Genomic DNA, 134,184 nt, shown 5'->3' with positions numbered 1-134,184 from the left:
TGTGGAAACAGTATAAACCCTTTTACACTGTTTTAAACCCTTTTACACTGTTTTCACACTGCTGTTTTTGGCCCATGCGGAATCAGCCTTGGACTCTTATCTTCTGCTGACAATTTTTGCAAAAGTGGTTCAGCTTGTTCAGATATTGTAATTATTTTTCTGCCTTTTGGCAAAAATATTTCTAAAGCCACTTGGGAACTTTCCAACGATGCTTTATTTTGCTTCTCTTGCAGCATTTACCTAAGTTTCCAAGTTCATTCCTTTTTCATTACGCTGGGCAGTAATGGCAAACCTTTTGGGTTCAGCATGTCAAAAAGTCTGAAAATGCCTAACTTGACTCGGCTGGTATGTTACCCCCACCCCATCCCCCACAAACAAAAGAGAAATATTCATTTATTATTTTTTTTAAAAAAAATACAGCCCAAGCATTACATAAAGAAATGTCAAATAATGATAAAAATAATTCAAACTGAAACAGGGAAAATAGTTGTTTTTAGGTGCTGGTGAATGCTGGCATGTCACCCAAAATGTCATGGCATGTCACCTTCGACACATGTATGCCATCACTGTGCTAGGAAGTAAAATTTGGATTTTTTTTGCTGCTCTATTGTGTCTTTTTTCTATGTTGCACTAAGATTGTATCTTCCCTTTTTTTTAGTAAAGCTGACTCATCAATCATGTATTAGCTTATTCTGGGTTGCGTATTTTGAATTGGTTTTAAAAATTTGTTCAGTGTATGGGAAATCTGCTAATTTTTAAAAATCCGTTCTCTAAGTCCAACTCTCCAAATTCTTCGGGGATTCTGCAAAAATGAAAATGGTTGCTTCTGAAGTTTGATTCCAGGACTTGAATCCTTAGATTTGCCGCTGATAAACAACTTTCTTGTAGATCTTGTACATACAGCCCAATCCAGAGGGCTTCTAGGCAGAGTGGGGAGACAGCGAAGATAAGAAACCCCCCAGCTGTCTCAAAAGCCCACATAGCCCAAAACGGACTTAAGTCCATACATTTAATTTTGTTTATCTTTGATTTCTTTTTTTTGTTTCGTTTAGATTTCTTGACTATCCAAGAGATCATATTAGAGCTACATATCTGACCACTACACTAACAAGAAACCTAAGAATAGCTTATACTTCTATTAGATTTCAATCAATGCCTTCAGCAGTGCTTAGTGGCAGATACACACGAATACCATTTTCTCAGCGCTTTTGTATCTGTGGAAAACAAGAGCCTGAGGATCTCTTTCATTATATACTCTCCTGTCCTTTATATTCAGAAATAAGGAAAAGGTTTTTGGAGCCAATACTACCTAGGACAGTGTCAGGAGGCCTATATTTAGGGTTTGCTTTTGCTGCCTTACGTTTCACTGTGGGGAGGGGGTTAAAGGGTTAATGCTGTTTTTAACTGTCTTTTCTAGCTTCTCTGGGAAGTCTACAAATCGCAGGTGTCTTCAAGGTCACGGCCTGCGCTTCTCCCTTGCTATCTACATGCATTCTCTGTGGAGCTCTCATTCCCAGGGGGGGAAGGGCTGGCCTGGGTGCTTTTAAGTGCTGTGTGAATTGGAGTTCGTCATTCTCAGCTTTGCTGTTTGCAGATCCATCTTAAAATAAAACTGCTGTTTTTACAACACGAGTTTGTCTTTTACTGGGGGTTCTGACATTAAGCTGAGGCAGTACCTGAGTGACTTTGAATGTGTGTATGAAGTTGGCTCGAATCTGGATGGGCCCGCGGGGAATTGGTATGTGGGCCTCTTCCAGCGCCAAGCTCCGGAGCTGTACAACTTTCAGGAATTTATGATGGCTCTCCGCCGCCGTTTTGAAAGCCCCTTCGTAGGGGAGCAGGCTAAACAGGAACTCATGGACATGCGTCAGGGCAAGACTCCCTTTGTGGAATTCGTTGAGACTTTCCGTACAGTAGCTAGCCAGATTCCTGACTGGGACGATCCTGTCAAAGTCTTTGCCTTCAAAAAGGCCTTGCACCCTGACTTGCTTAACTGGTGCCTCATTCGAGATAACCCTCAAACCCTGATGGAATGGATTATCCTGGCTGGTACTGCAGATGCTAGAATGCGTGAAGCAGCCACCCTGGGAGTGTCACTCGGGAAAACCCCAACGCTTCCATCTCGGAAAGTGGTTTCCAGCCCAAAGCCGGCAGGCTCTAAGCAGTCCTGTCGCCAGCTAACCCCAGAAGAAAATGCTCGCCGTCGTCGGTTAAACCTCTGTCTCTATTGTGGGGAGGGGGGCCACTTTGCCTCTGCCTGTCCTGTCAAGAAAGGAGCCCCCTCCGCCTCCTCTACTCCCGTGGCTAAGTCGACTAAATCTGGAAAACCTTCTCAAAAGGGAGGGGCCCGTGCTGCCACGGGTCTCTCTGAGGGTGTGGAGCAGCCGATCCCCTGGGAGCCCCCGCAAGCTGAACGGGTGAGTGATCCTATCCTGTTGCCCCTTGTTCTGACTATGGGACCGGGTTGCCCTAAATTCCTAGTGCAGGCCCTAGTGGACACGGGCTGCTCTCATTGTTTGATCCACCCACGTTTGGTGGAAGCTTTGCACCTACAACCAGTACTTTTGACTGAGACTATTCGGTTCGATCAGATGGATGGTTCCCCTATGGGGGGCGGCCCCATCACGTCCCGCACTCCAAAAATTCTGGTTGGTTGTAAGGAACATTGGGAATGCTGCAGTTTCATTATTGCTCCCATTTCCCAATACCCGGTAATCTTGGGGCTCTCCTGGCTCACTGATCATGACCCTAACGTGCGTTGGTCTCGCAGAGCATTGACTTTTACTGACCCCCCCTGTGGGGACCACATGCAAGCTGAACCCCCCAGCCACTTGTTAAGTGCGCCTAAAGGCATGGCGTGCAGCCTTAGGCCGGCCCCCGTTGATCCTGCTGTTCCTGCCCCTTACCGGGATTTACAACGTGTCTTTGAGGAAACTGAGTGTAATGTACTACCTCCCCATCGGGAGACGGACTGTAAGATTGAACTGATTCCAGGAGCGAAACTTCCCAAGGGCAGGATCTATCCAATGAGTCCCCTTGAGGATGCTGAATTGAGGGCTTTTCTGGACAAGAATTTGGCTCAGGGGTTTATTCAAAAGGCCCGCAGTGCTTATGCTGCCCCTGTCTTGTTTGTGAAGAAGAAAGATGGCTCGCTTCGCCTTTGTACGGATTATAGAGGTTTAAACGCTGTTTCCAGCTCTAATAAATACCCCCTCCCGTTAATCAAGGATTTGTTGTCCAACTTGGGCTCTGGTAAGGTTTTCACAAAATTGGACTTGGGAGAGGCGTACTACCGAGTCCGCATGGCTCCTGGCCACGAGCACTTAACTGCTTTCAACACTAGATATGGTCAATTCGAGTACTGCGTCATGCCGTTCGGCCTCACGGGGGCGCCCTCGGTGTTTCAAAGTCTTATCAACGGTATTCTGAATGACTTATTGTTCAAGGGGCTGGTGGTCTACTTGGATGATGTGTTAATTTATACCCAGGATGAGGCCTCTCATGTTGCCTTGGTCAGAGAGGTCTTGTCGCGGCTTCTTGCTAACTCCTTATATGTGAAGCTTTCCAAGTGTGAATTTCATAAATCTCAGCTGGACTTTTTGGGTTATCGTATTTCTGCTGCTGGATTACAAATGGACCCTGCCAAAGTAGCCGATGTGCTGGCCTGGCAGTCCCCCCGCTCCCGTAAACAGCTCCAGTCCTTTCTGGGCTTTGCTAATTTCTACCATGACTTTATTCCGAATTTTTCCTCCCTGGCTCTGCCCCTTACTGACCTATTGCGTACGAAGACTCGGGGTTCTGCTGCAGCCCGTCCTGGAGCCAGTTTGCCCTGGGACTCTTCCTGCCAGGCAGCCTTTGACAACCTGAAGGCTGCATTCACATCTGAGCCTGTCCTGGCTCACCCTGACCCCTCCCGGCCCTTTGTGTTGCACGTGGATTCCTCTGACAAAGCTCTCGGCACTGCCCTCCTCCAGAGAGACGCCGCTGGTCGCCTCCACCCCTGCGCCTACCTCTCCCGCAAATTTTCCGGGGCTGAGCTGAATTGGACTGTGGGAGATAAGGAAACTTGTGCTATAAAAGCTGCCCTGTCTGTTTGGAGGCATTTCTTAGAGGGAGCTGAACAGCCTTTTGAAGTTTGGACTGACCATAAGAATCTGGCTGCGTTATGCACCCCAGGTCGTCTGACAGCTAAGCAGCTGCGGTGGGCTGATTTCTTTGCTAGATTCCGATTCACTGTTCATTTTTTTCCTGGCAAGACCAATCGTTTGGCAGATGCGCTCTCTAGGTTGCCGGTGGAGGGGGAGCCCTCGCCTACGTCTGCTCTTCCCCGTACGATCCTCTCTCCCTCCCATTTGGGCCTAGTGGTCACCCGCTCTCGCATGCAGGCTCAGGGCTCGCCTGGCCTGGCTCCACCAGACCACCTCCTCTCTGGGTTCTTGGAGGCTGGCAAGTCTCCGGTTGCAAAGGAGGAGGGGGGTGATGGGCTGATCTTACAGAATGGTCTCTGGTATCATGGATCTCTGCTGTTTGTTCCACCCTCACTGCGTTCTCAAATTCTCCACCAGGGACATGATGTTAAAACTGCAGGCCATTTCGGCTTTGTGAAAACTCTACACTTGTTAAGGAGGCAGTTTTGGTGGAGAACCATGCGTAAGGATATTGAGGATTACATCAAAGGATGTCCTGTGTGTGCCATGGCCAAGACGATCCCTGCAAAGGCTCAGGGTCTGTTGCAGGACATTGCTTTACCTAGTGCCCCCTGGCAAGTGATTTCCATGGATTTCATTACTGACCTGCCTCTGAGTCATGGCAAAACGGTGATTTGGACTGTGGTAGATTTATTCTCGAAACAAGCCCACTTTATTCCATGTGCTTCTATTCCCACTGCCCAGAAATTGGCTGAACTGTTCATGTTGCATATCTATCGTTTACATTCGTTCCCGAAGAAGTTAATTTCCGACCGCGGGAGTATGTTTGTGTCTCGTTTCTGGAGGGCCTTGCTCAAATTGTTGGGGGTGGAGCAGGGGGTCTCATCTGCTTTTCATCCACAGACCGATGGCGAGACCGAGAGATCCCAACAGACATTGGAACAATACCTCCGGTGTTATGCCAATTATCAGCAAGATAATTGGGTTGACCTGTTGCCCTATGCTGAATACGCCTATAATAACTCTGTTCATAGTAGTACAGGCAAGACTCCATTTGAGGTGGTTCATGGCCAGTCAGCACCCCCCCTGCCTCATTTGCTGCTGTCAGTTGCTTCACCCGCACCTGAACTTCAGGATTGGATTCAATCTGTGGCTCAGCAATGGCCAGGGATCCTTCGTGCCCTTACGAAGGCTAGGGAGGCCTACAAGCGTCAAGCCAATAAGCACAGGCGTGATTTCCCGTTGGTGGTGGGAGACATGGTCTATTTGTCCACTAAGAATTTGCGCAGCCTGCACCGACCCTCCAAGCTGAGTGCAAAATATGTGGGCCCCTTTAGAATTATCAGGGTCATTAACAAAGTAACCGCTGAACTGGACTTGCCTAAAGCCTTAAGTAAAATTCACCCTGTGTTTCATTGCAGCCTGCTGAAGAAAACAAGTTCCCCGGATGTCTGGCATCCAGAGATGAAAGTGCCTCCTCCGATTCTGATTGATGGTTCCAAGCATTATGAACTGTCTGATATTCTTGACTCTCGCATCTATCGTAACCGCTTGCAGTATTTGGTCTCCTGGAAAGGTTGTTTGCCTGGGCAGAATCAATGGATCTTCGCTAACAATGTAAAAGCTCCTGGCCTTATCAAAAGGTTTCATCAACATTGCCTAAACAAGCCGGGAGGGAAGCCTTAAAGGAGGCAGTATGTCAGGAGGCCTATATTTAGGGTTTGCTTTTGCTGCCTTACATTTCGCTGTGGGGAGGGGGTTAAAGGGTTAATGCTGTTTTTAACTGTCTTTTCTAGCTTCTCTGGGAAGTCTACAAATCGCAGGTGTCTTCAAGGTCACGGCCTGCGCTTCTCCCTTGCTATCTACATGCATTCTCTGTGGAGCTCTCATTCCCAGGGGGGGAAGGGCTGGCCTGGGTGCTTTTAAGTGCTGTGTGAATTGGAGTTCGTCATTCTCAGCTTTGCTGTTTGCAGATCCATCTTAAAATAAAACTGCTGTTTTTACAACACGAGTTTGTCTTTTACTGGGGGTTCTGACAGACAGTTTTTTTGTCCGATGATGAGAAACTGATTTTCTTACTATCTGATATTGATTCCTATGTTTCTTACAAGATGGCTCTCTTTGCCCTGGCGGCTAGGAACTTATGAGCGCTGTTTGAACTGATGTTCCACAGTACTGGAGGTTAACTAAGACTAGCTGAAGAAGCTGCAAAAACATCTGACGTGGAAAGTATTCGATGGGGCATTTTAATTTAGAGATTGCGAATACAAATAATTTATATTTTAATGTAAAACTAAGTTATTGTTTTAATTTAAATGTTTTAACTGCATGTATCTCTGTATTGTTATAGCCAATAGCTCAAACAATAAATACTTGACTTGACTTGACTATCCAACTTATTTTCTTGAAATTTTTTTTGCTCATTTCTGGCAGTCCCTTCCCCACCCCCACAACAAACACCCTGTGAGGTGGGTGGGGCTGAGAGAGCTCCGAGGAATTGTGACTAGACCAAGGTCACCCAGCTGGCATGTGTTGGAGCGCACAAGCTGATCTGGTTCACCAGATAAGCCTTTACAGCTCAAGTGGCAGATCGGGGAATCAAACCCGGTTCCCCAGAGTAGAGTGCACCTGCTCTTAACCACTACACAATGCTGGCTCTACTATGGCTCTACGCCACGCTGACTCTACCAGTACATGCTGGACTGGAGAAATCCATCCCAAAATCAACTGGTTGTCATGGGCTTTCCGGGCTGTGTGGCTGTAGTCTGGTAGATAGAAGCAGCAGTGGTGTAGGAGGTTAAGAGCTCGTGTATCTAATCTGGAGGAACCGGGTTTGATTCCCCGCTCTGCCGCCTGAGCTGTGGAGGCTTCTCTGGGGAATTCAGATTAGCCTGTACACTCCCACACACGCCAGCTGGGTGACCTTGGGCTAGTCACAGCTTCTTGGAGCTCTCTCAGCCCCACCTACCTCACAGGGTGTTTGTTGTGAGGGGGGAAGGGCAAGGAGATTGTCAGCCCCTTGGAGTCTCCTGCAGGAGAGAAAGGGGGGATATAAATCCAAACTCTCCTCCTCCTCCTCCTCCTCCTCCTCCTCCTCCTCCTTCTTTTTTGTAGGTCTTCTTTTTTAAAGAAAGTGAGGGTAGTCCCCTGTGGAAGAATCAGGTCATTAGTGATCATGGGGTGATGTCAGATCACAACATTTACTAGACAGACTATGTTTACGGGGTGGTTTGTCATGGCCTTCCCCAGTTCATCCATACTTTGTCCCCAGCAAGCTGAGTACTCATTTTACCAGCCTCAGAATCACAGAATTATAGAGTTGGAAGAGACCTGAAGGGTCATCAAGTCCAACCCCCTGCAATGCAGGAATACTCAATCAAAGCACTCAAACTTCAAAGACCTTTATTAGGCATCAAGAGAAAATACAGATAAAACTGTGCAGTAGTATGATCCAGAGTTTGACGGGGTAAAACTGCTCATAGTTCATACAGTACAAACTTCAAGAAAATAAGTAAATAAAAGGAGAGCCAGAAACTTATTTCACAATATCGATTTCACAAGACCTAGTTTTGAGGAAGTAGTGTAGGTAACCCTGTTAAGCACTGTTAAACTAAAGCACAATATCTGGGAGTAAGCTCAGTTGCTGGAAATGGGGCTTGCTTCTGAGTAAACCCTCCTAGGGTCGTGATTCACCCGTTGGAAGAGTTGCACGGTTGTTTCAAAGCAAAGCCATCTACTACCACCAAGCTTACTCCTGAGTAACGCACACCTCGGAGCCAACTGTTTTTTCTAAACGAAAACCTCAGTATTCAGGTTAAATTACTGTGTCGGCACAGTAATTAAATAAGTGGGTTTTGGGTTGCAATTTGGGCACTCGGTCTTGAAAAGGTTCGCCATCACTGACCTAGACTTGGGGTAGAGGAAGATGTTTAGGTAAGCAGCTGTCCTGCAGTTCCCGGGCATGACTTCAAAGTGAAGGGGGGAAAACAGGCTCCTTGCTTTGCTAACTAGGAGTTGATGTTCCTGGTCAAATAGCCGTTCCTTAATACGGTGACCCAGATCACTGGGGGGAAGCATAAGAAGCTGGTCCCAAGTGAAACCCAGGGAGGAGATCTTAAGCTTGATGTGGGCCCACCAGGCAGATGACTGGAGTTTGGGGAGGGAGCAGTGAATGAGGCTGTTAGGATCACTGAAAAAACAAAGCCGGATCCAGAATTTAAGGGTGATCCACCATGCCCTTGTTTCCAAGAGGTGTTGTCCTGCCTCTAGGCAGAGGGCCGTGTAGGGTACACAGTGGGGGACCCTGAAAAGCTTGTATAGAAATTTGGATTGAATTCGCTCCAGAGATATATGCCAAGCTTCAATCCACAGGGGAACCCCATAGAGAAGTTGTTGGGACACCTTAGCGTTAAATACCCTTAGGGCATCCAGAATAAACTTACCACCCTTGGAGAAAAAAAAACCTTTCCACGGCTGCGGAAGTAATTTGGCAGCCGTTAACAACAGTTTCCCTATGCTTGGTCCAGCTGGCTTTGTGATGGAGATGAATGCCCAGGTATTTATAGAACTTGACCTGTTCAATAGTTTCACTATCTAAGTACCAGTTGGAGATCTTGAAGGTGTAATCAAAGCACTCCTGGCTGACAGCCATCCAGTCTCTCTTTAAAAAACTCCAAAGAAGGAGACTCCACCACACTCCGAGGCAGTGAATTCCACAGTTGAAAAGCCTTTACTGTCAGGAAGTTTTTCCTGATGTTTAGGTCAAATCTCTTTCCCTTCACCTTGAACCCTCCTTCATCTCCTGGTCTAGTCTCTGGAGCAGCAGAAAACAAGCTTGCTCCCTCACCAACATGACATCCCTTCAAATATCTAAACATGGCTGTCATGTCACCTCTTCACCTTCTCTTCACCAAACTAAACATACCCAGCTCCCTGTCTCCATAATATTATCTTCTGTTCCTTTTTTCTGCTGTAGGTAGGTTTTTATTTTCTTATTTTATTTCATCAATAATATTTTGTGCTATTTTCTTTGCTATAATTGAGTTGAAACATTTTTATTTCCTTGTCTATTGAAAGGGCTTTAATTTGTTGTGAGATGTTATCTTCTCATTATATCTGTATTTTCTGAGCTGTATTCTTTCTTTGCCCCTCTCGTTCCTGATATCATCTTTCTCTATTTTCTTGGGGGTTTTCCTCTGTTTAAACACTTTATACAATTTTTCCATCTAACCACATAATCTACTTTAATTTCATATAAACAATCCCTACCTTAATCGTGAACTTTACAGTTAGTAAATATTGATATATATTTGTTCATTATTGAAGCCTCAAATATATATAAAATATAGAAGATATAGTTTTTAATAATTTTTAAAAGCCCACATTGTTTAATGTAGTTAACTATTGATAAATTAACAGTCGGCAATTAACAATACTACGAGAAGAAACAGCAGATGGCAGCAAAGATTTTCTTAGTCCAATCTTACCGCAGAACAACGTGGCTGCACTCTGAAACTATTCAGACCTATTGCCAATCCCAGTTGCATTCAGGTAGAACATCTTACAAATAGATGCTTTAAACTTTGTTCAAAGAAACATATTTTTGCAACATGTGGTGGTGATGGCCGCTAACCTGGATAGCTTTAAAAGGGGCTTGGACAGATTTATGGAGGAGAAGTCGATTTATGGCTACCAATCTTGATCCTCTTTGATCTGGGATTGCAAATGCCTTAACAGTCCAGGTGCTCGGGAGCAACAGCCACAGAAGGCCATTGCTTTCACATCCTGCAGGTGAGCTCCCAAAGGCACCTGGTGGGCCACTGCGAGTAGCAGAGAGCTGGACTAGATGGACTCTGGTCTGATCCAGCTGGCTTGTTCTTATGTTCTTAACATGAGGGTTGCAAATGCTTCATGGTAAGTTGGATTCTGTCATCAGCTGCTTGGGCCGTAGAACTGGACACACCAACCCTACAAGAGGTTCACTGCTGGAGGGAAGCATTCTCCTATGCAAACCCTGCTTTTTTTTCCCTGGTGAAGATTCACAATGGAAGAAGAGAAGAGTTTGGATTTATATCCCCCCTCCCCCCGCTTTCTCTCCTGTAAGGAGATTCAAAGGGGCTTACAATCTCCTTTCCCATTCCCCCCGCCCCCCCACACACACAACAAACACCCTGTGAGGTGGGTGGGGCTGAGAGAGCTCCGAAGAACTGTGACTCGCCCAAGGTCACCCAGCTGGCATGTGTTGGAGTGCACAAGCTAATCTGATTCCCCAGAGAAGCCTCCACAGCTCAAGTGGCAGAACGGGCAATCAAACGCGGTTCTCCAGATTAGAGTGCACCTGTTCTTACCCCCGCCGCCACTGCCACTCTCTAGACAAGAAATTCCATCATGAAAAGTGTTGCTCTGACTGGGAAAATAAAAGAGAGTTGCTAGTGATGGAGTGGATTCCACCATCTTTGAAGTAGACTTCCTTTTCTACCAGAAGAGCCCTTCCACCCCAGTCTCACTAAAGGAGGAAAGCCATAAATGAAATTACTGTATTATTGTTGCAGCAGCAAAGAAGAAAATGAAGGAACTGCAGCCACAAGAAGAAAACTCTGCAGGGTCAGGGCAGATGAGAGATCCAGTCTGGAGGAGCCGGGTTTGATTCCTCTGGAGACTTATCTGGGGAATTCAGATTAGCCTGTACACTCCCACACACGCCAGCTGGGTGACCTTGGGCTAGTCACAGCTTCTTGGAGCTCTCTCAGCCCCACCTACCTCACAGGGTGTTTGTTGTGAAGGGGGAAGGGCAAGGAGATTGTCAGCCCCTTTGAGTCTCCTACAGAAGAGAAAGGGGGGATATAAATCCAAACTCTCCTCCTCCTCCTCCTCTTCTTCTCCTTCTCCTTCTCCTTCTCCTTCTTCTCCTCCTTCTCCTGCTCCTCCTCCTTCTTATTCTCCTCCTCCTCCTCCTCCTCCTCCTCCTCCTCCTCCTCCTTCTTCTCGAACGTGCTTGCAAGTAGCTGAGGCAGGAGACAGAGTAACTCAGGAGTCCCCAGCATGGTGTCCGTGGGCACCATGTTGTCCCTTGTGTTTGAAGAAACCTCTACCTTTTAGCAGAAGCGTAGCAGGGCAGGAGTGCACCCGGGGTGCACTCCATGTTTTCCGCCCTCCTGTGGCCCTGCCTCCTTTCCCCGCGTGCCCCCCCTTACCTTTTCCAGTCGGCAGAAAACAGCTTTCTACTGGCTGAAAACGGGCCAGGCCTGGTGGGGCAGGGCGAGGGGGGAAGGTGATCGGGGTGATTTTCGTTTCCCCCAGGCACGCGCCCGGTGCAACGCGCCCCCCGCCTTGTAGCTCCATCACTGCCTTTTAGAGTGAACTGATTTTCCCCAGAAGCTTCCTTATGCATTCTCTGTGCTGCATCAGAACTCAGAGACATTTCTGCGCCTCCAGGCTAATGCCAAGTTTGTGTGGGGGTGTTGGAAGGAGTGAGATTTCTGTGGGGAGAGGAGCATGCACACATTTCTTGGAGGAAAACACGAAGTCACCTTGCCAGTTTGGCTCACGTTGACACGTTCCTTGGAGGGGCTGTGCTGAAAGAGCTAGAAATAATCCTGTAGTGTAAAGGCGTGTCACTGACAATCAAGATCAAGCTAATGCAACAGTGTACTATTTCCCATTATTATATAGAGGAGTAAACATTGGACAATAAAGAAAGCTGAGAGAAAGTTGTTCCATTCGAAATGTGCTGGAGGAGAGTTTTACAGACCCTGTTGATGGCCAGCAAGACAAGTCGGGGGGGGGGGGGGGAGGAGGAGGAGAAGAAGAGGACGGTGGTGACAACGACTTTGAATTTATATCCCCCCTTTCTCTCCTGTAAGGAAACTCAAAGGGGCTTACAAGCTCCTTTCTCTTCCTCCCTCACAACAAACACTCGAGGTGGGTGGGGCTGAGAGAGCTCGGAAGAACTGTATCTTTCCAACCTTGGGGCGCCTAACTCCAAAATAACTCTTTTCACACATTCTTTGGGAAAGCAGGAGGGGGGACTCTTGGGGATAAAGGGGTCAGTGAAAGCCAGGTCAGGCAGAATTGGCTTTCTCAAGCTGGGTACTTTCTTGCCTTTCAATAAATGCTACTGATCAAGAATCCGGAGTCTGTTTACTGGTTGGAGGTCCGAGACCTAACACCCAACATGAGATGGGCTGACTCTAAAAAGGAAGCCACGACCCTCAGACCTGAGCAAGGCTGCTATCAATAGGATGTTTTGGAGGACGGTGATTCATAGGTTTGCCATTAGTCAGAAGCAACCGGACAGCACTTAAGATGCAACAGTCATATAATGAACGCCACATCTGCTCTCTGGTCTCAGCTGTTAAAGGCCCTTGCATGGTGTGAGAGACATTATTTAATCATCTCCTGGTGCTTCTGTTTTAATTTGGATGCTTCTGTTTTTGCCCTTCATCCCAGAGGACTGTCATGATATATACAAAAGAGTGAAAAGTTCACATAAAAGGTCATTTCAAGTTAGCAGCAGGTTTGCGAACCCAAAGGACGGAGACAGTCAGTCTAGGGGCAAAAGTAGCAAAGTTTAACCTTTAACATGATTGGTGAATTCAACAGTAATTCTAGACCAATAAGAGGCTGTGGCCTGGGCGGGGAAAAGTATCCCTGATGTGTGCATTTGTATATGCTGAATTGAGTTGAGTCTGAGTTAAGTTCTGTGTGTGTTGAACTTTGTTATAGCTGAAGTGTTCTGTATAGTATAGTAGTCTTGTATAGATAGACTTGTGTAACCTTGCAACTGCTAAAGTAAAAACCTTCCTATGGAAAGAACATCTTGAGTGAGAGTATTCTTTTCCAAGAGTGGTAGAAGGTTGCAGTCAGTGCAAGAAGACTAAAGACTTCTCATCTTACCAGAGTGACTCCGCTTTATACTCTGCTGATGACCAAAATGCTACTTGAGAGCACTAGCTTTACCTGGCACGATTTGAGCTAGGCAAATATAATACATACATAACTTTTCTTTTTGGATTGGACCAATGCCGCTATTTAGTCCATCCAGCTGTGCAGGATGGAGATTGATAGCAGTGCTCAGCTCCCAGTCAGCGTGGTGCAGTAGTTAAGAACAGGTGCACTCTACCGGGTTTGATTCCCCACTCTGCCACTTGAGCTGTGGAGGCTTATCTGGTGAACTAGATTAGCTAGTGCACTCCAACTCATGTCCTTGAACTAGTCACAGTTCTTCAGAGCTCTCTCAGCCCCACCTACCTCACAGGGTGTTTGTTGTGAGGGGGGAAAGGAAAGGAGATTGTAAGCCGCTTTGAGTCTCCTTACAGGACAGAAAGGGGGGATATAAATCCAAACTACTACTACTACTACTACTACTACTACTACTACTACTACTACTACTACTACTACTACTACTACTTTTTCCTCTTCTTCTTCTTCCCTGTGATCTCCGGATTGTGTCCTCTGAAAGACACTGAGCACTCCCCAGCAGTTGCGCGGTGCACTACTGTCAGCCCAGTTTTAGAATGACATGCATCACAGGGCTTAAAAAAAAACATCCGTTCTGCTCTATTCTATCAGTGCATTTCTGCTGATGGTAAAGGGTGGGTGACGTTCCCTTCCTCTTTCTCACTATAGTCACTGAACCACGTGGCTGTCACTTCCCATGGGCTTGTACGTTCCAGTGGTGGGATTCAAATAATTTAACAACCAGTTCTGGTGGTGGGACTCAAATAATTTGACAACCAGTTCCGGTGGTGGGATTCAAATAATTTAACAACTGGTTGTTTACAAGCACCATTTTAGCAATTGGTTCTGCCGAAGTGGTGCATACCGGCTGAATCCCACCACTGCTTGTAACCCCAGGAGTCAACTTTTCTGGAACTGCAGGGGAGAAAGAAATCAAAAGCCATCCCCTGGCTTCTTTCATCTGATATCGGGAAAGGTAAAGACGAAGAAGAACGGTGCCATCCATCCACAGGCTCTCACTGGTGACTCATTGATCAACATCGATGGGAAAACGTAAGATTCAGAAGGGTTGATGAGTTCACAGTGTGCACGGGGGTTACCCGGAATCCCTATCAAACCTGTGAGCGGACAGGGGCGCTTAGATGCAGAGAAGTGACGAAATGACTTTGTATGTATCTACCTAAAACAAAATGCAATTTCCCCCCTAACTGCGTAGCAATGCTGTTTCCGAGAAAGGACCTTGCCTGGCTGCAGAGGTTCAAAGGGCCTCAGACTGTCCTGAACAGGAAACTCACTCCCTTGTTCTCTCCAGGCCAGCAAAGAGCCAGGGACTTTCCCTGCCATTCATGGAAGCCGGCCAAGAAGATTTGGGTCCTTACGAAATTGCAGAGACGAAGGCTAAGCCTATTCTACAGAAGAGTTAAACAAACAGTTCTATTCAAAATGAGAAACTGGAGACGGGTCTTACAGGGGAAGAGGCAGCACCAGTGGTGGGATTCAAATAATTTAACATCCGGTTCTGGTGGTGGGATTCAAATAATTTAACAACTGGTTGTTTACAAGCACCATTTTAACAACCGGTTCTGTCGAAGTGGTGCGAACCGGCTGAATCCCACCACTGGGCAGCACCCTTCTGAAGAAGAAGAAGAAGAAGAAGAAGAAGGAGGAGGAGGAGGAGGAGGAGGAGGAGGAGGAGGAGGAGGAGGAGTTTGGATTTATATCCCCCCTTTCTCTCCTGCAGGAGACTCAAAGGGGCTTACAATCTCCTTGCCCTTCCCCCCTCACAACAAACACAAGGTGGGGCTGAGAGAGCTCCGAGAAGCTGTGACTAGCCCAAGGTCACCCAGCTGGCGTGTGTGGGAGTGTACAGGCTAATCTGAATTCCCCAGAGAAGCCTCCACAGCTCAGGCGGCAGAGCTGGGAATCAAACCCGGTTCCTCCAGATTAGATACACGAGCTCTTAACCTCCTACGCCACTGCTGCTCCCTTCTGGGAGCTGAAATAGGCACTGAGCTTGGACAAAGGGCTGCAGAAAAATGGGCTGCAGGGGCATATCAGGCAGTGTGAATTGGCAGTGCCCAAAGGGACAGCCATATGCTGAGATGTGGGTACAAGGTAGCCACAGTAGTAAAGAAGGTGTGTAACCTAACCAACTGCCGTGGAGTTGAGCCACCGGCAAGCCAACTACCAGCATGGAAGTAAACTGATGATGACATTCATATGCAAATGACCAGATTTTAATTTTTTCAAAACATTTATTAGCCACCTTTCTTCCTTATGGCGTTCAAGACAGCTTACAACAGAGCTAAAATCCACAAAATAGTATACTTAAAATGTAGGGGTGCGTTAGCGAACCCAGTAGAGCTTCAGAAAGTGCACAGGAATGCCTGCGCCATCTGTCCCCTCCTGAGCTCACACGTACGCACATCATGAGATCTCCCAGACACCCGGGTCACAAGATACCTGAATGTGGATTCGACGCAGACAGGAACATTTCTCGCTGCACGTACGCAGCCTTCCGCTGAGTCATGAATTGTGCAACTTTCTCCCGCTCTCCCGCCTTCCCAAACCCTTAATAAAGGTGCCAGGGACCCCAGCTCGGCAGACTAGCCAGATCAGCTAGATTAGCCGCTGGCTTCTCTCCACCGGTTTCCTGATATCGCTGCGTCTCGTCTCTTCATTGCGTCGTCGTAACGACTTCATTAAAATGCATTAAAAACTCAGCAGTGGAATTACAGCCCAGGACTGCCTTAAGCAAATTCAGTACTGAGTATGGCAGCCTTCATCTGCTCCCTAAAGGTTCAGAGCAGGGGCGTACCGCTCAGGGGGACATATGGGGGTCAAATGTCCTGGGGCTGCAACCATTTAGTCACGTGGGGGAAAGGAAAATTGCTACATTTTCCCTGGATACCCCTCTGGTTCAGAGTGAGGAGGCTGGGATCAGTTTGTTGGGGAGGCTGTTCCGTAATAGTGGAGCTGCCCCCCACCCCAAAGTCTCCCTCATTTGTACCCACAAAAGGAGCTTATTTGATTGGTGTGACAGTCATGTGAACATAAGGCAGGTGTCATGGAATGATGCTATCGCTACAGTAAAGGGAAATCACATATGACTGTGAAAAGCATCTTTGCCTTTTGATCTCCTGGAGGGAGGACAGGAAACTATGCAGAGGTGCTAGGCCTAAGTTACCTCATGGCCTGAACAGAGTTTTCCTGAGAGGGGGTGTAGTCATCCCCGCAGGGTCGTCGCTAAGGAATAGGCGAGACGCGGAGGAGGTTTCATCTGGTGGAGAGCGTCAGCAACAGGAAGCGCGGGATTTCGTGATCCTGACAACTCTCCCTGTGCTGGTCTCTGGCACCTTTTATTAGGGTTTCATTGTGGGCGTGTAAAGGAGGTGGGTAGGGAGATGAGCGGGAGACCGGGAGACCTGGAGATCATCATGTGATGCATGATCTCACCTGGCTACGTGCGGAGAGGAGCGTAAGCGTCTGAGCCTAATCCTCACCTGGGGGCAAGACCATTGTCCCTGCGCCCTGTGACTGAGCCAGACAGTTCATGACCCGTGACTCATAGGGGGATGAGGAGTGGGGGTGCGGTGCGACCAGAAGGCCGTAGGTCCGTTGGCGTCCCAACGTTCTACCACGGCGCTGCTGGGTCAGCAGTGCATTACTACAGGGGGAAAACAAAGGTTTTTGAATTCCATCTTGAGATGTGAGCATCTCTGGGCCATGGGTTCCCGGAATGGGGACAAAGGACCAAAAGGAATGTATCCAGTTGAGCAACCTCCATGCATTTAAGTTTTATTTCTTTTATTTCTGTTTTTCAACAAAAATTGTTGAGATCTCAGCTGTTGGGACCGAAAGTAAATAAAGGGATAAACATGTGAGTTACCCAACCTGCATCCAGTCCGAAAGGTGACGGCCTTGACCGGTTCCCTCTGTAGGAAGAGGAGGGGTTCTCCCCCAGGTGCTGTGATTTGTTCAAGTGTTCCCCTGTTGTGAAGTATGGGAATTTGTTGCCCAATTTCTCCTCTTTCCTCTCTAAACCCTTTGGGGTATCACTGGTCACACTGCCTGTGAGTATCATTTATGAGTCTGCCAGTGAGCAGGAACCTTGGATCTGTTCCTGATACCCCAGGAGGATCAGAAAGGAGAGGTTAATGCTCCCAGTTCATGGCCCAGTTCCAGGAATGCTGGAGAAAGGCTCCCTTTGGTGCAAGCAGCACAAACCAGCCCGCCCAACTTGGCTGCAGAAGTCTGGGAGGAATGAGAGGCCCATTCAGTAGCGATAGGCTCTTGGCCAGTTACTCTTATGGTGCACCAATGCAGAATGTGCTTTTTTGTGTACCCCAACAGGCCTGTTTGGCTGCACAGGAGTAGCCCTGCACACTCCAGTGCCGTTCTAGTTGTGGTCGCCATCTCTGGGTTGGGAAATTCCTGGAGATTTGGGGGCAGAGCTTTGGGAGGACAAAGTTTGGGGAGGACAGCTGTCATTTCCTCCAATGGAACTGATGCCTCTAGTCTGGAGAGAGGGTTACCAACTCAGGCTGTGAAATTTCTGGAGGTTTGGGGGTAGAGTGGCTTGAGGAAGGAAGGGATCCCAACAGGAATACCTGGAATCCTGTGTCCAGTTTTGGGCACCACAATTCAAGAAGGATGTTGACAAAAGGAAGAAGAAGAATTTGGATTTATACTCCACTTTTCTCTCTTGTAAGAGGTCTCAAAGCAGCCTACAAACTCCTTCCCATCCTCCCTCCATAAGAGACTCCTTGTGAGGTAGGTGGAACTGAGAGAGCTCTAAAGGAGCAACAGTGGTGTAGGAGGTTAAGAGCTTGTGTATCTAATCTGGAGGAACCGGGTTTGATTCCCCGCTCTGCCACCTGAGCTGTGGAGGCTTCTCTGGGGAATTCAGATTAGCCTGTACACTCCCACACACGCCAGCTGGGTGACCTTGGGCTAGTCACAGCTTCTTGGAGCTCTCTCAGCCCCACCTACCTCACAGGGTGTTTGTTGTGAAGGGGGAAGGGCAAGGAGATTGTAAGCCCCTTTGAGTCTCCTGCAGGAGAGAAAGGGGGGATATAAATCCAAACTCCTCCTCCTCTTCCTCCTCCTCCTCCTCCTCCTCCTCCTCCTCCTCTTCTTCTTCTTCTTCTTCTTCTTCTTCTTCTTCTTCTTCTTCTTCTTCTTCTTCTTCTTCTTCTTCTTCTTCAGAACTGTGACTAGCCCAAGGTCACCCAGCAGGCTTCATGTGTAGGAGCAGGGAAACAAATACAGTTCACCAGATAAGAGTCCACCACTCATGCGGAGGAGTGGGGGATCAAACCCAGTCCTCCAGATTAGAGTCCACCCCTCTTAACCATTACACCATGCTGGCAATCAAAATGATAAAAGGGAGTTCTGAGAGAACCATGACTGGCCCAAGGTCACCCAGCAGGCTTCATGTATAGGAGCAGGGAAACAATTCAAGTTCATGAGAGTCCACTATTCATGTGGAGGAGTGGGGAATCAAACCCGGTTCTCCACATTAGAGTCCACCTCTCTTAACCGCTACATCAAGCTGGCAGAAATTCTCCCTAGCAATAATAGCTTGAGTTTATTCTTCCTTGACAAATCTTTTTAAACTTAACTCCATGTTTTAACATATTTATTCTGAAATAATGTACAAGTCATATGTATCAACATAACACCCAGATATTTCACCTTTTTAAACCTTAAAACCTGTTTTACTCATATTTGATCTTGTGTTTTCATATATCTGTTAGAACCTTTGTTTTCTTTTTTAATTTTAAATCCTGCTAATGCAGACCAAGCATTATACGCTCATAATGTTATCCGCTCCGGCTGATGACCCTGACTGGCCCTCATAGAGTTTAGGCTTTTGAGTTTCTCTCCCGCAGAAGCCAGTTGCCTTGGCTGCCGGCTTCAAGTGGGCTTTCAAAAGCCACTCTGCCTTTTGGCCCGGCCCTCCACGATATTTTCTGTTTCTTATGCAGCCCCATGGAAAAAATAATTGCCCACCCCTGTGCTAATGCATCAGAGTCCTTCAGTTTCAACATTAAAAATTCAGCTCCCTTTAAGACATTTTCTGAAACTGCCATCAAATCATCAGCAAATGCTCTTAATTTGTAGGATTCTTTCCTAATTTTTGTACTCCAAATTATCCTGTTCCCTTCTGTATATTGCATGGATTCATTAAATCTCCATTAACTATTGTTTATATAGATCTCAATGTAATAATTGATTGAACTCACTCTACAAAATTTTCTCCAAAGTTAACATTTTCTAAAATCTTAAATAAAAAAAGACCAGTTCAAATTATCAAACACTTTCTCTTCATTTAGAAAAATCAAAGTGGTTTGCTTTTCATGATGTTTTTTAAAATAGCCCAGACTGTTCAGTATAGTTATTAACACTGTCCTTTAACTGTCTTTGAGGTAAAAATTCACATTGATGTTCATTAATAATCTTAATAATAATAGTAATTGTTCAGTAATAGTAATTGTTCAGTTTTATTTAATTCATCCCCTGCCCAATTCCCAGCAAAAGTCAGGGGGCTTACAAGTAAGTTTAAAACCAACAATATCAACCATCTATGTAAATTAATTCTAAAATAATTTATGTACATAGAATTGTAGAATTCTAGAGTTGGAAGAGACCCCTAGGGCCATCAAATCCAATCCCCTGCCATGCAGGAACATACAATCAAAGCACTTCTGACATATGTTCATCCAGCCTCTCTTTTTTTTCTTGTGTGTTTAATAAATGTTGGAAAACAATAAAACATTATATAAGATAAGAGAATAGGCTTAGGACCAACCATTTAAGTTTCTGCATGCACAAAATGGACTGCTAAAAACTGATCCCAAGATCAGAATCTTTCTCTGAATTCCAGCAACTGCTCTAGGTGTGGTTAAGAATGCATGTGGAGGTATGTGGTGTGAACTGTGGGCATTTCCCCACTTGCCACGACCCCCGTATGCCGTGCGCTGCTCTCAGCGCTCGTCATTTCTGGCACGCGCCCGGGCTTCCCCACGCAGAGCGCGGGGTCATCAAAAGACGCTGTTTGGAAGAGCGCTAGGAATGACGCGCGCTGAGGGGGTGCGACAGCGGCAGCCTCGGGGCGGCTGCATTGTCGCCGCCCCTGTAGTGGGGAGTGCCGGGGGACCCTGTGCTACTTGCCTACAGTAGCGCGGGGCAGAAGGTAAGTGGGAAAACGCCCCGTGTCTTTTTGCTGGGATCGAGACAGGCCATTCAAAGAGGAATTTATAAATTAGGTCAGCCCACTCCAAACACCAGCAAAGAGTTAATCAGAGAGAGCTGGTTATCAGCTGGTTTCCAGTAACAGGGTTTGTTGTCTCAGCAAGAACACTTGGATAGAAATAGAGCTTGGACGAAGCCCAGAGACATTCAGTCAGTTGCAACATCGGTGTATTTATCTCAGGCCAAGCTTTCGGGAACACTGATTCAAAAGCAAATGCCGTGTTTCTGTGTGAATGAGAAATTATCTGTGACTTGGGTTGCTATTTGCATGTTGGGGAACTCTTGGAGATTTGGGTGGTGGAATCTGAGGAGGATGGGGTTTTTGTGAGGGGAGGGCATATTGTTACACAGACACGGTCTACCTTTCAAAGTAGTGCCCCCCTCCCCCAGGCAACACTCCGAAATTTTCAGCAATTCCCAGTTTCAGAGTTGAGTGCTCTACCAACTGCCGCAGTGGTTTCTGGGAAAAGCAGCCATTTTCCAGGATCCTGCAACATAAAATTTGGAATCCTTGATGTTTGAATTCAGCACACTTGAAAGAAATTAAAATCCATTTTGACACCCATTTCCTTAAGGGCAACCACCTTCCACATGTTTAAGATCTGCCTTGTCTACTAAGGACAATGCTCTTCATGCCGGCAACAACTTAGCACAAAGACTGAGCTCTCCTGTTTTTCCACCCTTCCTTCTCCTTCCTCATCCCTCTTGGCACAATGGCATCACTTTTAGAAAGGGCATCATGGCACCAACAATGACACGGGCACTCTGGTATTTAGGCAACACTCCCTGGTAAAAACAGCTTCTACCATAGAGTTTTTGGCCAAATAGGAGAGTGTCTTCCACACTGTTGGTGATGTAATAATGTAATGACATCACTTCTGGAAGTGACATCATTGTTTCCATTTCCAATGAAAAAATGGAAACTCAAGAGAATATACCTTTTTCTCACAAAGACACAGGTCTTTCTTGTGAGTAGATATGATTTGGGTTTCCAAGATATCCAAGATAGAAATTTTACCCAAAACTTCCTCAGACTATAGCAACAAAGAAAGCCTGGAGCAACTTGTAATAGCCGACCTTTAACGTGATTGGTGCAAGAGGCTGTGACTCTGTTCCTATAGAAGACTGTTGCGGGGCAAAGTGCTAGCTTGAACATTGTAAAGGCAGCGTATAGAACTCTGTATGTATCTTTCGGCTTCTTACTTATCTGAGTGCTTCATCCTGTGTAGCTTAAGAACTTTGTATAGTGTTTGTATAGTGCAACTATCAGGCCTTCCTGTAGAAAGAACGTCTTGTGTGCAGTGTGTCTTATTGCAAGAAGATGGGAGGCTGCTGAGTGTATAATGTTGGACTACTAGACCTCCATGTCTACTATGGGTAGCTCCGCTCTACTCTGCTGGTATAGTTCTGCCAATATTGCCAGGGGATCATAGACTCCTGTCTTTCCTTCCCCTTTCAGCCTTGTGTCATCAGCTTTGTAATTATTGCGCGCTTGTATTTTTATTATTTTCTTTTAATAAAACCTGTTAAACTTCTACACAAGTTCTCCTGCAGATTTCTTACGAAAGCAACTTTCCATAAAAGTTGACCACCAAGGTTCCAAGCTCGGGCAACACCGTGCTAAGCCAGGTCCGTTCTTCGCTAATTTCCCCACACTAAAAAGGGCAGACCCCAGCATTTTGGGTAACACTTGGATGGGGGACCACCAAGGAAGTCCAGGGTTGCTATGCAGAGGCAGCCAATAGAAAACCACCTCTGTTCATCTCCTGCCTTGACTGGATGGTCCAGGCTAGTCTGGTTTCCTCAGATCTCAGAAGCCAAGCAGGGTCAGCACTAGTTAATATTTGGATGACAAACCACCAAGGAAGTCCAGGGTTGCTATGCAGAGGCAGCCGATGGCAAACCATCTCTTCTAAACCCCTGACTTGATCTGGATGGCCTAGCTAACCTGGTCTCTTCAGATCTCAGAAACTAAGCAGGGTCAGTACTGGTTACTACTTGGATGGGAGACCACCAAGGAAGTCTAGGATCACTATGCAGAGGCAAACCACCTCTGTCCATCTCCTGTCTTGACTGGATGGCTCCGGCTAGTCTGATTTCTTCAGCTCTCAGAAGCTAAGCAGGGTCAGCACTAGTTACTACATGGATGGGAGAACCACCAAAGAAGAGCAGGGTTGCTATGCAGAGGCAGCCAATGGCAAACACCTCTGCTCATTTCATGAACCTGACTCTCCCAGAATCCAGCACCCTGACTGCTGTGCCAGGCTGGCTCTTAAATAAGTACCTTTCTCTAGTAGCATTCCCATTGGGGGGAACAGCCACAAGATGGAGGAAGGGTTCCTAGAAATTGGTGGGATCAACCCTATTATTGTTCAGCACACGTGATTATCCTTTTCCTCTCAAGTGCTCTGCACATAAAACATTATTATTATTGTATTGTCGAAGGCTTTCACAATTGGAATCACTGGGGTGCTGTGTGGTTTCCGGGCTGTATGGCCGTGTTCTAGCAGCATTCTCTCCTCACGTTTTGCCTGCATCTGCGGCTGGCATCTTCAGAGGATCTGATGGTAGGAATGCAAGTGAAGTATATATACCTGTGAGTAACAATGAAGAAAGCAAGGTCAATAGGTGAGGGCGTCTGAATAGAAGTAGCCTGACATGTGAGTAACAATGAAGTATATGAAGATAGCAAGGTCAATAGGTGAGGACATCTGAATAGAAGTAGCCTGGCCTTTGTTCCCTTAGATTGTTTACTGTCTATAGTCATCCTGTGTTTGTGTGGAGCTGGTTAGTCACTGCCTTGACTCTAGTGTTTTTCAACACTGGTAGCCAAGTTTTGTTCATTTTCATGGTCTCTTCCTTTCTGTTGAAATTGTCCATGGGCTTGTGGATTTCAATGGCTTCTCTGTGCAGTCTGACGTAGTGGTTGTCAGAGTGGTCCAGAATTTCTGTGTTTTCAAATAATATTCGGTGTCCAGGTTGGTTTATCAGCAAAAATCAGCAATAGCAGAACACATGATATTTAAAGTGAAAGGATATTTGTGGTTAGACTGGAGGTCGTGAAACCAGGAACAGAAAATACTTAACTGGGAATCAACTTCACCCTTCTCAGCTGATCACAGTGGGGTTTCACTGTCTGAGGAAGCAGCTGAAAAGGAAGCTACACCACAATACTGGCTGATGGTGTTGCGTCTGCTAAAATGGCCCCACCCCTGACTTGGATGACCCAGGCTAGCTTGATCCTGTTAGATCATGGACACAAATCAGGGCCATTTGATGTTAGCATTTGGATGGGAAACTAGTAAGCATAGGGCTGCTATGACGAGACAAGTAGTGACAAACGACCTCGAGATGTCTTTTGGATGGCAAAGGGTAAGCCCATCCTGTCTGGTCTTGGAAGCTGAGTCTGGTCAACCTTGGCTAGTGTTTACATAGAAGAGAAGAAGAGAAGTATTTGGATTTATAACCCCCCACCTTCTCTCCTGTAAGGAGGCTCAAAGTGTAAGGAATTCCATAGAAGCAGAAATAAAAGGCTCTTTGGTGAAAAAAGACCGTTTATTCAGACATCTTAGAAAGCTCAAGTACACGCAGTGGCAGGAATGACACTTCCCGCCAGAAGCACAGGTTATAACTCTATTCATCCCATCCCCTCTCCCTGCTTCCTATGGGAACGGGAGAGACCTCATCTCTCAAGCAAGAGATAAAGTCTCCCACGATGAAGCTGGGCCCATCGCCTCGGCTGTGGAATGTACTCTCATATAAAGGCCCTTACCATCAACACCATTGAAACCTTTACACAAAGGTGGTTACAATCTCATTTCCCTCCCCCCCCCCCCACACACAACAAACACCCTGTGAGGTGGGTGGGGCTGAGGGAACCCAGAAGAGCTGTGATTTGCCCAAGGTCACCCAGCTGGTGTGTGTTGGAGTGCACAAGCTAATCTAGTTCACCAGATAAGCCTCCACAGGTCAAGCAGAAGAGCGGGAAATCAAACCCAGTTCTCCAGATTAGCGAACACTTGCTCTTAACCACTACGCCACTGCTGCTCCCTTATCAGAGACTATAAGAGAAGCCCAGGGTCATAACTGCTAGGCAGGCAATGGCAAACCACCTCTGTTCATCTCTTGCCTTGACCTGGGTGGCCAAGGCTAACCTGATCTTGTCTAATCTTGGATGCTAAGCAGGGGTGGCCCTGGTCAGTATTTGGATGGGAGACCACAAAGGAAGTCCAGGGTTGCTAGGCAGAGGCAGGTGATGGCAAACCAGCTCTGAAAGTATCTTACCTTGAAACCCCTACAAGATTGGTCGTAAGTCGGCAGCGACTTGGTGGCACTTTGTTTGGTCTCAGAACCTGAAGTCAATAAACAGACTCTGAGGTATTGATCCGTAGCATTTATTGACGACGCATCGAAGCACCAAAGATTGGCAAAGCCAGTTCTGACAAACCTGGCATTTGCCATCCCCTTTATCCCCATTGCAAGTCCCCCCTCCTGCTTTTCCAAGAAGTTGTACAAAACAGTCCCAGGAGCTGTGGTGCCCCATGGTTGGCGGCAGATAGTAGGAGAGAGCCACCTGGCTTCCTGCCCCATGAGATAACGGATGTAACTCTTTTTCTCATGGGACCAGGGTGTCAGGGGAAGCCATGAGGTAAAGATCAAGGAAAGAATGCTCCAGATGGCAGTGTTTACATATAGCAAGCTGGTTACATATACCGTGTTTCCCCGAAAATAAGACAGTGTCTTATATTAATTTTTGCTCCCAAAGATACGCTATGTCTTATTTTCAGGGGATGTCTTATTTCTCTGTGTTCTGTTCGTCGGGTGTGCTTCCAAACAAAAACTTTGCTAAGTCTTACTTTCGGGGGATGCCTTATATTTTGCACTTCAGCAAAACCTCTGCTACGTCTTATTTTCAGGGGATGTCTTATATTCGGGGAAACAGGGTATCTGGTAGCGGCATTGATTTGTTGTTTAAGCAATTGCATTGATTTAGGAACGCATCTCAAATCACATAAAATACTATCCCCCTGACAGAATTTCCACCACCTGCAAAATAGTCCCAGACCATGCTACCTGCTGGCACAACTATCAATAGCAGATCACGCCCACCAAAATTGGCAGCCCTTCTGACTGGTGGAGGAATCAAAGAAGTGGATTTGACTCGCTTCCTCATTCTGGTGTACTTTTTTTTTTGTGGCTGCTTAGCAAAAGGACAAACATTGGATTTGGGGCGGCTGGGCTGGTTTCCTCCAAAATTCCCAGGTTGCTCAAACTCCTCCCCACAAGCACTGATTAACCACTGAGCGTTGCCCAAGGTTCGGCCTTGAGGGGGCTCCCAGGATAAATACTCAGCTTTGCAAACGGCTCTTCCTGACCCAGAACACCATGGGGGGATCTCCTCTCTGCCTGCTGGCTGCCCTGGTGGTCTGCTTCGCCGCTTCGTCTCACAGTGAGCTGTAAGTACAAGATGGGTTTTAATCCCCCCCCCCCCCCCCCGCCCCATCCAAAGCAAGGCAGCCATCCTCTGCCAAATAAGGGAGGCCCGCTCCACATACTTCTTCCCAGGTCTGTAGTTAGGCACTGAGGAGATTTGTTGAATTCAAGTCTCCGCTATCTGTGATTTTGGGATGTATTGTCAAAGGCTCTACTGGTCGTTGTGGGCTTTCCGGGTTGTGTTGCTGTGGTCCGGTAGATCTTGTTCCTAACGTTTCACCTGCATCTGTGGCTGAATTGCTATATGATGCCAGCCACAGATGCAGGCGAAACGTTAGGAACAAAATCTAGAAGAAGAAGAAGAAGAGTTTGGATTTATATCCCCCCTTTCTCTCCTATAGGAGACTCAAAGGGGCTGACAATCTCCTTGCCCTTCCCCCCTCACAGCAAACACCCTGTGAGGTAGGTGGGGCTGAGAGAGCTCCGAGAAGCTGTGACTAGCCCAAGGTCACCCAGCTGGCGTGTGTGGGAGTGTACAGGCTAATCTGAATTCCCCAGATAAGCCTCCACAGTTCAGGCGGCAGAGCTGGGAATCAAACCCGGTTCCTCCAGATTAGATACACGAGCTCTTAACCTCCTACACCACTACTGCTTCTATCTACCAGACTACAGCCACACAGCCCGGAAAGCCCATGACAACCAGTTGATTTTGGGATGGATTTCTCCAGTCCAGCATGTACTGGTAGAGTCAGCGTGGCGTAGAGCCATAGTAGAGCCAGCATTGTGTAGTGGTTAAGAGCAGGTGCACTCTACTCTGGGGAACCGGGTTTGATTCCCCTATCTGCCACTTGAGCTGTAAAGGCTTATCTGGTGAACCAGATCAGCTTGTGCGCTCCAACACATGCCAGCTGGGTGACCTTGGTCTAGTCACAATTCTTTGGAGCTCTCTCAGCCCCACCCACCTCACAGGGTGTTTGTTGTGGGGGTGGGGAAGGGAAAGGAGATTGTAAGTCCCCTACAGGAGAGAAGGGTGTGTGTGTGTGTAATAAATCCAGACTCTTCTTCTACGGAGGGATGTGGAATGGTACAGTACAGCCCAGTCTTGTCAGGTGTGGGAAGCTAAGCAGGGTCTGCAGTTGGATGGGAGACCACCAAGAAAGACTCTGCACGGGCAGGCAGTGGCAAACCACCTCTGCTTAACCACTTGCCTTCAAAACCTGATGGGGTGATTGTGAGTCGGCTGTGATTTGCTCACACCAACGCAACCCTTCCGACGTGAGTGTCATTTCTGGACTCCAGTGGTCAAGTGAAGCAACGGAGGAGGCCGTGGAGCTCAAGGGAGGAATGCCAACCTCTAGGAGATTCCCGGAATAACAATGGATCTCCCGATGCCAGAGATCCGTTTCCTTGGAAGAAACGGCTGCTTTGAAGGGGGGATCCCGTGGCGTTGGGCCTCACTGAAGTCTCTCCTCCCTCAACCCCTGCCGGCCCCAGGATCCTCTGCCTGAAGCTCCGGGAACTGGCCAAATCAGGGCACATCCTGATGTCTGCTCCTGGGAGTCCAGTGAGACTGGGGTGCGAGCAGGTGTGGCCCCACCTGCATTGTTCAGGTGGATGACATCAGCACGAGATGGGAAGGTGCCCACCCACCCCAGTATCTGATTCTCCAAGGTACTTCTAAACAGAGGGGCTCCATTCAGATATCAAGGGCTGATAACCTTTGGTAGAATTCTCCACGGCCAGACAGCTTAAGCGGCTGTCCTGAATTCCAGTCTGTGCCACAATCCAACAAATAATAAAATAATGACTCTCCCCAGCGTTCTTCCCAACTGAAAATGCTCAAATGCTTGAAACTGAGTTGCTACTGTAATGTTATTACCTCTTTGTGAGAAGCAGGGGCGTATCGTCTAGGGTGACATATGGGGTCAAACGTCCCCGACCTGAGGCCATTTAGCCATATGGGGGGCAGAAAATTGCCCCATCCCCCTCCTCCTCCCCCCTGGGCCCATACACTGACTCTATACACTGGTGGTGGTGGTGGGGGGAGGCGGCTGCCCATAAAAGGGTGTGTGTGTGCAAAAAAGCTCAGATTTTGCACCAGGCTACACTTCCCCTAGATCAGGGGTAGGGAACCTGCGGCTCTCCAGATGTTCAGGAACTACAATTCCCATCAGCCTCTGTCAGCATGGCCAATTGGCCATGCTGGTAGGGGCTGATGGGAATTGTAGTTCCTGAACATCTGGAGAGCCGCAGGTTCCCTACCCCTGCCCTAGATATTCCTCTGGTGAGAAGTAAGGCTGGATTTAAACATGATGTTTGTGGGGCAACAGCAGTCATGTGGGGTCTTGGCACCTGTTTTTTAAACTGGGCAGTTACTGGTGCAAATCCAACCTTGAATCCTGTCACACAATGTGAGGCTGAATTCTGAGCAACGCTTAGGATCTCATTACCAGCTGGTAAGAAGCACTCCAGCAACGGCGAAGGAAAACAGTTTTATTGAAATGTCTAGTGATGAGATGTCAAAAAGTCACTAGCGTAAACAGAGAATAACTTAGAGATTATACCCCCACTCCTTGTGCTACAGGACACCCAAGAATGACAGCAGGCAAACTCCAAGAGTTGGCTGACACGCCTAGTGCTTAAGAACACAAGGAAGAGCCTGCTGGATCAGACCAGAGTCCATCTAGTCCAGCACTCTGCTACTCGCAGTGGCCCACCAGGTGCCTTTGGGAGCTCACAGGCAGGCTGTGAAAGCAATGGCCTTCTGCTGCTGCTGCTGCTCCCGAGCACCTGGTCTGCTAAGGCATTTGCAATCTCAGGCCAAGGAGGATCAAGATTGGTAGCCATAGATCGACTTCTCCTCCATAAATCTGTCCAAGCCCCTTTTAAAGCTATCCAGGCCATCACCACCTCCTGTGGCAGCATATCCCAAACACCAATCACACGTTGCGTGAAGAAATGTTTCCTTTTATTAGTCCTAATTCCCCCCTCCCCCAGCATTTTCAATGTATGCTCCTTGGTTCTAGTATTGTGAGAAAGAGGGAAAATTTTCTCTCTGTCGACATTTTCTACCCTATGCATAATTTTATAGACTTCAATCATATCCCCCCTCAGATGTCTCCACTCCAAACTTCTCCGCAGTCCAGCCTGAGCCGAGATTCAGGAACTTATACACTATTCTAAACGATTGTCTGCCTGTGTGTGTTCCTGCTGCATTAAGGGGAGTTATTCATCCCAGGGCCAACTGATAAACTGTGCTAGGCAGCCTGCGTCTGGTACCTGAAGCTCCCTGCATTCCAGTACCAGGCGCCTTAGTCCAAGCTCATAAACAACCAAGGCAAATGAATATTAAGAAGAAAAAGATATGTCTACAGAAAGGATGTCTTTAGCACCAGTGGGCATCTTGGACACAGATGGAGAAATCTGTGGCTCGCCGCTAGCTCCTCAAGTTACAGTCATCTTCCGCAAAGTGCCATTATGGCCCCGCATTTGTACACAATAGCTTTTCTTTTCTTTTTATTTACAAAATTTGTATCCCACCTTTCTGCCTTCCCAAAAGCCAGCAAGGCGGCTAACCTTTCAAATCATACCTGGTAAAATCACCTTCTCGAGCTGTGTCTCTGTTTATAGAGAAGCGATGACATGGACTCTTTGAAATGTGTCGTCATCTGAGCCTTCTCCTCTTGACCGTCCTTGCTCTTTGGCTGGGATCGATACGAGTGACCATAAGAGTCATCTCTCCTGCTGCTGTTTCTTCTTGACTGTTTCAAAACAAGGAGTGGGGCAGTGGTGGCGAACCTATGGCACGGGTGCCAGAGGTGGCACTCAGAGCCCTCTCTGTGGGCACTCGCGTACAGAGTTCATCATGTGGGAGGGGGGTGGAAAATCACTCCCCACAAACACATATCTAGGCTGGCCTGGGCATGATCCTTTACCTGGGAATAAGCTCGGTTGCTGGCAATGGGGCTTGCTTCTGAGTAAACCCTCCTAGGATCGTGATTCACGCACGGTTGCTTCACTAAGCTAACTCCTGAGTAACGCATGCCTTGGAGCCAACCGTTTTTTCTAAACTAAAACCTCAGTATTCAGGTTAAATTGCCATGTTGGCACTTTGCGATAAATAAGTGGGTTTTGGGTTGCAATTTGGGCACTCAGTCTCGAAAAGGTTCGCCATCGCTGGCATAGGGAGATATATCCTATCATCTTGATCCCACAAACTCGATGCACAGATACATTCTTCTCCACAGGTACAGCCTCATAACTCCCAATGTCCTGCGGGTGGAGAGTGAAGAGAAGATCATCGTGGAGGCTCACGGCCTGGGGGCGCTGACGGAAGTGACGGTCACGGTCTTTGACTTCCCACAGAAGAAGAAGGCCTTGTACCTGGTCAAAGATACTCTGAACCAAGAAAATGGGATGATGGTGACCCCCAGTGTAAAGGTGGGTATGTGGGGATGGTTGTACATAGCAACAGGGTACCAAGAATGTGTTCACACTCTATTAAATTGAGTGGCAATTTCAAAATTTATAGGCATCTTGCCAAATAGTAAAGCAACAAAATTGTATTCCATAAACAGAACCGATATATAAGTTACTACACTGTAATCCATGCAATGCTCTGATCAACACAGTTAAGTCTTATCTATTCAGTTGTTTTGCTTATATTCACACTCTTCCTAGTTTCTTATTTGTACATAACAACATCCACAAACATTCAAAAATCAGTCAGAAATACACCAGAGTAGTCAAGCGCAACAATTGGGAGCTCAAAGACCCTTTCCGGACGGGCCATTTATCCCAGGGGGTAGCCGAGATAAATGGCCCTGGGACTGCGAACGGCCTGGGGCAGCAGCTCGCAATGCTGCAGCAGGTTGCCACCGTGGTTTTCAGAGAGCCACAGCTGCCGCCTGCGCCCCACCTCCCTGCACCTCGGGTACCCTTCCCCTCACAGGCTGGTGTCGCAATGGCAGGGGAGGAAAGGGGACAGTGCAGTCGCCGTCAACCCGCCTCCCTGCTGGGACCATTTGCTCGGACCCGGTTCCACGGTGGGATACTTGAAAAGAATAGTGCGATTCTCCAATATCCTGCCTTGGGGGATTTAAAGCGGGATTGACCCAGTTTAGGGGCGGGAACCAAGCGAAGTTCCCGCCCAAACTGGGTTTAATCCCACCCCAGGATAATTGGCTCATGCGGAAAGGGCCAAAATGGAGCACAACAATGGCTAGAATATTAGGTATAAGATGCTGGCAATCCAGACAGTTGTAGGCTCCAGAGTAGTCCAGTTTGAGAATGAGGCTGCTTCTTCCACCAGAAAGGGATGCCAGTGGTTTCAGTGGGCACAATCCTGAGCAATTCCAGGCACTTCAGTGTCCACATGGCTGGACTGCAGGCATCAAACCTGTAAAGTGTGGCTAGCAGACGAGCAGCAGCTCCTGGACAGTTTGCAAATGTCAGAGTCCTTCCTGTCTCGCTCGTCACAGAGGGCACCAACACAATGATCATGACTGTCTCCATTTAAGTCCTTGGTGACCGCAATGATAGGATAGGAGTGACGGTAATCCAGGCAGAGAAGCTGTGGCCAGATCACAGAGAGGATATTTGTGGACGATCCAATTTAGTACTTGTGTCCTTGTGCAGAAGCTGGTTTGGGGTGGAGCAGCTGCAGAAGGTCCCAAGCTTAGTCCCGGCATTTCCAGTTGAAAGGGTTATGAGGGAGAGTTAGGATGTATACCCCACCTTTCTGTCCTGTAAGGAGACTCAGGGTGGCTTACAAGCTCCTTTCCCTTCCTCTCCCCACAACAGACACCTTGTGTGGCAGGGGGCCAAGAGAGTTCCGAGTGAACTGTGACTAGCCCAAGGTCACCCAGCTGGCATGTGTTAAGAGTGTGGAAACACATCTGGTTCACCAGATGAGTCTCAGCCACTCAGGTGGAGGAGTGGGGAATCAGACCCGGTTCTCCAGATTAGAATCCACCTGCTCTTAACCGCTACACCACGCTGGCAGCAGTGATGGGAAGGACCTCTGCCTGGATCTCTGGAGAGCGGCGGCTGCCAGTTGAGCAGACCGCGCTGACCTTGATGGAGCAGGGGTCTGATTCCACGCAAGGCAGCTTCGATCGTTGTTCATGTGCACATATGAGTATCTTCGGGCCCAGATCTACCGTTGTTGCCCTCTGCTGGTTTGTACTGGCAGAGAGTTAGTTTGTGCATATCCTGGGATTAGAAACCCAACATTTCCCAGCGGAGCAAAATAATGCCCTGACAGGAAGGAGCCATTTGCAGCCTTGCTCTAAATCTCTCAGACTGCCGGTGCTTGACTTCCCGTCGATCGGATTGCCAGTTACAGTTTGGGAAACGGCCAGAGATTTTGTGGGTAGAGTCTGGAGAGAGAGCAGGGTCTCAGATATAGTGCTCTTGAGTCCACCCTCCATACCCTGTTTCTCCAAAAATAAGACATCCCCTGAGAATAAGACGCAGTAGAGGTTTTGCTGAAGTGCTAAATATAAAGCATCCCCCAAAAGTAAGACGTGGCAAAGTTTTTGTTTGGAAGCATGCCCGTCGAACAGAACACCAGAGCATGCAGCTGTGGAGCGGAAAAATAAGACATCCCCTGAAAATAAGACATAGCGCATCTTTGGGAGCAAACATTAATATAAGACAGTCTTATTTTCGGAGAAACACGGTAGCAGCCATTTTGACCAGGAGTACCGACCTCTGTTGTCTGGGAATCTCCTGCTTCTATCTGGAGGTTGGCAACTTTATTTTCAAGCCCCAGATCAGTAGACCCACATATGAGGCTAGATTTCCCACCAGAAGCCTTTATTGACAGACGTTGGTATGGCTAAAGAAGCCAGTTCTAAAGAACAGGTCTTGGGTACAACCTTTTATCTCTGAATTTCTCCCCCCCACCCCAACTTTCACACCCCATATCAAAAGCAGAATGAAACGAGACAGAAATGTTACAGCCATTAGGATCAAAAGGCCGGTGGAAAGAGATAGCGCCAGGCACAGGGACGTGGGTGCTCTTAGTTTGTTACATGTTGCAAATCAAGGGAATGTGGGAAACTGAGAGCAGAGTAGAAAGAAAGAAAGGCCCATTAACATAACAGAGTATAGAGCAGTGATGGCGAACCTTTTTGAGACCGAGTGCCCAAATTGCAACCCAAAACCCACTTATTTATCGCAAAGTGCCAACCCGGCAATTTAACCTGAATACTGAGGTTTTAGTTTAGAAAAAATGGTTGGCTCTGAGGCGTGCGTTGCTTGGGAGTAAGCTTGGTGGTAGGCATTAGCTTTGCTTTGAAGCAACCGTGCAACTCTTCCAACGGGTGAATCACGACCCTAGAAGGGTTTACTCAGAAGCAAGCCCTATTGCCAGCAACTGAGCTTACTCCCAGGTAAAGGATCGTGCTTTAGTTCTTCGCATGAAAATCAGTGGGGTTTAACAGCGCTTAACAGGGTTATCTACACTGCTTCCCCAAAACTAGGTCTTAGGTTTAATGCTAATAATCAAGCCCAGCAGCCCAGACCAGCCTAGATGTGTGTGTGTGTGTGGGGGGGGGGGACTCTGTTTGCGCATGCCCACAGAGAGGGCTCTGAGTGCCACCTCTGGCACCCATGCCATAGGTTCGCCACCACTGGTATAGAGCCTCTTTGATGTCCGGAAGGCTCTTTCTAGCACCTATATCCTGAAGTGTTTTCTGAGCCATGCTTGTGTTTCTGGCTTTCCTTGAGAGCTGATAAGGTACCCAGCCCATTAGCAGTCATACGGAAATTTGCACAAATGCAGGTGCAAACGTGAGGTTGGGATGATTGTTCTCCTGCATGGTGAGAGATCGGCTTCATGGTGTCTTCGGATTATAAATGACCGTGCTTTTGCTTCTGAATCAAATATTCATTTAGTTACTCATCTTCGCCCTACCTGCATGCTTCAAGTGACCTTTTCAAAACATCGTTTAAAGTATTGATTGCACATTTATACATTTAAAAGTTTACTTATGTTGTTTATAGTCTGCCTTTCTGGAGGAGGATTACACAGAGACAGGGCAATCAACAAAGTGGGATGTTCAATCAACGAGATGGAGGATTGTAGAAATTGCGGAAGAGAGTTCCTTTGAGTGGCAGAGTCTTATCTGGTGAACCAGATATGTTCCTGCACTCTTACATTCCTGCTGGGTGACCTTGTCTCAGAACTCTCTCAGCCCCACCTGCCTCACAAGGTGTCTGTTGTGGGGAGAGGAAGCGAAAGGAGCTTGTAAGCCACCCTGAGTGTCCTTACAGGAGAGAAAGGTGGAGTATAAATCCAAACTCTTCTTCTAAAAATTCCAGGAACTGCTTCTAGAGGCCTAGTAGGGGGTCTGCCTGCCACAAGAAGCCACCCATCTCTTGGAGCTCTCCACACACCCTTCTAGCAGTAGTGTAGTTTACCCCACCAGCAAACACCCAATTATCTGGCTCTCCATCTCCGTCAAACAGGTTCCAGCCAAAGACATGAAGAAAGATTCCAAGCTCAGCCAGTATGTGATTGTCCAAGCCAGCAGTGCCCAGTTCCAGCTGGAGAAGGTGGTTTTGGTCTCCTTCCAAAGCGGCTACATCTTCATCCAAACAGATAAGACCATCTACACACCTGGAAGTGCAGGTACCTTGGATTCTCCCACTCGCCGGCAGATCCGCTCCTGGTCCAGACCTTTCTTTAGATGCCTCTCTTACCAGTGGGGTTGAAGAGAGACGGTTATTTGTGGGAGAGAGCCAATGAAAAGAAGCTGGCATTCCTTGACCAAAGGCACTGCGAATCTCAACCGGTTTCAAGGTGGGGCAGCTGGTGGTGGCTGAAGCCTCCTGAGATCCTAGACTGCTGATCTACAAAGGAAATCCAAACAAAATACAGGCTGCTCTAACCTTAACAAACCAGCACTGAATGGTCACGCAGGCTGGATGAGCAGAACAATACCAACGGCTAGGGTAGCCAGCCTCCCCATGATCCAAGGAGATCTCCAGATGATCCTAGAAGATCTGGAATTACAACTGATCTGTAGACTACAGCGATCAGTAGTCTACCCACTGAAGTCTCCCCCCCCCCCACTCCCTAGGGTTCACCCCCAAATCTCCGGGGATTTCCCAATACAGAATTGGCAAGCCTATTGGGACAGGGTTGCCATCCTGCTGGGATCACAATTGATCCCCCTCCTGACTACAGAGATAAGGTCCCCTGGGGGAAAATAGCCACTTTGGAGGGTGGGCTCGACAGAATCATTCCCTGCTGAAATCCCTCTCCACCCCAAACCTCACCCTCCTCCTCAGGCTCTATCTGCCCCCCCAAATCTCCAGGAATTTCCCAAGCAAGGGTTGGCAACCCAATCCTGACCCTGATAAGATTATCCTTGATTTGAAAGGGATGGTGAAATGGTGTGAGCAGGGGTGGGGTGGGTGGGTGGTGTTTGGGAGAACAAAGATTTCAGTCTCCACTCTTCCAACATAAAGAAGTCGGGTTGCCAACCTCTAGGTTGCTCCTGGAGAACTCCTGGGATGAAAACATAAGAACATAAGAACAAGCCAGCTGGATCAGACCAGAGTCCATCTAGTCCAGCTCTCTGCTACTCGCAGTGGCCCACCAGGTGCCTTTGGGAGCTCACATGCAGGATGTGAAAGCAATGGCCTTCTGCGGCTGTTGCTCCCGAGCACCTGGACTGTTAAGGCATTTGCAATCTCATATCAAAGAGAATCAAGATTGGTAGCCAGAGATCGACTTCTCCTCCATAAATCTGTCCAAGCCCCTTTTAAAGCTATCCAGGTTAGTGGCCATCACCACCTCCTGTGGCAGCATATTCCAAACACCAATCACACGTTGCGTGAAGAAGTGTTTCCTTTTATTAGTCCTAATTCTTCCCCCCAGCATTTTCAATGTATGCCCCTTGGTTCTAGTATTGTGAGAAAGAGAGAACCAATTTCATGGACTACAATTCCCATCAGCCCCTGCCAGCCTGGCCAATTGGAATTGTAGTCCATGAACATCTGGAGTGCCAAAGAGAAAACCAATTTCCAGGTGACAGAGATCAGGTCACTTGTGGAAAATAACTGCCTTGGACGTTGGTCTCTCTGCCATGATACCCCAATGAAGCCCCTCGCCAAATCCTGCCCTCTTCAGACTCCATGCCCAAATCTCCAGGTATTTCCCAACCCAGAGATGGCAACTGTCCTCATTTGCCCCCTCTGGGTTGCTTTTTGAGTATGAGAAAAAAAATTTCTGGAAATTCAAGGATGTTATTTTGTAGCCTGACCCTTCAGGCTCTAGGACTGTGGTGGTGAACCTATGGCACTCCAGATGTTCAGGACTACAATTCCAATTGGCCATGCTGGCAGGGGCTGATGGAAATTGTAGTCCATGAACATCTGGAGTGTCTTAGGTTCGCCACCACTGCTCTAGGATAAAGAGGCGTAGCGTGGGGAAATGGTTCCCGGAGCAAAATGGCACCCCCACAGCATCCCCATGCCCTGTGGAGCTATGCCCCCCACGCCCCACTTACCTGAGCTGGCAGTGGTCCCAGACTGCCCGGCAGGGCCTGGTGGGGTTGGCGGGGCGGGGCTGAGGGGCGCCCTGCAACAGCCCTGCTAGGACACACCTTCAGCCCTTGGTGACTGAAGGAGTGGCCTGGTGGGGCCAACCCTGGCCAAGGGGGAAGGGGGAGCGGTGTGGAGGGCGATTTTCTACCCCCATGTGACCAAACGGGGGCCCGCCCGGGGCAGTTGTCCCCACTCTGTCCTATGGTAGCTACGCCACTGTACCAGCATCTTCACTCTATGTTGTCATGTTGTATTCTTCCTCAGTGCGCTATCGAGTCTTCCCTGTGGGCTACCACCTGGAGCCTGTGGAGAAAAACGTGATTGTGGAGTTTCTGGTAAGAGATGCAATGAATGTGTTTGTTTGTGCAAATGGTGGGGAGCAGGATCATGAAAAGGGTCTCAGCAACTCTTTTTTGAAGGCTTCAAAGGTGTAGCCCCATCTTCTATCAGCTCCCATTGGAAACAATGGGGGATGGGGGCACCCCCTTTGGGAGTCCATAACTTTGGATCCCCTGAATCAAACCTCACGAAACCTGGGTGGTATCATCAGGAGAGGCTCTCGAAAAATCTCTGAAATTGTGGTGCTGCTAGCTCAGGGGTAGGGAACCTGCGGCTCTCCAGATGTTCAGGAACTACAATTCCCATCAGCCCCTGCCAGCATGGCCAATTAGCCATGCTGATAGGGGCTGATGGGAATTGTAGTTCCTGAACATCTGGAGAGCCGCAGGTTCCCTACCCCTGTGCTAGCCTAAAAGCTGCGCCCCCTGCTGGCCGAAAATGGAAAAAAACACTAAAAATACAAAAAACCACAAACGGGGAGTGGAGCTTTGGACATGTAATGGGAGGGTTGAACCCGGGAACGCCCCCTTACCTACGTCCTTGATCTCATCACATCTGGGAAGCTACACAGTGCTGCCTGTGGCCAGTAGTTGGATGGGAGATCCCTAATGAGGTCCAAAGTTGCTGGGCAGAAGCAGACAACGGCAAACCACCTCTGCATGTCTTTTGCCTTGAAAACTCCCAAGGATGTGACTTGATGGCAATAGATAAATACATTTTAAAAATTGTTTGTGTGTTGTGTGTACTTTTTCTCCCTCTCCATGATGACCTTGTCTTCTGTTTCAGACCCCAGAGGACATTGTGGTCCACCACGCTTCCATTACCTCTGTTTCATCCAACATCCAGCCTTTCAACTTACCTGAAATTGTGAGGTAATTCGCTATGAATTCTACGAGTATTACCGTATTACAGTCTGTTCGGAAGGCAAACTGAAACATTAGCTGAGGATGAAATCAGCACCATTACCTTCTGCGTTTCTCCTCCGGTTTCAGGTTAAACTAGGAATCCCCTGAGCCTCCAGATGCTTAAATAATGTTTCTCTCTCTCACTTCCATTCTCATACTCACACACGTACACCGATCTCTGGCATCCTTTCTTCCTTAGCAAAAAAAAAGAACAATCTACCTGATCAAAATTTGCATGACTGACACAAAGAGAAAAACATGAAATTTTAAGGACATTTTAAATGAACATGCATTAAATGTTGAAACAAATATAGACAATCCCCAACAACATAGAAGAGAAGAAGAGTTTGGATTTATATCCCCCCTTCCTCTCCTGCAGGAGACTCAAAGGGGCTTACAATCTCCTTGCCCTTTCCCCCCTCACAACAAACACCCTGTGAGGTAGGTGGGGCTGAGAGAGCTCCGAGAAGCTGTGACTAGCCCAAGGTCACCCAGCTGGCGTGTGTGGGAGTGTACAGGCTAATCTGAATTCCCCAGAGAAGCCTCCACAGCTCAGGCAGCAGAGCTGGGAATCAAACCCGGTTCCTCCAGATTAGATACACGAGCTCTTAACCTCCTACGCCACTGCTGGTGTGAACCAATACAGCTTAATGATGTGAACATCCTGGGAAGTTCATTTCCCACTAGGCTACTTTTTAAGCTGGCTGCTGCAGCTGACTGAACTCAGGTAAGCGTGGGGGATGGAGCGTGGGGGGCATGGGGGTGGGGAGGGCACCGGGGGGGCTCCGGGGGGCCCCTGAGGCAGGCCTTGGCCCGGGAAGCAAGCACACATCGCGCCGAGGCCCAGCCTCCTCTTTCCTGGAAGTGTGTGTGTGTGTGGGGGTGATTTTTCTGTCCCCCACGTGACTACCACAGGGGCGTCCCAGGCGTTTGTCCCCAGATGACCCTGTGGCAGCTACGCCTATGGATCCTTTCTTTCTTCCAGGAGTTCAGGGCAGAATACTTTGGGGGGAGGTATCCTATTTTATCCTCACAATGACCCTATGAGGTAGGTTAGTGAGACAAATGAAACATCTGCAACCAAAGACATTTCTCACCAATGAAACCTATTTTTTATTGTGTGTTTTTATTTATTACAACATTTATAACCTGAAGATCAGAAAAGAGGCAGGTTAGTTTTTTTAAAAAACCCTTTTTTCTACCTTACGGAGTTCAAAGTGGCCTATGATCACAACCCCTTTTTCTCCCCACGACAGACACCTTGTGAGGCAGGTGGGGCTGAGACAGTTCTCAGAGAACTGCAGCTGACCCAAGGTCACCCAGCAGGCTTCATGTGTAGGAGTGGGGGAAAGAAACCTGGTTCACCAGATTGGAGTCTGCTGCTGATGTGGAGGAGTGGGGAATTGAACCCAGTTCTCTAGATTTTGTCTGACACTCTTAATAGCTATACAACACTGTCCCTCTCTGTGACTCAAGGGAGCTAATAGTACACAATTAAAACACCTACTGACAACCCCCCACCCCACCCCCACTATCTCCCCTTCCTATCCTAAGAAAACCTGGTAAAATGCCTGCAACTTGTACATCATTAAAAACTCCGGTAAACTGATGTATTAACAGCGTGCTTTTCTGTAAGATAAGGATCTAGGCTAGTGGTTCCCAAGCTTCTTCAGGCTATGCCCCCTACCCCCTACCCCCCCCCGCTCCCAGGCCATGACCCTGGTGCCCCATGTCTAACACACACATGTGAACACACAACGCTTTCTGTCATGATATATTAAAAAGAGTGAAAAGTTCACAGAAAGGGTCATTTCAAGTTAGCAGAAGGTTTGCGAACCCAAAGGACGGAGACAGTCAGTCTAGGGGCAAAAGTAGCAAAGATTAACCTTTAACATGATTGGTGAATTCAACTGTAATTCTAGACCAATGAGAGGCTGTTGTGTGGGCGGGGGAAAGTATCCCTGATGTATGCATTTGTATATGCTGAGTTGAGATATAGAGAGTTGAGACTGAGTTCAGTTCTGTGTGTGTTGAACTTTGTTCGTGCTGAAGAGTTCTGTATAGTACAATAGTCTTGTATAGAATAGACTTGTGTAACCTTGCAACTGCTAAAGTAAATGCCTTCCTATGGAAAGAACATCTTGTGTGGAGAGTATTCTTTTCCAAATATGGTAGGAGGTTGCAGTGAGCACAAGAAGACTTCTCATCTTGCCAGACTCTGCTTTATACTCTGCTGATACTTTCTTGGTATGAGGTTTCCTGCACATGAAAAGCAACAGTGAGGAGAGAGTTGCTGCTTTTCCTCTTTAAAAAATCTCGCAAAGCAACGGTGAGGGGGCCCTTTGCTTTGGCTCCCCCCACACACACAGCGAGGAGAATACTGCTGCTTTTCCTTACAAAAGACATCCTGCCTTACAAAGCAGCCAATGAGCAAGCCCACCCTGACCCTACAGCAGCCCTCTGCTCCCACGGTTTCATCATGGGGTGGGTGGAGGTGCTGGGCACCCCCTACGTGACAAAATGGCATATGCCTGAGCTGTTCATTGCCAAGTCACACCCGCCTCCTGGGGGGCGGTGCTTGGTGGCGGGCAGCCACGGCGCCTGCCGCAGTGCCCTACCCTCCCGGCCTTTTTGCAGGCCAGCTCCTGCCCCCCCCCCCCGGGAGCAGCAGTGGCGTAGGAGGTTAAGAGCTCGTGTATCTAATCTGGAGGAACCGGGTTTGATTCCCAGCTCTGCCGCCTGAGCTGTGGAGGCTGATCTGGGGAATTCAGGTTAGCCTGTACACTCCCACACACGCCAGCTGGTGACCTTGGGCTAGTCACAGCTTCTTGGAGCTCTCCTCAGCCCACTACTACCGCACAGGGTGTTTGTTGTGAGGGGGGGGGAAGGGCAAGGAGGTCGTGAAGCCCACTGAGTCTCCTGCAGGAGAGAAAGGGGGGATATAAATCCAAACTCCTCCTCCTCCTCCTCCTCCTCCTCCTCCTCCCTCCCCCCCCCCCCCTCCCCCCCCTCCTCCTCCTCCTCTTCTTCTTCTTCTTCTTCTTCTTCTTCTTCTTCTTCTTCTTCTTCTTCTTCTTCTTCTTCTTCTGCTTCTTCTTCTTCTCCTTCTATCTTCTTCTATCTTCTCCTTCTATCTATCTATCTTCTTCTTCTTCAGCCTTCTTCTTCCCCAGGCCCATCTGAGCCACCCCGAGCCCCTGCTGGCTCCCATAAGGGGGGGTGTGGGGAGCCAGGGGAGGGTGCAGGGAGGTGGTCATGCCCCCGGGTGACATTTACGCCCAGTACGCCACTGTTTGTCGGCCTTCTGATTTTGAATGCTGTGGCGTTTCTCATCCTCTCTCTTTTCTATTTTTAGTGTCTAAATTGATGTGAACGTTGCTGAAACTGTGGCTTTAAAAACGGAACTGCCGTGGTCTGTATAAAAGACAAGGCATCATATTTTAATAATGGTCATGCCTGAAGCCACCTGGCGACACTCACAAGTGTTTGAAGAGGCAGGTTAAACCCCGTCACAAATAGGTCTTACATGTCCTGGGCATATTCAGTCCCATTCTAAGGTTAAATCTGTTTTCCGTGTTCTGAACACCAAAACTTACATAGAACATTCCCGCCTGAATACGCATAGTCATACCATTCCAGATGGAAAGAAATCTGGGGCCAATGCTTATTGTTACAGAGCCAAACAGAAGCGCTAATTTTTTTTTGTCCTCAGAAGCACTTACATTTTTTCCTGAACTGTTTCTCCTCTAGTTTTGGGACATGGAAAGTTGTGGCCAAGTATGCAGACTCCCCGCAGGAAACTTTCACCACACAATTTGAAGTCAAGGAATATGGTAAGGATGGCTATTCCGGCTGAGCTTCTTGGCTGCCTTGTCTCAAAAGACATCAGTCCCTTGGCGAATCTTCTCTGAGCCTTTCACGTGGCAAGTGGCGTGCGCTGTCAATAGATGCTTGGTCACCTCTGGTCTGCACACGCATGTGCAAGCAAACTGTGATCAGTGCTCTTGAACACTTCGTGTGTGTTTGTGTGTGATTTTTGAACATTCAAAAACCTTCAAAATTGCATTCCCCATCCCCATCTGTCTCAAGTACCAAAGAATAATTTTTGACTTTAACAAAAAGTAATGGATTCCAAGTGCGTGAAAAGAGATTCCACCTAAACATTAGGAAGACATATCAATCATTTATTTACAGTCAACGACCAGTACAACAAAACAAATATGCATCAATTTCATTAGGAAGACATTCCTGGCTGTCAGGGCTGTTGGACAGGGAATATGCTCAGAGGTGGGATCCAGCAGGTTCTCACGGGTTCCCGAGAGTAGTTTAATAATTATTTGTGTGTGCCGAGAGGGGGTTACTAATTGGTGATTTTGCCACGTGATTTTTGCCTTAGTTACGCCCCTCCTCTCAGCAGTAGCGCGCAGAACTTGAAGCAGTTTAGCAGGAGGTGCACCGGCGTGCATGGCAGCCTGGCCTTACCATGCTGACCGTTCCCTTGGGACCAAGCACTTGGCCCGGCTCACGTCCCCTTGCCACAGCCACCAGGAATGCACCCACCCCAGAATGTCCTTGCGCCCTGCCGTGCCCTGCCCAGCCATTGGCTCACATACAGTTTGAATCCCACCACCATGGGAACCTGTTACTGAAATTTTTGGATCCCACCACTGAATATGCTGCTTTGGAGATGATACAGACTCCTTTTTTGGAGGCTTTCAAAGAGAGGCTGGATGGCCATCTGTCAGGAGTGCTTTGATTGTGTGTTCCTGCATTGCGGGGGGTTGGACATGATGGCCCTTGGGGTCTCTTCCCACTCTATGATGCTATGTTTTTTCCATGGATGCAGGGGGTCTGCAGTTCCCATGATGCACTGTGATCCTTGTGCACAAAATGACACACCAGGACAGTTCAGCAGCACTGACAGACACCCGATGGCTCTGTCACAAGGCACGCACCCTCCAACGTGCTAAACCTCATCTCAAAATGTTAAACATTACTCATTCTCTTTTAATCACTGGAAGCGGAAGCAGTGGCCGAGCCAGGGATGGGCGGAGGCAGGAAAGTAGGATGCGATTGCGCTAGAGGCATACCTAGGCAAACGGGAGCCCTGGGCAAAATCTGAGTTTGATGCCCCCCCCCCCACAATGGGCGGCCACCCCACCGTGACCAAACAATGATTTTTTTCCACCAGGTCATTTCAAAGTCACCATCACATTATAGAACATGCCCCAACTCACAAATCTGAACACAGCAATGGGCCATGCCACACAGCAGAAATAATTTTTGGAAAACATTTTCAAAATGCTTTCAAAATGTGTTATTACTGCTATGAAAACATTTTATGGTGTTGTATCCAGTCCCCCCAGTTGGGGGAAACAGCATCACTTTCAATGTTATTTCAACTGGGGACCCCAGATTCTCCCTTTAAGGTGGATTTAAAACAGGGGTAGGGAACCTGCGGCTCTCCAGATGTTCAGGAACTACAATTCCCATCAGCCCCTACCAGCATGGCCAATTGGCCATGCTGACTGATGGGAGTGCTGGATATCTGAAACATGGATAAATAAAGGAGAATCTGGGCTCCCTAGTTTAAACAAGTGATGCTGGAATCCACCCCCAGACAGCATCATTTTCAATGGTGTTTACTAGGGGCCGGAGCTGGGAGGGGACAGAGCTTTGCTGCTCACAACACAGTTCACTTTGATTGCAAGCAAATCTTTGAGGTTATCAAAAGAGACCTTTGACTTGACAAAAACTGGGTATTTTCAGCGGGGGAACTGTGAATGTGGATTGAAGTTTTGGCCATGTTCTTGGCATCCCTGGCATGGCACTAGAGCTGGGGTCCCCAGGGTGTCTCCTGTGGGCGCCAAGGAGCCCGCTAACACCTTCTCGGAAGTCCACCACGTGTTTTTAGAAAGTAGGTGGGGACAAGTGGGGCTTTCCCCCAACAGCAGGGCTTCTGACTGGCCATTGGAGATTTGATTGGCTGTACAGATTAGTAAGAAAGGTTCCTTTGGCAGAAGCTGCCATCACGACACAACAGTCTCCCCTCTGTGACTGAAGTGAACAGCAATCGCCATTTTGTGGTTTCTTCCACTTTCTGTGGCAGCCATTTTGTGTGGCAGCCACTTTCTGTGGCAGCCACTTTGCTTTCCCAGAGCTCCAAACGTACAGGCTCAAAAAGACTGGGAACCCCAGAGGTTGGTTGAAGGTTCAGTGAGCCTCGTTTTTCCTTTCACAAACGTTTGCCATCTTCTCTTTCTCTGTTTTCCTTGCAGTGCTTCCAAGCTTTGAGGTCATGGTGCTCCCCCATGAGATGTTTTATAATATTGATAGAGACGATGATTTCAGAGTGTCTATCACTGCAAGGTGGGTGTGTGCTACTCAGAAGGTGAAGAAGGTTTCATCTGATACTGGCTATCCTCTGTGTGACATCAGATTGTTTTATAATCAAATATCTGTGCACATCTGCTCCGTCTTTACTTGGGAATGAAGCCCAGGCATCATGACCGATCATCCACAGGACGAAAGCACCTGCAGCCCTTTAAAATCAGGGCGAAGAGAGTCACGCATCCATTTCTCATGCTGTGGCACCAGGTCTATATGAAATGCCTGGGTTTGAGACAGTTTCGTTGCCCTGAAGTGCTCTCATGAAAATGACTTCCTTATGACGTTATCTTTGAAGGGCAATAGGTATATTTAGTATATATAATCCTGTCAACAGAAAGGTGGATTGTGCGGCACATCAAATTAGAACGGCTTATCTCTTAAAAGGCCAGCCGTTTTACCTCAGCAGTTCATGAAAACATGAGCAGAACTTTACTTAAGCTGAGAGAGAAAACATACAGTATATAGTCCAGTGGTGGCGAACCTTTGGCACTCCAGATGTTATGGACTACAATTCCCATCAGCCTATAGCATGTAGCCAATTGGCAGAGGTACAGTGGGAATTATGAATCCCTATAAGTCACTCCTACTGAAATATACATTAACAAAGTACCACCAATAATAGTTACATGCACGGCACATGGTTTGTTACAGTTACAATATCTCATAGTCATAGTCAGAGCACTTTCTATATATTATTTGGTTTACTAAGTAGTATACAGAGCACATCTTTCACTTATATTAGTCAGTCAGGCAGTCTCCTAGTGTGTGATGAGGGAACAGAACACGACCAGTGGATTTAACTGTCACCTTTAGAATGTTCGTGCAGCTTCCCAGAATTCCCTGCTGCTCTTGCTGCTGCCGCATTCAAGCAAGGCTGGAAATTCCAACAATCTTGACACGGCATGGCTGTTGTTTTAAACCTACGGGACCACCCAAGACAGATTTTTCCAATCAGCATCTCTGTCAACTACTCAGTTCAACATGTCCAAGCCAGTCGACAGCTTCACATGTCCAAGTCTCCGAAGGGACGGCCTCAGGCATAAAAGTTGCAGTGCCATCACGCAGGAGACATTTTCACAAGGAGTGTTCAGAATAATTCCTCTTTCTCTACTGCAGAAATGCAATGTAGAAAGCAGCTGTGGCTATCTGAATGGTCATAGAAGCGAGGGCTGCCAGCCCTGCCCCCACCCACCCACCCCCGGCCACCAGCCACTTACTTGCCTTGAAAGCCCCTTTCTGGGGCCAACAGATGTTGGCTGCCACTTGATGGCACCCAAACACACCAGCTTTATATGTGAGTAGAAATACGGCTGCTGCTGCGGCGTGATCCATCTTTGCCATTCCGTGTCTTCATTCCATAGGTTCCTCTATGGGAAGAAAGTGGAAGGCATGGCCTTGGTCCTCTTTGGAGTGATTGTAGATGGTAAGAAGCTCTCCATCCCAGACTCGCTGGACAGAATTCCGGTAGGTTAGACCAGGCTCAGATACCCCTATGTGTGAATGCATGTTGCTGGTTCCCTCTGGGGCTGGCAAACGGTGTTACTTCTTTTCTTTTGTTTCAGATTATCAATGGCGAAGGGGAAAGAGATGCCGTGCTCTCAAAACAGAAGCTACAGAAACAATTTGCCAAACCTGGGGAGTTGAGGGATCTTCTTGGGCATTTCCTCTACATTTCTGTGACTGTGATGACAGAATCAGGTGAAAAAAAGGCTTTAGGTTCTGGTGAAATGGCGGGTGGGTCATTTGTGGAAAGAGAAGTATCCAGTATTTAGAAGTATCCCCCTGCAAGAAACACAAAGTCCTCCTGGGTCCAGGCCTCATCGGCTTATTTATTGTATTTGTATTGTTACCAACGGGGTAACGTGTGTAATAAGAGTTGGCTAATAAGCTTGAGCCAACAAGGAATAATTAAATAATTTTTATTCCAAACCCACAGATGGTCTGTTTAGAATCAGAGGAGTCGCGCTGATTATACAAATGTCACAGTTCTTATAGGATAAAAACAGCTGATGCACCATAAATGTTGCAAAGCTAAATCCTATCAGTTCATGACGTTTCAATATTCTCATCATTGTTAATCATGGCGATACACTGTTAAATAGCATTCTTAAGAATATGGTTTCTCACATGGCTTGACTCACACTTTGCTTTTAATTCTGCTGGGACCAAGTTCTCTTCTTTACACACACACTTTTTTAGCTAGTTGCTGAGGAGTGAAAGTATCTTTTTCTTTGGATTGTGGGAAGAAACAATATAGGGCTGTTTTAGAAAGCAAAGTGTCTTTGCACATATATATTTTTAAAGCAAGTGTGAATTTTTAATATTAAAATAGTGCTCAAAAAAAAGAGTCTTACTTAAGTTACATATATATGTATGTTTTAGCTGGGAAATGTTTAAAACGCTTTATTTCTATTTTCTAATTTCTGGGTCTATTGCTTTTAGATATGCTTTAGTTGAAGATATTATTTTTCATGAGCTTTGTCTCTGTCACACAAGCTATAAAAGTATCTTTTTCTGGGAATGCAGGAACATTGGAATGCTTTCTCTTAACAAAGGACACTTTTGCACATGATTCTCTGTGCAATGGACTTTAAAGCTTGTATTTTTCTTTACTCAGAATCTTTTTCTAGAAAGCTTGATTAAGGCCTACATGATTTTTTCCTCAGAAAACCTTAAGCGTGGAACTCCTGCTTCAAGCATGGCTTATGGTTGTTTCAAAGCACAGAGATGTGTGCAAAGGAGCGTTGACCTCGTGCTTAATATAAAATACCATTTCCCTGTTCTGTGCTTCCCCTGTTTCCTGCCTCCTATTCTCCTCACATGCAGAGCTCATAGGAATGAAGTGATTCCTCAGAATCTGCTGGATCAGATCAGAAGTCCATCCTTAAGTCCAGCATCCTGTCTCTTCACACAGTGGTCATCCAGTTTCCCTTGAGGGCCAACAATAGGGCATAGAGTGCTAGGAGCCTTCTCCCCGTGATAAGCAAGGCGAACATCAGAAGAGCCCCTGCTGGGGTCAGGACCAGTAGGACTCCATCTAGTCCAACATCTTGCCTCACACACAGTGGCTTTCAACCAGTTCCCTCTGGAAGTCTCCAGCCAAACAGGGGCATATAGAGGCCAAAGGCCTTTCCGGGGTGGATAAGGAACATCAGAGAAGAACCCTGCTGGATCAGACCAGTGAGGGTCCATCTAGTCCAGCATCCTGCCTCACACAGTGGCCAACCAGTTCCTCTGGAGGGCCAGCAACAGGGCATAGAGGCCAAGGCGCTTTCCAGATAGTATTAAGAAACATCAGAAGAACCCTGCTGGATCAGGTAACCAATGAGGGTTCTATTCTAGTCCCAGCATCCCTGCTCTGCCACACAGTGGCCAACCAGTTCCTCTGGAGGGCCAGCAACAGGGCATAGAGGCCAAGGCCTTTCCGTGATAAGAACATCAGAAGAACCCTGCTGGATCAGACCAATGAGGGTCCATCTAGTCCAGCATCCTGCCTCACACAGTGGCCAACCAGTTCCTCTGGAGGGCCAGCAACAGGGCATAGAGGCCAAGGCCTTTCCGTGATAAGAACATCAGAAGAACCCTGCTGGATCAGACCAGTGAGGGTCCATCTAGTCCAGCATCCTGCCTCACACAGTGGCCACCCAGTTTCTCTGGAGGTCCAGCAACAGGGCATAGAAACTGAGGCCTTTCTGTGATAAGAACAGAAGAGCCCTGCTGGGTAAGACCAGTGATGGTCCAACTAGTCCAGCATCCTGCCTCATACTGTGGCCAACCAGGGGCCAATGTACAAGGATGTCTCAGCAGATGGACAGATGTGAAAAGGTTATCTGAAGATAGAGATCTGAAAACTATGTCTACTGGCGGTCCATGAATTGGGGCAAATGAAACTGGTTTTAAAATTGTACACTCTCCTCCCCAAGAACTGGGGTTTCACTTTCTTATCTGCATCTTTTTCTTGCTTTTGCAGGCAATGATATGGTGGTGGCCGAACAAAGTGGCATTAAGATTTCAGCGTATGACATCTCCCTATGGAAATTCACTTCACAAAAAACCCCAAGTACTTCCCCAAACCAGGGATGCCCTACGAGCTGACGGTACAGTAATATTGATTAAAGTCTTGTTTCTTCTTGTGGCCCAGTCTTGGCGTTGAAACAGATGAAATGTGGTGTGATGTGGTGTGGTGGAGTCCTCCCATGTTGGAGGTTTTTTAAAGGGAGTGCCAGTAGCCCATCTGTCAGTGTAGTGTTTGATTATGTGTTCCCTGCACTGCCGGCCGGTTGGACAGCGATGGCTCCTTGGGGGGGTCTCTTGCAACCTCTATGATTCTTCTGTGCAGGGGCATTATCTAGGGCAAAACTGGAGCCCTGGGCAAAACCCACAAGTTTGAGCTGCCCACACCCCAGGTGACCCAACCCTCTCCCCAACGGTAACCAAACAATGATTTTTTTCCACCAGGTTGTTTCAAAGTCACCATCACATTATAGATCATGCCCCAACTCACAAATCTGGAACACAGCAGAAATATTTTTTTGAAAACATTTTCAAAATGCTTTTTGAAATGTTTTGTATTCACGCTGCTATGAAAACATTTTATGGTGTTGTACATCCAATCCCCCAATTATTATTGGGGGAAAACAGCATCAACTTTCAATGTTATTTTCAACTGGGGACCCCAGATTCTCCTCCTTTAAGGTGGGATTTTAAAAAGGAGAATCTGGACTCCTAGTTTAAACAAGTGATGCTGGAGATCCACCCCCCAAACAACATTATTTTTCAATGGTGTTTTAAACTAGGGAGCCCAGATTCTCCCTTTTAGAGTACCTTAATCTTGTGTTGAGAAATCTGGGGTCCCCTAGTTGACCTAAGCGACATTGAAAGTGATGCTATTTTGGGTGGAATCTCTCCTCGACCCTGGAAAACAGCTTGTCACCTTTCAAATGTTTTAAACTAGGGGACCCTGCTAGACTTCTCCCTTTAAAATCTATGCTGAAGGGGATGGATCATTAATAATAATAATAATAACCCTTTATTAGGGCATTGAGAGAGAATAAATTAAAGAAAACAAACATTGCTTAAGGAAGGGGGGTGGATTTAAAAGGAGAATCTAGAGGGAAATTTAGGGGTGCCTGCTGTCAGGGGTGCAATTATTAGCACATAGCAAGCACCAAAATCTCACAGATATCTTGGTGAGACCTTACTGATGACCAGCCACCCAGGCTTTGGTGAGAGTTTGGTCTCAGGGGTCCCAAATTATGGACCCACCCTCAAAGGTGTAGCCCTCATCTCCTATTAGCTCCCCCATTGGAAACAATGGAGGATGGGGAGCACTCCCTTTGGGAGTCCATATAGCAACTTTGGACCCTCCTGAACCTAAAACCCTCACCAAACTCGTAGAGTGATATCATCAGGAGGAGTCTTCCTGAAGAATCCCTGAGAATTTTGGTGCTGCAAGCAGAAGGTCTGCTATAAACTGCTCCCCTGCAGGCCAGAAATGGAAAAAAACACTGAGAAAATACAAAAAAAAATCCCACAAAGCAGACCCAAGCTTCCCCACACAAGGAGGGCATGCGCCCAAGGCAACTGCCCACTTTGGCCCAATAATGGGAGAGTGAACGCCTCTGATTCCTGTGATTCTAATTTCTCTGTGATGCTAAGGGAAATCAAGAACACACATCTTTGGTCTGCCCATACAATGAATGCCTCCCAATTGCTGCCTCAGGGCCGAGATAGGGAAAGAAATGTGTACTTAGGTTGTGTACTCTTTAACGGAAACAGAAACATTTTTTCCTTGAAAAGCTAATTGAATGGGGGAGCCCATTTCAAAGGCTTTTTCTGCACAGCACAAATAAAACCCCTTGCTGGCGTTATAAAAAGAACAGTTTTCACTTTTTTTGTCTGCATATTGCCAAAAAATAAAGCATTTCTAATGAACCCAGTTCCTTTTTCCGACATTTTCTGCCACTTCAGGGATTTTCGGTGCCTCCACCATTTGCTGGGTGTTTCCCACAGATGTTTCCTCAGCTGGCATCGTGACCGCCCTTAACTTCAAAGACACATCTTTGAAAACAAAGAAAAGGGGAAAATGACACATTCTTGTAATTACGTGGTAAAGCTCAGTTTATTCATGTACTTTAAACATTGAAATAGCAGGTGGCCACAATGCCCACTGAGGAAACATCCATAGGAAACTCTCTGCAAGTGGTAGGTGGCACACAGGATCCCTAAAGCATCAGAAAAAGGCAGATGCAAGCTGTGCAGAAAATGAAAGGGGAAGTTGAAAAGTAGGGTGGGAGAAACAAAATGTTTCCTGCTTTCTGCACAGTGAGCTGGAAATGTTCTCAAAACATCTCAGGAAAAAAGACACCTAGTTTAGTGTTTTTTTTTTAATTAAAAAAATCTGTTTTGACCACAAATGAAACATTTTCAAAACACTTTCAGGAAAGAACTGTGCAGGATTCCACCCCAAAATGCTTCCCCCCCCCCCACATTCTGAAAACATTTTCTTGTGCAGAAAAAGCCAAAGAGCAAAACTGAAGTGAAGATGAAGGGAAGAGATAGATCCACATTTTTGGGAGGGGGGAGGGACAAAATTGCAAAATTATGCTCCCCTATATTGTATACATATTTTCCTTTATATGTGTCTACATATTCCATGTGTATTATTTCACATATATTTTCAACAATAGTTTTAAAAGAGAGACGAACAGTGGAGTAGGTGACTCCCCTAATGAGAATGGATGACTTAATATTAACCAACAGGATGAGGTGAAGGGGACGGGGGGGGGGTCGTCATGGGGACTTGACCGTGTCCTCCTTGAATTCAGAACTTTACTTTGCCCTTCTTTGGTTTAGATGCTAAAAGCTAAAATGGCAGGGTAACGTTACCAAAATGATAAAACATTAATTTTGCTTAACTTGCGGTATCTAGAATAGGAATACTCTTTTTTCTTGAACCTCTATCTGGTCCAATTTTGTGACACACCCCATCAGAAATGCAGCTACTGAAAACCACACAGCAAGGATACTAGTGTTGTATTGTTATATGGGATAACAGTTTTAAGAAACAAAGCGGTCACAAAACGATGTGATTTAGAACCAGGCTGACTATGTGGAGTGAGACAATGCCCTGTCCCTTTATTAGCTACTTAATAGGATGTTATTTACCAGGAGATGTTGTTTATCTATGTGCCATGAGGAGATTTGGCTGCCCGTTTGCGCACATTAAGGACACCCTTCCATAGACCTGTTGGCAACCCTGAAGAACCTATACCAGCCTTTGGTTTAGTCTGAATCTTTTCTTCTTCTTTTTTAAATTTAGAAATTAAATGATTTATTGTATATTACACAGTAAGAAACAATCCACCAATGTCAGTGAAATAAACATTTCATATACCATTTAACCAATTCACTAACATTTCTATATTATTCTATTTGGTTTAATAATGTTTAATAAAATTAATTCTTTCTAAAGTTTCCCTTTCCAAATAATATAGTATTCAAGTATCGAACTTCCCCATCGAGTTAGCTGAATCTGGAGAATTAAAAAACAAACATATATTAAACAAGTAACAGTCTTAACATAGGTAATACTCCTCTAATAATATTTCTAATATAACCTCAAATATATCTGTTTATATTTAATTTTCATATATATATTAATTTTCCATTAGCACAAATTTGCTTACTATTGAATTTATACATTTCTTTTCCAAAAACAATAAATATGCTTTCCAAGTGTTCTGAAATTTACTCCATTGTAGGTCCTTTACAATGACTGAGAGCTTGTCTAACTGCATATCTTCTGACAATGTCATCAGCCAGTCCTCACTTGTTTGCTTTTGTAACAAATGATTGTATGCTTTTCCAGTTTTTAGCAATTTTGATTTTGGCTGCAGTGGTCATGTAGCAAAAGAGTTCCACATTCATCTTAGGGATCTTTTTTTAGTCCCACTATCCCTGGAAGATAGTATAATTCTGGAGTAAAATCAATTGAAATATTCAGTATCTGAATTACCTTATTGTGTATTCCCTTCCAGAATTTCCTTATCTTAGGGCAGTGGTGGCAAACCTTTGGCACTCCAAATGTTATGGACTACAATTCCCATCAGCCCCTGCCAGCATGGCCAATTGGTGGCCTATTAGAATTAACAGTCCCATAACATCTGGAGTGCCAAAGGATTCACTCCACTGCAGTCCTTAGGAGCATGTCCAAGGCACCACATTATGTGTAACATGGTTCCTGTTTAGTCTGAATCTTTTAAGAATGACTTATGCTGGTAAGACAGGCAGAAGAGTATCTACAAAAGTGAAGCCTGGTCGGTGAAAGTCACGGCCTCCCAATGACCTGCCTTCCTACCCGCGATGGAATTGGTGCAGGTTGAAAGCAGGGCTTGTCTCTTCCCCACCCGGGGCAGGGCCCCTCTGCCCAAAGGAAGGGCTGTCTGGGCCAGTGTCCTGGTCCTTGCCATGCCCTGCCTCCCTCCTTGGCGCCAGGAGTCAGCCAACAAGGGATCCTTGTTCACCACACAAAAGAGTGGTCTTTTCCCCACTTACCATGACCACCCTTTGCTGCGCGCGACTCTCAGCGTGCATCATTTCTGGCGTGCTCCCAGGCTTCCCCATGACCAGAGCGCAGGGTAATCAAAAGGCGCTGGCTGTTTTGAGAGGCCAGGAATGGACGAGGGAGCTAGGCGGCAGCGAGATGGTGACTCTTGCGGGTTATCGCATACGCCCTGTAGTGGGAAGTGCGGGGGACCCACGCTGCTTTAATTGCATTAGCTTCGCGAGCAGATGGTAAGTGGGAAAATGACCAGGGGCCGCCATTTTTTGCTCTGGTGGGCCCCGCATGTGGTGCTGCCAAGGAAGCGGCTGAAGCACTTGCCTAGCTTCCCTTTGTGCGAACGCCTTCCTGCAGAGTGACATCCCACATGCCAGAACCAAATAAAGCTAAGGAACAGTGGGAGGGTGGCTGCCAGCACAAGCTGGGGCTCAGAGGTGAGAGCACGGGCCAAAGTCACTGCTCTGTGGGCTTCGGAGCGGCCCTCCTCTGCCATCCAGGCAAGCCTTGCTGGGAGCCACTTGAAGAAGAGTTTGGCACACCTTTGGCAGCAGCTTCCCCTGCCCCCCCCCCCCCGGAGATCCAGCCCTGTTGAAGGGTTAAACCTCTTCCCTATGCACAGCCACAGAGGCAAATGGCGAGGTAGCTTCAGCCTGCAGTTTGCAATGGGTGGACTAACACTGTGAATCTGTGTATCATCTGGTTGAGCCCACAGGATCAGTTAAAGCTATTTTAAAACGAGAGCGAGAGCCGTAAGCAGCAGTGAAGTTATATGGTGATGCAAGAGCGGAAATGTCCTCATTGTATCACAGCGATTCAAACCATGGAACATATATTGCTCGAGCTACCCCAAATCTGAGGGATCTAAGGACCAGACTTTTTTGCTCTTTGTCCTGTAATCTTTAATGAATACTCTCTGCTGTAGGGAAGAGTGCGAACTTCTACTTAACAATTCCACCTCCAAGATTTTAACTTTGTAGCTAGGCTCCTTATAGAAACTTTGAAATGATTACCTGTGATGGTTCTCATGTATGGGATACTTGTTTGGACAGTGTTGGCTGTTATATGGATTCTATGCCTAATAAAGGTTTATATATATATATTTATATGAGGTGATGATATTTCAGCGAACAGCGAGACAAGCTGGCCGGGGCTCAGCAGAGGGAGTTTCTATCTTGTGCCGCAGCTTCAGCGGTACTCTTCTGGTTTCTCTGGGTCTTTGTCACCAACCAGGATGGCTCCCCAGCATGAAACATCCCGTGGCATCAGAGGCGCCATAAGCAGCCCAGAGGCAGTCCACCAGAATGGCCAGAACTGCTAAAGCTGATCCTGAACACACCAGAGCTTGCACAACAGCTCAAGTCGGGTGAGTTTCTCTGCGGTGGAGTTGTGGTTGGTAATGGCCACCATCTACCAGGGGTAGAACCTCGCGACTCTCAGATGTTCAGGAACTACAATTCCCATCAGCCCTACCAGCATGGCCAATTGGCCATGCTAGCAAACTGATGGGGTGTATTCCTGGTATCTGAAGCACCACAGGATTCCTGATCTACAAAGCCAGTTCTTTGCAATCTGGCTGCTCGTGATTCTCTCTCGTTTAGGTCAAAACCAGACACAACAAACTGCAGGACAACGCACAAGCCAGAAATACCATATCGGCCAACGCCTACCAAACCCAAGGACAGTCTGGAAACTACCTCCATTTGGCAGTCACAGCAAGAGAGCTCCGGGCAGGAGATAATTTGCCCATCAATTTCAACGTGAAGACCAGCAATCCAAACCTCATGGACCAGATCCATTATTTCACCTACATAGTAAGTGCAGGGGGGAATCCAAGGGCAAGGTCCCCTTATCCTTTTGAATTGATACTTTGCTGGTAGGGCTGGCAAGGCCACCCACCTCTGTGTATGGAAATACGGCCCTAGCTCCGTGGTATGGAATACCTTTGGCACTCCAGATGTTCATGGACTGCAGATTCCCATCAGCCCCTGCCAGCATGGCCAATTGGCCCGTGAAGCAAACCAGGGCTGACGAAGGTAACCATGGTATCTGGAGCACTCAAAAACTGGCCACCCTGGTCCTGAGGGAAAGATAAGAGAGCCATCTGGCCACCCCTCCCTTCACAGAGAAGGCCAGAGATGCCACTGTTATCTATAGTTGCAAGCACAGTGAGGAAGTAAGAATGATTGGAGAGATTCAGTAGTCCAGAGAGACCCCAGACATTAGCACCTGCTGAGATGCACATGTAGTTCAGTGTTCAGTGCTGGCAGGGGCTGATGGGAATTGTAGTCCATAACATCTGGAGTGCCAAAGGTTCGCCACCACTGGCCTAGCTGAAGCCTCGTCCTAAGGAAGGGAGGGAGATGGCAATGCATTGGCTAAGGGCCGAACTACATGTAACACAGCAGCCCCATGTTTTCTGTTTCTGCCTGTTTGCACCAGTGAAAGACCAGGCAGGGAGGGGTGCAGAACCCTTTCCCTGCAGCCTGTTTTCCACTGAACTTTCCTTCCCAGCTTCAATTCCCCCTGTAGGGTTAGGGAGCAGGTGTACCTGTCCTTAGAGATGTATTTAAGATTAAATTGCAACAATTGCTACGTAACAATATCGGTCGTGGTTCTTTTTCCTGCATCCAAATTCTGCCAGAGAGAGTGAATGGCAGCTCATCAGAGTCACGTTTCTTGTATTATTCTAATATTTTGTAATTCCTCTGGAGTCCAGCTGATCAAAAGGTAGTTCATTAATTGGATAAATCTCCAGGGACTAGTTTTGCCAACCTCCAGGTGGTGGCTGGAGATCTCCTGGGATTACAGCTGATCTTCAGGCAAAAGAGATCAGTTGGCGAAAACAGCCACTTTGGAAGTTAGACTCGGTGGGGTTATGTCCCACGTGAAGACCCTCCCCTCATCAAACCCCGCCTCCCCAGACTCCGCCCCCAAATCTCCAGCTCTTTCCCAACCTGGAGCTGGCAACCCAACCAGGGACCTGTGCCTTGGCCTCCTGGAAAAGCAGGAACGAGGAATTTCTTCTGTGGCCCACACTCGGGTTTTCAGTGCTTATGTAGCCTACTTATCTTTGACCACATCAATCTCCAAGGGTCAGTGCTATCAGTCACAGACCAGGAAAGGGCTTTGGGCGTCTTAGTTGATAGTTCCATGGGAATGTCAACTCAGTGCATGGCAGCTGTGAAAAAGGCAAACTCTACGCTGGGGATCATTAGGTAAGGAGTTGATAATAAAACTGCAAGGATTGTCATGCCCTTATATAAAGCAGTGGTGTGACCGCACTTGGAGTACTATGTTCAGTTCTGGCCGCCACATCTCAAAAAGGATATCGAGGAGATAGAAAAAGTGCAGAGAAGGGCAACGAGGATGATTGAGGGACTGGAGCACCTTCCTTATGAGGAGAGGCTGCAGTGTTTGGGACTCTTTAGTTTGGAGAGGAGACGTCTGAGGGGGGATATGATTGAAGTCTACAAAATTATGCATAGGGTAGAAAATGTTGCCAGAGAGAAATGTTTCTCTCTTTCTCACAATACTAGAACCAGGGGGCATCCATTGAAAATGCTGGGGGGAAGAATTAGGACTAATAAAAGGAAACACTTCTTCACGCAACATGTGATTGGTGTTTGGAATATGCTGCCACAGGAGGTGGAGATGGCCACTTACCTGGATAGCTTTAAAAGGGGCTTGGACAGATTTATGGAGAAGTCGATTTATGGCTACCAAGCTTGATCCTCCTTGATCTGAGATTGCAAATGCCTTAACAGACCAGGTGCTCGGGAGCAACAGCTGCAGAAGTCCATTGCTTTCACATCCTGCTTGTGAGCTCCCAAAGGCAGCTGGTGGGCCACTGCGAGTAGCAGAGAGCTGGACTAGATGGACTCTGGTCTGATCCAGCTGGCTTGTTCTTATGTTCTTATGTTCTTATGTTCCATTGGACACCTAGGAAATAATATATGACAGCACCCTGTGGCTTAACAAACCAATATGAAATTGCTTGAACAAATTGACAAACCTTTAATCTTAACACGACTTTCTATCATTTAAGGATAAACAATAGTGAACATATGGTGAGTATATATATATACACAGCACAACTCAATTGTACAAAATCTTCAGTGCTTTTTAAAGGAAAAAAAACACTCAGAACAGTTGCCACCACTAACAGTGTCCAATAATGAAAAAATAGCAAGAAAGTCCAAACTATTAATCAAGCAGGGCCTCTTTCTCTCTTCTGGCCTTCTGCATCTGATGTAGCTGCTGCAGGTCTTTCCTCAGTTTGGGCCTGTAAAAAAGCAAGTAATCCTCTCAATTGAACTGTAGGCCTTCCTACTGCAGGCCAGATCAACTGAGGGGGGTGGAGCTCTTGCAGTTGGTAATAAGTGAGCAAGCTTACCAACTGCACATGTTCAGTGAACTCTTATCCCCTGGGCTCTAAGATTCAAACAAAACAAAAATCCTAAAATGGCATCGGTTACACTTGGGCTAGAGGCCCTCTGTGGAGAGGCCACAAAACTGCCCTACTGCCACATCACGTGGCATTTATAAGAAGAAGAAGAATTCTCCACTGGCTTTCCTAGCTATGAGTGGTGTGACACCAGTGTTTTCCAGGCCCCTGTGTGGCCACCTCTTTCGTCTTGCCACCCCTCTGTCTCTTGTTCTCCACCAGATCATGACCAAAGGAAAGATCTTCAAAACTGGGAGGCAGCTCAAGGCACATGGACAGAATCTGGTGACGATGTCTCTGCCCATCACCCCGGATCTCATCCCCTCTTTCCGAATCGTGGCTTATTTTCAAATAGGGAGCAAGGAAGTGGTGGCTGACTCGGTCTGGGTGGACGTGAAAGATACCTGCATGGGAACGGCAAGTGAATTTGCTGGCTGGCTGGCAGGCAGGCAGGGAGGGAGGGAGGGAGGGAGGGAGGGAGGGAGGGAGATGGACAGACAGACGGACGGGCCAGACCAGACAGTGTGAAACGAGGTGAGACCAGACTGAGGCCGGGCAGGCGGCCAGACGAATGGTGAGACGGTGTGGTGAGACTGTGACAGCCAGACAGACGAATGAGGCAGGCCGAACTGACGGACGATAGATAGATATGGAACCAATGCCGTTTAACCACCTTCCCTAATAATGCTATTTACATATTAACATGATTGAAATGTATAAAAGTGAGCCTAGACTTTGTATGTTTGCCATATTATAACTTTCTTTGAATCAATTTTTGAAGATGGAGGGAAGTCACCTTATATGTTTTGTGTCTATTACATCATGAATTTTCATTAAGATAAAATATGACTAGTGTTATATATATTAAAGATCAGATCAATAATATTTACCCAGAAACTTAAAATGGTTATTATTTAACGAATTGATGATCTGCTTAATATTGTATGTTATGTATGTTCTGTCTGTTTGTGTGTTTTATTGCAAATTCATAAATAAACTATTTTTTAAAAAAAGTTTGATCCAAGATCATGAGCCATGCTTCTTTCTCAGAAAGACTTTCAACTCGGTGCTTTTTCTGTCTCAGACCTGACCCTCACTGTCACTTTTGCTCAACAGCTGGTCGTGACAGGGGCAACCGAGGCAGATAACGAAGTTCACACCCCAGGAACGAGAATGAAGATCAAACTGGAAGGCGATGCGAATGCTTATGTTGGCCTTGTGGCTGTCGACAAAGGAGTCTACGTCCTCAACAAAAAATACAAGTTGACCCAATCAAAGGTGAGGCGGGGCGTTTACTGCAGAGGTGTAGCGCCTACGGGGCGGGGGAGGGCACGATTCCTCAGGCACACCCCAGGGCGGGGAGTGGCCAGGGTGTTCCGGGGCGCATTGGGGGCTGGTGGCGTTGTGGCAGTGGTGCAGGGCGAGCGCCCAGGATGCAGTTTTCCCTCACTACACCCCTGGTTTACTGTGGCAGGTACCTCCAGTGCTGATTGTGTCTAACCTTGGCATGGGCTGGGTCTGCTCTGTCTGGTCCTCCATTTGTTTCTTTTGCCTGGCAGATATGGGATACTGTAGAGAAGAGCGACATTGGATGCACGGCTGGCAGCGGCAGTAACCACGTGGGTGTGTTTGCAGATGCTGGACTGGCCCTGGAGACTAGCAATCAGATTTCCACACCCCAAAGATCAGGTATTTTGCCTGCCTGCCTGCCTGCCTGCCTGCCTGCCTGCCTGCCTGCCTTATTCATAGTCTTTCTCACTTGGCCATAAGGCGGATTTTATGGAGTGTGTCAGTACAATTGGCAGAATGGGATATTCAATAAACAGTGCCATAGGATTAGGATTGTGGAACCAACCAGAAGTCTAAAAACAGAACTGAAGCAAAGCAAAAGCTTTAACACAGCACATTAAATGATGCAAAAATTGCATGGTAGGATCTGAGATTCAGCCAGCTAGATGGAGCAGTAAAGACCACTGTCCCTATAATTTATCCAAGTAGTTTTGTGAATCATTTAGTACAAGGTTACCCTACTGCCTGCATAGAAAAACTCTCTTGAATAATTCACTTTTGCATAATTTGAGGAATGTCAGGACAGTGGGAGCCTTCATGACCTCCTCAGGCAGGCTGTCCCACAAGGCAAGGGCCACAACGGAGAAGGTCCATGTCCGCGCAGCTGATGATTATGCTCATTTGCAGTTGGTACCTGAAGCTTGTGCCTTTGAGATTCTGCAACCCCCTATGAGCACCCTAGGATGGTCCTAAGCTATTTTTCTGCCCACAAATGCTATCACCACACCATCGTAGCTGTCTCCCAGAATCCCAGTTGGAAGATGCTGAGATGCCCTTCTGGGTTGTAGGCAACCATGCCTGCAGTTAGAGCAGGCGCCACAGTCCCTGTGGATACTTTTCCTGGTACCCATCAAGTGTTTCTAAAAAGTGGGTGAGGCCAGGTGGGGCTTTTGCCCAGCTAGTCTTCTGATTGGCCGTTGGAGCGTCCATTAGCGGTTCAGATTTTCAGCAATGTCACTTTGGCAGCAGCTGCTCTCAAAGCACCAGGATCTTCACTGTGTGACTGAAAGCAAACTGCAGCCATCATTCTTTAGAATGTCAAGGGTGCCCCCAGGCTCAGAAAGGTTAGGAACCCCTGAGCTATAGTATTGTATGGACACAGGGGCCATGAAACCCCAATGGCTGCTCTTTCCAAGTAGAGTCCTCCAAGGAGAAAATAACTCATCCAAAGAACTCACGGCCTCACTGTAATCTCACAACAACCCTGAGAGGTAGTTTGGGCTGTATAATTCTCTCTTTCCCAAGGAGAACAGCAATTTTGGGGCTTCCAGTTGTCAACTGGAAAATGGCAGGAGGAGATAGAACCTATGAAGAGACCTTTGAAACAGCAGCCCTTGGAGGGACCATTCCATGCCTGGGGAGGTCATGTGTCAGCAGGACCTCAGGGTGCAAACCGATTCTTTCCTCCATGGAAGCAAATCCTGTTCAGCTTGGCAGGGTTTGCTTCTAGGAAAACAGTAACAGGATCCCTGTGCCCAAGAGCCAGAATTTAGCAGATTTTCTTTACTTCAAGCCGCTGCAATCATTTCCTGTTCTTGTCTCCCTTCTGCCCCAGATCCAAAGTGTCCGCAACCCGCAAGATGTCGACGTCGACGTCGCTCTCTGCAGCTTCTGGACTCCAAAGCCAGCAAAGGTACGGGAGAAGAAGCCCCCCCACCCCGGCAGACTACCCCAGTAGGTCCCGATGTGATGCATGATGGCATGAAAGGGCTGTCAGACTGGAAGAATGCGTGCATCCCTGCTGGCTTGCATCGGAGTGCACCCTGTGAAGCTGATGGGCAGAACATTCAGAAATATTTCCTTGATGCGTGTGATTAAAATGTGGAATTTGCTGCCAGAGGCTGAGTATTTGCCCCTTCTCGATTATTTCTCTGAGTATTTGCCCATGTACCATCTGCTGGTCCCCTCCCTGATATTTTAATTGATGGATTCCATGGTTTTTAATGATTGTTCGATTGTCTTTGTGCACTGGGTTTCATTGTTTTATTCTTTTGTTTACATGTACACCACTCTGAGCCCTTCGGGGATAGAGCGGTTAAGAAATCGAATTATCATCATCATCATCATCATCATCATATATTAATAATATATATTATAATAATATTAATTATAGATGATGATGATGATGATAATGATGATGATGATGATGATGATGATGATGATGATGATGATGTTTATCATTGCCATGATCCCACTAACAGTAATTTTAAAGAAAACAAAGTTGGGCTATCAAATGGCCAAAGACTCAGAAAAAATCTCACATTTGTTGTACATGGATGATTTGAAGCTGTATGGGAAATCAGACACAGAAATCCTGTCACTAGTAAACACAGTCCGAATATTCAGCACAGACGTTTCAATGGAGTTTGGCCTGGAAAAGTGCGCTACTGTGGCAATAAAGAGGGGTGATTTGAAAAAGGAGCTTCAGCGTCTATGGCACAAACCAGCTGAGGTCATCCCAGTGGTAATCGGCACGCTGGGCGCCATCCCAAAAACACTAGGGCAGCACTTGAAACATCTTCGAATTGACAAAATTAACATCTTGTCAAATTCAGAAGGCAGCCCTGCTGGGATCCGCACGAATACTACGCCGATTCATTACAACTTCCTAGGCCTCTGGGTGAGGCTCAAATTGTAATGAGGGCCACCACCAGCAAAAGATCTGGCAGCTGTGAAATCTACAATAATAATAATAATAATAATAATGTGAAGTGTGAAGTGTCCGACGTGTGATTTAATACAAAATACAGGATAGTGATCTTGTTTGCTGCGTATAACTGTTTTGTATCATCATCATCATCATCATCAACAACAACAACAACAACAATAGTGACGGCTACAAGCATAGACGTCCTTAAAATGGGATTAGACTGATGCATGGAGGGCAGGTCTTTCAGTGGCTACTAGCCATGGTGGAGCCAAGGAATAAACAGTCTTTAACAATTTCTTCATTGTCAGCCTTAAGCTTGTGTAATTCTGGATACTGATAACCCAGAAAAGGTAACTCGATTTCTTTGGGGTACTTCTGAATCTTGACTGTCTCCTGTTTTGAACAGCAGGGAGAAAAGGGTGTAGAGGAGGGACTTTTCCTCATGTTTCACTGAGGCTTGTGTGTTTCAGTGGGCCAGTATCAGGACCGGACCCTGAGGAAGTGCTGTGAAGACGGCATGCAGGACAACCCCATGGGCCACAGCTGCGAGAAGCGGGCAGAGTACATCCTCGAGGGAAACGAGTGCAAATCTGTCTTCCTTGAATGTTGCCAGTACATCAGGAACATCCGCGATGAGAGTGCGCGGGAGGAAGAGCTGGTCCTATCAAGAAGCAAGTAGAGGAGTTTTGTTTCTTTTTGGAGCTACAGCAAGGGCACAGCTGAGTTGGCATATTCCTGGAGATATGGGGTGGATCCCAGGGAGGGCAGGGTTTGGGGTTAGTGGAGGGGTTAGGGGAGTGGAGTGGAATGGAATGGAATGGAGAGACTTCAGTGGGTTATCATGTCAAATCACAGCCATTTTTTCCAGGGAAACTGCTCTCTCTTGTCTGAACCTTAGCAGTAATATTGGGAGAGCCCCAAGCCCCACATGGAAGTTGGCAACCCTAGACACGGGTGGAATATTTGGCGGGTATATTTCAGACTTCCAGCCTCAGTGCAAACCATCTACCCTGCAGGCTGGTGAAATCTGTGTTGAGAATAAAAGCAACCATTAGATTTATTTCCTATTAGCTCTGTGGAATCACCAGCAGTGGCGTAGCTACCACGGGAAAGGGGTGTGTGTGTCGCACCAGGTGCGTGCCTGGGGGGCAGCAAAAATGTATTTTTGATATTTGTAGTGTTTTTACTTTGTCGGATGGCAGGAGGTGCAGGTTTTAGGATAGTGGCACCAAATTTTCAGGATAATGTCTGGCGACACTCCTGCTGATACCAGCCAAGTTTGGTGAAGTTTGGTTCAGGGGGTTCAAAGTTATGGACCCCCCAAGAAGGTACCCCCATCCCCATTGTTTCCAATGGGAGCTAATAGTAGATGGGGCTACCTTTTGAGGTTCCATAACTTTGGACCCCCTGAACCAAACTTCACTATACTTAAGTGGTATCATCAGGATAGTCCCCTAAAGATACCCTGAAATTTTGATGCTGCTAGTCTAAAAACTACACCCTCTGCAGGCCAAAAACGGAAAAAACACTTAAAAATACAAAAAACACAAACGGACATGGGGGGGAGCAAAACTCTGATTTTGCACTAGGCTCCATTTCCCCTAGCTACGCCTCTGATCACCAGTCATGTGTGGAGAGATGGTAGTGTTAGGTCTTGGTCAATAAATTTGACTCTGGATATGAAATCAGAAGCCTTTATTGTGTTGTCAGCAAGGACTCTAGAAGCAAGAAGCCAGATCTGGGGATCCTGGCTCCTGCAAACACATTTATTCTCGTATTTTTCCCACTCGAACACCCCCCCCCCCAATCTTCTCACAGATTAGTAGAACAACAAGGTATGAAAGAGCTTTGATATGGAACTTGGAGTGGCTCAAGGCCGAGCGACAGTCTTCCCCTGAAGCCTCCTTCCTCCTCCCTTCCCCGGAGGCCCCTGGCGAGGTCGCCTACTTAACTGTGTTACTAAGCACAGTGATTAAGAACCATAGGTCCATTAACATATAACTAATACACATATATGAAGGAATGCTTCCCCTGTCCAGGTGCGTCCCCGAGCCTTGGACGGAGACATTCTGCCTCTCCTAAGGCCTCCCCCCCACCGGGGCCGCTCGGGGTAAGCCCGATGGAATGCATTGACCAGTCTGGGAGCTCGTACATGGGTGTGGTCCACTCATTCGTTGAAGCCAGGGGCATAGTTAATCCAGGCCACCATAGTTAATCCATTCACCACCAGAATTGCCTGTTCGCTAGGTGCAAAGTTTTCACAAACCCAAAGTGCCCTGCAGATTTCACTTTGTGGCAACCTCCCAACACCCTAGCTCGGAGGCCAGGAGGCACGTACAATTTACCCCCTTTCCACCATAACCCCCTCCTCTCTTGGAAATCCTCCCCTGATTTTCCTGTTTCAGGGACCGACAAGCTGTGTGCCCAGAACTTGTCCTCCAATGACTTTTGGAGGGTCGTTTTAGGTGCGGCCTGCTCCCCCAGTTTTGCTTTGCTGCGACTTAAAACCGTTAAGCCCAACCGGGTTGGAGTGAAGATGGTGCGCATTGGCCTTTCCTCGCCCCCACCCCCACACTTGGGTAGGTGAGAGAGGACGTCTGCTAGGCAGTAACGTTTTCCTGGGAAAAAATGCAAGGTGAAGTTAAACCTTGCAAAGAAGTCTGTCCAACGTAGTTGCTTGGTGTTCAGTTTGCTCAGCATTTTGAGTGCCACTAAATTTTTGTGGTCTGTCCAGACCTCAAAGGGGTGTTTTGCCCCCCACTAACCAATGACACCAAGCCTTCGGGGCCTTTTTTATGGCCCCCATTTCTTTATCTCCAACTGTCCAATTCAATTCTGAGCCACTAAATTTCTTGGAGAGGTCTGCACATGTGTGGAGCCTTCCGTCCTCTCCCAGCTGGAGGAGGGTAGCGCCCATAGCTGCATCCGAGGCGTCCACGTGGACTACGAACAAATTGTTCGGGTCCGCATGCTTCAGAATTGGTTCAGTAGCGAAATGTTGGCCTAGTTAGCAATGTGCAGCAGGCTGCCAATTAAGGAACGATATAGGTCTTGCCTTTCAAATGCTTTGCTGTTATCTTGCTTACAAAAATCAGCCACCATTGGGGTTTGTGCCACTTTGGCATCTTGCAGACCAGCTTTTTGTATGACACCCTCTATCTTTTGTTTTTGTGTCAGAAACACATCCCCTTCTTCAGATTTACTGACTTGAATACCCAGGTATTGCTTTAGATACCCCAAGTCTTTCAGCTTAAAGTGTTTACTCAACTCAGTGTAAAGTTGTTTGATTTGGTTGTCTGTTTTTGCAACCACACAGAGATCATCAACATAAATCATCAAAATGATACATTCATCACCAGTACCTCTGGTATATATACAGGCATCGGCCACACTTTGGTCAAATTTCATTTCACATAATGCTTTGTGTATGCACCTGTTCCAACATCTGGCTGACTGTTTCAGCCCGTGGTACAAAGCTTTGTTGAGCTTATAAACTTTATCAACTTGTTCATGCTCATAACCGCGGGCGTGCTTCATGTATATGGTCTCTCGCAAATCTGCATTTCAATAAGCTTTCGTTTCAAAATCAAAGTGCCTCATTTTAAAAGTCTCTCGTTCAGCTTTCAGAGCAATCACTAATCTCATGGATTCTGCCTTTGCAGTGGGTGCATAAGTCTGATCATAACTGTCAAACTTTGTTTGAGAGAAGCCTTGTGCGACTAATCTTGCTTTATATTTACAGTAAGTCCCATCGGGCATAGGTTTACTTCGTATACCCATCTTGCACCTATGATCGCTTATCAGTAGGTTTATCAACAATGTTAAACACTTTTAAGTTCACCAAGGATTCAAAACTCATTGTCCATAGCCTGATTCCATTTTTTCCCTGTTCCTCAGGTGGACATTTCAACATATCATGGAAACCTTGTGGTTCTGTCCCTAATTGGCAACACTCTCACTTCTTGTACCATAAACCTTTTTGGTGGCATGCCTTTATTTGCTCTTTCTGATCTGCGTGGTATAGCTATTTCTCCAGTTTTGCTCAGCCCCTCCTCTCTGGCTTCCTTCCTGATCACTATCACTGTTCTGTTGTTGCTTAAGGCTCGGAGCAGATGTGTGACCTTGAACAGGAGTGGGTGTTGTGTGCTGTCACTAGGTACTGTGTCATGGCTTACTGGTGGTAAGAACACTTCAGAGTTTTGATGCACATGTTCCCCACCAGGATGCTTTTCAAAGGTGGCACTCCGTGGGATCTCAATTCTTCGATGACCCAACGAAAGTCTATAGCCTTTGGTATTCTGCGCTATATCCTACAAAACGCGAAGTCTCTCTGCCATTTCTTTTGTCCTTTCTTCCGTCGCTGTCTGGGAATCAGGACGTTAGCAAAACTCCCAAATATTCTAAGGTGTTTCAGGGAAGGCCTTTTGCCAAACATTCTGAAAAATGGTGTTTCATTGATACTTGAACTCCAATAACCTGTTTATTACATGTGTGGCAGCTAAGACAGCCTCTCCCCAGAAATGGAATGGAACCTTGGCATCATTTATCATGCAATCCGCATTGTTTGAAGAATTAGTCTCCTCTCAGCCACGCCATTTTCAGCCGGGCTGAACGGATTTGTTCTCCTGTGGCTAATACCTTTCTGTGTCAGCCATGTTTGGAATTTGTTCCCCATGAACTCACCGCCTCTGTCAGATTGCAGGCAAGCCACCTTGTGAGGGAACCTCCGCTCAATCATTGAGACCCATTCCTTAAACCTTGTAAAGGCTTTCATCCTTAGATTTCAACAGCGTGCAAGAATATCTGCTATAATCATCAATCAGCAGAAATATATATATCGTGCACTCCCCTTCGCTTGATTGAAAGGACCAGCTAAGTTCGCATGGACTAGTTCAAATGGTCTTTCCATTTTGTCTGTAGCTCTTTTGGGGATTGGATAGGATTTCACCTTAACCCCACAACAGACTGAACAGTCTAGGAATGCTTTGCAAGGTTTACACTCAAATCACATACTTTTGCCAACTGCTTGATGGTGGCAAAACTTTAATGTCCTAGTGACTCTGTGAAGATAGTGCACACAATCAAAGTACAGGCTTATTAGCTAGACTTGAAACATTCATTACATTTTCATTTTGCCCTTTATCAGTCATAACATACATTTTGTCGCAGAGTGTACCTTTTGCACACTCTATGTCATTCTGCCATACTGTACAACCCTGTCTATCAAATATAGTTTTGTACCCTTGTTCAGCTTCAAACTTGGGACGCTTCAACAAAACAAAAAATCCAGTCCAGGAACATACAACACATTTTGCACCTTTTTACCTCGGCATGGTATGTAGGCAGTTCCTTGCAGCGTATCAGCTGCTGGTGATCCATCGGCCTAGCTGACATGCTTCACTTGCCTTGACTCCTCAGTCAATAGGTGATGAGCATTTACGATATGCTCTGAGCAGGCAGAGTCCAAAGAGCCAGATGGGTTGGTTTCTCTGGACATCGGTTCTCAGCAATGCCAAGTAGTGCTCCTTCTCTTCCCTCGTTGTCCTTTAGCTGGCCCTTCTTCTCCCCTTCTTCAGGCATTCTCGAGAAGATGATTAGTAGAGCCACAACGGAAACAACGCCGAACTGCATATGACCTTGACAGTTCAGGAAAGTTGGCTCACTTTTGCCTCTGGAAACAGCAGGCTTCTCTCTGGCTGTGGCTTCAAGGCAACACCTTTGTTTCTGGAGCTCCAGCCGCAGTCACATAGTCTACAGAGTCAAATCATCTTCCTTTATGCTCTGCATACTATAGACAAAATTGTCCCAGCTGTCATCTCAGGAAGATAGTACAATATAGGCCCTATGCTGTTCAGTGAAAGTCATGCCTCTGTCTTCTGCAGCGCCTCTATCAATAGTGCACGAGCTGTTGGACATGGTTGGCCACATTTTCACCTCCTTTCAGCTTCAAATTGTATAAACGTCTGGTCAAGATTACCTTGGAACCAGCAGTCTGGCGCCTGGTACAGGTCCTTTCACCTTCCAGCAGTCGAAGCCTTCTCAGCAGCCCGTGAATAGATGAGCTGGGAGTTTTCCACAGCCAACATTATGGACGCTTTGGTTCTGGCATCTGCCCTCTGCTCTGCTGCTGTGCCTGGGTCTGCGGGGTCTCGACTACAGCCCATAAATCTTCAATGCGATGAGAAAGCTCTGCATTTTCACACTCCATGCTGAGTAGTTCCCGCAGTCAGCCGCTCAAAGGCAAACTGCACATGGTGGATGTCATCGCGGTCACACTGCTCCCATTACTCTCTAGCTTCAGTGGTTAGGATACTGGGCCCATAACCAAATTGTTGGCCTAGTGCACAGCGGAAGGACTAGGTGCCAACTCACCCTTGCTAGAACAGGAGGTAACTGCTTGCAGTATAAGAAACACTCAGACAGTAGATTTAGTTCCAACAGGAATACTTTATCTCTTGTTTCTCAAAGGAACAAAAATAACAATAACTATCCACTCTCTACTCTGACAACAATCTGAGCCCGAACCTGAAGGTGAAGGAGAGGTACTGAATTGGGTATGCGGTCTTCTTATATAGTTTTGTCCAGCAAATCATTAGCTAGATGATCTAATCATCCTGGCCTGTGACCTTTACAATTCTGCTGACTGTTACATGCCAATCACTGCAGACCCAGACAGAGAGGCTCCGACCTTTACAATTCTGCTGACTGTTACATGCCAATCACTGCAGACCCAGACAGAGAGGCTCCGACCTTTACAATTCTGCTGACTGTTACATTCCAGTCATTCTAGACCAGCATATGACCACCTTGCAATTTTCAATATCCTGACACGAAAGCCTGCTTGTGGCTTTTGGATGCCTGCTGGCATTGTTCACTCCATTCCAGTTTGGCTCCCTGTTTCCCTCCCCCCGGCCCTTTCCCTTTGATTTGAAAAAGATTAGTCAAGGCAGGGGTGGGCAATTATTTTTTCAATGGGGCCGCATAAGAAACAGAAAATATCGTGGAGGGCCGGGCCAAAAGGCAGGGGGGCGAGGCGCTTTTGAAAGCCCTGCAGAAGCCGGCAGCCAAGGCAACCGGCTTCTGCGGGGCTTTCAAAGGCGCCTTGCTCCCCATCAAGGCAGGGGGGCGAGGCGCTTTTGAAAGCCCCGCAGAAGCCAGCAGCCAAGGCAACCGGCTTCTGCGGGGCTTTCAAAGACACCTCGCTCCCCAGCATGGCAGGGGGGCCAGTCAGGGTCATCCAGCAGGCCGGATGTGGCCCCCGGGCCGTATAATGCCCAGGTCTGAGTCAAGGGGAGGGTGATTTTGGCGAAGTCACTTATGAAAACACAGTAGAAGTTGGCAAACCCTAGAAAGGATGGCAGTTGCCTCCTGAAACACTTTTTCAAGTCCTGATACGGAGGGGGAATGGCGGTGGCCGCTTCCCCGCGGGCTGACAGCGGTCTCCCGCCCTCCCGGGTGGGAGGAGGTGCTGCTCTACGGCCCTCCTCTTGTGCTCCGGCATGATCCCCACATGGGGGGGGGGTTGGTCAGTGGTGGGATTCAAATAATTTAACAACCGGTTCCGGTGGTGGGATTTAAATAATTTAACAACTGGTTGTTTACAAGCACCATGTTAACAACCGGTTCTGCTGAAGTGGTGCGAACCGGCTGAATCCCACCACGGGGGTTGGTGAACTGAACCACCCTGTCCCTCCACTGAATGTTCGGGTCGTGCTGGGTCAGCCAGGGCATTCCCAACATTATGGGGTATTTGCCCAGCCTCACCACTATGAATTTCAATTTCTCTCAGTGAGGCCCACACTTGACTAGCACGCCCTTGGTTTTGTGGGTGGCGAGGCCCTCCGCACAGGATGCTACCGTCCATTTGCTCGAAATACATGGGGTTTTTCAGTCGCTTAAATCTGAAGCCCAGCCCTTCCGCCATCATGGAAGGTGAAAAGAGTTGTTTAGGCGGCATAGGCACCTTGAGGACGCAAGAGAGTGAAGATATGCCACCTATTAAGCCTCCCCCTCTGCGGTCCAATGGACATCCTGTTGTCCGAGGCTGGGAAGCTTTTCAGGGTCATTTGCTTACTTATCGATATATGGTGTCAAAGCTATAAACATCAGTGAGGAAGGTATAGAGGTGAGGAGGAGAGAGAACAGAGCCCAGGAGCAGCAGTGGCATAGTGGTTAAGAGCAGGTGCACTCTAATCTGCAGAACCGGGTTTGATTCCCCGCTCTGCCACTTGAGCTGTGGAGGCTTATCTGGTGAGCTGGATTAGCTTGTGCACTCCAACACATGCCAGCTGGGTGACCTTGGGCTAGTCACAGCTCTTTGGAGCTCTCTCGGCCCCACCCACTTCACAGGGTGTTTGTTGTGGGGATGGGGGGAAAGGGAAAGGAGATTGTAAGCCCCTTTGAGTCTCCTTACAGGAGGGAAGGAGGGGGGGAGGCATTAAGCATTTCGAGCACCCTAATTCAATGAACGCCCCAAAGTCATTTTGGTCCTTTTTTTGCAGTTGGTAACGGAGAGAGGGAGGACCAAGGGAGATGAACGGCCACTCACCCGGCTGTTGGCGCCTCACTGTTCGATTTGGCCATTGGCACTATTTAGGCCAGGTCGTTGTCGTTTCCTGACAGCTCACTGCTTGCTTCGCTGCCCAAGGCCTCAACCGTGGACTCCTCATTTTCCAAGTCCATGGTTTCCAGGGCTAAGCTGGCACTGGTTGCAGGGCGATGGTTGGGTCCTTTCTTGCTGGCCTTCTTGCCCGCCATGGCTCCCTTTGGTGGACTGGATGGAGTCCGTCCACACTTCTCTGGGTAATTAGCAATCAGGTAACACCCGTCACCACAGTGGAGACAGAGGCCCAGTCGGCATCTCCAGCCTAGACCATTTCTCCAGTCTCTTGGTGGGCCCGGAGCAGGCTTTCTTGGTCCCTGGTCGGAGTCCAGATGGTCGTGGTGTGGGGGCCCCTCGTTGGTGGGCATGGACTTCTTTGAGGCGGCCTTCCACATCTCCAGCCAGGCAAATCCACCCCATCAGGGTGTTTGGGTCACCTGCAACAAGGACCCATTGCAGCACTTCTGGGTCCAGGCCATCTTTAATCATATGAATAAAGATTTGTTCGGGCCAGTCCTGCAGGTGACTGGTCAGGCGGCGGAATTTGGCCACATAGTTGGCCACAGACCGAGAGCCCTGCTTCAGGTGTTGCAGACAGGCTCAGGCTTTCTCTTCAAGGAAGGGGCCCTTGAAATGGCGACACAGAGACATCACAAACCGGTTGAAGTCGTTCAGCTTGGGGGCATCCTCCTCGAATAAGTCCACCAGTCATGCCCCTGCCTATCCCTCCAGGAGGGCACCAATCTCGTACATTCTCTTGGCATCGTTCTGATGCTCGTCTTGCAACCGCACTTGGAGTACTGTGTTCAGTTCTGGTCGCCACATCTCAAAAAGGATATTGAAGAGATAGAAAAAGTGCAGAGAAGAGCAATGAGGATGATTGAGGGACTGGAGCACCTTACTTATGAGGAGAGGCTGCAGTGTTTGGGACTCTTTAGTTTGGAGAGGAGACGTCTGAGGGGGGATATGATTGAAGTCTATACAATTATGCATGGGGTAGAAAATGTTGACAGAGAGAATTTTTTCTCTCTTTCTCACAATACTAGAACCAGGGGGCATCCATTGAAAATGCTGGGGGGAAGAATTAGGACTAATAAAAGGAAACACTTCTTCACGCAACGTGTGATTGGTGTTTGGAATATGCTGCCACAGGAGGTGGTGATGGCCACTAACCTGGATAGCTTTAAAAGGGGCTTGGACAGATTTATGGAGGAGAAGTCGATTGATGGTTACCAACCTTGATCCTCTTTGATCTGAGATTGCAAATGCCTTAGCAGACCAGGTGCTTGGGAGCAACAGCCGCAGAAGAGCTCCCAAAGGCACCTGGTGGGCCACTGCGAGTAGCAGAGAGCTGGACTAGATGGACTCTGGTCTGATCCAGCTGGCTTGTTCTTATGTTCTTATGTTCTTATGTTCTTGCATCATCTGCATGTAGGCACCCGCCTGCACCAGGAAGTAGGGGAGCTTTTCGGGTTCCCCATCAAATGTAGCTTTTAGATCTTGTCTCCTCTTCGGTCTCGGGGCTGGAGGTTCTAGTCCCCTCTGCTCAGCAGCAGTGCCACCGTCCAGTGCAGCCCCCTGAGCTTCTTGGTTCAGTGTTCTTGCTCCCTGTGGTGCTGGTGCTGCCAGCAGGCCAGCCATCTGGCATTGGAGGGCACGCAGTTCGTGGCATATCTTGTCCCATTCCCTGCTCACAAATCCCATACCCAGGAGAGCCTATATGCTGGCTAGATTTAACATCATGCCATCTCCGCTACATAGAGGAAGACTTAAAGGTCTTCCAAGCAATAAGAGGTTCTGTTCCTGTAGCAAAGAACAGCTGGATTCCATCCCACACATTCTCCTAAACTGCTTATTATACCAAGAACTCCGATCCAGCCTGTTATCCCAAGCTATATAGACTCTATGATTGATTATACTGAATCAGATAAAGTAGTTACGCTTTTAAATGGTCAGGATTTTCATTGTTGTTTTATAGTGGCAAAGTTTTTATCAGAAGTTTGTAAACTGAATGTATGACAAACGTGAAGTTTTTTACTATTCACTTTTTAACTGGAACTGTATTTTGATACTATCGTGTATACTATCATGTATATATTTTTATACTATCATATATGCCAATAAAGGCTTATTGAATTGAATTGTCCCGTTCCCAGAAGATGTCTTCCCATTCTTGGTGGGGTTCGTCCGTCTTGCGGCGCCATCGGTCGGCCTCTCGCGTTGGTCCATGCTCGAACTGCAGGAGCTTCCACCAGTCATATCCCAGGAGGAGGCCGTCCTTGAAATCCCAGCCTTGGAATCTTGGGGTAGCTGCCAGCCATGACTCCCAGAGCCCCGGAGTGCAGTAACCTCGCTCCCAGTCACAGACCCCAGCCAAGGTCTCTAGGCCACAGTCTGGTGTCAGGGTTGTGGCCGCATCCATGAGTTTGTCTTTGGGGCCACAACCCTGGGTCAGTCCGTTGGTCCAGCCCCATCATTGGTGTCCGAACCACTGTTGGACGTTACCCTTTGACCCAGCCATAGGTGTAGGTATGGGCATAAGTGTGGGGATCCAGCAGATCTGGCTTAATATTAGTTCTTGGAGCAACAGTCAATAAATTTGACTCTGGATATGAAATCAGAAGTCTTTATTGTGTTGTCAGCTCTAGAAGGACTCTAGAAGCAGGAAGCCAGATCTGGGGATCCTGGCTCCTGCAAACACATTTATTCCCATATTTTTCCCACTTGAACACTCCCCGCCCCCATCTTCTCACAGATTAGTAGAACAACAAGCTGCCCCAAGCCTTGGATGGAGTGATGCCAGACAGGCAAGAGTCATGCCTGACAGACAGTCCTATGACTTCAACATTTCAGCCTTCCCCCTCCTCCGTGAGAAAACCACCCTGTAAATAAGACCCCCTTCCCCCAGCTAAGCCTGTGTCTCTTAATTTCCCAGGTGATGTCGATGATGCTTTCTTAGCCGATGATGAGATTGTCTCCCGAACGGAGTTTCCCGAGAGTTGGTTGTGGCAAGTGGAACGTCTGACTGCACCTCCGAATGATCAAGGGTACCTGCTGTTCTTTCTCTTCTGCAATGCGGCAGCAGCGTTTCATTTGAACCTGTTGCACTGACGTTCCCCGTCCACACAGAATGTGGATCACTGCAGTGTGTGTGGGAGGGGCAGGCTGGGGACTTCAGCAGCCTCTCTTAAGCTCCAGTGGGCAGGATTCTTTGGGGGAAGCTATCCCCCCCAACTGCCCATAGAAAGACTCTGAAACAAGTGGAGTTAGGTTGGAAAAGTACATCAAACACACCACTGCTGCTGAAAGCAAGCCCACACAATTTTTTCCCTCTGGGATGTGTCCTCTGGCACTACAAAGTTGTGCATTTCTTGACCACACCCTACACTGTTGGGTGTGGGTGGCAGTGAGATACGAAGGCAGGGAAACCCGCAATAGGAGCAGCAGTTGTATAGTGGTTAAGAGCAGGTGTACTCTAAAATGGAGGAACCGGGTTTGATTCCCTGCTCTGCCTCTTGAGCTGTGGAAGCTTATCTGGGGAATTCAGATTAGCCTGGGCATTCCAACGCACGGGCTAGTCATAGCTCTCCTGAGCCTTGGGCTAGTCACAGCTCTCCTGAGCTCTCTCAGCCCCACCTACCTCACAGGGTGTTTGTTGTGAGGGGGGAAGGGCAAGGAGATTGTAAGCCCCTTTGATTCTCCTTACAGGAGAGGAAGGGGGATATAAATCCTCCTCCTCCTCCTTTTTCTTTTTCTTTTTCTTCTTCTTCTTCTTCTTCTTCTTCTTCTTCTTCTTCTTCTTCTTCTTCTTCTTCTTCTTCTTCTTCTTCTTCTTCTTCTTCTTCTTCTTCTTCTTCTTCTTCTTCTTCTTCCTCCCATTTTCTGCAGCAGCTTCGTGTCCCTTTCCAGCTGTTGTATACATTTGTGCTTTGGTCAGGCATGACACGGCCCCTTCGCTTTATGTCCAGGATCTCATCCAAGACAGTGTCTGTTTTCCTGAAAGATTCCATCACCACCTGGGAAGTGCTGGCTGTTGGCATTTCGGATACTAAAGGTAAGGAATTTTGTGTGCTACCTGTGGTGGGGTGTGGCTGAGCAAACAGTAGTGACCTCACAGCCTGGCTTGGAAAATACAGAGGATGCAAAGGAGACAGTGGAGGCATAACCCCCATTTGATTCTTTCCCCCCTCCCCCTCGTTCCAGGGGTCTGCGTGGCTGACCCGTATGAGATCACAGTGAGAAAAGACTTCTTCGTTGACCTGCGGGTGCCTTACTCAGTAGTGAGAAATGAGCAAGTGGAAATTCGGGCTGTCCTTTACAACTATCGAGAACAAGACATCACGGTGAGCTTTGGGATTTTGGCAGGGAGTTCATAACCCATTCCTCGTTCTAGGGATTCTGCTCCATTCTGGGCACTCCTCTTAAATACTGAATTCAGAACAAGAGCTGTATCATGACACTGTCTTCAGAGGTATGACAAGGAGTCCCAAACTAAACCCCAGGGATGATGTATCTGAGCTACAGGCTCCTTCTAACATTAGCCACAGTTGGGTCCTTTCCCTTGGAAAACCTGAAGCTGATTGCATAACAGCTGGGATAGGTGCCTATTGGCCAGTATCCACAACATCACCAGCTAACTTCCTCTCCAACTCCTGAAAGAAGGACTTTTGGAGAAAAATGTGGTAACATAAAGGGGATGCGGAAAATAGTTTGGCAGCCTGCCTGATTACAAGAGCGGAAGCAAGATGGAGGGACTGACTGACTTGATCAAACTTTCAATGCACAGAAAAGCATATGGCCAATTATGCCTAATGTGCTTACCAAGTGACACAGACCCTTGAATGTCCATCGCAGCAAGATTTCTTCTACAGACCTGTTTTCTCAAGCTGCGTTTTCACTTTCCATTCTCTCCGTGGCAAGCATGATCACTCCTAGCGTGCCTTTTAATTTGCTTTGCCGCCAGAGCGGGACAGATTTGCCAGTGAGCACAGCTTTGTCCTGGAGATCTTCCCTCGGCCCCCAGCCACCCTTCCCTCTTCCTCGTGCTGCTCTGCATGCCTTCCCCCCTCGCCCTCCCTTCCATGTTGTCGCTGGCTGCTTCAAGTAACAGAAAAGGAACTCACTCACGCAACACCGACCTTTAATTCTATTGATATTTTGAGATATTAATATAAAGAGAGCATGAAAATAACAAGCCAGCAGTCTTGACTACCAGGTGTCATGAGATATGCGCCTTTAAGAATCACTAGATGGGTGGAGTTAAGAGAACCAGGCCTGGGAAGCTCTCTGCAGAAAAACTCTAGGGAAAGGAGGGAGTGCTGCTTCACATGTAAACAGAGAAATGCGAGGAGAGCCCTCTGCAAGCCCGCTGCACAGAGAAGAATTCTGAGGCAAGTGTTCCATTTGCAATGAGCTAACAGGTTTACCAACAGGTGGGTTCAGTTTACAAGGAAAGAACCTGCCATGACCGCAGGAAAAATGCATTGTCTGGCTTAACCCACGATGTAGTTTGTTGTAACATTAAGGGGGAAGTGAAGTGTTTACAGTGCTCCATTCTCCCATATTTCCACTTCCCCGTCTTTCTCTGCAGGTGCGGGTAGAGCTGGTCCACAACCCAGCTTTCTGCAGCGCTTCAACTGCCAAGAAAAGATACACACAGATATTCAGAATCAAAGGCCTGTCCTCCAAGGCCGTGCCGTTTGTGATTGTCCCACTCCAGCGGGGACTCCACGACATTGAGGTCAAAGCAGCTGTCTGGGACCAGTATGTGTCAGATGGGGTCAAGAAGAAGCTGAAAGTGGTGGTATGTATGAAGTCAGGGTCTCCAGGGCCTCTTGGGGAAAGAACGGCTGAAATAAGTCAGCTTCTCAAACAGGGGTGTCAAATAAGCAGCCTGGGGTCCAGTCCCTTGAGGGAGCTTATTGGCCCCCAGATCCAGATCAAGAGCCGGGGGGTGGGGGGGTACCTCAGCAGGCTTGTGGGCCTGATAAACCACCCCACCCCACTGAAGGCTTACCAGTCCGGGCACCCCTCCTCCCGTGCCATTCTGGGGCCAGCCAAGGCAGCCGCTCCCCCTCCCACCATTGCCCAGCCTGACCAAGTCCCATTTATGTCACATCTGACCCTCATAATGAGTTTGACTCATGTAACAGCATCACAGGATAGCCAGAAAAAGATACCTCCAATACACCGTACTAAAACTATATAGGAAAGGACTGCCCCATGTGGTACTTGCTGAACCAATGGGATTACTGCACTAATTGAACCATAGCAAAAGCTTTTGCGTAAAAAGGTTCCCAGGTGGAAGCAGTTACAGAAACTAAAAGGAATGCTACTCCAATTAACTTCTTTAACCGTTTTTTGTGACCTTGATGGATAAAAGCCAATCTCTTTCACAGCTGCATTTGCTAAAAAAAAATGAAACAGACAAGACATTTTAGGTTCAAAAGGCAAAGAAAATGGTTACCCTTATGTCAACTCAATAATATCATAAATTATAACATACTTGGTGATTTTGGGAGCAGAGCCTGGAGGAAGACAGGGTTTGAGGAGGAGAGAAACCAGGTATAATGCCATAGAGTCCACCTTCCAAAGAGGCCATTTTCTCCAGAGGAGAATTCTGGAGATCACTTACAGCACAGGTGTCAAACTCGTGGCTCTCCAGATGTTATGGACTACAGTTCCCATCATCCCCTGCCAGCATGATGCTGGCAGGGGATGATGGGAACTGTAGTCTATAACATCTGGAGGGGCGCGAGTTTGACACCTATGACTCTGGTGTTGCTCTGGTGCAGTGGTGGTGAACCTTTGGCACTAGAGATGTTATGGACTACAATTCCCATCAGCCCCTTGTTATGGACTACAATTCCCATCAGCCCCATCAGCCAATTGGCCATGCTGGAAGGGGCTGATGGGAATTGTAGTCCGTAACATCTGGAGTTCCAAAGGTTCACCACCATGGCTCTGGTGAGAGCTCGCCAAGGTGGCCGTGACTGGAGAAGCTATTACAGAGGGCCTGGGTTGATGCTGCAGGAGATGCCAGCTTGGAAAGATGGGGACTTGGATTCTCTGGGGCTTGGATTCACTGGGGCACTCGCATGTTACTTGGAGATCCCTTGTAACGCTGGGAGATCTCCAGGCCCCACCAGGAGGTTGGCAGGCCTACAGTCTTCTTGCTAGGCCCTTTCTTTCTCACACCAAGATCAGGAGTGGCGCCTGCCACCCCCCAACTTCAGACCACAAGGCACCAAGGGGCACACCTGGGCTGAGGAGATCTGTTCTCTGGGGGTGGTGTGGTGGCGGCTGACCTTCTCCGCATCAATACCTGTCATATGTTAATGGAATTTTTGTTCAGTGTCAATGCGCTTAGCAACACAGTTAACTAGAAACCTCCCTGCTCTGCGCTCTGGAAGAAGGGAGCTTTCCAAAACAATATCTTTCACACCTCGTTGTTCCCACATTCCATGATAAGATGGGATGTGGTGGGGTGGGGTGGGGTGGGGTGGGATGGGGTGAGGTGAGGTGAGGAGGGCAGCAAGGAATCTGTTCTACTGCAAAAGCCATGTCCCACAGAAGTGGCTTTCTGCCTTTAAAAAAGTACCTGTGGGCAACTCAATAAAGACTTCTGGTTTCAAAAGCCAGAGTCCGTTTTGGGCCAGGATCTAACAGCTATGCTATAAACTGCAACTTCCAAGGCACCTAACCCTGGTTGTCTGGAGGCACCGGGGGGGGGGGGGATTGAAATATGAAGTGTAAACTGCAACTTCCAAGGCACCTAACCCTGGTTGTCTGGAGGCACCCGGGGGGGGGGAATTGAAATATGAAGTGTAAACTGCAACTTCCAAGGCACCTAACCCTGGTTGTCTGGAGGCACCGGGGGGGGGATTGAAATATGAAGTGTAAACTGCAACTTCCAAGGCACCTAACCCTGGTTGTCTGGAGGCACCGGGGGGTGGGTGGGTATTGAAATAGGAAGTGTAAACTGCAACTTCCAAGGCACCCAACCCTGGTTGTCTAGAGGCACCGGGGGGGGGGTATTGAAATAGGAAGTGTAAACTGCAACTTCCAAGGCACCCAACCCTGGTTGTCTGGAGGCACCGGGGGGGCAGGGTATTGAAATATGAAGTGTAAACTGCAACTTCCAAGGCACCCAACCCTGGTTGTCTGGAGGCACCGGGGGGTGGGGTATTGAAATATTGTAAGGAACCTCAAAGAACTTGAAACAAAGCAACTCAGTTCATTTATTCCATAAACTTCAACGGTCACACACACGGAATGCGGATTCTGACTTCACAGAGCCAACATGTCGCTTTTATGGACACGAGGGCCCCCCTCTCCAAACTCCCCCAAAACTCCCAAGCACAGTTCCCACAACAGAGTAAAAGCAGGTTTTCAAAGAGCCAAGCTGCAATCACACACGATAAGCATAACAAGGTTAAGCAACCTGGGCGCAGAGCCCAGAGCAAGGAATGTGCCAAGGTCAGGTTGGCGGAGCAGAAACACACACACTAACCACCAACTTTACAAATATGAAGTGTAAACTGCAACTTCCAAGGCACCTAACCCTGGTTGTCTGGAGGCACCGGGGGGGGGGGGGTATTGAAATATGAAGTGTAAACTGCAACTTCCAAGGCACCCAACCCTGGTTGTCTGGACCGGGGGGTGGGTGTTGAAAAAGGGGGGGTATTGAAATAGGAAGTGTAAACTGCAGCTTCCAAGGCACCTAACCCTGGTTGTCTGGAGGCACCGGGGGGGGGGGGGTATTGAAATAGGAAGTGTAAACTGCAACTTCCAAGGCACCTAGCCCTGGTTGTCTGGAGGCACCGGGGTGGGGGGTATTGAAATAGGAAGTGTAAACTGCAACTTCCAAGGCACCTAACCCTGGTTGTCTGGAGGCACCAAGGGGGTGGGGGTATTGAAATATGAAGTGTAAACTGCAACTTCCAAGGCACCCAACCCTGGTTGTCTGGACCGGGGGGTGGGTGTTGAAAAAGGGGGGGTATTGAAATAGGAAGTGTAAACTGCAACTTCCAAGGCACCTAACCCTGGTTGTCTGGAGGCACCGGGGGGGGGTATTGAAATAGGAAGTGTAAACTGCAACTTCCAAGGCACCTAACCCTGGTTGTCTGGAGGCACCGGGGGGGGGGTATTGAAATATGAAGTGTAAACTGCAACTTCCAAGGCACCTAACCCTGGTTGTCTGGAGGCACCGGGGGGGGGGGTATTGAAATAGGAAGTGTAAACTGCAGCTTCCAAGGCACCTAACCCTGGTTGTCTGGAGGCACCGGGGGGGGGGGGATTGAAATATGAAGTGTAAACTGCAACTTCCAAGGCACCTAACCCTGGTGGTCTGGAGGCACCCGGGTATTGAAATAGGAAGTGTAAACTGCAACTTCCAAGGTACCTAACCCTGGTTGTCTGGAGGCACCGGGGGGGGGGGTATTGAAATAGGAAGTGTAAACTGCAACTTCCAAGGCACCTAGCCCTGGTTGTCTGGAGGCACCAGGGGGTATTGAAGTGCCACTTCTGGTGGTGAGGACCAGTTCCTAGCCGGGAGGTCCTGCAGTTGATTAGCATTTCCTCCCATGCGGTAGTCAGGCACTATGAAACTGAACTATTTGCACCAGAAGTGAGATCTTACGCTCTGGGCTTACATTGTCTGTTGGGCTGAATCCCTGCTACCCTGACGTTTTAGCGGCGGGGAGATCCTGGTAAAGAGGGTTTTTCTGCTTCCTTCCTGAACAGCCTGAAGGTATGCAGAGAAAGCTGGTGACCGTCATTGAACTGGACCCTGCTGCGAAAGGAGTCGGTGAGTAACAGCTTCCTTCTTTAGCCAGCGTGGTGTAGTGGTTAAGAGCAGGTGCACTCTAATCTGGAGGAACCGGGTTTGATTCGCCGCTCTGCCACTTGAGCTGTGCAGGCTTATCTGGTGAACTTGATTAGCTTGTGCACTCCAACACATGCCAACTGGGTGACCTTGGGCTAGTCACAGTTCTTTGGAGCTCTCTCAGCCCCACCCACCTCATAGGGTGTTTGTTGTGGGCGGGAAGGGAAAGGTAAGCCCCTTTGAGTCTCCTTACAGGAGAGAAAAGAAGGATATAAATCTAAACTCTTCTTCTTTTGGGGGGACTCCTTTGAAGATCTTTTTCAGCATCCTGTATTTGCACTCAGTGTGCTTTAATGTTTCAAGGTGGTGGATATTCTCATGTCTGGGAAATTTCTGATGAGGCTTCTTTTATCCCAGAAGTTTAGAAAAACATGAACACATCAGGCGACAATTCTTTATCCCACTCCAAGCCTAAACTTTGTAATTTTAGTTTTGCGAGGCTGTGGTCTTAGTTATGTACATTACTGTCAGGATCAGTCATGTACTGGGCCTAAACATAAGAAAAACGTCCAGATTGTCAGGACTGTTGGACAGTGGAATGCACTACCTCGGAGCATGGTGGAGTCTCCGTCTTTGGAGGTTTTTAAGGAGAGGCTGGCTGGCCATCTGTCAGGAGTGCTTTGATTGTGTGTTCCTGCAGGGGGTTGGACTTGATGGCCCTTGGGGTCTCTTCCAACTCTATGATTCTGCGATTCTTTGGCCATAGTTCTTCTCCTGGTATGAGGGGGGTATGGTAGTTTATGTTTCCCCCTCCCACCTCCAGTGCAGTCCTGGGAACCCACAACCTGTTGTTTTTGTTACACACCTGGGTTGTTGTTGTTTTTTACACACACAAGCCTTTATTGGCATATAAAACAGGACAAAATTTTAAAACAAAACAAGGTTAAGAAATGCAGTTAAAACTACTAATTTCCAGTATAAAATTTGCAACAGTTTCACAAAAGAGCACATCAGAGCTGTTCAGGAGATTGGGTATCTTATAACACTCATGCCACTGAGAACATTGCAAGAAAATGGAATTCATGTATTTCCTGCGTATCTTATTGTATTTAGGGCATAGAAACAAAGAATGGTCAAGTGTTTCAACCGTAGTCATATCACATGAACAAACCCTTTTAGAACGTTCCATATTCTTGAATCTTCCCTCCAGCAGAGCTGATGGCAGCACATTACATCTTGCAGTAGCCAAGGCTCTCCTCTGGGTGGGATTAATCAGCAGACGAAGATATACTGCCATAATTCCACGCTCACATGGGATTAATAATGTAGTTGGAGAACAGGTTGTCTTGGCAGCAAGAGTCAAATTATGAAAATCAATATCCAAGAGCCTATTCTTAACTAGTCTGAAGGCTTCCACCTTTACACACCTGGGGTTATTTCCTGTGTTTGTCTTGGATGGAATAAAACGTGATAAGGAGACGTCAGCCACATTCCTTTCCTGGTGAGAGGGAAGAGTTGTAAGGCTGAACACACTCAAACAAAGCAGCTTAAAAAAAGAACTTTATTGATATATGTCGCCCTGGGTACAGAGTTCTGGACCTGAGGGTTCCTGTCCTCAGTTTCAGTATTTAAACTATTTACAAAAACAGGCAGCAACCAATCAGCTTTTCCCCTCCTCCCAGTTCCTGGTCTCCCATTGGTTCTGAAGCTCTGGTGGGATGTAGCTTCTTAGTTTGTTTTCCCGCTCTTTTTGGACAAAGGCGGGAACCAGTGCATGCTGGGAGTTGCAGTCCTGACAAGAGTTGGGTTTCTTTGGGATAGGAGGTGTGGCTTGGGATAGGGCGGCGAGTTCTCTTTCCTACTTGAATGGAGGGTTTGTTGGGGTTTCCTAGTTCTGTCAATAAATGCCTGATGCCAGATCTTCCCCTGAACTGCTGTTTCTAAATGAAGACTTTTGCTCACACGGAAATGCTTTCCTTGACCAGACCAGAGGTCCTGACAATTACCTGCCATCTGATGTTTCCGCTCTCCTTCCAGATTTTTGAGCAAAGGTGCCAGAATTCTGGAACTGCCCAATCCTGCATTTGGGATCTTTCCCATTTCCAGTCACAAATGACTTTAACACCAGCAGCTAAGGTCAGGTTTTCTCAAGGAACATCTGATAGTTTAAGCGATTTGTGGTGGGACAGAGTCCAAATGCAGAAATCTACCGTTTCTAGATTTCTAACTGGCATCTTTGCTCAAAAATTGGACCACGGGGATTAGACCGAGGCCATAATGCCTGCGACTCAAGCTGGATCACTGGAGACATCTCACTATTACATTAAATCTTCAGGTGACAGATCAGTTCTCCTACAAAAAAAATGGCTGATTTGGAAGGTGGATTCTGTGGCGTTAGACCCTGCTGAGCCCCCTACCCAGCCTCTGCCCTCCCCTGACCCCAGCCCCCAAACCTCTAGGTCAGTGGTGGTGAACCTTTGGTACTCCAGATGTTTTGGACTACAATTCCCACAAGCCCCTGCCAGCATGGCCAATTGGCCATGCTGGAAGGGGCTGATGGGAATTGTAATCCGTAACATCTGGAGTGCCAAAGGTTCGCCACCACAGCTCTAGGTATTTCCCAACCCAGAGCTGATAACTAGACTAAGACTTGGGTTGGGCACCCATGACTCAACTCAGCCCCCAGATAGAGACATTTAGAGCTGGTTTGCCATTTCCTCCTTTGTGTAGCAATCCTAGGCTGCCTTGGTGGTTCCCTATCCAAGTCCTAACCGAGGCCAACCCTGGTTAGCTCCTGAAATCTGACAAGACCCAGCTAGCCTGGGCCATCCAAGTCAGGTCACTGCACATATAGGATGGCAAAAACAGTGTCTTGCCAAGAGCATGGCAGGCCATACCATGTCTTAGGCTGGCCTTTGGCGGGTGACACATTGTACAGGCCTGCCTCCCGCTGATGACTTTCCTCTGAGACATCTTTCCTTTTCATGATACCTTCCTAGGTATTCCCTGCCCCTCAGGGTGGTCCATGCAGGCACAGACTCCTCACTGGCTCAAGAGAAACCCTGGCCAATGTCTTGAACGAATGTAGACACTGTACAGACGGGTGGATGGGGATAGTTCTGTCCCTTAAGATGTTTCTGCTTTCCCGCCTTTTTTCAGATGGAGTCCAAGAACAGAAGGTAAAAGCCAACGTTATTGACGACCAAGTTCCCGACTCCGAAACTGTGACCAAACTTAGCATCCAAGGCAAGAGATAAGTTCTTTAAGATATCGGGCCAGAGGATCAGTGGGGAGGAAATGACCAGGCTCCGGCCTGGTGGAACTCTCTGTCACTTGACACCAGGGCCTGGTGGGATCCTAAGCAGTTCTGCAGGGCCTGCCCAACAGAAGTGTTCCACCAGGCCTTTGGTTGAGACCACTATGGGTCTGTCTCATCTTGCTGCCCCTCTGACCTTGCCCCCCTCCTCCCTGTCTGCACAGAGAGTAGATTTATGATGGGACAGGGATGGGTAGCTTTCTAGGCTGCTTCAGGGTCCGCTATGGACATCTGACTGGTTGCCATTGAAATGAAGTTGTGCATTGTGTTCGCATGTTGAATTGTTTGGTATATTGTTGTTATTTAAATTGATTTAAAATTGTATATCGTTTTATGTATTGTCGAAGGCTTTCACGGCCGGACTCAACTGGTTGTTGTGGGCTTTCTGGGCTATGTGGCCGTGGTCTGGTACATCTTGTTCCTAACATTTCGCCTGCATCTGTGACTGGCATTTTCAGAGGTGTATCACAGAGAGAAGTGTTACACACTGTGTCCAGAAGAACAAGTATAACACACTTCTCTCTGTGATACACCTCTGAAGATGCCAGCCACAGATGCAGGCGAAATGTTAGGAACAAGATCTACCAGACCACGGCCACACAGCCTGGAGAGCCCACAACAACCAGCTGTATATCATTTTATTTATTTATCTGTTTCCATTTATTCCCCACCCTTTATCACAGACTCAGGGTGGGTTACCATAAAAACCATACAAATCTCCAACAACGGTAAAATCACAATCAAACCCTATCCTAAACACCCTGAAACAATCTGAAATATCAAACAACCACTGCATCCACTGACAAAAGAAGGAAAAGTGTATGAACTTCTTAGGGGCCCCCCTACCAATGTGAAGAGTCAGCCAATTGCCCAGGTCAAGAGGATGGTCTTCGCCAGGCGCTGAAACTCCAAGAGAGTAGGCACTTGGCAGGGGCCACTGCAGAGAAGGCCTCTGGCTGCCCCCCCCTCCCCTCCGAAGGGGGTTGGGACATCCCCCTTATGACATTTCAGTGTGATTAGGTAATGCATAGAAGTTGCCTTGAGCCCAGCTATTGCTAGGAAGGGGTGAGGTAGAAAGTTTAATGAAATAAAATAAAAAATAAAGAAGAGGGAGCAGGCTGTCCATCCAAGCTGTCGCCTAGGTTAGCACAGTCTCCAGAGAACCAGCATGGTGTAGTGGTTAAGAGCAGGTGGATTCCAATCTGGAGAAGGAGGTTTGATTTCCCCCCTCCTCCACATGAGCAGTGGAGTCTTATCTGGTGAACCAGATTTGTTTCCCTGCTCCTACATTCCTCCTGGGCGACCTTGGGCCTGTCACAGTTCTCTCCGAACTCTCTCAGTCCCACCTGCCTCATAAGCTATCAGTTATGGGGAGAGGAAGGGAAAGAAGTTTGTAAGCTGCCTTGAGACTCTTCATGGGAGAGAGAAAGGTGGGGTATAAATCCAAATGGTTCCTCTTCTTCAGTATGGAATTATACGCTGCCAAAGCCCCTCCCACTATATTCCTGTAAGGGTCAGTTACTACGGTCATCAAATGAGACTCAAGAAGATTTCAAGAGCTTTATTGGAACCATGTCAGCCCAAGGGTCAGATAGCCGAAGCTGAAGTTTGGGTCTCTCGCCTCCATATATACCTGAAAGTTGCAGAAAGGTTCAGCCCATAATCCCCCCACCCTCGAATTGCCATAATATCAGCATTTGAAAGGACGGTGGGAAAAGAGGCATTGTTTGGGACAGACAGTTCACTCCTTTGGAGAAAGGCAGATAAGAATGAACAGTTAAGCTCTATTTACTAGTTACATGCAAGCAAGGGGAGGCCACTTTAGCCTCGAGCGACGATAATGGCAGGGCCATCTGTGACCTTGGTGTGGACGTGTGAGCTGCCAGGCCTAGCATGGCACAGGCCTGACAATTCCACAGACGGCACCCCCAAATCTGCAGAGATTTCTCAACCTAGAGCTGGCAACCTTATGTGTGCCTCATGCAGCCCTTTATCTGGGGAGTCCACACTGGGAAGTCAATAAGGCTGAGATAATTGTTAACTGAATAACAATCCCAGTTGAACTAATTTGTCTTCATTTGAGCTATGGTAGGCCAATAACCATCCCCTTGAAATTGATCCCCAAAGGTCACTACAACAGAGCAGGATGTCCCAAAGATGGTGAGGGTCATGAAACAAATTTATGTGAGGGAGCGTGGCAGTCCTACAAAGAACCGTGGCCGCTCAGCATTCTGGAAGCACGCAATCCCGACCCATGCCTTTCTGGTCCCATGCCCACTTTGTGGTTGTGTTTTTTTTTTGTGGGGGCAGGAAACCCTGTAGCCCAGATTGTCGAAAACTCTATTGACGGGGCCAACCTGAAACATCTCATTGTAACTCCTGCTGGCTGTGGGGAACAGAACATGATCACCATGACTCCATCAGTCATCGCCATCCTCTATCTCGACACTAGTGGACAGTGGGAGAAGATCGGGGTGGACCGCCGGTCCGTTGCAATCAAGCAGATCATGCAAGGTAAAAGCAGCAGAGGCATCATGTTAGGGCTCAGCCTGGTCTGAATGGGAACCCCTGGAAGGAAGACTCAGATAGAGAAGAGGGGACTGTGCTGGTTCCAGATTCTCAGGCACTACATGTAGATGCAGAGACTGAGCAGCCAGAAGTTCCTGCAGGACCAGGTCCCCAGGCTCAGGCAGAGCATTCAGGCTCGGATCCACAGCCAGGTCCAAGCTCTGAGATTCCCTAGCAACAGCTTAGCTCTCTTCGTCCCCTTGATAGAGAGCCAGAGGGGACCCTGACAGCTCCCTCACCCTCACCCCCTCCCCATCCCCAGAGCCCCAGGAGCAACGCAGGAGGAGACTTTGTGCTAGCTTACAGGAAAGGAGATGCAGCAGCAGGTTAGCAGCTATGGGGTGAGCCAGAGTAGATGCAGTCTTTTTCAGGAGCCAGACTAGAGTAACCCAGCTGCAAGAAGCTATTGGAGAAGGGAATGGGATGCTGGCTAGAAAAGAGAGGTTGCAGCTGAGCTACCTTGTGGCAGCAGCGTTGTGGTTTAGTTTGCAGGTTACCGTTTCTTGTCTGGCCTGGATTCCTTGCTCTATGCCCATTAAACCTCTGAGCCTGCTAAGACCTGTGTGTGGACTATCCTTGGTTCCCGAGGGACTGTCTAAGACACATCATCAGACTAGGCCAAGGGTTCCACACCTAGTGGAGTCCGTGGGCCTCTACTTACACAAAGTGATGGGCACAACCATAAATTAGCGGCCGTAGGAGGCAGAGCCAGCCGCAAAATGACTCTCAGGAGAGGTGGAGCCAGACATGGGAGAAGGCCTAGTGTGGGGGAGGAGAAGAAGGGTTGTAGTGTCGATGGCCGGAATCAAGTGGTTGTTGTGGGTTTTCTGCACTGTGTGGCTGTGGGCTGGTAGTTTTTGCTCATAATAGTGTGCCACAGAGAGAGCAGTGGCGTACTGCCCAGGAGGAGACATGGGGTCAAATGTCCCTGGGCGGCTGCCGTTTAGTCACATGGGGGGCAGAAAATTGCCCCCCACACCTCCTTTCACTCCATCTGGCCTTCCGGCTGCTTCCCCCAGCTCTCTGCCCCCACCGCGCCCTTCCTGAGCCATGGCAGGTGGGTGCCCCCCCTTTCCCCACCTCCTGGCTTGAGGGGAGGGAGTGGCTCAGTCCCTTTCTGGCCGAGTGGGGGCTGGCGTAGCTGCTGTGCCCTGTTCGGGACTGGGTGCAGCCGGCCCCTTTGTGTGCCAGCTGAGACTGGCTGTCTGCTGCCTCCCCCACCGGTGGCCTCATGGACCCATCTGGCCTGGCTGGCGGCCAGCTTGGCCACGCGCTTCCTACCCTTGGGGAGGCTGGCGCTGCTCCTGGTGCTGGTGGCTCCCCCAACCCCTGGGGAGATGCCGCCTGACGATCTGTGCCATTCTCTGGACCCAAAGGTGAGAGAGAGACACATCTCACCACGACATGCCTCTGAAGATGCCATCCGGAGATGTGGGCAAAACATTAGGAGCCTGTTAAATCGAATTAAAAAAACCATTAAAGCTTCCCAACCTCTGCCCCAAAGCCTGGGAAACCCACAACAGCCACAGGAAGAACAACTCTTTAAAAATGCACTGGGGAAGAAGAGTGAGATAAGAAAATAAAATAAAACTGACCTTGCAGTGGCAGCTGCTGCTGAAATAGCGTTACTTTAATCTGCATAGCCCTCTCTGTCGGAATAATACCGGAACAGGGGCACATAGCCTAATATCTTGAATTATTAACTGAACCCCAACAGAGATGGATGATCACAAGGGCTAGATCCAATACCGTCCCATCGGCCATTACAAAGGGTCGTTACTTATCCATCCCTCTCCAGGATCGGGTTTGTCCGCACTGTAAAAACCAAGTGGAGACTCTTGCTCACATTATTCTTGACTGTCCGAGATATGTGGGCATTAGGAATTTCTCTCCCAGGCTGGCCCTAGACAAATCTGAAAGTTACTCTGACTGTTCTGTTCTGGAGCTTCTGTTAAACAACACAGATGTCATGCTCTTGGAAAAAGTAGCAAAATTTCTTTTACAAGTGACAGAACTTTCTAAGTAATGTATACTGCTATATACAGTCTTCCTGTCTGCGCTGTGAATGTACTCTTGATTTGTACTTCAAAAATGTCTGGTAACGCTCTAGAACCTATTTTTAAATGCCAAATAAAAGTTGTTGCTGTTGTTGAGTAAAGTGAAAATCTGCACAGCCAATCGGACTCCCAGTGGCCAATCAAACCCACCTGGTGAAGTCATCCCCGCAGGGTCGTCGCTAAGGAATAGGCGAGACGCGGAGGAGGTTTCATCTGGTGGAGAGCGTCAGCAACAGGAAGCGTGGGATTTCGTGATCCTGACAACTCTGCCTGTGCTGGTCTCTAGCACCTTTTATTAGGGTTTCATTGTGGGCGTGTAAAGGAGGTGGGTAGGGAGATGAGCGGGAGACCGGGAGACCTGGAGATCATCATGTGATGCATGATCTCACCTGGCTACGTGCGGAGAGGAGCGTAAGCGTCTGAACCTAATCCTCACCTGGGGGCAAGACCATTGTCCCTGCGCCCGGTGACTGAGCCAGACAGTTCATGACCCGTGACTCATAGGGGGATGAGGAGTGGGGGTGCGGTGCGACCAGCAAGGCCGTAGGTCCGTTGGCGTCCCAACGTTCTACCACGGTGCTGCTGGGTCAGCAGTGCATTACTACAACCTGGCCTCACCCACTTTCTAAAAAAACCCTTGTTGGGTTCCAGGGACAGTCTTGGTGGGAGAGAAGGGTTGATTCTGCCTGTCGAAATACAGGCTTTGGAAGAAACTGGACCGGGATGTCATCGCTGTTCGCTGTCTCCTTCTTTTGCAGGTTACGCACAGCAACTGGCGTACAAGAAAGCAGACAACTCCTATGCTGCATTTACCAATCGCCCATCTAGCACTTGGTAAGTGTGGCCATGCCCGATCCAGTAGCACAGTGGCATTCCAATGGGCCTGTTCTGTTCCCCAAGCAAACTAAATTCAGGTGCCTTGCACTTGGCCAGAACAGAGTGTAAGACCCACAGACAAATAAGCAACAGTTCAAAAAAATGGTTTATTAATATTGAAAGTTTAGAACTCTGATTCCTTCCATGAAGTCTAACTTGCAATGCTGGAAACGATTGGAGATGATTTGAAGAACTTGCAGACACCAACTCTTCCTTAACTGCTTCTAAGCAAGTCTGCGCTGCTTGCTTCTTCTTCTGAGTTCTCCTGGTGTCCTCCACTTGGACTCTGTTTCCTTGCAATTCGGTTGAAACTTGATTGCTCAAATACCATGGATCTTTAACACCTTCAACGTCTGAGATATTGCTGTCTCCAGCCTTCCCCAGACACCTGAAAACTAAACAGACTGTAAAACAGGAACTGCTAACTACTTAGAGTGCTATAGTGCTTTGCCTCTAGAGGGATTCTTAAAGGGACAGGATCTAACTAAGGTTCCCTCCCACAGAATCCTGTACAAAAAGCAACTAAACCAGGGGTAGGGAACCTGCGGCTCTCCAGATGTTCAGGAACTACAATTCCCATCAGCCCCTACCATCAGCCCCTACCAATTGGCCATGCTGACAGAGGCTGATGGGAATTGTAGTTCCTGAACATCTGGAGAGCCGCAGGTTCCCTACCCCTGAACTAAACCCATTCTAACTAAGGGTACAAGTGAAGCTTAAATAAGGAAAATAGTGAGGGTGTCTCTTAGGATATGAAGCCCAGTTCAGCTGTAGCAACAAGCCGTGCCATGCTGTTGGGAGGGACCACAGGCTCACCTTCACAAACCCTGCTCTTCTCACCTTTTGCATGGCAAACTCCCCCCTCCACGCCCCCCCCCCCAGTGTTGTAGATTGCCAACTGTGGGTTGGAAAATTCCTGGACATTTGGGGGTTGGGTCTGCAGAAGTTGGAGTTTGGGGAGACAAGAGACCTCAAAGGAATATAATGCCACCTCGTCCACACTTCAAAGCAAGTGTTTCCTCCAGGGAAACTGATCTCTGTACTTTGGAGATCGGCGGTAATTCTGGGAGATCTCCAGCCCTGACCAGGAGGTTGGCAACTGTAGTACAGAAGGGCTGTTCAGCAAGACTTTCCCTTAAACTACGTGGTATTTGTAGCGAAGATGTCGCCTCCACGAAGGCCATATCTTCTGTCTGCCCATCTCACTTTCAACTCTGTACCTGGGACAGTATGTTATGAGGTGACTTCTCTACAACAGCCTGGCAGAGTAGATCAATATCGTCTGTCTATTCCCCCCACCCCACCCCCCCACACACACATTGCCGGAGGGTGATGCTGATGCTGAAATACAGGGTACAGCCTTAACTTGGCTGACCTTATTTTTCCAGGACTGGAAACAGCAGATGACACGTTGTGGGGATGGGGGACATTTGGAGGAACCCAGTTGTTTGTGGGGTGCCCCAAGGGGCTATCCTCTCCCCAGTGCTGCTTAACATCTACATGCGGTCCTTGGCGTAAGCTTGTTCGGAGCTTTGGGCTGAGTTGACACAAATATGCTGATGACCCTCAACTGGTTCTGTTGATGAGTGGCCAGCTGGCTGCCACCCCAGATGTTTTGGCACAGTGTCCCGAGGCCATAGCTGGTTGGTTGGAAAAGAGTAGATTGAGGCTGAATTCATTGAAGATGGAGGGCCTGTGGCTGGGTCAATGTGGTCTGGGGGAGGGTTTCCAGCGGCCAACATTTGGTGATGTGGTATCATACCCAGCCACGTCTGTTAAAAGTCCTCCCTCTCCCTGTCCCAAGTCACTATACTTTAAGGATCACCTTTTACCATCGCCGACAGGCTAGACAGCCCCCTACTTAACCTGCCCCGATTTGGCCACAATGATCCATGGGACAGTCACCTCCAGGCTAGATTACTGTAACGTGCTCTGCATGGGCCTACCCTTGAGACTGACTCAAAAACTTACCCATGTCCAGGATGCTGCAACTAGACTCCTCACAGGTACATATCTGTGAGAGAGAACATAACAGCTGTTGTTCAGCAGCTGCACAGGCTGGAATTCCAAATCAGATTTAGGTTCATAACTTTTAAGGCCCTGAGCGGTTTGGGACCATTGTATCTGTGAAACCACACTACCCCAGATTGTCCACAGAGGACACTCCATCCCTCCGATAAAAATCTTTGTGTGGTCCCTGGCCCCAGGGACATGTGTGTGGCCTCGACCAGAGGCAGGCCTTTCCCTGGCCTGACTCCAGCCTAGTGGAGCTTTCTGTCAGATGACACCAGGGCCCTGCAGGACCTTAAGCACTTCCGCAGGGCCTATAAGATGGAGACGTTCCCCCGGGCCTTTGGCTGAGACCACTTGTGTGTGGTGATGTCATCGCTGGCCTCACTACAACAACTACCACAATTACAATAGCAACAGCAACTACAATGATGAGTGCGCTAGCATCTAGCATCATTCTGACTGTGCCCATGTTCCATCAGTTCGAATGAACGTTCCAGTCAGTGGTGGGATTCAAATAGTTTAACAACCAACTCCGCTGGTGGGATTCAAATAATTCAACAACTGGTTGTTTACAAGCACCATTTTAACAACCAGTTCTGCCAAAGTGATGTGAACCAAATGAATCCCACCACTGGTTCCAGTCCAAGCTGGGTCGGGGTGGTGCAGTGGGTCTAATTTGACCGCCATCTGGTGTTTTTAGAATTGATATTTTAATTAATATTATGTACTTCCAGAATTGTTTTTAAAATGTTTGTACGCTGCCCTGAGCCCGACTTTGGTCGGAGAGGGAGGGATATACATTTAATAAGATAGCGAGGGGAGGAAGAGAAGTTACCAGTTTGGCGAAAGACTTTCAGGGAACTCCTAGCTGAGAGCAGCAAGATTTGAACCGGGGGACATTCCCAGCCGACCCTCTTCCCCGCTTTGCTATGCCAGCTTTTCAGTTTCAGATCCTTCTGGCTCTGAGTACAGTCGTGACCTCCTGAAAGAACCACGTCCCTAAAGCTTCCAGGATCCACCCCAGTTCCTCTGAGCCTTCTGTCTTCTTTCCCCTTGATGAAAAATGTTAGCTTGCCTCTTTGGTCTCATCTTTCTAGAATGACAGTTGTGGTCATGACACAATCTCCCGATGGGTGTAGAGCAGGGGTCCCCAATCTTTTTGCGCCTGCAGGCACCGTTGGAATCCTGACTCAGGGGGGTTGGGTGCAGCCACGAAAATGGCTGCCACAGCAGAGGCAACTACCGAACAGCTGCGGCTGGAGGTCATGTCAGATACACAGGGTTAAACCCGAGTGGCAAGGAAGAGAGGGCCAATTTTTTATAAAATACACTGGGAAAGAAGCATGAGAGAATAAAACGAATTCTGCTGCTGAAACAACATTATTTTAATCTGCATGGTCTGCTGGGCAAGAGTCCCAAGTGGCCCCACCCACATGGTGGGCAACAGGAGAGTTGTTGGTGGGTACCGTGATGCCCCTGAGCACTATACTAGGGATATAGTATAGTATAGTATAGTATAGTATAGTATAGTATAGTATAGTATAGTATAGTATAGTATAGTATAGTATAGTATAGTATAGTATAGTATAGTATAGTATAGTGGTGTAGAACAAGCAATGGTGCTCCCATCCACCCACTGATCGCTCTGCCATGCCTGGAGCTGGCTGGACTGACGCACTACCTTTCTTTCAGGCTAACAGCATACGTTGCAAAAGTCTTTGCCATGGCTAAATCTATTGAGTCCAACATTGATGCCCAGGTCATCTGTGGAGCTGTGAAATGGCTGATTCTGGAAAAGCAAAAACCAGACGGCATGTTCCAAGAAGACGCCCCAGTGATCCACGGAGAGATGGTGGTATGCTTGATTTGCACTGTGTCTTGACCTGGTTGAATTCCGGGCTTTGCAAGTTCCTGATTCTGACAAACGCAGCACAAGAAATGGTGTTGTGTGCTCAAGCCAACATAGCTCATGAGGTCTCAGCCATGTACAGATGGGTTACTTGAAATGGTGGAAGTCTGTCCCATTTAGAGTGGTGAATTAGCGAGAACAGACTCTTGATTTAGCAAAAATTCTGTCACCCTCGAGATCTTTGTTACCTATGTAAATCAATGTCAACTTTTGTGAGAAATCTGCAGGACAGCAAAATAAAGTTTAATCATTTTATTTAGGGATAATAGGGATACACAAGCACCTAATAATAAAAGCAGCAGAATGCACACACTGTCTCAGGATATGAGCAGTATTGAGAGGATGGTCTTGGAATAGATGAAGGGAATTTTGGGAGTAAGGGTTATAGTCACCTAATCTTGGAGTGAAAAGGTCTGATGAATAGAGCTGAGTAACCCACACTAGCTCTGGTAGAAGAAAGAACAACACGTCGGGGACAATATCAACAGACAAGAGAGGTGTCCAGAGATACTGAACACTGGCTACTGGAGAGGGGGCTTCTTATAGGGAAAAATGGACCCTTAGAGTTATGCAGAGTGGCCCTTAATCTCCCAGGACAAAGGGGAATCATGCCTTTATGGGGAAAGGCCTTAGGTGTTGAGTCGTTAATCTAATGGTTGGAGTACTTGGCCTGATTGGCTACTGTAAGGAATTCCATAGAAGCAGAAATAAAAGGCTCTTTGGTGAAAAAAGACCGTTTATTCAGACATCTTAGAAAGCTCAAGTACACGCAGTGGCAGGAATGACACTTCCCGCCAGAAGCACAGGTTATAACTCTATCCATCCCATCCCGCTCCCTGCTTCCCATGGGAACGGAGACCTCATCTCAGCTGGGGCAAAGTCTCCGCCTGATGAAGCTGGCCCCATCGCCGGAGCTGTGGAATGTACTCAAGGTTAGGCTGGCTGCCCTTACCATCACCTTTACACTCTGCCTCCCTTAAAGACCCTCCCCGGGTTTATCGCGGAAAGCGTCAATATTTTGGAATAAACCCATTGATTATACCCAGAGGAATATCCCACCCAAGAGACTAAATATTGCAGCGTTTGCGATTAAAGCGAGAGTCCAGGATGAAGCGTCAATTTAGTGCTGTGTCAATAATAGTTGGTGAGGATACTCTCTCAGGCATAGGAGCCTCCTTGAGTAAACTGGAATGGAAGACAGGATGAATGTTACTAAGAGAGTTAGGCAAATCAATCGGGCAGTGACATCATTAATCACGTTAGTAATCTGAAAAGGTCCCACGAGATCTTTTACCTAGTTTGGAAAATTTATGCCACGTCTCTGAGATTTTTGGTAGACAAATACACCAAAAGCGCAGAGGAAAATCCGGCCAGTGCTTATCCGCTTTGCAGCTTTGGGAGTCCTTAGCCTGTTGTAAGGCGGTCTGGACCGATTTCCATCCCTCTGGCTAGGGATGAAATCCATTGTTGAAACTCTGGAGGATCCAAAGCAGTAACATTGAGTAGTTCGCGGCATGGCCCGAGGAGCAATGAACACAATTTCAAAGGGTTTTCTTTGTACTGCTATGAACCGCATTGTTATAGGCATACTCCGCCAAGCGGAATGAGCTTCAGCACCAATTGTCTTGGTGGTAGTTGGTGTAACAACGTAAATCTTGCTCTAGGGTTCTGTTCGTTCTCTCCGACTCACCGTCACTTTGGAAGAGCGTAGTAGGGGGCGGCGACACTTGGTGACTAACAACTAAAAACACCTTCCAGAACTTTAAAATGAATTGGGGGCCGCTGATGGGAGACCACCACCTTAAGCAGAGGCCGGAATGTAGGCAGTAAACATGTTGAATGAACAGCCGTGCTAACTTAGGAAGCGGAGGATGGAAGCACATGGAATAAAATGGGCTTGTTTAGAAAATGAGTCCACCACCACCCACAAGACCGTGTTGCCATGACTTTCGGGCAAATCTGTAATAAAATCCATGGAGATGACTTCCCAGTGGGAGGCCACCGGGAGAGGTTTCAACAGCAATACATGGGGCTTTCCAGGAATGGTTTGGCTTCTGCACAAACAGAGCAGCCTTTAATACTATCGCCTCAATGTCCTTGCGCATTGCAGCATACAGAACTGACGGGCCAAATGCAGAGTTTTCAGAAAGCCAAAATGTCCAGCCGGCCGGGCATGCGTGGCAGGCTTCAAGAACCTGCTTGCCCGGAGGGAGGCACGTACCAACACTCCCCTCCATGAACTCCATTCTCCAAACGCAATTGGGAGTCACTTTCCTCCGCTGGAGGCGGCTCGTGCAGCCCGCCTCCTCGAGTTCCCGCAGGAAAGGAGGCAGAGGAGGCTAGGAATATAGAGGCAGTGAAGGAGGAGTGGACGTTTGAGATCAGGTGACAGCCAGTCCCTAACTGGGAGGAGAACAGTCGCGTGGGAATGTGCGTCAGCCAGTTATTGGTTTTTCGGGGAAAAAATGGACTGTGAAAGAGAAGCGAGAAAAGAAATCATTGTGGAGTTGTTTTGCGGACATCTTGAGGGGGGGTGGAAAGAAGCGGCCAGGTTTTTGTGATCCGACCAAACCTGAAAGGTGTTTAGCCCTACAGCCAGTGGCAGTGGAGAACTCTCTTACTTTGATGGCTGCAGTCACTTTATCCCCCACAGTCCAGTTGAGTTCAGCACGGGAGAATTTCTTTGATAAATAAGCACCACGGAACCAGCCTACCATCTATTTTCTGCAACAGGGCTGCCCCAAGCGCTTTGTCCGAGGCATCCACGTAAAGACCTAAGCTGGGGAGATCTGGGTCAGGGGTGCTTTAGGATAGGTGGTAAAAGCAGACTTTAAGAGCTGAAAGGCTGTTTGACATTCTTCAGACCAGGAAAGGGCCCAGACTTAGGACAGTGGATCTTTACCCTTAGTGCGTAAGAGGTCTGTGAGAGGAGAGTCAGCTCAGCCGGGTGGGGTATAAAGTCACGATAGAAATTAGCAAAACCCAGAAAAGATTGGAGTTCTTCTGCGGTTGGTGGGGGCCGAGCCATTGGAGGACCAGCGTCAATTTTAGTAGGATCCATTTTTAAGCCCTCGGGCGAGATCCGGTAACCCAAATAGTCAATGGAGGTCTGGTGGAAACAGCATTTGGAGAGTTTGTAGAAGTTGTTGAGCAAGCGTTTCCAATACTTTGAACCAATGCTTCATGCTCTTCTATGGTTTGTGAATAAATTAAAACGTCATCTAAGTATACCACAACTCCCTTGTACAATAAATCATAAGAACTTCGTTGATAGGGGGCCATAAAAGCCCCGGGGGCCCCACTTAGCAGTGGCATTATTAAGTATTCAAACTGTCCAAACTTTGTGTTCATAAAAGCGCTTGATCAAAAGTGTTGCTTGGCCTTCTGGCAATTCTGACCCTGTAGTAAGCTTCTCTCAAGTCTAATTTAGTAAAGATGCGCCCTTTGCCCAGTGCATCTAAAAGGTCCTTGATCAAAGGCAAAGGATATTTATTGGACAGGGAGACTGCATTGAGACCTCGATAATCCGTGCAAAGCCGTAAAGACCCATCTTTCTTTTACAAACAAAGCTGGGGGGCAAAGTGTGTGTGTGTTGAAGTGTATACGCCGTATGAACCAGCGACGGTTGCTGTACATCCAAGAAGTGCGAAGTTCCTTCTCCTCATTGGGACTCATGCGGTAGATTCTACCCTTGGGCGGTTAGGCCTGAAACTTATGGCGATTTTTTTGCGGTCAGTGTCCCTATGGGGTGGCAACTGATCGCATTCTTATACCTGAAAAACTCTGGCTAGATCTTGGTACGCCGGTGGGATGCCAATAGAATCAGGAGCAATCGCTGATGAAGCCAGGGAGGGTGTGTCAGGAGAAGTTGAGTTTTCCCCAATTCATGTGTTCACCGCCAGGAGGGTCAGTGAATTCTAAGATCCGTTCTTTCCAAATGAACTTTGGTTCATGTAATAATAACCATGGCATGCCAGAACTATGGAGTGTTTGGCCCAAGCCAGAAATAAAACTAATTTTCTCCCAATGGGTGAGAACCGGAGAACTTGTTTGTATTTAGACTGGGCGGTCCTTGGTTTTCGAGGAGGGCTGCCGTCCATTTGGGTGAATGGTATGGAAGTAGCCAGGGGAATTTGGTGAACCCTGGCTCCTCTGCCACCTGGGGCCGCATTAAGCAATAGGAGCAGCCAGAATCCACAAGGGCCGAGGCTATAATGCGAGAGTATGTTTAGCGAGGGTTGGCCAGAAGCTTGGACAGTAATGGGGCCTTTGCCTTCTCACGTGTCCAAGTGGACCATCCATGGGGGCTGAAGACAAACAGCTGCTAACCTCCCACACTATACAGGTGCTTGAGCCGCGCCGCCAGAGAAGAGCCAGGGCCCAGCCCGACTTACGTGGTGGCTTGGCAGATGGGAGTGCAGCGTGGCTGGAAGCGGTTGGTTTTTTGTTTCTTAGGACAGTTGGCGGCTAGATGACCTGGTCCTCCGCGGTAAAGGCACAATCCCAGTCGGCGGCGGAGCTCAGAGGTGGTCTCGAAAGTAGGAGGCTGGGCTTGCCTTGAGTGGGCGCTTAGGGGCAGAGCCGAGTGGCGGCCCTCGACGCAGCCGTGTTCATGAGGGGCTCACCTGGGATCCCAACTGGATCCAATCAGCAACAGTGCGAGGAACCCGAATTAAAAACACCGTTTCAGGCATCAACAGCATCTGAGAAGTATTGGCATTTCATGCGTTCAGGCCACTCAGGAGGAGTCGAGCTGGGCAAATTCTGCAAGCCCGGATTTGGTTGCCTTGCTGGATAGTTTTGATGCCAGTGCGGATAGCCTCATTCTGCGGCGCCCGGATCTTGAGGCGGCTCTTGGGAAGGCGGAGTGGGCACCGTGCAGGAGAGTCTTCATCTTAGCAAATCCAAAAGGGTCTAAACCAGTCGGCTGCTACCCCATCCAGGACTTAGGCGATGTCCCGTATTTTTTCGCGCTCAGACTGGTATAAATCATCATAGTCCTCCATGTGGGCATCGAGTTACAAAATGAAGTAGGGAAGCTTAGAGCGGTCCCATCAAAACGGGCAGGTATCGGGGGCCTATAGTAACCCCTTTCCATGACTCTTGGCCGGCAGGCCGGTTACACCCAGGTTGAGCAGATTTAGGCGGGCAGAAGCTGAACACGGTTGGAATCGGAGGTGATATCAATGCCGGTGCAGCTGGCGTTTGGGTGGCAGGACCCAGCCGCGTTGCCCTCTGGCGCCCGGCAGTTTCAGTAGGGCTTCCTGGTCTGCTGCCTCCTCAGTTCCCTCTCCAGCGCAGCCAGCTCTCTCTCCTTGCGGGTCAATGCATCCTGGTGCGCATGCAGGACTGCTTTTTCTGCGTTCCAATTTAGCCAGTTAAATCCCGTTTAATAGCTGCAGTGAGCTCACTTTGCGTCGCCAAGGCCTGAAACGCTTTCGCCGTTGCGCTGTAAAATCCAGTCTGGAGTGTTCCCAGGACCTTATCATGGACTGACAAGGTTCTGCGCATATTATCGTTGGAGGCGCATCTTTGGCGCGGTCCAGCTCGAGTTGGACTTCTGCGTTACTGTTCCCGGTCCCTCTGCAGGTTTTCACGCTCTTGCTAGGCCCGTTCCTCCTCCCATAGCTGGCGTTCACGGGTCCATGTCTTCTTGGGCATCTGCGCTGGTCGGCCCACTTCCTCATCCCAGGTTTCTTTACGATGGGAGAGAGGAACAGATCCGGCTGGAGTGCAGGCTTTCTTCGGACTCTTCATGCCGTCTGGAAGCGGGAGACACCGTAGCCACCGGTGGCTCCCCGGGGCACCCTCAGGTGGGGTCCGATGGACACCCCTCCCAATCCTTCGGGACGGGCCCCAGTGCTGTGCGGTGGTTCTTTAGGAGCATCACCCAAAATCACGAGTCCAGGAATCGTTCAATGGACTCCCTGTGTTGCCGCGTGGAAGGTGGTCAGGCGCGTCTCCTCCGTGACCGCTTGCATCTGAGGTTTGTAATCCATCACGAAAACGGGTAGAGACCCGATCCCACAGGCTCGATCCATAGACAGCGCCCCAAGCTTCTCATGTAAGTCCCCATGGTAAATGCGTCCCGTCCCTCGTTCCAGCCCGGAGTAAAGGAAGACTTACGTGCTGATACGAGGGCCGGAAAGGAGTCACCAGCGAGGCCCGTTCTCCGCCGGTTCCTCCAAATCCAGAAGGGAAAGGTCAGAGCCCTCTTTGGGGGCTACGCACCTTCCGCAGTAATATTCAGCTCCATGCCCGAGACACCAGAGAGTCCCACTGCACTAGGGATATAGATGAATTAGATTCCTGCCACAATGTAAGGAATTCCATAGAAGCAGAAATAAAAGGCTCTTTGGTGAAAAAAAGACCGTTTATTCAGACATCTTAGAAAGCTCAAGTACACGCAGTGGCAGGAATGACACTTCCCGCCAGAAGCACAGGTTATAACTCTATCCATCCCATCCCGCTCCCTGCTTCCCATGGGAACGGAGACCTCATCTCCCGCGCAGAGATAAAGTCTCCGCCGATGAAGCTGGCCCATCGCCCGGGCTGTGGAATGTACTCAAGGTTAGGCGGCTGCCCTTACCATCAACACCATTGAAACCTTTACAGCTACGCTGGGAGTGCCCGGAGGTGGGCAGAATGCTCAGCCAATCCGAACTATAAAACAGTGGCAATGCAAATAAGCTGGTCATTTGAGAGGATCAGTCAGAGGAAGAGGATTTGGGTTAATAAAATACTGGCAGGAACACTTGGGGGAAATACATTGATAAGTCCTTTGTCTTCACAGGGTGGATAGTCCAGGGCTGGAGATGGGAACTTTTTTCAATGCAGGGGTGTTGTTTTCTCTTAATCCCTTTAGGAAGGGAGTGTGAGGCAGGTATTGTGCAAGGCAGGTATCAGTCAAGGGCAAGTTCAGAAAAGCTTTCACTGTGTCCTTGTGGGTACAATATTGTGAGATCACGACTCCCACAATAGCTATGCCTGGACATGCAAACAGAGCCATGCTGTATGCTAGTGAGCGCTGGACTGTGTAAAGCCACTGTGTTTTAGGAAGTTTTTGTCTTCTGAACAAGAGATGCACTTTATTTTACTCGCAGGCCACCACCAGTTTGGGAGGGCATTTCCCCATTTTTCCCCATGGCGAAGGGCTCAGAGGTAAAACACTCGCTTGGCACGCAGAAGGCCCTGGGATGTAGCTGCTCAGTTTGTTTTCCTCCTTTTTTGGAGGAAAAGGCGGGAGCCAGTGCATGCTGGGAGTTGCAGTCCTGACAATCCCCACCACAATCCCCATCTCGATCAAGGCCTGACTCCGGGAAGGGCAATTTCACGTGAGCAGTTTCCTTTCGGCTGAAGCGTTCTATATAATCTTGTTGCCGCTTCTGCTGCCAGTTGGCCATGCCAAAGAAGGGTGGGGGGCTCTCCTGGGCTGGTGGCAGCCAGTTCCAGCCATTTCATTTGATCTCTTTTATTACATTTATTTATTACATTGGAAACAAATGGTCAGACCTTCCTTGAACTGACAGAGGTTGCTCTGAGCACATATGTCCTCTTTCTCCATGGCTGAAGATTTCCGGGTTTCTGATGTGCTTTCACCCACAGTCCACACTGCTGTTTCTTTTGCAGTGCCTGCACAATCACTGTTCTTGGGGGCTTAAAAGGTTTGTGGGTTTTTTTAAAAACTGCATTAAATGGTTAGTTTTTTCTCTCTCTTTTCCTAGGGAGGCTATAAGGGGGCTGAACCAGAGGTGTCCTTAACAGCCTTTGTCCTGGTGGCCTTGGTGGAGTGCAGAGCAATCTGCGGAGATCAAATCGGTGTAAGTGTCCATGCGCAACGCCTCCTAGGATAGAATCATAGAATCATAGAGTTGGAAGAGACCCCAAGGGCCATCAAGTACAACTCCCTGTCATGCAGGAACACACAATCAAAGCCCTCCTGACAGATGGCCATTCAGCCTCTCTTTAAAAAGAACGAGACTCCACCACACTCCAAGGTAGTGCATTCTACTGTTGAACAGCCCTTACTGTCAGGAGGTTTTTCCTGATGTTTAGATGGAATCACTTTTCCTTCCCCTTGAACCCAGACTGGTCCGAGTCTCTGGAGCAGCAGAAAACAAGCTTTGCTCCCTCGCCAACATGACATCCCTTCAAATATCTAAACATGGCTATCATGTCACCTCTTAACCTTCTCTTCACCAAACTAAACATGCCAAGCTCCCTAAGTCTCTCCTCGTAGGGCATGGGATTCCAGATCTTTGACCATTTTGGTCTGCCTCCTCTGAACCCGTTTCAGCTTGTCAATATCCTTCTTGCATTGCGGTGCCCAGAACTGTACACAATATTCCAGGTGAGTTCTGACCAATGCAGAATAAAAAAAAGGCAAAGTTTCCCCTTCAGTTGTGTCCAACCCTGGGGTACCGCTGTGAGCAGTGATTTCATAGGCAAGCCTCTTTTGTGGGGTAGTTTGCCATTGCTTTCCCCAGCTATTCTTTACCCCCTGGCTATGAGCTAGGTACTCATTTACCAACCAAGAAATGGCTGGCTGGCTGAGTTGACCATGAGCCAGCTGCCAGGATATCTGACCCTCGGGGGGCTCGAACTCCTGACCGTGTGAGTGGCAGTGCAAGCACTTAACCACTACACCATGCGGCTCCTCAATGCAGAATTGAGAGGTACAATTGCATCCCTTGATCTAGGCACTATACTCCTATTGATACAGCCCAGAATTGCATTGGATACGATCACCCCCAGCTGTCTCCCCTCTCTCCCCCCGGCCAGCTTTTGCTTTTTGCTGCTCAGGTCTGAAACTTTATAACAATTGCTACACGTTGGCATACAAAAGTTCAATACTTGAGTCTGCTGACATAAGAGACATTTGAAAAACTTTTTGATTTCAGGCTATTGACATAATCTAATTGGCTTGACAAAGAAATACGAAATAAAACCAAATCCGGAGGTTTTATAGCCTCTAAAAACCCTCTACGTATACTTCTGGTTACTTTACATGTTGGATTTTAATATCCCTGGATGTATCATTAGAAGAAGTGAAGATTGGGACTATCACCATTACAAATCAATTGAGACAACTGTAAATCATTTGTATATGACTCAAGTATTGAGCTTTTGTACGCCAAGGTGTAGCAATTGTTATAGTGTCTTTTATACACCTACCCTGTTAAAATGGCAGGTCTGAAACTTGACATCCACCCCTCCTAACAGCTGTAGGGGACAACCTCTAGTTGTCTGAGATGAACTGTACTGAGGTCCTTTCCATGTGTTCTGTCAGCTAAGGTTGAGCTTTCATTAGTTTCTAAAACAGGGGTCTCCAACATGATGCCTGAGGGTTTTTGTTTTTTTAAAGAAACTGGAAGGAGCTTCTGCCCAGCAACACTGACACTGGAGATCTGATTGGCTGTATGGATTTTTTTTTTAAAAAAAATGCTGCTTTGGCAGCAGCTGCCACCACAGCACGAGGGCCTTCACTGCATGACTGGGCCGCCATTTTGTGACTGCACCCACTCACAGGCTCCAAAGGGTTGGGGGCTCCTGCTCTGTAAGCCAGCTGTAAATCCTAAACTCTTGCTGTTTTTGAGGGTTATGGGGTTCCTGAAGTGAAATACATTTAACAGAGAGCCAGCATGGTTGTTAGGTCTCCGAATGTTAAGCCAATAGACGAACTCTGTGGTATTGATCAGTAGCATTTATTGACGAGGCGTCAAAGCACCGAAGTTCTGACAAACCTGGCATTTGACATCCCCTTTATCCCATTGCAAGTCCCACTTTCCCAAGAAGTTGTGAAAAACAGTCCCTGGAGCTGAGGCCCCCCAAGGTTGGCGGCAGAACGTTGGAGAAAGCCACCTGGCTTCCTGCCCCACGATGTAACTCTTTTTCTGATGGGACCAGGGTGTCAGGGGAAGCCTAGTTATCTACAAAGCGTGTGAAACCATAAAGTAAAGATCAAGGAAAGAATGCTCCAGTGGTTACATATATCTTTTGAGCAGCATTGATTTGTTGTTTTAAGCAGTTACATTGAGTTGGGAACGAATCTCAGTCACATAGAAACTATCCCCTGACAATGGTGAAGTGGTTTGATTGCTGGACTAGGATATGGGAGACCCAGACTCAAATCCCCTATCAGCGTTGGAAGCTTGCTTAATGAGCATTGGCTGATCACACACTCTCAACATTTGTGGTGAGGGTAAAATGGAAGAGGAGAAAACAATATAATCTGCTTTGGATTCCCATAGGGGAGAAAAGTGGAGTATCAACGAATAAAATGGACGAATGAATTTGCTAGCATGTATCTAATTCCCCCTCCGTTTGTTATTTCCTCGCATGCTTGGAAAGAGGTTTGCATACATGTGTGCCTCTTTGATGGGGAAACAGGTGTCCAGAGGGCGCTGAGTGTGTTATTCCACAGCCAGGTAGCATCTAGGTTATGCACTGGCTTAATGTCAGGTCTATGATTCATTCAATGACTGACTGTGGATTTCATCAATCAGAAGTCTTCATTGGAACAAAGATTGAACCCCTGGCGTTTGCACAGCTAGTTATGACCCACTCCCCAAATGCCCATAGCTTTGTTACTTCTGTTGTCTACTCCCTCTCCTGCCCCCAACTACACAAAGGAAAAGCAGGAAAAGTAGAGAGGAAAACAAAAGTCCATTCCCACGGTTTAGGGCAGGGGTGGCCAACTTATGGTGCTCCAGATGTTCATGTACTACAGTTCCCATCAGCCCCTGCCAACATGGCTAATTGGCCATGCTGGCAGGGGCTGATTGGAATTGTAGTCCATGAACATCTGGAGCACCAAAGGCTGGCCACCCCTGGTCTAGGGAAAGATAAGAGAGCCATCTGGCCACCCCTCCCTTCACGGAGAAGGCCAGAGATGCCACTGTTATCTATAGCTGCAAGCACAGTGAGGAAGTAAGAATGATTGGAGAGATTCAGTAGTCCAGAGAGACCCCAGACATTAGCACCTGCTGAGATGCACATGTAGTTCAGTATAATAATCAAGGCAGGTGTACAACAGGTACTGTCACAAATATTACACCCATGCGTACTCCAACTCACTAAGTGAGTATCATTTTAACATTATCTTACTATCACAAATATACAAAAAATGTTTAGTAAGTACACCATCAGGTATGGCTATAAAACCTCTAGATTAGGTTTTTATTTATGATCCTTTGTCTAGCCAATAATTTGAATACAAAGTATCTTTTTTTTCTTACTCCTCTGTTTTTTCTTCTTTAAATAGTCCTTCTCTCTGGATATCACATGAGATCCTGATATCCAGAGAGAAGGACTATTTATAGAAGAGCCATTCAAGTGAAATTTGAAATTCAGTTTGGAAATTATCTAGTGTAAGAAAAAACAGTTGTGCTCCTAGAGGAGTAAGAAAAAGAATACTTTGTACAACAATTATTGGCTTGACAAAGGACTGCCGAAATAAAAACCTCATCTAGAGGTTTTATCTAGAGGCTATGGGCATTTGGGGAGTGGGTCATAACTAGCTGTGCAAACGCCAGGGGTTCAATCTTTGTTCCAATGAAGACTTCTGATTGATGAAATCCACAGTCAGTCATTGAATGAGGTGTACTTACTAAACATTTTTTGTATATTTGTGATAGTAAGATAATGTTAAAATGATACTCACCTAGTGAGTTGGAGTACGCATGGGTGTAACATGTAGTTCAGTAGACAGAGCCAAAATCCTGTTCGTCATCCTCCCTTGGAAGGGAGGCACAAGGACTCACAAGCGCTGTCTGGTGATCTCTGAAGTCTTCTAGCGTACCAAGAACTTTGCTTTTGTGTTCAGAGTTTAGACAACAGCATCACCAAAGCGGCTGAGTTTCTAGCCAAAAAGTATGAGACTCTGGAACGGTCTTACACCGTGACCCTCACTTCGTATGCTTTAATCCTGGCGGGGAAGCTGGACAACGACCAGGTTCTGATGAGAGCATCAAAAGGTATGTTGGTTGCAGGTTGTGGCTTCTGAGGGTCTGCTGTTCATTCAAGGAGCAGGATGAGAAACTAATTTGAAGGGGGTGGGTTAAAATGGATGAGGCCCAGATAATGTCTCAGCAGCAGAAGCCAAGCTGAAGCAGCGTGCGAGAGAGCCCCTGTTTGCTTCCACTCGGTTGCCTGCCCCATTCAAGGCGCTCCAAAGTCCTCCCTGGCAGTGTAAAAAAACATCTCTGGGGGGGCTCTTTAGCTTCATGGACTTTCTTTTCCCCTTCCATTAGAAGATGTCACCTAAGGCCACATTCTGTGACCTTTCCTAGTTCTAATCTGAATGTTCACGAGAGAATCCCAGCAGCTCACTTGAGGTGGGACTTGCAGGCAACACGCAGATGGTTTTGGGCTTGTGCGTGAAAATGCACGATGATTGGGACCACCTTACCCCATATGTCCCGAGTCGACCTCTCCATTCGGCAGAGGCAAATTTACTGGTGGTCCCTTGTCCCTCCATGATGCGGCTGGCCTCCACCCGGGCCAGGGCTTTTACGGCCCTGGCCCGTGCCTGGTGGAATGCCCTTCCTCCATCTGTTAGGGCCCTGCGGGACCTCGGGGAGTTCCGCAGGGCCTGTAAAACCGAGCTGTTCCACCAGGCCTTTGGTGAGGCTGGCCGCTGAGTCCGCCCTTCTTTGTTGCTCTTTACAGCTCCATATGTCATCTGCTGATTGAATATCGGCCAGTCCCCTCCGGGGGGGTTAATGCCGGACATCATCTACTTATTTTAATTGTGGAAGATTACTGCTGCTAGTGTTTTAATGTTTAAATTGTTTATTGTTTTAATTGAAACTAGTTGATGTATTTAAGTGTTTGATTGTTTTGTGAACTGCCCTGAGCCCTTCGGGGGTAGGGCGGTCTATTAAATTGAATAATAATAATAATAATTGAATAATATTAACATTAATATTGATGATGATGATGATAATAATAATAATAATAATAAAAAATGAAAACAGGTAGGGTTTCGGTGGGAGCTCATGAGTTAAGCAGAGATGGTCCTGGTTATTATTTGGAGGGGACACCAGCAAGAAAGTCGAGGGTCGCTACATGGAGGCAAGGAGAGGCGTATCTAGGGAAAATGGAGCCCAGGGCAAACATCTGCGTTTTCTGCCCCCCCTCCCCGGGGCTACATTTTCCTAGATACGGGGAGTGGGGGAGAGAGAGATGGAGCCATTTGCTGATCTGAGCACCAGGTTGGCGACAGCGCCCATGTTTACTGCCCTGAGCTGGTGAGTGTGGCCTGGGCCCGGCACCCCCCCCCCCGTGATTATATGGTGAGCGCCCAGGGACATGTGACACCCCATGTCCCTGTGGGTGATACGCCCCTGGAGGCAGGCAATGGCAAGCCACCTCTGAACGCCTGTTGTCTTGCAAACCCTCTGGACCTGCCGTAAGTCGGGTGTGAATTGAGCACCCTTTCCATCACCACACTGCTCTCTTGCTGTCTAGATCGAAATCGATGGGAAGAAGCCAACGCTCATACTTATAACATTGAAAGCACCTCCTATGCTCTTTTGGCCTTGCTGAAGCTGAGGAAGTTTGATGAGGCTGGTCCCATCGTGAGGTGGCTGACACAGCAGAAATATTACGGCGGGACATACGGGCACACTCAGGTGAGTGGCTGTTCCAGTGTCCTTTGTTGGCCAGTAATGGAGAGCAGCTTTGGGTTGCCAGCTCCGGGGTGGGAAATTCCTAGAATTTTGGGGTGGAGACTGAGAGAGGAGGAGGGTTTTGTGTGGGAGGGACCTCAGCAGGGTATCCTGACAGCCAGTCCACCTGCCAAAGCAGCCATCAAGGGAACTGATTTCCAGAGGCGTACCGGCAGAAAATGGCTCTTGGGGCAAGACCAGAGTTTTCTGCACCCCCATGGAGCCTGGGGGCAAGACCTGATTTCCCCCTGTGCCCTCCCTGCCCAGCCCCACTTATGGTCTCCCTGTCAACCATGGGGGCCGTCCTTGGGCCTGCTGAATTGCCCGGGGCCACTTAGGGAGTGGGGCGCTTGGCTCAGCCCTCCCAGGAGGAGGGGTGTGGTTGATTAAATTGCCTGCACCCAGGGACATTTGTCCCCATATGTCCCTCTGCTAATTTGCATCTGGAGGTCAGTTGTATTTAACCCCCCCCCCCCCCCCGATGGTTGGCAAAGTCAGGTCTCCTGGGGAGACTACTTAAAACTGGGCAGTACTCCTAGGACTTTCTGAGGTGGCCATGCTGTCTCTCGGCTGGGCGGAGCCACTGATGACTGGTGGAGTAACCTCAGCTTGTGGGTTCTGTGGGGCAGAACTTGGAATGAGTTTGCAACAACAAATTTTTAAAAACAAAATGGTTTACTTTCTTAACATATAACATCTAACATCAACATTTAACATCACACTTCAAGGTCCTGTTCAGGTTGCATTTTCAAGTCCTTATATTTACAGTCTGCTGATACTGCCAAGTCCAATTCTTCTTTGCAAGTTGGCTCCTGAAGACTCCAAGGGCTTGATGAACAGGATTCAACATGGTGAAGGTTTCCAGGAGAACTCTCACCCATTACAACCACAAAAACCCTGAAACAATAAACTCCAATATTTACAACATAGCAAAAACAAACAACTACCTTCCCAGTAGTTACCAACAATATTGCAGTTACCTTAACAAGGTGTTAAGGGCTTATAGAAATCAAGGTCCGAGTCTGGTAGCCTTGTCTCCTCCAAACTACATGAGGTCTGCTGCAGCCTCTTGCTGCTTTGAGTCTCCACCCCTTACTGGGTCAACCCATTCTGAGCATGGGGGTTACACTGGCAGAGGGCCACATCACACCATGCTTCCCTGACCACCAAAAGGGTCCTTGCACAGAGAAAACTAGTGTGTCAGCAAGACGGGTTCCCACCTGGCCTTTTCCCCGACTGCCTGGTTTTCTGCCGGGAAGGGACTCTTTGGATGGAAGTGGCTCAGCTCAATTTTACCACCTTGGTGAGAACTTGGCCTAACTTGGGGTTGCCTGCTTCAAAGAGGGACACGGAGATCTCCCGGAATGACAGAAGGGAGATCTCTTTCCCTTGCTGACATCTGACATCCATAGCACAGCGTGTGTTTGCATTGGCCGCTGCCACCTCCTCCGGTTGTCAACGTTTCCCACAATTACAGCCGATCTCCAGAAGGCAGAGAATAGTTACCTTGGAGGAAATGGCTGTTTCAGAGGGGGGACTCTACGGCATCCCTTCCCTGCTGGGCTCCCTCCCCAAACCCTGTGGCCCGAAGGCTCCACCCTCCAAAGCTCCAGGAATTTCCCAAACCGAAGTTGGCAACCCCAGTCTAACTGGCTCCAAAGTGCATCTGCTTGAAACGCTAGTTTCTCCATTAGAGAAGTTCACAGCAGAAATGGGGGTGGGGGAGAGGAGGGGCTTGAAGCTTCCTCTCCCAACTGTCCCCCTCCCCCAGCTGAAAAGAAAGAGAATGGGTATTAAAAAATAAATAATTTGATCCTGAATTGAGAGGTCGGGCCTTTGGGGATCAGAGATGGCGTTTGTATCCGCCAATTTAGACCCGGGAAGAAGGAGCCATTTTTCCTGGTCACCAAAATATTTGTGATTTTATACAGTGCAAGGAGGATCTTTAAATGGGTGACAAAAGGGAGTTAATTTCGTAATAACCAGCAAACACATTGGAAATGAAATGTACTGACATTGAAATGACATTGAATGTGAAAGCGTATGCTTATTGAATGGTTGCTTGAACTGAAGACATAATATAGCTGAATTTGTTCAAAAATATAATATAAGGTTGCTCGATTACATCAAGATCATCCTCCTATGGAGGAGTCCGGTTGCTCCCTAGAGGAGGGTTTTAAAGGAAAGGATTCACCGGGTGCCTTTTATTATGATATTACCGCTGTTTTAATGAAAATTTAGTATGTTTTAATGTTGAAGTTTTTATGGGCTGTTGTTGTTTTAATTGTATGGTTTGCCCTTAACTTGTTTGTATTGATTTTGTTGTGCACTGCCCAGAGCCCCTTGGGGATAGGGCGGTATAAAAGTCGAAATAATTAAATAAATAAATAAATAAATAAATAAATAAATAATTGTTTTGATGTTTAGATATTACAGAATAGTTTAATGGCAATTTATTGGTAGTAGATTACATCCTGTTATGTGATGTGCTTGATTTTGCTGTAATAATATGAATGTGAATAAAAATTGAAAGCTCAAAAATATATATATTTGTGATTCAGGACGACTCCACACTTTGGCTGGGATCCCAATTAGAGTTTTGGGATTAGAGATCCGCCTCTGTGCTGCCGGATCTTCCTTTCCTGAGGGCTGAAGGCCGTGCCGAGAGGTTTTGTGTGACACATTTCTTACTTGCTCTGTCTTCTCCCTGCTGTTGCAGTCGACTATCATGGTGTTCCAAGCTCTTGCCCAATACCAGACGGATGTCCCACTCCAAAAAGACATGAACTTGGACATTTCTCTGCTATTGCCAGGACGCTCTGCTCCGGTCAGGTATAAAATTTCATTCGAGAACGCCCTCCTCGCCAGATCAGAAGAGGTACGGATGTTCTGTGAGAAATTTCGCACCCGGCACCCAGTGTCCGTTTCTAGTTCCCCCTCTTGTCAGGGCTGAGGGTGGGTAATCCATGTTGGAGTTCTCGGGAACCAGGGGTTTTAAATCCTGACTCTCTTCAAATGGCACTTGCTCCTGATTCAACCACAATTTTTCTCTTCTTCCCTTCCCTGGACTTTGCATGAACTGTCTACCTTTCAGTTTGGTTTTTGTGCCCAAATCCCTTACGTGTTTATTTGACTTGTTCAGTGCTGTATTTATTTAAGTTTAAAACATTATTAAAAACAACAACATCCCTGAACAGTTGGTCTCAGTGGTGGCTGTGTGGTTGGCACAAAGGCTGGCTGCACACCAGTGCAAACCAGGCTGAGTGAACATCAACAGTCGCCTGTTCCTAAAACGGTGTCTGTGTCCGGATGCACCTAAGAACAGACTTAAAACTGGTTGGCAACTTACAGGGACGACTTGCTTTTAAAGACCCAGATTCCACCGTTTACCGTTGTTATGTCCAAAATTGTTGGATGATGCTTAAGAAGAAGAAGAAGAAAAGTCTGGATTTATACCCCACTTTTGTCTCCTGCAAGGAGAGTCAAGGTGGTTTACAAGCTCCTTTCCCTTCCAACAACAGATACCTTGTGAGGTAGGTGGGGCTGAGAGAGTTGTGACTAGCCCAAGGTCACCCAGCAGGAATGTAGGAGTGCAGAAATGCATCTGGTTCACCAGATAAGCCTCTGTTATCCAAGTGGAGGAGTGGAGAATCAAACCCGGTTCTCCAGTTTAGGATCCCCCTTCTTTTAACCACTACACCACCCTGCGATCAGTGGGCAGGGGCATTTCAGTGACATCCCTCCCTCCTTCCTAACCAATATTGTAATTGCTGTTTCTAGTGTATATTTTAACTCTGTTCTTAAAAATCATTTTAATGATATGTGTTTTACTGGCGGGGTTTAATTCTAGTGGTTTTAAAATGTGATTGTGTCGCATGTGCTTGAAATTGTTGGCTGCTTCAATGACCCTTGTGAGGGCAGAAAGGCGGGACAGAAACGTTTGCAAATAAAAAATAACATGCATTTGAGCAGCGGAAGATTTTGATCAATGGGGCCATGAGAAAAGATGTACGTCGTCTCCTCAGTATTTGTCTTACCTGTCCCCTGCCAGCTTCCTGGCCTTTTCTCCCTGCAGCATTTAAAACGAGTACGGCACAAATGAACCTTGGTTACTTTCCAGACCAAGATCAACGAGGACTTCACCGTGAAAGCATCAGGGCAGGGCCAAGCCACAATGACCGTGGTCACCTTGTATAACGCCAAACTCCGAGAGGAGGCTGCTCCCTGCAAGAATTTTGACCTGGAAGTGACCGCTACCCCTTTCCAGCTCCGTAAGTCCCCACGGCGGGCTCTGAGTTGCCAGAAAGGCTATGTCTGTGGCACTCAATGTAGTGTCCGTGAGCATTATGGCACCTGGCAATACCTCTCCTGGTACCCACCAAGTGCTGCTAGAAAGTGAGTGGGGTCAGGTGGGGCTGTTGCCCCAGAGTTTCTGATTGGCCAGTGGACATTTGATTGCCTGTTCAGATTTTTTTAAAAGTTTGCTTTTGGCACAGCGCAAGGGTCTTCAGCATATCTGCCAGAGGGACATGGGGTATCATATATCTCTGGGTGCATACCATCTAATCATATGGGGGGTGCTGGGCCTGGGCTGCACTCACCAGCTCTGGGCGGTAGACTTGGGTGTCTTGCCTGCTCCGGGTAGTAGACCTGGGCTCCAACTCCGGGCGGTAGATGTGGGTACCTTGCTGGGTCCAGGTGTTAGGCCTGGGCACCTTGCTGGGTCCCAGCAATAGACCTGGGCACCAGCTCTGGATCCAGGAGGTAGACCTGGGCGCCTTGCCAGTTCCGGGCGGTAGACCTGGGCGCCAGCTCCAGGTGGTAGACCTGGGTGCCTTGTTCAGTTCAGGGAGTAGATCTGGGCACCGGCACTGTGTCCAGGCGGTAGACCTGGGTGCCTTGCTGGCTCTGGGTGGCAGATCTGGGTGCTGGGGGGGTGGGGGGTGGAAAATTTAGATTTTGCCCCCCGAGCTCCATTTTCCCTAGATACACCTCTGGTCTTCAGTGTGTGACTGAAGTTAATCTATGGCAACCATTTTGTGGCAACCATTTTATGGTGCACCCACCATGGCATGTCCAAATTCCAAGGTGCCTGCAGGCTCAAAAAAGTTGGGGAGGCCTGAGGTAGGTTCTTGTTCTCTATTTAAATGACTGTGTAAAAGAAAAGTGAGGGGGAGGGGGGGGGTAGTTCGTAATAACGGCAAATTCAACATCTGCCATTCTCTTAAGGTAGAACGGAGGAAATGTTACTTAGCTTTAGCATGCCTAGACTCTGCCAGCAGTGGCATATCTACCATGGGGATGGGTGGGAACAGACACCCCACACCCCTCCTCTTTCCCCCTTGCCCCACCCCACCAGGGTCCAGGCAGGGTGTGGGGGGGTGACTTGGGAGTCCATGAGGGGGAAACTCAGAGTCTTCCCCGGGTTCCATTTTCCCTAGCTATGCCCCTGTCTGCAGGGATAGAGCGAGGGGGAAGTGTGCCCAGTGCGTGCACACCCCTCCAAGCCCCTGGAACACCCCGTCCCACCCCCCGCCCCTGGAACGCCTCTGTAGGGGCACCCGCCCGATGCATCACGCACCCCCCTCCCCGCTGTCCCCTTGGCGCTATGCCTCTGCCTGTCTGCCAGGGCAAAACATCTCAAGTTGTATCCAAGCTGCTGGGAGAAGCATACACAAGGGCTGTTCCCCTCCAGCCTCTGGGGTGGGAAACTCCTGGAGATTTGGGGGTGGAGTCTGGGGAGGAGGCATTTGGGGAGGGACTGCCGAGAGGTACAATCCCATGGAATCCCCAATGTAGTTAGTTAGTTTGTGGATCAGCCCGTTCTGTGTGAGTTCAGTACAGAAACTCTCCCAAAGAGATAAATGTGAAATCAGAAACTTACATTTATTTTAAGTGGCTTCAGATCACATGCTTGATTCTGGGGCTAAACTACGCACAAGGGCATGGGAACCTCCCTGCCCCCCCCCCTCTGGTTCCCTGCACCCACCTGCCCCACTTACGGGAGCCAGCAGGGAGGCCAGGGAAGGGGGGGGGGCTCAGACAGGCACTGCAGCAACAGGTCAGCTCCTGGGCCCCCCTCCGCTGAGCCCTGCCCCCTGGCCTCCCTGTAGGCTGGCTTTTGCCCTCCCCAGGACCTGGGGATGGCAGGAGCTGGCCTGCAGTGAGGCCGGGGGGGGGGGGGGGAGACAGGACTTGGCGGTGTGTGGCTTGGGTGCATGCCATTTTGTCACAGCCCCCCCCCCAGGTGACGAAACAGCATGAGCCTGGGGACATGAGATACCCCATGTCCCCATTAGCAGTACATAAGAACTAGCCTGCTGGATCAGACCAGAGTCCATCTAGTCCAGCACTCTGGTACTCGCAGTGGCCCACCAGGTGCCTTTGGGAGCTCACATGCAGGATGTGAAAGCAAGGGCCTTCTGCTGCTGCTGCTCCTGAGCACCTGGTCTGTTAAGGCATTTGCAATCTCAGATCAAGGAGGATCAAGCTTGGTAGCCATAGATCGACTTCTCCTCCATAAATCTGTCCAAGCCCCTTTTAAAGCTATCCAAGTTAGTGGCCATCACCACCTCCTGTGGCAGCTTATTCCAAACACCAATCACACGTTGCGTGAAGAAGTGTTTCCTTTTATTAGTCCTAATTCTTCCCCCCAGCATTTTCAATGGATGCCCCCTGGTTCTAGTATTGTGAGAAAGAGAGAAACATTTCTCTCTGTCGACATTTTCTACCCCATGCATAATTTTATAGAGTTCAATCATATCCCCCCTCAGACGCCTCCTCTCCAAACTAAAGGGCCCCAAACGCTGCAGCCTCTCCTCATAAGGAAGGTGCTCCAGTCCCTCAATCATCCTTGTTGCCCTTCTCTGCACTGTACACCACTGGCGGTTCCCCAAACCACACAAAGAGAGCAAACCTCCAAAAGGTGCCACTATAGAACAGTTTAGAAATGCACACTTTAGAAATCCCCCATTGTCCAGGCACACAGAAGTTGCTTATTCCAATTGCGCACCCTGCAAAGCAGCCATTTTCGGTAGGGCAGCTGACCTCTGAGGATCACTTGAAATCCCAGGGGATCTCCAGACCCCACCTAAAGGTTGGGAACCCAACTTCAAGCATATACAACTGAGCAGTGCCAGCTTCAATAAAGGGGTGGATCAGAATGTGCATATCCATGACTTTTGAGGACTCCTTTTTTGGAGGTTTTTAAAGAGAGGCTGGCTGGCCATCTGTCAGGAGTGCTTTGATTGTGTGTTCTTGCATGGCAGGGGGTTGGACTGGATGGCCCTCATGGTCTCCATCCAAGTCTATGATTTTATGAAACCTTTTTTTCTGTGGAAGGGGTCTTTTAGTGAGCAGGCCAGAAACTGGGTGCGTAGCTGGTGGACGGGCCCTCCTTTTTCCTCACGGACTTTGTTGTGAAGCTTCCTTTTCTAGCTACTTCGTGGGGCCTGGGTGCTCTGCAAATAGGTTAATTCCTGTCCCTCTCTCAAAACCATTTCTAGGTAAGCCAATCGATGGAGTCTTGGGAGCCGCCAAGATCAGGATCTGTGCCAGGTGAGAATGGTGGGCATTAAAGGGTATTTGGGCATATCGGAGTAACAGCCAGATTGGAGTCCAGAACCACCTTGGAGACCAACAACATTTTCAGGGCATGAGCTTTCAAGAGCCAAAATTCCCTTCCTCCGATGCACATTGGAACGGAGATCTCAGTTCTTTTATCCGAATCAGAAAGCGGGAGAAGCAGAAGTTTTTAAGATGTGTGTGTGTGTGCATGTGTGTGTGGGGGGTGGGGGTGGGGGTATTTTTATTTATTTGTTTGTTTGTTTTGTTGGATTTATATCCCGCCCCATCCCGGAAGGGCTCTGGGTGATTTACAACATATTTAAAAACATTCCATAAACAAGAAATATTAAAATATAAATCCTAACCAATTAACCAATTTTTAACCAATTAATAATTTTTTTAAAACACTGAGGTAGATGACATAGGCCCTTTCCCCACTTACCTTTGTCCAAGGGTTGCTGCATGCAATTCCCAGCGCACGCAATTCCTGGCACACGCCCCGGCTTCCCCACGACCCCGTGCTCTGCGCGGGATCATCAAAAGGCGCCATTTGAAAAGGCACCAGGAATTACACACGCTGAGGGGGCGTGAGAGAGGCAGCATCGGGGCGGCTGCGTTCTCGCCGCCCCTGAAGTGGGGAGTGCAGCTGGACCCCGCGCTACTTTAGGAGAGTAGCGCAGGGCTTAAGGTAAGTGGGGAAAGGGCCATAAATTATCCCTCCCACCTTCCACTCTTCGTTCCTCCCCTTGGAGACCAACAGATTTCACACGATCAATCCAGCTGGCTAGTTTAAAAAGGCCGGGTGGAACAGCCACGTCTTACGCAGAGCCCTGACATCGCAAGGCAGTTTGTTCCACCAGGCTGGAGCCAGGGCCGTAAAACCCCCGGCTCTTGTCGAAGCCAGCCGGATATCCCTTGGGCCAGGGATCACCAGGATGCTCCCCTCCGACGGAGGGGCCTCGTAGGGCAATATGGGGCGATGCAGTCCTGGAGATATGCAGGTCCACTACTGCTTAGCGCCTTAAAGCTCAATCCCGATACTCTGAAAATGATCTGGAACTCGACTGGCAGCCAGTGTCATTCTCTGAGAACTGGCGTTATTTATTTAATTTATTTATATATTAAACTTATAAGCCGCCTCTTCCCTGGAGGGCTCGAGGCGGCTCACAAAATGGCTGTTCTCCAAACAGCAACTCAAAACAACATAAAACTTAAACACATTATAAACTTAAGCAGCAGTTGCTCACAACAAGTAGGAATTAAACTGTTTAAAACAGTTTAAAACAGGCGCCCGATCAATTTCAATTTCAATAAGCCTTTATTGGCATACAGAACATACAATATAAATACAGTTAAAATTACTAGATAAAACTTCACACTGGATCATAAGTTCAGCTCGCAAACCTCAGCCAGAAACTTTGCCACTGCGAGACAACAGTCAAGGTCATTGCAGTTTAAGAGCATATTTACTTTATCAAGCTCTGTCAGGGTTTTCATAGAGTCAATGATTGGTACTAATAAGCTGGATCTTGGTTTCTGGTAAAGTGGGCAGTGGAGGAGAATGTGTGCAATGGAATCCAACTGCCCTGGGCTGCAGGGGCAAAGCCTCTTATAGTTTGGTAGACCATTGAGTCTTCCTCTATGGAGCGGGGATGGCATAATATTAAACCTAGCCAGCATGTAGGCTCTCCTATATATAGGGTTGGTAAGCGCTGCGATATAGTAGGCTGGGTTTCCCTGCACAAATGGAATTGCTACATGTTCATTTGGCGAAGAGCAGGATTTGTTGGCCAAGCTCTGCAGTTGTTGATAATCCATTGCTAGTAGCCGCTCTTTGATGAGGGCAAATGTCTCAGTACTGGTTAACATGTTCAGAGAGTCACTATCATAGCCCAATTCAGCAATCTTTGTTATAACTGTTGTGCACCGTTTAGAGTGATGGAGTTCTCTCAAGGTGAGTTGCGTCAGTGAGTTGTCGGAGCTTTGATAGTGAATATGCAGCCAAAATTTTATGATGTTTAACCAGATAGTGGCCTCTATAGAGTATTGGCCAGATTCTAGACATAGGACTGCATATGGGACGCAGTTTGGCACGCCAAATAATGTATGCAGAAATTTAGAATGGAATGATCTAATGGCACTGGTGCTGGGTGTTAGGCCAAATGGAGCTCCATAAAGCAGTTGTGCTCTTGCCCACTTGCTTTGAAAACTTGCAGAGCTGGGGAATATATTGGTTGCCCCTAGAATGATAAAACCTCCTAGTGGCATTTATCGCGTTTGACTGGGGCCCGAGCCAATATATATTTTTTTGATGAGTGGACCACCGACAAGTTATTGCTAAACCAGGAATCCTAGATATTTGAAATTTTTAACTTGCTCAATCGCCAGTAGTGGCCCTTTATCTTCCAGACTTGTTTTTTACTGCTTTTTCCAAAAACCAGGATCTTAGTTTTGTCATAATTCACCTGCAGATCATTTGTCTCACACACCAAAAGAGTCAATAGAATCAAAATCCAGGAGTCTTGTAGAGACCCACTGCGAGGAAAAGAAAGGGATAAGTAAAGGGCTGCATCATCGCCAAGAAATAACAGAGAGAGGGATTGATGCTTTGGGCCGATCTTAGGGCTGTGCCCATCCACTCGGGCCAGGGCTATGGGGAGGTCATGTAAGAAGATGTTAAATAATAAGGGGGCAGGCGCCCGATCCAAAGGCCAAAAGGAAAAAGAAGAAAGGGAGGGAACAGGCAGGGCCCTGATGGAATCAGCAACAGGCCCAACCAAGATGACAAAAGGTGGAAACTGGCAGCCTCAATTTCAGTTCCAATTTCAGTGGGGGGCAGTAAAGCGGGGGCCAGCCTCTCCGAAAGCCCAGTGGAATAGCTCTGTCTTGCAGGCCCTGCGGAACTCACCAAGGTCCCACAGGGCCCGGACAGATGGAGGTAGAGCATTCCACCAGGCAGGGGCCAGAGCCGTAAAGGCCCTGGCCCGGGTCGAGGCCAGCCGCATCGTTGCGGGGCTAGGGGTCACCAGCAGTTCCGCCACCGCCGAGCGTAGTGGCCTATGTGGGACATAAGGGGTTATACTGGCTGACCCAGTAAGCAGCCTAGCGGCTGTGTTCTGCCCGAGTTTTCCTCTGAGTGTCTTGCCTTGTATGGATTTGCCCTGCACCTGATGTGTTTGGCCAACTCACTCTCTTCACGTTTCCACGGCAGCTGTGGGGAACTTTATTTCCTGAGTGCTGCTGAGCATTATTTGGATTGGGACAGTGATGTCGGTATAGATTTTTTATGGGGTGGGTTTGGTGACTGAGGGCTTTCCGACTGTTCCATTCCATGCATTGTTTCAAGCAAGCCGGACAAGTAATGGGAGGGATTTGAACCCGTGAACTCACCCCACCACCACCACCTACGTGCCTGGATTGGGACCATAGTTCTGGAGAAGGAGCAGGACATCGGCCCATCCCAGGGATGCTTTTTGACCCCTTGTGGGGCTGCATGTGAGCTGAATACTATGCCCTATCATGTAGCCTCCCTGGTGGTATGAGAAGCAGACGGAACTAACCATCCGTTCCTTTTTGAATCAAGCAGTCCATTTTGAGGAAATTTTCCCTCCGTCTCTGATTGCAGGTATCTTCGTCAGGTCGATGCGACAATGAGCATCATTGATGTCTCCATGCTGACTGGTTATGGACCTGCCACTGAAGATCTGAAGAAGGTAGGTGGGACCGTCATTCGTGTCCCCTGGCTGAGCGCAAAAGGGAACGGCTATTCCTGGCCTGTTCCTCGCAGGGGCGGGCTGGCGTAACTACATCCAGTGCCATAATCAGCATTTCCTTTATCGTTTTATTTTATGTAGGCGTTCAGTGCAGCTGGACACCCTGACAGTGTTTCATGAGAAAATATCTTCTGTCTAATGGTCAAGTGTGCCTAATCTGTGGATACCTAAATCTGCAGATTGGGCCCACTTTGGCTAAAAACAGATTGTTTGGCAAACATGAGGGCCTGCCCAGAAAAATCTGAAAAGGTTTAAAAATGGATTGGGGAGTTTAAATCCCCCCCAAACAAAAGCATTGTCTGTTCATGTTCCCCCCTCTCCTCTGTCAGAGAGCGGTGGTGACTGCTATGGGATGGGGGGAGGGGGAAGCAAAGCTCAGCAGGCCACTCAGCAAAGCCCGAGAGCTGCACAGGTCCTGGGAGCAGTGACATAAAGGGGGAAACGAAGGCAAGAGGCCCCTTCCTTGTTGGAATTGATACTCTGAAATTTTAGTGTAGTGTTATTTTAGTGTACTTTGAAATATTAGTGTATACACTATTTAGTGTATTGTTTAGTGTTTCAAACTATTGGAAGCTAGTTTGAAAATCTGAAATGCACCATGAGGGAAACATGACTTCCTTGGACGGGTAGGAAAGGAACGTACATCCTGGTGCAGAGATAGATCCCTATTTAAATGCAGTTGGGAAGGGACATGAAAGGGCTAAAACATAGGACTCACAGAAAAGGTAAGTTTTAAGGAGAGAGGTGGCACCACCTAGAACCGTGGTGGCGAACCTTTGGCGTTCCAGATGTTATGGACTACAATTCCCATCAGCCCCTGCCAGCATGGTCAATTGGCCATGCTGGCAGGGGGCTGATGAAGTGTGAATCCCTGTATCTAGGCTCCTGGGATTGCTCCTCCTGAACCTAGAATCATAGTTGGAAGAGAGACCCCAAAGGCCCATCAGAGTCCAGCCCCCTGCCTTTACCCCGAAACACTTACACAATCAAAGAAGCACTCCCTGACAGCCTCTGTTTAAAAACCTCCAAAAAGGAGGCTCCACCACTCTCCAAGACAGTGAATTCCACTGTCAGACAGTAATGACTCTCAGGAAGTTTTTCTTGATGTTTAGGTGGAATCTCTTTTCCTTCACCTTGAACCCATTACTCCTGGTCCTAGTCTGTGGAGCAGCAGAAAACAAGCTTGCTCCCTCACCGACATCCCTTCAAATATCTAAACATGGCTACTTCTTAACCTTCGCATCTCCAGTCTAAACATGCACAGCTCCCTAAGTCTCTCCTCGTAGGGCATGGACTCCAGGCCTTTGACCGTGTTGGTTGCCCTCCTCTGGACCTGTTCCAGCGTGTCAATATCCTTCTTGTTCAGCTTGTTCTTCTGTGTTCTTGTTCTTCTGTGTTCAGCTTTCTGAAGGTTATTGAGACAGATACATCTCAGAAATCTAGAAATCGAAGCATGAACACATCTGAAAGGGGGAACCTCATCATCTATTTGGACAAGGTAAAGACGTCCTTCTGGGACCTGCATGGCCCAGGCTCGCCCGATCTTGTCAGCTCTCTGAAGCTAAGCAGGGTCAGCCCTGGCTAATGCTTGGATGGGAGACCCCGCAAGGAAGTCCCAAGAAATGGCAAACCACCTCTGAACTCCTCTCCTTCCTTGAAACCCCTGAGAGGTTGCCATAAGCTAGGCTGTGACTTGACAGCACTTCCCACCACCAAAGGAGGTCTGTTTGTCACCACTTCCATCTAAGCTGAGGTTTTCCTGTAGTGCTGGAGGGTTCCCTGCAGTGCTTCACTCAGCTTGCCCCAAGGCAGATTCACTGTCCCAGGCCACCCCTCCATCCCTCTCCCTGGTACAGCATGGCTGTCACTAACCCAGGCCAGCAAGGAAGGATACGGCACCCTGCAATTGCTGCCATATCTCCGCCAGCCTCCCCAGGCTGAAGCCAACCAAGGGGTGGCCCTCACTCCCTGTGAGCTGGGTTGGAGCCCCTGCTGCGGCCGGAAGCCTGCTGCCCAAGCACCAGTTGAGGCAGAGGGAGCGGGGGCAGGAGCTGCTGCTGCTGCTGCTGCTGCTGCTGCTGCTTCTTCTATCTAAACAGGGCTGTCGTGTCACCTCTCAACCTTCTCTTCATGAAACTAAACATCCCCAGCTCCCTAAGTCTCTCCTCATAGGGCATGGACTCCAGACCTTTTACCATTTTGATTGCCCTCCTCTGGACCCGTACCAGAAGATGGAACCTGGCAGTCATCTGGTGGATCACATGACATGGCTGGAGTGTCACGCTCAGTGGGGGTCCACAGTTTTGACAGGGCTGGGTATAGAGTGGGATCAATAGTCCAAGAGGATCAGAGATTCCTCCACTCCGGCCGTGAACGACACTCCTTTCCCAACGGCAAAAGAAGGAAAGCACCCAGTCCGTGAACATGATCAGACGACTCAGACCAAATACATGAGCCAACGTGATGCAGTGGTTAGAATATTGGACTATGATCTGAGAGACCCAGGTTCAAATCCACACTCAGCCATGGAGACCTGCTGGGTGAATTTGGGCCAGTCACACACATGCAGTCTGTCCTACCTCACAGGGTTATGGCGAGGATAAAACAGAGGAAAGAAGGAGGATGGTAGCCGGTTTTGGTTTCCATTGGGGAGAAAGGTATAAACGAAGCAAATAAATAAACAGGTTTGCCCCAGGAGTGACGTCACACTGTTGACACAGCAATAATTTTGGGATCATTTCCCGCACTACTGATCAGTGGTGAGGGTTGGGCTGCCGGCAGGAATTTTCCCACTATAGAGGGAGACACATCAGCCATACATATACCCCTGTTAGGCCTTTCACACCTGTGGCTCCCCAGCATCCTAAAAAGCCGGCTCTGCTTTCGTGAGCACCTCCGTGAGACCACATCCCAGAATCACACACTGAAATACTGAGGGATGATTTCCCTCCAGTGGGCAGCTGGCAGCTTGCTCTGAGATCACCTCCCTCTCCCCTTTCTTTCTTCTCCATCCCAGGTTTCTCATTTGGAGGATGAATGTCTGGAATTCAAACTTTACAAGTATTTTGAGGCTGGCCTCGTTCAGCCAGGATCGGTCACAGTGTACAGCTACTATTCCCTAGGTAAGAGGAGCTCCTCCTCACCGAGAATAACCTTGAATTAACACATCGCAAAAGTTTTCCAAGCCTCTTATTGCCTCCATTGCCTACTGTTTCCGCACGGCACAATTATACCGGGTTTGAACCAGGGTCTTCCATACCGCGTCTAATTTATCCCTTCTTCTTCCGCACGGCTCCCCGCTTCTTCCCAGGAGCAGAGTTAGGACCAGGAAGAAATGCTCCTGTTTGTTCTGCATGAGCACAGGACTTCTGAATTTACTTTGGAAGCTTCTCTGAGCATGCCCGGTGTCCCTCGTTCTGATTGGCTGTTGTTTTTGAGTGGCAGCTTGAATGAAATGGCTGACAGAGCGGCTGGGTGGGAAAAATAAAACGGTCCTGCTCCCAGTTGGTTTTTGCACGGTGGTAGGCACAAGCATGGTCACATTGGGATTTTTTTAAAAGAGCCTCCAAACTGGCGATTTTTTTTGAAAATGCGTGGAGCTAAAGAGTAAATATCGGCGAGGGCAACACTGGGGGGGCAGGCCGATGTTGCCCTACTACCAGGAACCATGTGGAATTCCCCACTCCACAGGGATATTTTTCTTGCTCAACCCAGGACATTTAGACCGTGCGGAAATGGCCTCGATGTCTGTGCCTCTGAGGTTAGTAGGCAAGGGCTGGATCCAGTGATCCACTCATGCAAAGATCGCTGACCTTCCCTGCTCCCCACAACCTCTCGCAGTTCCTTCCAATCTATTGATTGCTGGGATTAGGGGGCCCACATGGAGTATTTTACTGATTGGGTGAAAAAGAACACATTTTCTATGTTGCGCCTTTCCACCCACGTTGGACTTTATAGGCCACCCTTTTCCAAATGGAGCCCAGGGCCCTGTGTTGAGTTCCTGGGATGCAGTTGAGGGAGGAGGCAAAATAGCTCCATCTTCCTCCAGCAGCACAGGCCTGTGGTCAGAAGAAAGAAAGAGGTGATTTTTGCCTGCTGCTTCTAACCCCCAGGCTTGATTTGATGGGCCCATCCCCCTGGGATCGCTTACAGTATTAAGGGATGCCCCCCTTAAGTTGGTCCCTGCAAGCTCTGACCAGTTGGGATCCCAATGGGCTAAAAGCAGTTTCAGCCTTTTCCATTCGAGCTTCTCGTTGGGCTGAAGGAAAACCTCAAAAAAAGCGGTTGAGTTAGGCAAGAGTGGCTGGAATAATACCAGCCATGGATCTTCTACGCAGTTTGTGGCGATCTGAAATTCGCAGGAATTCCCTTGCTGTGCCTTAACGGAATTTCCTGCTGAGCAAACCAGCTCAGCGCTGTCACATGTGCAGCCACTGTTGTTATGTGTCCCAGCTGAGGCTCTGGCAGAGCGTGCCCCAAAGGTCCTCCATTCCTGGTCTGACCCCCTTCAGGACCCTCGCTCATGACTGCCTTCATCCCACCCACATCCCCACCTGACTGTGGGTTGCTCCTTCCCTGCCCATTCGCCCTGCCACCTGTATGTCTTTTTTCCAGATGGTCTGGGTGAGTGTGTGTGGAGTAGGAGGCATCACCACAGTACCTGCCCCAAAGTGCCACCTACCAAAACAGGACTGGCTCAAGGTTCCGGTAGGCTCTGGCAGAGAAGTGCCCCAAAAGTGCCCCTTACCTGGCAGCAGGTGGTTTGGCGAAGACTCTGCAAGAGTGGAGGGCCCAGGCAGCTACCCACCCAGAGTGCGTTAGCGCTTCAGCCCTGCTGCAACCCAACAGTTCCTATGTTCCTGCCTCAAGGCGATTGATTGCTCCAGGTCTGCAAGAATTAGAAGGTTGCCCTCCCTTTTTTATTTGCAGGGAGTGTTGAGTTACAATTCTCTTACGAAAAGGAGCTGTCCAAGCTTAGAAACTTGTGCTGCAAAGCCTACCCTCTGAACAGATTTCCGTTGCATGAAATCGGGCTGACACGTCCACTAGCATCTCTTGGGAGAAAGGTCATCTCTGCCTCTTCCAAAGGCCCTCAATTGCTTAGGGATCTCTTCCTAAGCAATTGAGAGAGTCCGCAGTCGGCGTGAAATACGGGTGTCTCTTTCTGTGTCTCTGACCAAGCTCCTGAAAAGCCGTACCCTGAAAATATTTGTTTAATATTAATATGAAAACATTTGAATACAAAATGTAACATTTGTATATAATAGAAAAACATATTTTTAAAAAAATTAGGATAGTTCTAAATACTAATTTTAAAACAAACTCTATTTTACTTATTTCTCATTTTCTTCTAATTTTATGATAATCTCTTTTCAATAAAGAAAAAGAAATCGAAATCAAGAGAATCCGAGAATCAGAGAGGAAAAAATAATCAAAGTAAAAAAGAGTTATTAACATTTTTCTTTCCAATAACAGTTAACATCTTCAAAGAGAAAATAAAGCTATTGTTTCTTATGCAAACTATAAAGTAGATAGATGAGAAAATAGTTTACTTAACATTCTAAATTAAATACATTTATAAAGAGGAAATATGTCTTCTGTACTTCTTTTTTCTTAGTAATGAATGTAATTCTTATTTGTTCAGGTGTTGGACATATAGCTCCCAGTTTTTATTAAATTTCTCCGTGTCTCTAGGTGTTCCACTGCAGACAAAAGCCGCTCCTCTCAAAAGCTCACCCTCCCATAACTTGAACTTGAACGAAGCCATTCCGCTACAGACCCACATGGATACCTTCTGAAATCATCTTTCTGTTCCTCTTTTCAGACGACCGCTGTACCAAGTTCTACCATCCATCCAAAGGGAAGCCCGAGCATCTCAATACCATCTGCCATGGTGATGTTTGTCGGTGTGCAGAAGGTAAAGCAGGGCAGCGGGGACAGGAAATACTGCTTCTTCTCACCAAAGATATCCGAAGATTATATTATCTCCCATTATACAAGGCTAAATCCTTGTATATTTGGGATCTTTAAAGCGGTCCAGAGTTGTTCGCTTTTCACCTTTGCAAATTATCCACAGTTTGGCTATTCGGTGTGTTAAAATGAGCAGGATGTTGTGGCCAGTTTTACGAGCATGCCTTCCTGATCCACGGAGATCTAGTTTGCATTTTGCTGTTAGCTGTTCATTAAACAAAGTCTTAAGGTGCCTTCTTGGTGCCCCTCCTTCCTTCCTTTGCCCACGACCAGCCAGGAAAGACCAGGAGAGATGGGCTTACAGGTCTTTAAAACCCCCAAAGAAAACCTTTTCCTCCCTGACTCTTCTTTTCTTGAGATTGTGTATTGTCAGTTGCCTTCTACAAGAGTCCCCCTCTGTTTGTTTGCTGCCCCCTAGTGGTCTGGTTCGCTAGGTATGTGGTGTGTGAGTGTGGTAGATTCCACACAGCACAAATATAATGTCTTTGGGACTTTTATAAATAGCGTTTTGGGGAAGAACTTTGCACAGCTTTCCTCCTGCAAATGAATTCTGTTTTATTTCTCTCCACCTGGTTTTTTTTTTCAAAAGTAGCTAAACTAGCAATCTTTCTCCCCCAATCCAGATTGAGGACGATTCCTACCTGCTGAGCAAATGCCAGCAGTTGGGAAACACTTTATTTCTCCCACCCAAACTGCTTACTTTAGTTTCCGCTACTCGCGCTTCCCATTTTGTGTGCTGCAGCAGATTCTCTGTGGGGATTCCCCACGGAGGCCTCCTCTGCTTACAGCTCATCCATTTGCAGATAAATAAAGTTTGTTTTGCCTAGCAATCCTATGCACGTGTCATTTTTTGTTTTGAGGGGGCTGTCTGTGAAACTACAGCGACCCGACTACAGAAGCTGTAATATGCACATATCTGTGTTGCTGTAGCTTTGCAGACATCCCCCTCAAAACAACATAAAAAGGAAAAACAATACATGCAGGTGATTGCTAGGCTAAACAAACCTTGTTCATTTACTCTTGACAGTGAAATAGTGAATGCATGAGCTGTAAAGCCAGGAGGAGAATCTCTTGGGGAATCTCAGCGAGAACTTCTGCACCACATACAAAGATGGGTTGGGTGCCCCTGTGAAACTGACAAGAGCTCCGTGCAGCAGGCTGGGAAAAGTATCTGTTTTGCATGTCATCGCTTGTGTTCTCCCATGCTGTGGGAACACAGAATCCCAAAACAGATATTTTTATAATGTCCTAAAGATGTCATATGCTGTGTGGAATTCAACCGTGTGTTTATGAGGGAGTGAGGAAGACATGGGGTGAGTCTCCTTCCTTTCCCTCCGTTGCTCAGCCAGAAATGTCCCTTCAGTGCCTGGCTGACTCTAATGCTGCGTCCACACCAAGGATTTCATTTTCTTTGCCCCGTGTTTCCCCAGGCCATCACTCCCTATTTGGCCAGGGGTCACGAACAGCCCGTTCTAGTCACCAAACATTCTGCTTTAATTTAAACCTCTAAAAATGGGTGTTTCCCTAGGAAAGGTGCGATGGGCAGGATCCGTTTTGCAAGCACTGTAACTGCAGGACTTGAACAAAGTGCTGTACCTTTTTTTGGGTAAAGATGACACCCAATTTGAGAATTCATCCACCATTTCCTGGACCGTCTTATTTGTAGAATGCTCCGTTCGGGACAAAGACGGTCCAGGAAATAGCAGATGAATTCTCAAATCGGGTGTCATCTTTATCCTGAGAAAGGTATCGTCTGGAACAGGGGTGGGCAATTATTTTTTCCATGGGGCTGCATAAGAAACAGAAAATATTGTGGAGGGCTGGGCCCTCTCCTCTCCCGTCCAGAGGGGGCTTGCTCAGGTCAGCTCTTCCGCTCCTTGCCCTTGGCTGGCAGTTAAGCATAGCAATAGTCACTACATCACCATCGCCACCCTCCCCACCTTTTTTCCTCTCACAGCACTTGTGCCACCTGTGGCGAGGGTCGAGGGTGGGGAGGGAACTTCCCCAGCACCCCAAGAGCTCTCTCGCGATCCTCCCATCTGTTCCTGACACAGCCCTGCGTAGAAGGCGGGGGGCTCCCAAGGGGAAGTCTTGCGCGTATGAATCGACTGAGAGAGGCTTTTAAAGGCATAATCCCGATCTGCGCACACTTCTCCCGAGCCGCCATTTTGGCTGTGGGTTCTTCTAAAAAAAAAAGCAGGGGGGCCAGTCAGGGTCTAAATCGGCCGGGCGGATGGCTAGCCCGTGGGCCGTATAATGCCCAGGTCAGGTCTGGAAAGCTAGCCAGATTCTTCCAGACTTCAGCTTGATCTTCCAGATGTTGGCTCTGCCTGGGCATGCAGGGTTTGGGGGATGAAAAGCTGGGAATTCCTCACATGTTTAGTTTGTAATACTGCTGGGATTCCCTAAGTGATCATCTGTGCCTTCACTGTCTTTCTCTCTGCTTTCCTCCCCAAGAAAACTGTTTCTTGCACAACAAAGAAGATGAACAGGTTGATTTGCAGTACCGAGTTCGGGAAGCCTGCAAGCCAGAAGTGGATTATGGTAATCGCAGTTGGATTTTTACTATTTACTTTTACTATTAATTATTTATTTCCTCTTAGCTCTTTTACTATTAATATGCTTCTTACCAGTGGTGGGATTCAGCAGGTTCGCACCACTTCGGCAGAAACGGTTGTTAAAATGGTGCTTGTAAACAACCAGTTGTTAAATTATTTGAATCCCACCATTGGAACTGGTTGTTAAATTATTTGAATCGCACTACTGGTTGCAATCGTTATAAATCAGGACAGTCTCCAGATGATATCGTGAAATTTTGGTGCTGATACGTCCAAAAATGCATCCCCTGCAGGAACATCCCAGAAATTTGCCCAAGAATCTTTGTTCTGCATTGAGTTTTCTGCGTATTGCTCAATGGGGGGTTGCAGGCTCAGGGGTGGGGAGTGGGGGGGTGGGGCATTTTTTGAAGGCACGGTCTCAAAACTTTCGCGTCCTCATCGGGAGACTGCCCTGATACCCTCCAGGTTTGGTGCAGTTTGGCGGGGGGGTCCAAAGTTGTGGACCCTCAAAACTGTATAGCCTTCATCTCCCTAAAGCTCCCATTGGAAACAATGGGGGATAGGGGCACCCTCTTTGGGAGTCCATAACCTTGGACTCCCTAAACAAACCTCACCAAACCTGGGGGGTAGCATAAGAACAGTCTCCTGATGATACGCTGAAATTTTGGTGCCACTAGTGTAAAAACTGCACCCCCCTGCAGGCCAAAAATGGAAAACCACTAAAATACCCAAAAATGAACCCAGCATTTTGATGCTCCCCACAAGGTGATGCCCTGGGCAGCTGCCCACCTTGCCCAATGGGCATTCCGCCCCTGTCTCATCAGACGTTGCCAGCTAGACAGAGGCAGCCCTTGTTAGTTCTTGGATGAGAGATGATCAGGGAAGCCCAGAGTCACTTGGCACAGGCTGGCAGTGGCAAAACCACCTCTGTTTTTCTCTTGCCTTGAAAACCTGACGGGGTGACCCTAAGTCGTCTGTGGCTTTCCGTTATCACACTGAGCCACACTGTATGATTTCAATGCAGCCGACTCTCCTGTGCTGCCTCCTGCAAATCTCCTTGGAGTGGTCTAGTCAGAGCTCAGAAGCTAGGCTGGGTCAATACTTGGAAGTGAGACCTCCAAGGAAGACTCCACAGAAGAAGGCGATAGCCAACCACCTCTGCTTAATCACTTGCCTTGAAAACTCCACTAGAGGCCACTATAAGTTGGCTGCAACAGGGCGGCATTTTACACAGCCCTGGAATGGGGACGAGGCGGGAGGAAAGTCTCTGGGTCAAGAGCAGGTCAGTATCTGAACTAACGCCTGTTCTGGGTCTTTCTTTCAAGTGTACAAGGCCAAGCTTATTCAAATTGAAGAAGAAAATGGTTATGATAACTACATGATGGAAGTTCATTATTAAAGAAGCAGGTAAGAATCTCCTTCCTGAACAGTGGGGTGGGGAGGGGGGGGGACCCTTGCAATTTGAAAAGAAGAAGAAGAAGAAGAAGAAGAAGAAGAAGAAGAAGAAGAAGAAGAAGAAGAAGAAGAAGAGAGAAGAGAAGGAGGGAGGAGGAGGAGGGAGGAGGAGGAGGAGGAGGAGGAGGAGGAGGAGTTTGGATTTATATCCCCCCCTTTCTCTCCTGCAGGAGACTCAAAGACTTACAATCTCCTGCCTTCCCCACCTCACAACAAACACCCCTGTGAAGTGGGTGGGGCTGAGAGCTCGAAGCTGTGACTAGCCCAAGGTCACCCAGCTGGCGTGTGTGGGAGTGCACAGGCTAATCTGAATTCCCCAGATGGTCTCCACAACTCAAGCGGCAGAGTTGGGAATCAAACCCGGTTCCTCCAGATCAGAGTGCACCTGCTCTTAGCCACTGCTCTTAGCCACTACGCCACTGCTGCTCTTGCTCTTAAAACCTTGCTCTTAAAACCATCTCCTTCCTGCCCCCTGTTTTGACTGTGGTGGTTTGGTTTTATGTGTGCATCGTATGTTGCTTTTAAATATGCATTTCATTATTTTGTTTTTATGTGTGCGCTGTTTTAAAACGTTAGCTGCCTTGGTTGCCCTGTTTGGATAGAAAGGTGGAGTGTACATTTTGGTGCACTGCTGCGTGTGGCTGCAATAGATTGCATCACATCTGTTGGAGCCCTGAGTTTCATAGCAGAGGCCGATGGTGCACAAGGTGCACAATGGGGGCGAATATCCGTCGCGGCAAGATTTCTCGTACAGGACTATTCTCTGGAGCCCCTGTGGAGAAACAGACTTGCTTTGCCGGGCAGGCCCTATTCCACTCCCAAGCCTCTCCCAGGGGTTGCCAACTTTTCCTGGGGAGGGCTAGCTTTCTCTCTGGGTAAACTGCTGCCACCACCTGATCATTTCAGGACTGCCCACTGGGGAAGATGAGGATTTCCCAGCTTCCTTTCCAACTGTGAGGCCTCTGCCTCAATTTCCCTTGGTCCCCCCTCTCTGGGGTTCCACAGGGCAGATGAGGTCCTGGAGGAAAAGCTATGCAGCCTTCCTCCCCCTCCTATTTAGATAGCGCAGGGGTAGGGAACCTGCGGCTCGAGAGCCACATGCGGCTCTTCTGCCCTTGCACTGTGGCTCCACGAGCCGAGCCGCCAGCCCCATCCTTGCCCGTCCTGCCAGACCCCACCCTCCTTTGACCTGGTCAGGCTGGATCAAGATATCTTTTCCCCCTAGGTCACTTCCTGGGTTCATCTGGAATCTCTAAAGTCCTCCAAATCTATGATACCTAATGGGAGGAGGGGAGGAAAGAAAAAGAAAGGAGGGGGGAAGGAGCCATTTCTCCACACCCCCGCTTTCACTTTCTGTTCTCTCTGTGGCAAGCGAGACCACTTGTAGCAAGACGTTTAATTTGCTTCTCTGCCAGAGCACAGCTTTGCCCCGGACATTTGCCAATGAGCACAGCTTTGCCCCAGACATCTTCCCTCCACCCACAGCCAGTCTGTCCACTCCTTCACACTGTGCCGTCCACGCCTTCCCCTCACTCGCCTCACCCACACAATGCCATGTTGCTATCACTCTCCTCCCACACAATTCCTTCTGCTTCTCTAAATGTTGATATTGAGATATCAATATCTCAATATAATAACAACAGAGACGGCTTTTCCAAGGAACTGTACAAGCAAGGTCTCTTTTTGGCTCCACCTCACCTCCCCCACTCTGCTTCTGCCCTCCCCGATGATCGGGGGGGCTTTTAAAAACTTCCCAACAAGCATGTGTTTCAAAACAAGCCTCTCTCTAGTTTTCTCTTGTGGCAGCATCTGGACATTTCCCTACACCTAGCTGAGGGAAGGGGAGGGTGGCACATGGAAAGGTATGGCCCAACATCTGGACATGTCCCACCCACCTAGCTGAGGGGAAGGGGGGGGAGGGTGGCATGCAAGGAAGGTGGAGGAGTGTGGCCACAGCATCTGGACATGTCCACCCACCTAGCTGAGGGAAGGGAGGGTGGCATGCAAGGAAGGGGGGGAGTGTGGCAGCATCTGGACATTTCCCGCCCACCCTAGCTGAGGAAGGGGGAGGGGTGGCATGCAAGGAAGGGGAGGGAGTGGCCCGGCATCTGGACATGTCCCACCCACCCTAGCTGAGGAAGGGGGAGGGGTGGCATGCAAGGAAGGGGAGGGAGTGGCCCGGCATCTGGACATGTCCCACCCACCCTAGCTGAGGAAGGGGGAGGGGTGGCATGCAAGGGAAGGGGAGGGAGGGGAGGGAGGGAGGGGTGGCATGCAAAGGAAGGGGAGGGAGGGGTGGCATGCAAGGGAAGGGGAGGGAGGGAGAGAGGGGTGGCATGCAAGGGGAGGGAGGGGAGGGAGGGGAGGGAGGGAGGGAGGGAGGGGGGGGTGGCATGCAAGGGAGGGGGGAAGAGGGGAGGAGAGTGCTGTCTGAGGGGGAGGAGGAGGGAGGGAGGGAGGGGTGGCATGCAAGGGAGGGGAGGTGTCCTTTTAGTATCAGTTTGATCTGCAAACAATGATCTGGTGATATCACATTGTTGAGGCTGGAAGTAGGGCTGGCATGCTTCATGGAAGTTTCTTGTGATTGGGTGACTGGAATTGCCATATGTCCATACATGCCTTTTAGAGGCAAAATATTTTCAAAAAAAACCAATGGGCGTTCCGCTTTTTTCTCCATCTGGCACATGGGAATTCTTTCCGTTCATCACGGGTTGATTGATCTACCAGCTAAGGTGATTCAAGCTGGCAGCCCTGATGAATTCTTAATGTTTTTGTCTGCATCCCCCAGGGACTGACATCAATCCACAAGCCAAACACCGCAAGTTTATCAGCCATATGAAATGCCGGCAGTCTCTGAAGCTGCAGATCAACGCGGACTACCTGGTCTCAGGCCACAGCAAAGACCTCTGGCCCACCAAAAACGAGTATGTCTCTTTTCCCTTCCTTCGGTGGACGCCTTGTTTTCCCCACATTGGCTCACAAAGCACCTGACCACAGATCTCGTCAAATAGTTTCCCCGAACTTTGGGGAAACTGTTAATTTGCCGGGATGACGAGCACAAGATGAACGGTGGCCCCTCTTTGTCCACCTCCAGATTGCTCAGGTGCTGCGGAGGTTCTGTTATGTTCTGATGATGCACACAGAGCGGGGCGAACCCCAATGCCAAGACCACGGCATCTGGAGGGATCAGGTTATCCCCACCTCTGTGTTTGCTGAAATGAACAGCATACCTTTTCCTTTTCTTTAACTGTAAAGAAGGCTGTTGTTAAAATCCTCTTAGTAAACTGCAGCTCTGTTTTATTATCTGGGAACAGACATAGGCTCACCACACACACCACACACACACACACACACATACACACACACACACGGCCATAGATTATGCCACTGCAAGGCCAAACTCCATGGCCCCTTCCGCACACACAAAATAATGCGTTTTCAAACCACTTTCACAACTGTTTGCAAGTGGATTTTGCTATTCCGCACAGCTTCAAAGAGCACTGAAAGCAATTTGAAAGTGCATTATTCTGCATGTGCAGCATGAGCCCATGTTACATTTTTGAAATGAATTGAATTATGAATCCCTTGACCCAACATTCACTCTGCTTGATCAGCTGGCAGTTGCTGGAAACTAACCTTCCAGGCGCTGCCAGGGGCCAAATTTGGATCTGGGGCTGCAGTGCAAGGGGGAAAGGGCAAAGGTGGGATCCAGCAGTTTCTCACCAGTTCCCAAGAGTGGGTTACTAATTATTTGTGTGTGCCGAGAGGGGGTTACTAATTGGGTCTGCTTTTCCGTTAGAAATTCCATTAGGTCCAAAAATCATAAAGTTCTGTTGTTTCCTATGTGGCTGGTTAGCGAAGGTAGAAAATGGGATAATTCTCCCTGTTGGGCTGTTTTAAAAACATGTTTTAGCAATATGGTAAAGTTCCTTGTTTAAGGAAAGTATCCTTCTTTTGATTTCTAGAAACAAAATTATTTGAAAGTATTAAGTATTTGACAGACAGTCAATTAGAGGAGAAGTAGTTGTTTCTGTTGGCAGTAGACGATAGGACTTGCTAGAATGAGTTTAAATTATGGACAGAAAGATACCAGCTGGAAATTAGGACCTTTTTTTTTACAGTAAGAGTTTTTTACAGTAACAGAGAAATTATTGATGCCCCGCCCCCGGAATGCCCGGCCACGCCCCCGTCGTGCCCAGCCCAGCCCCATTGGCGCTCCGCCACTGTTTGAATCCCACCACCATGGGAACCTGTTACTAAAATTATTGGATCCCGCCACTGGGAAAGGAGCACTACTCCCCCTCCCCCCAGTAGGTCAGAAAAACAACACAGTGAGACATCCCCCCCCCCCCGCGCCCAGCAGCCAGACACAAATGCAATCTTTTCTCCACCGGCGCTCCAGAGAGCCTGGCTTAGTCATGGGGGTCCCATTCCATCAAGGATTACCAACCTCCCCATGGGCTGGGAGTTCTCCCGAGATGAGGGAGGCTTCTGGTTGCGACTGTAGGGGGCCAAGAGCAGTGTTCTGTTCCTCAAGCAAACTAAAATCAGGTGCCTTGCACTTGGCCAGAACAGACCCACAGACAAATAAGCAATAGTTCAAAAACAGGTTTAGTATGATTGAAAGTTTAGGACACTGACTCCTCCCATGAAGTCTAACTAATAGTGAACACTTGTGATGCTGGAAACGATTGGAGATTGTCTGAAGAACTTGCAGACACCAATTCTTCCTTAACTGCTTCTAAGGAAGTCTGCGCTGCTCGTGCCACTTCTGAGAACTCTTGTTTCGTTGCAATTCTGTTGAAACTTGATTGCTCAAAATACCATGGATCTTTAACACCTTATACATCTGAGATATTGCTGTCTCCAGCCTTCCCCAGACACCTGAAAACTAAACAGACTGTAAAACAAAAGGACAACAACTACACACTAATAAAAATACTGTAGCGCTCTTGCCTCTAGAGGGGTTTTTAAAGGGTCAGGGTCTAACTTAGTTTCCCTCCCACAGAATACTGTGCAAAAACAATTAAGCCTATTCTATCTACGGGTATAACTGAGGCTTAAACAAAGGAAATAGTGATGGTGTCTGTAGCGGCATGACAAGCGATGACTTTCCCTGCACTTGCCCTAAAATCTCTGCATGTTCCCTCTCAGCCTCTCAACCAGCCACCTGGCCAGTGGAGCAAAGGTGTGAAAAGCTAAATTCTCCTCCTTCCTTCTCCAGTGTCAATTACATCATCAGCAAAGACACCTGGATCGAGAAGTGGCCAAGCGAGGACGAATGCCAGGAGGAGGAGTTCCAGAACCTCTGCAACGACTTCCTCGAGTTCTCCAACAGAATCACCCTTTTCGGCTGTGACAACTAACAGCGGAAGCGTCACCCACGGCCACTGCATGGAGGCGGATCTGAGCTGACGTGGCGGAGAAGACACCTCCCAGTCCCAACGCTCCAGTTTCTTAGCTGGCTGGCCTGTTGTGTCCCCAACATGGTTTTTGTAGATATTAATAAAAAGAAAGAACAGATTTCTGACTGTGAAGGCATGTAAATAGTTAAGAAGAAGAAGAAGAAGAAGAGTTTGGATTTATATCCCCCCTTTCTCTCCTGCAGGAGACTCAAAGGGGCTGACAATCTCCTTGCTCTTCCCCCCTCACAACAAACACCCTGTGAGGTAGGTGAGGCTGAGAGAGCTCCGAGAAGCTGTGACTAGCCCAAGGTCACCCAGCTGGCGTGTGTGGGAGTGCACAGGCTAATCTGAATTCCCCAGATAAGCCTCCACAGCTCAGGCGGCAGAGGTGGGAATCAAACCCGATTCCTCCAGATTAGATACACAAGCTCTTAACCTCCTACACCCCACATCCTACTGTTTCATAGGGACTTCAGTATCCCAACTGAAAGAAGTGGCCGGCCGTGTTTATTAGGGGTCCCATTTGCCCCATTATGGTGGGAGACCTCCAGCCAACTGCCCCTCTTGCCCCACCAGTGCTCAGTGGGCAGAAGCTGGGTCCACAAAGAGGCAGAATCATCCTGGACAGAAAGATTAAACAAAAATAAGGCCTCATCTATTTACAGGGAATTCTGACCAGAGAGTTCCTGACAATTCCTACAGCTTCCCACAAGTGACAACAGTAGTCCTAGCCATCACCAGAAACTTATAGAGTTGGAAGAGACCCCAAGGGCCATCAAGTCCAACCCCCTGCAATGCAGGAACACACAATTAAAGCACTCCTGACAGATGGCCATCCAGCCTCTGCTTAAAAACCTCCAAAGGAGGAGACTCCACCACATTGTGAGGTAGGGCATTCCACTGTTGGAACAGCCCTGACTATCAGGAAGATTTTCCTGGTGGTCACTTTTCCATAATTCATTCATTCATTTCATTTACTGGACTTGTACCCCGCTCTCCCCCGTAGGGCTCAGAGCGGCTAACAACCAACAGATAACAACAAATAACAGACCAATAAATATGAACATCAAACAGCAAATATGAACAGCAACAACAACCCCAAAACCATAATCCCAGTTTTCAATCATCAAACATCACTAAACATAACATATCAACAATATAAACGGAATAGCAATGAGCAAAAACGTAACACATAGCATAAAATATAACCACATCATACACATAATAAGATAAGATAACAGCTTGACATCAGAACAGCAAAATGTCAGCAATCATATAGCAACAGGCATGAGATCACAGCAAGACACAACACCACAACATAATACGTCTCAACATTATAATACAGCGGTACCTCGGTTTTCGTCGATAATTCTTCCGAAAGGAATCGACAAAAACCGAAATCGA

The 134,184-nt window shown here is 48.1% G+C and overlaps 1 protein-coding gene across 1 annotated transcript; it reads left to right on the top strand.

The window, feature by feature from the left end:
- Window positions 1-25,703: 25,703 nt before the first annotated feature.
- C3 (complement C3) lies at window positions 25,704-132,898 on the top strand. The gene is given in 43 exon segments (XM_048487522.1): window positions 25,704-25,819; window positions 30,044-30,236; window positions 34,272-34,434; window positions 36,621-36,691; window positions 37,482-37,567; window positions 41,351-41,433; window positions 43,879-43,969; window positions 45,352-45,454; window positions 45,553-45,688; window positions 47,961-48,050; window positions 52,606-52,786; window positions 53,907-53,916; window positions 54,152-54,364; window positions 57,220-57,414; window positions 58,114-58,275; window positions 58,557-58,686; window positions 60,122-60,199; window positions 61,687-61,887; window positions 72,754-72,865; window positions 73,787-73,872; window positions 74,022-74,161; window positions 75,409-75,621; window positions 79,563-79,626; window positions 82,804-82,890; window positions 85,271-85,474; window positions 88,344-88,419; window positions 92,167-92,329; window positions 100,108-100,203; window positions 104,208-104,358; window positions 105,854-106,017; window positions 108,773-108,931; window positions 110,174-110,324; window positions 113,559-113,610; window positions 117,245-117,332; window positions 118,794-118,835; window positions 118,837-118,890; window positions 120,409-120,514; window positions 123,217-123,309; window positions 125,820-125,906; window positions 127,246-127,307; window positions 129,035-129,050; window positions 130,164-130,299; window positions 132,600-132,898. Coding segments are annotated over 43 exon segments (5,001 nt in total). The 5' UTR covers window positions 25,704-25,748; the 3' UTR covers window positions 132,742-132,898.
- The last annotated feature ends 1,286 nt before the right edge of the window (window positions 132,899-134,184 follow it).

The sequence above is a fragment of the Sphaerodactylus townsendi genome, linkage group LG03, assembly GCF_021028975.2.
Source record: "Sphaerodactylus townsendi isolate TG3544 linkage group LG03, MPM_Stown_v2.3, whole genome shotgun sequence".
In the NCBI taxonomy this organism is placed as follows: Eukaryota; Metazoa; Chordata; class Lepidosauria; order Squamata; family Sphaerodactylidae; genus Sphaerodactylus; species Sphaerodactylus townsendi.
This window is presented reverse-complemented; position numbering and strand designations above follow the sequence as displayed.